Genomic DNA, 137972 nt, shown 5'->3' with positions numbered 1-137972 from the left:
GCTGCTGCCTCTGTGACCGCATTGAGGCACGTTCCCGTGTCTGCGAGTACATAGACGGCTCTTCGCGTTCACTCCGAGGGAAACGGTCCGCTATTGCTTCTGTGCGTACAGACGCGATTCCCTTGTCTCTTGCGAACACAGGGAACTCTGTGCATCCAAATCTACAGGCTAAGGACGCGTCTGCATATGTTTTGGTGAACAATCGAGTGTGCGTGTTCTGACAGCTGCCTCTATGCAGACGTCGCCACAGAGCCACTTCTGAATGCCCCGCAGCCCAGGACTGAATGGATACACTAACAAGTGCACCGGTGTGAGCAACCACATATGCAGAAGGACGTCTTTCATCTCACAGAAGCGCGAACGTCTTGGCGTTCAAGCACATGGCAGAAACAAGGTGTGAACAGATGAGCTGCTGCTATTTTCTCCGTTCGGCATGCTTCGTTGTAGCTCTCTTGCCGGTCGCCGGCTTAGCGGCTTGCTTTGCGCGACTAGGTCTGCGGAGAGAAGGAGATAGCGCCGGAAACCTTGCCTTTTGCCTTCTTCGGCGCTGGAACCTGGTTGCTGCGCCTTCTCTTTGTCCATGTGCACACACACGATTCCTCAGCGAAAACCATGCAGAAACCTTTCCACGAGCACCCAGGGATGTGCACCCAGCACCACGTGCACGCACACGCAGCTAGAGAAAAGCACCTACCTTTTCACACACTGATGCCTAAGCAAACGCGTGGCCACACACACGCACACATCCGCAAGCGCGCCTACTCCCATCTATTGAGGGAAAGACGGACGAGCAACGTCCTGACAGGCTTGAGGGGAAAAAACGTCCGTTGGTGGTTGGCGTACTGCACGCCCGCCTACGGGGCTGCAGGGGAATCCACATTTGGAAGGTACCTGAAGATGTGTGCCTGTTCTTGGAGCTCCGCTAGTAGGGTAGCAAAGACACTCGTAGGCAGTACTGAATGCTGCTCCGTGCTACTTCTCCTCCGCTGGCAAATGCTTCACAGTCGCCCTAGGAAAGACGTTTAACAATCGATCTCCAAGAGGAACGAAACACATGATGCCATAAGGCGAAAGAATAGCAGCGCATCTCTTCACAAGCTTGTCCCTGATCTATAGCTGAGGGCAAACACTTGTGTGCTTGTGGGAGAGCGTGTGTCTTTCCTGGAAGCGTTTGGGAGTTTTGCTCAGACGCGTGTTTCCTCAAGTTCAAGAATCAAGATCTAGGATACCTGCAGACAGGTGCCTGTTTGTGTGGAGACAGTCTGTTTGAAACTGTGTTCCTCAGCGCCCGCTCTTTCTCCCCGTCGCTCCACACGCCTGGGAGTCCCTTTCTTTCTCTCCACAAGCACGTGTGTTGACTTCGTCGCACATGTGCATCTGCACAAGCGTTGAGCTCAGCAGAGCGTGTCTCTTGACACTTGATGTGCGTTGGCTGTGTCTGCGTGCTCCAGTGAAGAGAGAAACGGGAAATCATCTTGGTAGAGGCAACAAAGCAAAAGCGACGCAGGATTGACATCTGCTCAACAGAGACGGATTCCCTGCGCTGACACAGTTCACAGTTACACGAGAAGCAATCTGAGCGGTCCATCGACCGGAGACGTGTTTCCCAAGAGGTCGTTTAGCGAGTGAACAGCAGTGTGCGCGACTTTCAGGAGTGTGCCTGGAAAGTGCCAGAATCACCAGAGCATCTGTGCAAAAGCTGCTGCCTCTGTGACCGCATTGAGGCACGTTCCCGTGTCTGCGAGTACATAGACGGCTCTTCGCGTTCGCTCCGAGGGAAACGGTCCGCTATTGCTTCTGTGCGTACAGACGCGATTCCCTTGTCTCTTGCGAACACAGGGAACTCTGTGCATCCAAATCTACAGGCTAAGGACGCGTCTGCATATGTTTTGGTGAACAATCGAGTGTGCGTGTTCTGACAGCTGCCTCTATGCAGACGTCTCCACAGAGCCACTTCTGAATGCCCCGCAGCCCAGGACTGAAGGGATACACTAACAAGTGCACCGGTGTGAGCAACCACATATGCAGAAGGACGTCTTTCATCTCACAGAAGCGCGAACGTCTTGGCGTTCAAGCACATGGCAGAAACAAGGTGTGAACAGATGAGCTGCTGCTATTTTCTCCGTTCGGCATGCTTCGTTGTAGCTCTCTTGCCGGTCGCCGGTTTAGCGGCTTGCTTTGCGCGACTAGGTCTGCGGAGAGAAGGAGATAGCGCCGGAAACCTTGCCTTTTGCCTTCTTCGGCGCTGGAACCTGGTTGCTGCGCCTTCTCTTTGTCCATGTGCACACACACGATTCCTCAGCGAAAACCATGCAGAAACCTTTCCACGAGCACCCAGGGATGTGCACCCAGCACCACGTGCACGCACACGCAGCTAGAGAAAAGCACCTACCTTTTCACACACTGATGCCTAAGCAAACGCGTGGCCACACACACGCACACATCTGCAAGCGCGCCTACTCCCATCTATTGAGGGAAAGACGGACGAGCAACGTCCTGACAGGCTTGAGGGGAAAAAACGTCCGTTGGTGGTTGGCGTACTGCACGCCCGCCTACGGGGCTGCAGGGGAATCCACATTTGGAAGGTACCTGAAGATGTGTGCCTGTTCTTGGAGCTCCGCTAGTAGGGTAGCAAAGACACTCGTAGGCAGTACTGAATGCTGCTCCGTGCTACTTCTCCTCCGCTGGCAAATGCTTCACAGTCGCCCTAGGAAAGACGTTTAACAATCGATCTCCAAGAGGAACGAAACACATGATGCCATAAGGCGAAAGAATAGCAGCGCATCTCTTCACAAGCTTGTCCCTGATCTATAGCTGAGGGCAAACACTTGTGTGCTTGTGGGAGAGCGTGTGTCTTTCCTGGAAGCGTTTGGGAGTTTTGCTCAGACGCGTGTTTCCTCAAGTTCAAGAATCAAGATCTAGGATACCTGCAGACAGGTGCCTGTTTGTGTGGAGACAGTCTGTTTGAAACTGTGTTCCTCAGCGCCCGCTCTTTCTCCCCGTCGCTCCACACGCCTGGGAGTCCCTTTCTTTCTCTCCACAAGCACGTGTGTTGACTTCGTCGCACATGTGCATCTGCACAAGCGTTGAGCTCAGCAGAGCGTGTCTCTTGACACTTGATGTGCGTTGGCTGTGTCTGCGTGCTCCAGTGAAGAGAGAAACGGGAAATCATCTTGGTAGAGGCAACAAAGCAAAAGCGACGCAGGATTGACATCTGCTCAACAGAGACGGATTCCCTGCGCTGACACAGTTCACAGTTACACGAGAAGCAATCTGAGCGGTCCATCGACCGGAGACGTGTTTCCCAAGAGGTCGTTTAGCGAGTGAACAGCAGTGTGCGCGACTTTCAGGAGTGTGCCTGGAAAGTGCCAGAATCACCAGAGCATCTGTGCAAAAGCTGCTGCCTCTGTGACCGCATTGAGGCACGTTCCCGTGTCTGCGAGTACATAGACGGCTCTTCGCGTTCGCTCCGAGGGAAACGGTCCGCTATTGCTTCTGTGCGTACGGACGCGATTCCCTTGTCTCTTGCGAACACAGGGAACTCTGTGCATCCAAATCTACAGGCTAAGGACGCGTCTGCATATGTTTTGGTGAACAATCGAGTGTGCGTGTTCTGACAGCTGCCTCTATGCAGACGTCTCCACAGAGCCACTTCTGAATGCCCCGCAGCCCAGGACTGAAGGGATACACTAACAAGTGCACCGGTGTGAGCAACCACATATGCAGAAGGACGTCTTTCATCTCACAGAAGCGCGAACGTCTTGGCGTTCAAGCACATGGCAGAAACAAGGTGTGAACAGATGAGCTGCTGCTATTTTCTCCGTTCGGCATGCTTCGTTGTAGCTCTCTTGCCGGTCGCCGGTTTAGCGGCTTGCTTTGCGCGACTAGGTCTGCGGAGAGAAGGAGATAGCGCCGGAAACCTTGCCTTTTGCCTTCTTCGGCGCTGGAACCTGGTTGCTGCGCCTTCTCTTTGTCCATGTGCACACACACGATTCCTCAGCGAAAACCATGCAGAAACCTTTCCACGAGCACCCAGGGATGTGCACCCAGCACCACGTGCACGCACACGCAGCTAGAGAAAAGCACCTACCTTTTCACACACTGATGCCTAAGCAAACGCGTGGCCACACACACGCACACATCCGCAAGCGCGCCTACTCCCATCTATTGAGGGAAAGACGGACGAGCAACGTCCTGACAGGCTTGAGGGGAAAAAACGTCCGTTGGTGGTTGGCGTACTGCACGCCCGCCTACGGGGCTGCAGGGGAATCCACATTTGGAAGGTACCTGAAGATGTGTGCCTGTTCTTGGAGCTCCGCTAGTAGGGTAGCAAAGACACTCGTAGGCAGTACTGAATGCTGCTCCGTGCTACTTCTCCTCCGCTGGCAAATGCTTCACAGTCGCCCTAGGAAAGACGTTTAACAATCGATCTCCAAGAGGAACGAAACACATGATGCCATAAGGCGAAAGAATAGCAGCGCATCTCTTCACAAGCTTGTCCCTGATCTATAGCTGAGGGCAAACACTTGTGTGCTTGTGGGAGAGCGTGTGTCTTTCCTGGAAGCGTTTGGGAGTTTTGCTCAGACGCGTGTTTCCTCAAGTTCAAGAATCAAGATCTAGGATACCTGCAGACAGGTGCCTGTTTGTGTGGAGACAGTCTGTTTGAAACTGTGTTCCTCAGCGCCCGCTCTTTCTCCCCGTCGCTCCACACGCCTGGGAGTCCCTTTCTTTCTCTCCACAAGCACGTGTGTTGACTTCGTCGCACATGTGCATCTGCACAAGCGTTGAGCTCAGCAGAGCGTGTCTCTTGACACTTGATGTGCGTTGGCTGTGTCTGCGTGCTCCAGTGAAGAGAGAAACGGGAAATCATCTTGGTAGAGGCAACAAAGCAAAAGCGACGCAGGATTGACATCTGCTCAACAGAGACGGATTCCCTGCGCTGACACAGTTCACAGTTACACGAGAAGCAATCTGAGCGGTCCATCGACCGGAGACGTGTTTCCCAAGAGGTCGTTTAGCGAGTGAACAGCAGTGTGCGCGACTTTCAGGAGTGTGCCTGGAAAGTGCCAGAATCACCAGAGCATCTGTGCAAAAGCTGCTGCCTCTGTGACCGCATTGAGGCACGTTCCCGTGTCTGCGAGTACATAGACGGCTCTTCGCGTTCGCTCCGAGGGAAACGGTCCGCTATTGCTTCTGTGCGTACAGACGCGATTCCCTTGTCTCTTGCGAACACAGGGAACTCTGTGCATCCAAATCTACAGGCTAAGGACGCGTCTGCATATGTTTTGGTGAACAATCGAGTGTGCGTGTTCTGACAGCTGCCTCTATGCAGACGTCTCCACAGAGCCACTTCTGAATGCCCCGCAGCCCAGGACTGAAGGGATACACTAACAAGTGCACCGGTGTGAGCAACCACATATGCAGAAGGACGTCTTTCATCTCACAGAAGCGCGAACGTCTTGGCGTTCAAGCACATGGCAGAAACAAGGTGTGAACAGATGAGCTGCTGCTATTTTCTCCGTTCGGCATGCTTCGTTGTAGCTCTCTTGCCGGTCGCCGGTTTAGCGGCTTGCTTTGCGCGACTAGGTCTGCGGAGAGAAGGAGATAGCGCCGGAAACCTTGCCTTTTGCCTTCTTCGGCGCTGGAACCTGGTTGCTGCGCCTTCTCTTTGTCCATGTGCACACACACGATTCCTCAGCGAAAACCATGCAGAAACCTTTCCACGAGCACCCAGGGATGTGCACCCAGCACCACGTGCACGCACACGCAGCTAGAGAAAAGCACCTACCTTTTCACACACTGATGCCTAAGCAAACGCGTGGCCACACACACGCACACATCCGCAAGCGCGCCTACTCCCATCTATTGAGGGAAAGACGGACGAGCAACGTCCTGACAGGCTTGAGGGGAAAAACGTCCGTTGATGGTTGGCGTACTGCACGCCCGCCTACGGGGCTGCAGGGGAATCCACATTTGGAAGGTACCTGAAGATGTGTACCTGTTCTTGGAGCTCCGCTAGTAGGGTAGCAAAGACACTCGTAGGCAGTACTGAATGCTGCTCCGTGCTACTTCTCCTCCGCTGGCAAATGCTTCACAGTCGCCCTAGGAAAGACGTTTAACAATCGATCTCCAAGAGGAACGAAACACGTGATGCCATAAGGCGAAAGAATAGCAGCGCATCTCTTCACAAGCTTGTCCCTGATCTATAGCTGAGGGCAAACACTTGTGTGCTTGTGGGAGAGCGTGTGTCTTTCCTGGAAGCGTTTGGGAGTTTTGCTCAGACGCGTGTTTCCTCAAGTTCAAGAATCAAGATCTAGGATACCTGCAGACAGGTGCCTGTTTGTGTGGAGACAGTCTGTTTGAAACTGTGTTCCTCAGCGCCCGCTCTTTCTCCCCGTCGCTCCACACGCCTGGGAGTCCCTTTCTTTCTCTCCACAAGCACGTGTGTTGACTTCGTCGCACATGTGCATCTGCACAAGCGTTGAGCTCAGCAGAGCGTGTCTCTTGACACTTGATGTGCGTTGGCTGTGTCTGCCTGCTCCAGTGAAGAGAGAAACGGGAAATCATCTTGGTAGAGGCAACAAAGCAAAAGCGACGCAGGATTGACATCTGCTCAACAGAGACGGATTCCCTGCGCTGACACAGTTCACAGTTACACGAGAAGCAATCTGAGCGGTCCATCGACCGGAGACGTGTTTCCCAAGAGGTCGTTTAGCGAGTGAACAGCAGTGTGCGCGACTTTCAGGAGTGTGCCTGGAAAGTGCCAGAATCACCAGAGCATCTGTGCAAAAGCTGCTGCCTCTGTGACCGCATTGAGGCACGTTCCCGTGTCTGCGAGTACATAGACGGCTCTTCGCGTTCACTCCGAGGGAAACGGTCCGCTATTGCTTCTGTGCGTACAGACGCGATTCCCTTGTCTCTTGCGAACACAGGGAACTCTGTGCATCCAAATCTACAGGCTAAGGACGCGTCTGCATATGTTTTGGTGAACAATCGAGTGTGCGTGTTCTGACAGCTGCCTCTATGCAGACGTCTCCACAGAGCCACTTCTGAATGCCCCGCAGCCCAGGACTGAATGGATACACTAACAAGTGCACCGGTGTGAGCAAGCACATATGCAGAAGGACGTCTTTCATCTCACAGAAGCGCGAACGTCTTGGCGTTCAAGCACATGGCAGAAACAAGGTGTGAACAGATGAGCTGCTGCTATTTTCTCCGTTCGGCATGCTTCGTTGTAGCTCTCTTGCCGGTCGCCGGCTTAGCGGCTTGCTTTGCGCGACTAGGTCTGCGGAGAGAAGGAGATAGCGCCGGAAACCTTGCCTTTTGCCTTCTTCGGCGCTGGAACCTGGTTGCTGCGCCTTCTCTTTGTCCATGTGCACACACACGATTCCTCAGCGAAAACCATGCAGAAACCTTTCCACGAGCACCCAGGGATGTGCACCCAGCACCACGTGCACGCACACGCAGCTAGAGAAAAGCACCTACCTTTTCACACACTGATGCCTAAGCAAACGCGTGGCCACACACACGCACACATCCGCAAGCGCGCCTACTCCCATCTATTGAGGGAAAGACGGACGAGCAACGTCCTGACAGGCTTGAGGGGAAAAAACGTCCGTTGGTGGTTGGCGTACTGCACGCCCGCCTACGGGGCTGCAGGGGAATCCACATTTGGAAGGTACCTGAAGATGTGTGCCTGTTCTTGGAGCTCCGCTAGTAGGGTAGCAAAGACACTCGTAGGCAGTACTGAATGCTGCTCCGTGCTACTTCTCCTCCGCTGGCAAATGCTTCACAGTCGCCCTAGGAAAGACGTTTAACAATCGATCTCCAAGAGGAACGAAACACATGATGCCATAAGGCGAAAGAATAGCAGCGCATCTCTTCACAAGCTTGTCCCTGATCTATAGCTGAGGGCAAACACTTGTGTGCTTGTGGGAGAGCGTGTGTCTTTCCTGGAAGCGTTTGGGAGTTTTGCTCAGACGCGTGTTTCCTCAAGTTCAAGAATCAAGATCTAGGATACCTGCAGACAGGTGCCTGTTTGTGTGGAGACAGTCTGTTTGAAACTGTGTTCCTCAGCGCCCGCTCTTTCTCCCCGTCGCTCCACACGCCTGGGAGTCCCTTTCTTTCTCTCCACAAGCACGTGTGTTGACTTCGTCGCACATGTGCATCTGCACAAGCGTTGAGCTCAGCAGAGCGTGTCTCTTGACACTTGATGTGCGTTGGCTGTGTCTGCGTGCTCCAGTGAAGAGAGAAACGGGAAATCATCTTGGTAGAGGCAACAAAGCAAAAGCGACGCAGGATTGACATCTGCTCAACAGAGACGGATTCCCTGCGCTGACACAGTTCACAGTTACACGAGAAGCAATCTGAGCGGTCCATCGACCGGAGACGTGTTTCCCAAGAGGTCGTTTAGCGAGTGAACAGCAGTGTGCGCGACTTTCAGGAGTGTGCCTGGAAAGTGCCAGAATCACCAGAGCATCTGTGCAAAAGCTGCTGCCTCTGTGACCGCATTGAGGCACGTTCCCGTGTCTGCGAGTACATAGACGGCTCTTCGCGTTCACTCCGAGGGAAACGGTCCGCTATTGCTTCTGTGCGTACAGACGCGATTCCCTTGTCTCTTGCGAACACAGGGAACTCTGTGCATCCAAATCTACAGGCTAAGGACGCGTCTGCATATGTTTTGGTGAACAATCGAGTGTGCGTGTTCTGACAGCTGCCTCTATGCAGACGTCTCCACAGAGCCACTTCTGAATGCCCCGCAGCCCAGGACTGAATGGATACACTAACAAGTGCACCGGTGTGAGCAACCACATATGCAGAAGGACGTCTTTCATCTCACAGAAGCGCGAACGTCTTGGCGTTCAAGCACATGGCAGAAACAAGGTGTGAACAGATGAGCTGCTGCTATTTTCTCCGTTCGGCATGCTTCGTTGTAGCTCTCTTGCCGGTCGCCGGCTTAGCGGCTTGCTTTGCGCGACTAGGTCTGCGGAGAGAAGGAGATAGCGCCGGAAACCTCGCCTTTTGCCTTCTTCGGCGCTGGAACCTGGTTGCTGCGCCTTCTCTTTGTCCATGTGCACACACACGATTCCTCAGCGAAAACCATGCAGAAACCTTTCCACGAGCACCCAGGGATGTGCACCCAGCACCACGTGCACGCACACGCAGCTAGAGAAAAGCACCTACCTTTTCACACACTGATGCCTACACACGCACACATCCGCAAGCGCGCCTACTCCCATCTATTGAGGGAAAGACGGACGAGCAACGTCCTGACAGGCTTGAGGGGAAAAAACGTCCGTTGATGGTTGGCGTACTGCACGCCCGCCTACGGGGCTGCAGGGGAATCCACATTTGGAAGGTACCTGAAGATGTGTGCCTGTTCTTGGAGCTCCGCTAGTAGGGTAGCAAAGACACTCGTAGGCAGTACTGAATGCTGCTCCGTGCTACTTCTCCTCCGCTGGCAAATGCTTCACAGTCGCCCTAGGAAAGACGTTTAACAATCGATCTCCAAGAGGAACGAAACACATGATGCCATAAGGCGAAAGAATAGCAGCGCATCTCTTCACAAGCTTGTCCCTGATCTATAGCTGAGGGCAAACACTTGTGTGCTTGTGGGAGAGCGTGTCTCTTTCCTGGAAGCGTTTGGGAGTTTTGCTCAGACGCGTGTTTCCTCAAGTTCAAGAATCAAGATCTAGGATACCTGCAGACAGGTGCCTGTTTGTGTGGAGACAGTCTGTTTGAAACTGTGTTCCTCAGCGCCCGCTCTTTCTCCCCGTCGCTCCACACGCCTGGGAGTCCCTTTCTTTCTCTCCACAAGCACGTGTGTTGACTTCGTCGCACATGTGCATCTGCACAAGCGTTGAGCTCAGCAGAGCGTGTCTCTTGACACTTGATGTGCGTTGGCTGTGTCTGCCTGCTCCAGTGAAGAGAGAAACGGGAAATCATCTTGGTAGAGGCAAAAAAGCAAAAGCGACGCAGGATTGACATCTGCTCAACAGAGACGGATTCCCTGCGCTGACACAGTTCACAGTTACACGAGAAGCAATCTGAGCGGTCCATCGACCGGAGACGTGTTTCCCAAGAGGTCGTTTAGCGAGTGAACAGCAGTGTGCGCGACTTTCAGGAGTGTGCCTGGAAAGTGCCAGAATCACCAGAGCATCTGTGCAAAAGCTGCTGCCTCTGTGACCGCATTGAGGCACGTTCCCGTGTCTGCGAGTACATAGACGGCTCTTCGCGTTCACTCCGAGGGAAACGGTCCGCTATTGCTTCTGTGCGTACAGACGCGATTCCCTTGTCTCTTGCGAACACAGGGAACTCTGTGCATCCAAATCTACAGGCTAAGGACGCGTCTGCATATGTTTTGGTGAACAATCGAGTGTGCGTGTTCTGACAGCTGCCTCTATGCAGACGTCTCCACAGAGCCACTTCTGAATGCCCCGCAGCCCAGGACTGAATGGATACACTAACAAGTGCACCGGTGTGAGCAAGCACATATGCAGAAGGACGTCTTTCATCTCACAGAAGCGCGAACGTCTTGGCGTTCAAGCACATGGCAGAAACAAGGTGTGAACAGATGAGCTGCTGCTATTTTCTCCGTTCGGCATGCTTCGTTGTAGCTCTCTTGCCGGTCGCCGGCTTAGCGGCTTGCTTTGCGCGACTAGGTCTGCGGAGAGAAGGAGATAGCGCCGGAAACCTTGCCTTTTGCCTTCTTCGGCGCTGGAACCTGGTTGCTGCGCCTTCTCTTTGTCCATGTGCACACACACGATTCCTCAGCGAAAACCATGCAGAAACCTTTCCACGAGCACCCAGGGATGTGCACCCAGCACCACGTGCACGCACACGCAGCTAGAGAAAAGCACCTACCTTTTCACACACTGATGCCTACACACGCACACATCCGCAAGCGCGCCTACTCCCATCTATTGAGGGAAAGACGGACGAGCAACGTCCTGACAGGCTTGAGGGGAAAAAACGTCCGTTGATGGTTGGCGTACTGCACGCCCGCCTACGGGGCTGCAGGGGAATCCACATTTGGAAGGTACCTGAAGATGTGTGCCTGTTCTTGGAGCTCCGCTAGTAGGGTAGCAAAGACACTCGTAGGCAGTACTGAATGCTGCTCCGTGCTACTTCTCCTCCGCTGGCAAATGCTTCACAGTCGCCCTAGGAAAGACGTTTAACAATCGATCTCCAAGAGGAACGAAACACATGATGCCATAAGGCGAAAGAATAGCAGGGCATCTCTTCACAAGCTTGTCCCTGATCTATAGCTGAGGGCAAACACTTGTGTGCTTGTGGGAGAGCGTGTGTCTTTCCTGGAAGCGTTTGGGAGTTTTGCTCAGACGCGTGTTTCCTCAAGTTCAAGAATCAAGATCTAGGATACCTGCAGACAGGTGCCTGTTTGTGTGGAGACAGTCTGTTTGAAACTGTGTTCCTCAGCGCCCGCTCTTTCTCCCCGTCGCTCCACACGCCTGGGAGTCCCTTTCTTTCTCTCCACAAGCACGTGTGTTGACTTCGTCGCACATGTGCATCTGCACAAGCGTTGAGCTCAGCAGAGCGTGTCTCTTGACACTTGATGTGCGTTGGCTGTGTCTGCGTGCTCCAGTGAAGAGAGAAACGGGAAATCATCTTGGTAGAGGCAACAAAGCAAAAGCGAGGCAGGATTGACATCTGCTCAACAGAGACGGATTCCCTGCGCTGACACAGTTCACAGTTACACGAGAAGCAATCTGAGCGGTCCATCGACCGGAGACGTGTTTCCCAAGAGGTCGTTTAGCGAGTGAACAGCAGTGTGCGCGACTTTCAGGAGTGTGCCTGGAAAGTGCCAGAATCACCAGAGCATCTGTGCAAAAGCTGCTGCCTCTGTGACCGCATTGAGGCACGTTCCCGTGTCTGCGAGTACATAGACGGCTCTTCGCGTTCACTCCGAGGGAAACGGTCCGCTATTGCTTCTGTGCGTACAGACGCGATTCCCTTGTCTCTTGCGAACACAGGGAACTCTGTGCATCCAAATCTACAGGCTAAGGACGCGTCTGCATATGTTTTGGTGAACAATCGAGTGTGCGTGTTCTGACAGCTGCCTCTATGCAGACGTCTCCACAGAGCCACTTCTGAATGCCCCGCAGCCCAGGACTGAAGGGATACACTAACAAGTGCACCGGTGTGAGCAACCACATATGCAGAAGGACGTCTTTCATCTCACAGAAGCGCGAACGTCTTGGCGTTCAAGCACATGGCAGAAACAAGGTGTGAACAGATGAGCTGCTGCTATTTTCTCCGTTCGGCATGCTTCGTTGTAGCTCTCTTGCCGGTCGCCGGTTTAGCGGCTTGCTTTGCGCGACTAGGTCTGCGGAGAGAAGGAGATAGCGCCGGAAACCTTGCCTTTTGCCTTCTTCGGCGCTGGAACCTGGTTGCTGCGCCTTCTCTTTGTCCATGTGCACACACACGATTCCTCAGCAAAAACCATGCAGAAACCTTTCCACGAGCACCCAGGGATGTGCACCCAGCACCACGTGCACGCACACGCAGCTAGAGAAAAGCACCTACCTTTTCACACACTGATGCCTAAGCAAACGCGTGGCCACACACACGCACACATCCGCAAGCGCGCCTACTCCCATCTATTGAGGGAAAGACGGACGAGCAACGTCCTGACAGGCTTGAGGGGAAAAAACGTCCGTTGGTGGTTGGCGTACTGCACGCCCGCCTACGGGGCTGCAGGGGAATCCACATTTGGAAGGTACCTGAAGATGTGTGCCTGTTCTTGGAGCTCCGCTAGTAGGGTAGCAAAGACACTCGTAGGCAGTACTGAATGCTGCTCCGTGCTACTTCTCCTCCGCTGGCAAATGCTTCACAGTCGCCCTAGGAAAGACGTTTAACAATCGATCTCCAAGAGGAACGAAACACATGATGCCATAAGGCGAAAGAATAGCAGCGCATCTCTTCACAAGCTTGTCCCTGATCTATAGCTGAGGGCAAACACTTGTGTGCTTGTGGGAGAGCGTGTGTCTTTCCTGGAAGCGTTTGGGAGTTTTGCTCAGACGCGTGTTTCCTCAAGTTCAAGAATCAAGATCTAGGATACCTGCAGACAGGTGCCTGTTTGTGTGGAGACAGTCTGTTTGAAACTGTGTTCCTCAGCGCCCGCTCTTTCTCCCCGTCGCTCCACACGCCTGGGAGTCCCTTTCTTTCTCTCCACAAGCACGTGTGTTGACTTCGTCGCACATGTGCATCTGCACAAGCGTTGAGCTCAGCAGAGCGTGTCTCTTGACACTTGATGTGCGTTGGCTGTGTCTGCGTGCTCCAGTGAAGAGAGAAACGGGAAATCATCTTGGTAGAGGCAACAAAGCAAAAGCGAGGCAGGATTGACATCTGCTCAACAGAGACGGATTCCCTGCGCTGACACAGTTCACAGTTACACGAGAAGCAATCTGAGCGGTCCATCGACCGGAGACGTGTTTCCCAAGAGGTCGTTTAGCGAGTGAACAGCAGTGTGCGCGACTTTCAGGAGTGTGCCTGGAAAGTGCCAGAATCACCAGAGCATCTGTGCAAAAGCTGCTGCCTCTGTGACCGCATTGAGGCACGTTCCCGTGTCTGCGAGTACATAGACGGCTCTTCGCGTTCGCTCCGAGGGAAACGGTCCGCTATTGCTTCTGTGCGTACAGACGCGATTCCCTTGTCTCTTGCGAACACAGGGAACTCTGTGCATCCAAATCTACAGGCTAAGGACGCGTCTGCATATGTTTTGGTGAACAATCGAGTGTGCGTGTTCTGACAGCTGCCTCTATGCAGACGTCTCCACAGAGCCACTTCTGAATGCCCCGCAGCCCAGGACTGAAGGGATACACTAACAAGTGCACCGGTGTGAGCAACCACATATGCAGAAGGACGTCTTTCATCTCACAGAAGCGCGAACGTCTTGGCGTTCAAGCACATGGCAGAAACAAGGTGTGAACAGATGAGCTGCTGCTATTTTCTCCGTTCGGCATGCTTCGTTGTAGCTCTCTTGCCGGTCGCCGGTTTAGCGGCTTGCTTTGCGCGACTAGGTCTGCGGAGAGAAGGAGATAGCGCCGGAAACCTTGCCTTTTGCCTTCTTCGGCGCTGGAACCTGGTTGCTGCGCCTTCTCTTTGTCCATGTGCACACACACGATTCCTCAGCGAAAACCATGCAGAAACCTTTCCACGAGCACCCAGGGATGTGCACCCAGCACCACGTGCACGCACACGCAGCTAGAGAAAAGCACCTACCTTTTCACACACTGATGCCTAAGCAAACGCGTGGCCACACACACGCACACATCCGCAAGCGCGCCTACTCCCATCTATTGAGGGAAAGACGGACGAGCAACGTCCTGACAGGCTTGAGGGGAAAAACGTCCGTTGATGGTTGGCGTACTGCACGCCCGCCTACGGGGCTGCAGGGGAATCCACATTTGGAAGGTACCTGAAGATGTGTACCTGTTCTTGGAGCTCCGCTAGTAGGGTAGCAAAGACACTCGTAGGCAGTACTGAATGCTGCTCCGTGCTACTTCTCCTCCGCTGGCAAATGCTTCACAGTCGCCCTAGGAAAGACGTTTAACAATCGATCTCCAAGAGGAACGAAACACGTGATGCCATAAGGCGAAAGAATAGCAGCGCATCTCTTCACAAGCTTGTCCCTGATCTATAGCTGAGGGCAAACACTTGTGTGCTTGTGGGAGAGCGTGTGTCTTTCCTGGAAGCGTTTGGGAGTTTTGCTCAGACGCGTGTTTCCTCAAGTTCAAGAATCAAGATCTAGGATACCTGCAGACAGGTGCCTGTTTGTGTGGAGACAGTCTGTTTGAAACTGTGTTCCTCAGCGCCCGCTCTTTCTCCCCGTCGCTCCACACGCCTGGGAGTCCCTTTCTTTCTCTCCACAAGCACGTGTGTTGACTTCGTCGCACATGTGCATCTGCACAAGCGTTGAGCTCAGCAGAGCGTGTCTCTTGACACTTGATGTGCGTTGGCTGTGTCTGCCTGCTCCAGTGAAGAGAGAAACGGGAAATCATCTTGGTAGAGGCAACAAAGCAAAAGCGACGCAGGATTGACATCTGCTCAACAGAGACGGATTCCCTGCGCTGACACAGTTCACAGTTACACGAGAAGCAATCTGAGCGGTCCATCGACCGGAGACGTGTTTCCCAAGAGGTCGTTTAGCGAGTGAACAGCAGTGTGCGCGACTTTCAGGAGTGTGCCTGGAAAGTGCCAGAATCACCAGAGCATCTGTGCAAAAGCTGCTGCCTCTGTGACCGCATTGAGGCACGTTCCCGTGTCTGCGAGTACATAGACGGCTCTTCGCGTTCACTCCGAGGGAAACGGTCCGCTATTGCTTCTGTGCGTACAGACGCGATTCCCTTGTCTCTTGCGAACACAGGGAACTCTGTGCATCCAAATCTACAGGCTAAGGACGCGTCTGCATATGTTTTGGTGAACAATCGAGTGTGCGTGTTCTGACAGCTGCCTCTATGCAGACGTCTCCACAGAGCCACTTCTGAATGCCCCGCAGCCCAGGACTGAATGGATACACTAACAAGTGCACCGGTGTGAGCAAGCACATATGCAGAAGGACGTCTTTCATCTCACAGAAGCGCGAACGTCTTGGCGTTCAAGCACATGGCAGAAACAAGGTGTGAACAGATGAGCTGCTGCTATTTTCTCCGTTCGGCATGCTTCGTTGTAGCTCTCTTGCCGGTCGCCGGCTTAGCGGCTTGCTTTGCGCGACTAGGTCTGCGGAGAGAAGGAGATAGCGCCGGAAACCTTGCCTTTTGCCTTCTTCGGCGCTGGAACCTGGTTGCTGCGCCTTCTCTTTGTCCATGTGCACACACACGATTCCTCAGCGAAAACCATGCAGAAACCTTTCCACGAGCACCCAGGGATGTGCACCCAGCACCACGTGCACGCACACGCAGCTAGAGAAAAGCACCTACCTTTTCACACACTGATGCCTAAGCAAACGCGTGGCCACACACACGCACACATCCGCAAGCGCGCCTACTCCCATCTATTGAGGGAAAGACGGACGAGCAACGTCCTGACAGGCTTGAGGGGAAAAAACGTCCGTTGGTGGTTGGCGTACTGCACGCCCGCCTACGGGGCTGCAGGGGAATCCACATTTGGAAGGTACCTGAAGATGTGTGCCTGTTCTTGGAGCTCCGCTAGTAGGGTAGCAAAGACACTCGTAGGCAGTACTGAATGCTGCTCCGTGCTACTTCTCCTCCGCTGGCAAATGCTTCACAGTCGCCCTAGGAAAGACGTTTAACAATCGATCTCCAAGAGGAACGAAACACATGATGCCATAAGGCGAAAGAATAGCAGCGCATCTCTTCACAAGCTTGTCCCTGATCTATAGCTGAGGGCAAACACTTGTGTGCTTGTGGGAGAGCGTGTGTCTTTCCTGGAAGCGTTTGGGAGTTTTGCTCAGACGCGTGTTTCCTCAAGTTCAAGAATCAAGATCTAGGATACCTGCAGACAGGTGCCTGTTTGTGTGGAGACAGTCTGTTTGAAACTGTGTTCCTCAGCGCCCGCTCTTTCTCCCCGTCGCTCCACACGCCTGGGAGTCCCTTTCTTTCTCTCCACAAGCACGTGTGTTGACTTCGTCGCACATGTGCATCTGCACAAGCGTTGAGCTCAGCAGAGCGTGTCTCTTGACACTTGATGTGCGTTGGCTGTGTCTGCGTGCTCCAGTGAAGAGAGAAACGGGAAATCATCTTGGTAGAGGCAACAAAGCAAAAGCGAGGCAGGATTGACATCTGCTCAACAGAGACGGATTCCCTGCGCTGACACAGTTCACAGTTACACGAGAAGCAATCTGAGCGGTCCATCGACCGGAGACGTGTTTCCCAAGAGGTCGTTTAGCGAGTGAACAGCAGTGTGCGCGACTTTCAGGAGTGTGCCTGGAAAGTGCCAGAATCACCAGAGCATCTGTGCAAAAGCTGCTGCCTCTGTGACCGCATTGAGGCACGTTCCCGTGTCTGCGAGTACATAGACGGCTCTTCGCGTTCACTCCGAGGGAAACGGTCCGCTATTGCTTCTGTGCGTACAGACGCGATTCCCTTGTCTCTTGCGAACACAGGGAACTCTGTGCATCCAAATCTACAGGCTAAGGACGCGTCTGCATATGTTTTGGTGAACAATCGAGTGTGCGTGTTCTGACAGCTGCCTCTATGCAGACGTCTCCACAGAGCCACTTCTGAATGCCCCGCAGCCCAGGACTGAATGGATACACTAACAAGTGCACCGGTGTGAGCAACCACATATGCAGAAGGACGTCTTTCATCTCACAGAAGCGCGAACGTCTTGGCGTTCAAGCACATGGCAGAAACAAGGTGTGAACAGATGAGCTGCTGCTATTTTCTCCGTTCGGCATGCTTCGTTGTAGCTCTCTTGCCGGTCGCCGGCTTAGCGGCTTGCTTTGCGCGACTAGGTCTGCGGAGAGAAGGAGATAGCGCCGGAAACCTCGCCTTTTGCCTTCTTCGGCGCTGGAACCTGGTTGCTGCGCCTTCTCTTTGTCCATGTGCACACACACGATTCCTCAGCGAAAACCATGCAGAAACCTTTCCACGAGCACCCAGGGATGTGCACCCAGCACCACGTGCACGCACACGCAGCTAGAGAAAAGCACCTACCTTTTCACACACTGATGCCTACACACGCACACATCCGCAAGCGCGCCTACTCCCATCTATTGAGGGAAAGACGGACGAGCAACGTCCTGACAGGCTTGAGGGGAAAAAACGTCCGTTGATGGTTGGCGTACTGCACGCCCGCCTACGGGGCTGCAGGGGAATCCACATTTGGAAGGTACCTGAAGATGTGTGCCTGTTCTTGGAGCTCCGCTAGTAGGGTAGCAAAGACACTCGTAGGCAGTACTGAATGCTGCTCCGTGCTACTTCTCCTCCGCTGGCAAATGCTTCACAGTCGCCCTAGGAAAGACGTTTAACAATCGATCTCCAAGAGGAACGAAACACATGATGCCATAAGGCGAAAGAATAGCAGCGCATCTCTTCACAAGCTTGTCCCTGATCTATAGCTGAGGGCAAACACTTGTGTGCTTGTGGGAGAGCGTGTCTCTTTCCTGGAAGCGTTTGGGAGTTTTGCTCAGACGCGTGTTTCCTCAAGTTCAAGAATCAAGATCTAGGATACCTGCAGACAGGTGCCTGTTTGTGTGGAGACAGTCTGTTTGAAACTGTGTTCCTCAGCGCCCGCTCTTTCTCCCCGTCGCTCCACACGCCTGGGAGTCCCTTTCTTTCTCTCCACAAGCACGTGTGTTGACTTCGTCGCACATGTGCATCTGCACAAGCGTTGAGCTCAGCAGAGCGTGTCTCTTGACACTTGATGTGCGTTGGCTGTGTCTGCCTGCTCCAGTGAAGAGAGAAACGGGAAATCATCTTGGTAGAGGCAACAAAGCAAAAGCGACGCAGGATTGACATCTGCTCAACAGAGACGGATTCCCTGCGCTGACACAGTTCACAGTTACACGAGAAGCAATCTGAGCGGTCCATCGACCGGAGACGTGTTTCCCAAGAGGTCGTTTAGCGAGTGAACAGCAGTGTGCGCGACTTTCAGGAGTGTGCCTGGAAAGTGCCAGAATCACCAGAGCATCTGTGCAAAAGCTGCTGCCTCTGTGACCGCATTGAGGCACGTTCCCGTGTCTGCGAGTACATAGACGGCTCTTCGCGTTCACTCCGAGGGAAACGGTCCGCTATTGCTTCTGTGCGTACAGACGCGATTCCCTTGTCTCTTGCGAACACAGGGAACTCTGTGCATCCAAATCTACAGGCTAAGGACGCGTCTGCATATGTTTTGGTGAACAATCGAGTGTGCGTGTTCTGACAGCTGCCTCTATGCAGACGTCTCCACAGAGCCACTTCTGAATGCCCCGCAGCCCAGGACTGAATGGATACACTAACAAGTGCACCGGTGTGAGCAACCACATATGCAGAAGGACGTCTTTCATCTCACAGAAGCGCGAACGTCTTGGCGTTCAAGCACATGGCAGAAACAAGGTGTGAACAGATGAGCTGCTGCTATTTTCTCCGTTCGGCATGCTTCGTTGTAGCTCTCTTGCCGGTCGCCGGCTTAGCGGCTTGCTTTGCGCGACTAGGTCTGCGGAGAGAAGGAGATAGCGCCGGAAACCTTGCCTTTTGCCTTCTTCGGCGCTGGAACCTGGTTGCTGCGCCTTCTCTTTGTCCATGTGCACACACACGATTCCTCAGCGAAAACCATGCAGAAACCTTTCCACGAGCACCCAGGGATGTGCACCCAGCACCACGTGCACGCACACGCAGCTAGAGAAAAGCACCTACCTTTTCACACTCTGATGCCTAAGCAAACGCGTGGCCACACACACGCACACATCCGCAAGCGCGCCTACTCCCATCTATTGAGGGAAAGACGGACGAGCAACGTCCTGACAGGCTTGAGGGGAAAAACGTCCGTTGATGGTTGGCGTACTGCACGCCCGCCTACGGGGCTGCAGGGGAATCCACATTTGGAAGGTACCTGAAGATGTGTACCTGTTCTTGGAGCTCCGCTAGTAGGGTAGCAAAGACACTCGTAGGCAGTACTGAATGCTGCTCCGTGCTACTTCTCCTCCGCTGGCAAATGCTTCACAGTCGCCCTAGGAAAGACGTTTAACAATCGATCTCCAAGAGGAACGAAACACGTGATGCCATAAGGCGAAAGAATAGCAGCGCATCTCTTCACAAGCTTGTCCCTGATCTATAGCTGAGGGCAAACACTTGTGTGCTTGTGGGAGAGCGTGTGTCTTTCCTGGAAGCGTTTGGGAGTTTTGCTCAGACGCGTGTTTCCTCAAGTTCAAGAATCAAGATCTAGGATACCTGCAGACAGGTGCCTGTTTGTGTGGAGACAGTCTGTTTGAAACTGTGTTCCTCAGCGCCCGCTCTTTCTCCCCGTCGCTCCACACGCCTGGGAGTCCCTTTCTTTCTCTCCACAAGCACGTGTGTTGACTTCGTCGCACATGTGCATCTGCACAAGCGTTGAGCTCAGCAGAGCGTGTCTCTTGACACTTGATGTGCGTTGGCTGTGTCTGCGTGCTCCAGTGAAGAGAGAAACGGGAAATCATCTTGGTAAAGGCAAAAAAGCAAAAGCGAGGCAGGATTGACATCTGCTCAACAGAGACGGATTCCCTGCGCTGACACAGTTCACAGTTACACGAGAAGCAATCTGAGCGGTCCATCGACCGGAGACGTGTTTCCCAAGAGGTCGTTTAGCGAGTGAACAGCAGTGTGCGCGACTTTCAGGAGTGTGCCTGGAAAGTGCCAGAATCACCAGAGCATCTGTGCAAAAGCTGCTGCCTCTGTGACCGCATTGAGGCACGTTCCCGTGTCTGCGAGTACATAGACGGCTCTTCGCGTTCACTCCGAGGGAAACGGTCCGCTATTGCTTCTGTGCGTACAGACGCGATTCCCTTGTCTCTTGCGAACACAGGGAACTCTGTGCATCCAAATCTACAGGCTAAGGACGCGTCTGCATATGTTTTGGTGAACAATCGAGTGTGCGTGTTCTGACAGCTGCCTCTATGCAGACGTCTCCACAGAGCCACTTCTGAATGCCCCGCAGCCCAGGACTCAAGGGATACACTAACAAGTGCACCGGTGTGAGCAAGCACATATGCAGAAGGACGTCTTTCATCTCACAGAAGCGCGAACGTCTTGGCGTTCAAGCACATGGCAGAAACAAGGTGTGAACAGATGAGCTGCTGCTATTTTCTCCGTTCGGCATGCTTCGTTGTAGCTCTCTTGCCGGTCGCCGGCTTAGCGGCTTGCTTTGCGCGACTAGGTCTGCGGAGAGAAGGAGATAGCGCCGGAAACCTTGCCTTTTGCCTTCTTCGGCGCTGGAACCTGGTTGCTGCGCCTTCTCTTTGTCCATGTGCACACACACGATTCCTCAGCGAAAACCATGCAGAAACCTTTCCACGAGCACCCAGGGATGTGCACCCAGCACCACGTGCACGCACACGCAGCTAGAGAAAAGCACCTACCTTTTCACACACTGATGCCTACACACGCACACATCCGCAAGCGCGCCTACTCCCATCTATTGAGGGAAAGACGGACGAGCAACGTCCTGACAGGCTTGAGGGGAAAAAACGTCCGTTGATGGTTGGCGTACTGCACGCCCGCCTACGGGGCTGCAGGGGAATCCACATTTGGAAGGTACCTGAAGATGTGTGCCTGTTCTTGGAGCTCCGCTAGTAGGGTAGCAAAGACACTCGTAGGCAGTACTGAATGCTGCTCCGTGCTACTTCTCCTCCGCTGGCAAATGCTTCACAGTCGCCCTAGGAAAGACGTTTAACAATCGATCTCCAAGAGGAACGAAACACATGATGCCATAAGGCGAAAGAATAGCAGGGCATCTCTTCACAAGCTTGTCCCTGATCTATAGCTGAGGGCAAACACTTGTGTGCTTGTGGGAGAGCGTGTGTCTTTCCTGGAAGCGTTTGGGAGTTTTGCTCAGACGCGTGTTTCCTCAAGTTCAAGAATCAAGATCTAGGATACCTGCAGACAGGTGCCTGTTTGTGTGGAGACAGTCTGTTTGAAACTGTGTTCCTCAGCGCCCGCTCTTTCTCCCCGTCGCTCCACACGCCTGGGAGTCCCTTTCTTTCTCTCCACAAGCACGTGTGTTGACTTCGTCGCACATGTGCATCTGCACAAGCGTTGAGCTCAGCAGAGCGTGTCTCTTGACACTTGATGTGCGTTGGCTGTGTCTGCCTGCTCCAGTGAAGAGAGAAACGGGAAATCATCTTGGTAGAGGCAACAAAGCAAAAGCGACGCAGGATTGACATCTGCTCAACAGAGACGGATTCCCTGCGCTGACACAGTTCACAGTTACACGAGAAGCAATCTGAGCGGTCCATCGACCGGAGACGTGTTTCCCAAGAGGTCGTTTAGCGAGTGAACAGCAGTGTGCGCGACTTTCAGGAGTGTGCCTGGAAAGTGCCAGAATCACCAGAGCATCTGTGCAAAAGCTGCTGCCTCTGTGACCGCATTGAGGCACGTTCCCGTGTCTGCGAGTACATAGACGGCTCTTCGCGTTCACTCCGAGGGAAACGGTCCGCTATTGCTTCTGTGCGTACAGACGCGATTCCCTTGTCTCTTGCGAACACAGGGAACTCTGTGCATCCAAATCTACAGGCTAAGGACGCGTCTGCATATGTTTTGGTGAACAATCGAGTGTGCGTGTTCTGACAGCTGCCTCTATGCAGACGTCTCCACAGAGCCACTTCTGAATGCCCCGCAGCCCAGGACTGAATGGATACACTAACAAGTGCACCGGTGTGAGCAACCACATATGCAGAAGGACGTCTTTCATCTCACAGAAGCGCGAACGTCTTGGCGTTCAAGCACATGGCAGAAACAAGGTGTGAACAGATGAGCTGCTGCTATTTTCTCCGTTCGGCATGCTTCGTTGTAGCTCTCTTGCCGGTCGCCGGCTTAGCGGCTTGCTTTGCGCGACTAGGTCTGCGGAGAGAAGGAGATAGCGCCGGAAACCTTGCCTTTTGCCTTCTTCGGCGCTGGAACCTGGTTGCTGCGCCTTCTCTTTGTCCATGTGCACACACACGATTCCTCAGCGAAAACCATGCAGAAACCTTTCCACGAGCACCCAGGGATGTGCACCCAGCACCACGTGCACGCACACGCAGCTAGAGAAAAGCACCTACCTTTTCACACACTGATGCCTAAGCAAACGCGTGGCCACACACACGCACACATCCGCAAGCGCGCCTACTCCCATCTATTGAGGGAAAGACGGACGAGCAACGTCCTGACAGGCTTGAGGGGAAAAACGTCCGTTGATGGTTGGCGTACTGCACGCCCGCCTACGGGGCTGCAGGGGAATCCACATTTGGAAGGTACCTGAAGATGTGTACCTGTTCTTGGAGCTCCGCTAGTAGGGTAGCAAAGACACTCGTAGGCAGTACTGAATGCTGCTCCGTGCTACTTCTCCTCCGCTGGCAAATGCTTCACAGTCGCCCTAGGAAAGACGTTTAACAATCGATCTCCAAGAGGAACGAAACACGTGATGCCATAAGGCGAAAGAATAGCAGCGCATCTCTTCACAAGCTTGTCCCTGATCTATAGCTGAGGGCAAACACTTGTGTGCTTGTGGGAGAGCGTGTGTCTTTCCTGGAAGCGTTTGGGAGTTTTGCTCAGACGCGTGTTTCCTCAAGTTCAAGAATCAAGATCTAGGATACCTGCAGACAGGTGCCTGTTTGTGTGGAGACAGTCTGTTTGAAACTGTGTTCCTCAGCGCCCGCTCTTTCTCCCCGTCGCTCCACACGCCTGGGAGTCCCTTTCTTTCTCTCCACAAGCACGTGTGTTGACTTCGTCGCACATGTGCATCTGCACAAGCGTTGAGCTCAGCAGAGCGTGTCTCTTGACACTTGATGTGCGTTGGCTGTGTCTGCCTGCTCCAGTGAAGAGAGAAACGGGAAATCATCTTGGTAGAGGCAACAAAGCAAAAGCGACGCAGGATTGACATCTGCTCAACAGAGACGGATTCCCTGCGCTGACACAGTTCACAGTTACACGAGAAGCAATCTGAGCGGTCCATCGACCGGAGACGTGTTTCCCAAGAGGTCGTTTAGCGAGTGAACAGCAGTGTGCGCGACTTTCAGGAGTGTGCCTGGAAAGTGCCAGAATCACCAGAGCATCTGTGCAAAAGCTGCTGCCTCTGTGACCGCATTGAGGCACGTTCCCGTGTCTGCGAGTACATAGACGGCTCTTCGCGTTCACTCCGAGGGAAACGGTCCGCTATTGCTTCTGTGCGTACAGACGCGATTCCCTTGTCTCTTGCGAACACAGGGAACTCTGTGCATCCAAATCTACAGGCTAAGGACGCGTCTGCATATGTTTTGGTGAACAATCGAGTGTGCGTGTTCTGACAGCTGCCTCTATGCAGACGTCTCCACAGAGCCACTTCTGAATGCCCCGCAGCCCAGGACTGAATGGATACACTAACAAGTGCACCGGTGTGAGCAAGCACATATGCAGAAGGACGTCTTTCATCTCACAGAAGCGCGAACGTCTTGGCGTTCAAGCACATGGCAGAAACAAGGTGTGAACAGATGAGCTGCTGCTATTTTCTCCGTTCGGCATGCTTCGTTGTAGCTCTCTTGCCGGTCGCCGGCTTAGCGGCTTGCTTTGCGCGACTAGGTCTGCGGAGAGAAGGAGATAGCGCCGGAAACCTTGCCTTTTGCCTTCTTCGGCGCTGGAACCTGGTTGCTGCGCCTTCTCTTTGTCCATGTGCACACACACGATTCCTCAGCGAAAACCATGCAGAAACCTTTCCACGAGCACCCAGGGATGTGCACCCAGCACCACGTGCACGCACACGCAGCTAGAGAAAAGCACCTACCTTTTCACACACTGATGCCTACACACGCACACATCCGCAAGCGCGCCTACTCCCATCTATTGAGGGAAAGACGGACGAGCAACGTCCTGACAGGCTTGAGGGGAAAAAACGTCCGTTGATGGTTGGCGTACTGCACGCCCGCCTACGGGGCTGCAGGGGAATCCACATTTGGAAGGTACCTGAAGATGTGTGCCTGTTCTTGGAGCTCCGCTAGTAGGGTAGCAAAGACACTCGTAGGCAGTACTGAATGCTGCTCCGTGCTACTTCTCCTCCGCTGGCAAATGCTTCACAGTCGCCCTAGGAAAGACGTTTAACAATCGATCTCCAAGAGGAACGAAACACATGATGCCATAAGGCGAAAGAATAGCAGGGCATCTCTTCACAAGCTTGTCCCTGATCTATAGCTGAGGGCAAACACTTGTGTGCTTGTGGGAGAGCGTGTGTCTTTCCTGGAAGCGTTTGGGAGTTTTGCTCAGACGCGTGTTTCCTCAAGTTCAAGAATCAAGATCTAGGATACCTGCAGACAGGTGCCTGTTTGTGTGGAGACAGTCTGTTTGAAACTGTGTTCCTCAGCGCCCGCTCTTTCTCCCCGTCGCTCCACACGCCTGGGAGTCCCTTTCTTTCTCTCCACAAGCACGTGTGTTGACTTCGTCGCACATGTGCATCTGCACAAGCGTTGAGCTCAGCAGAGCGTGTCTCTTGACACTTGATGTGCGTTGGCTGTGTCTGCCTGCTCCAGTGAAGAGAGAAACGGGAAATCATCTTGGTAGAGGCAACAAAGCAAAAGCGACGCAGGATTGACATCTGCTCAACAGAGACGGATTCCCTGCGCTGACACAGTTCACAGTTACACGAGAAGCAATCTGAGCGGTCCATCGACCGGAGACGTGTTTCCCAAGAGGTCGTTTAGCGAGTGAACAGCAGTGTGCGCGACTTTCAGGAGTGTGCCTGGAAAGTGCCAGAATCACCAGAGCATCTGTGCAAAAGCTGCTGCCTCTGTGACCGCATTGAGGCACGTTCCCGTGTCTGCGAGTACATAGACGGCTCTTCGCGTTCACTCCGAGGGAAACGGTCCGCTATTGCTTCTGTGCGTACAGACGCGATTCCCTTGTCTCTTGCGAACACAGGGAACTCTGTGCATCCAAATCTACAGGCTAAGGACGCGTCTGCATATGTTTTGGTGAACAATCGAGTGTGCGTGTTCTGACAGCTGCCTCTATGCAGACGTCTCCACAGAGCCACTTCTGAATGCCCCGCAGCCCAGGACTGAATGGATACACTAACAAGTGCACCGGTGTGAGCAACCACATATGCAGAAGGACGTCTTTCATCTCACAGAAGCGCGAACGTCTTGGCGTTCAAGCACATGGCAGAAACAAGGTGTGAACAGATGAGCTGCTGCTATTTTCTCCGTTCGGCATGCTTCGTTGTAGCTCTCTTGCCGGTCGCCGGCTTAGCGGCTTGCTTTGCGCGACTAGGTCTGCGGAGAGAAGGAGATAGCGCCGGAAACCTTGCCTTTTGCCTTCTTCGGCGCTGGAACCTGGTTGCTGCGCCTTCTCTTTGTCCATGTGCACACACACGATTCCTCAGCGAAAACCATGCAGAAACCTTTCCACGAGCACCCAGGGATGTGCACCCAGCACCACGTGCACGCACACGCAGCTAGAGAAAAGCACCTACCTTTTCACACACTGATGCCTAAGCAAACGCGTGGCCACACACACGCACACATCCGCAAGCGCGCCTACTCCCATCTATTGAGGGAAAGACGGACGAGCAACGTCCTGACAGGCTTGAGGGGAAAAACGTCCGTTGATGGTTGGCGTACTGCACGCCCGCCTACGGGGCTGCAGGGGAATCCACATTTGGAAGGTACCTGAAGATGTGTACCTGTTCTTGGAGCTCCGCTAGTAGGGTAGCAAAGACACTCGTAGGCAGTACTGAATGCTGCTCCGTGCTACTTCTCCTCCGCTGGCAAATGCTTCACAGTCGCCCTAGGAAAGACGTTTAACAATCGATCTCCAAGAGGAACGAAACACGTGATGCCATAAGGCGAAAGAATAGCAGCGCATCTCTTCACAAGCTTGTCCCTGATCTATAGCTGAGGGCAAACACTTGTGTGCTTGTGGGAGAGCGTGTGTCTTTCCTGGAAGCGTTTGGGAGTTTTGCTCAGACGCGTGTTTCCTCAAGTTCAAGAATCAAGATCTAGGATACCTGCAGACAGGTGCCTGTTTGTGTGGAGACAGTCTGTTTGAAACTGTGTTCCTCAGCGCCCGCTCTTTCTCCCCGTCGCTCCACACGCCTGGGAGTCCCTTTCTTTCTCTCCACAAGCACGTGTGTTGACTTCGTCGCACATGTGCATCTGCACAAGCGTTGAGCTCAGCAGAGCGTGTCTCTTGACACTTGATGTGCGTTGGCTGTGTCTGCCTGCTCCAGTGAAGAGAGAAACGGGAAATCATCTTGGTAGAGGCAACAAAGCAAAAGCGACGCAGGATTGACATCTGCTCAACAGAGACGGATTCCCTGCGCTGACACAGTTCACAGTTACACGAGAAGCAATCTGAGCGGTCCATCGACCGGAGACGTGTTTCCCAAGAGGTCGTTTAGCGAGTGAACAGCAGTGTGCGCGACTTTCAGGAGTGTGCCTGGAAAGTGCCAGAATCACCAGAGCATCTGTGCAAAAGCTGCTGCCTCTGTGACCGCATTGAGGCACGTTCCCGTGTCTGCGAGTACATAGACGGCTCTTCGCGTTCACTCCGAGGGAAACGGTCCGCTATTGCTTCTGTGCGTACAGACGCGATTCCCTTGTCTCTTGCGAACACAGGGAACTCTGTGCATCCAAATCTACAGGCTAAGGACGCGTCTGCATATGTTTTGGTGAACAATCGAGTGTGCGTGTTCTGACAGCTGCCTCTATGCAGACGTCTCCACAGAGCCACTTCTGAATGCCCCGCAGCCCAGGACTGAATGGATACACTAACAAGTGCACCGGTGTGAGCAACTACATACGCAGAAGGACGTCTTTCATCTCACAGAAGCGCGAACGTCTTGGCGTTCAAGCACATGGCAGAAACAAGGTGTGAACAGATGAGCTGCTGCTATTTTCTCCGTTCGGCATGCTTCGTTGTAGCTCTCTTGCCGGTCGCCGGCTTAGCGGCTTGCTTTGCGCGACTAGGTCTGCGGAGAGAAGGAGATAGCGCCGGAAACCTTGCCTTTTGCCTTCTTCGGCGCTGGAACCTGGTTGCTGCGCCTTCTCTTTGTCCATGTGCACACACACGATTCCTCAGCGAAAACCATGCAGAAACCTTTCCACGAGCACCCAGGGATGTGCACCCAGCACCACGTGCACGCACACGCAGCTAGAGAAAAGCACCTACCTTTTCACACACTGATGCCTAAGCAAACGCGTGGCCACACACACGCACACATCCGCAAGCGCGCCTACTCCCATCTATTGAGGGAAAGACGGACGAGCAACGTCCTGACAGGCTTGAGGGGAAAAACGTCCGTTGATGGTTGGCGTACTGCACGCCCGCCTACGGGGCTGCAGGGGAATCCACATTTGGAAGGTACCTGAAGATGTGTGCCTGTTCTTGGAGCTCCGCTAGTAGGGTAGCAAAGACACTCGTAGGCAGTACTGAATGCTGCTCCGTGCTACTTCTCCTCCGCTGGCAAATGCTTCACAGTCGCCCTAGGAAAGACGTTTAACAATCGATCTCCAAGAGGAACGAAACACGTGATGCCATAAGGCGAAAGAATAGCAGCGCATCTCTTCACAAGCTTGTCCCTGATCTATAGCTGAGGGCAAACACTTGTGTGCTTGTGGGAGAGCCTGTGTCTTTCCTGGAAGCGTTTGGGAGTTTTGCTCAGACGCGTGTTTCCTCAAGTTCAAGAATCAAGATCTAGGATACCTGCAGACAGGTGCCTGTTTGTGTGGAGACAGTCTGTTTGAAACTGTGTTCCTCAGCGCCCGCTCTTTCTCCCCGTCGCTCCACACGCCTGGGAGTCCCTTTCTTTCTCTCCACAAGCACGTGTGTTGACTTCGTCGCACATGTGCATCTGCACAAGCGTTGAGCTCAGCAGAGCGTGTCTCTTGACACTTGATGTGCGTTGGCTGTGTCTGCGTGCTCCAGTGAAGAGAGAAACGGGAAATCATCTTGGTAGAGGCAAAAAAGCAAAAGCGAGGCAGGATTGACATCTGCTCAACAGAGACGGATTCCCTGCGCTGACACAGTTCACAGTTACACGAGAAGCAATCTGAGCGGTCCATCGACCGGAGACGTGTTTCCCAAGAGGTCGTTTAGCGAGTGAACAGCAGTGTGCGCGACTTTCAGGAGTGTGCCTGGAAAGTGCCAGAATCACCAGAGCATCTGTGCAAAAGCTGCTGCCTCTGTGACCGCATTGAGGCACGTTCCCGTGTCTGCGAGTACATAGACGGCTCTTCGCGTTCACTCCGAGGGAAACGGTCCGCTATTGCTTCTGTGCGTACAGACGCGATTCCCTTGTCTCTTGCGAACACAGGGAACTCTGTGCATCCAAATCTACAGGCTAAGGACGCGTCTGCATATGTTTTGGTGAACAATCGAGTGTGCGTGTTCTGACAGCTGCCTCTATGCAGACGTCTCCACAGAGCCACTTCTGAATGCCCCGCAGCCCAGGACTGAATGGATACACTAACAAGTGCACCGGTGTGAGCAACCACATATGCAGAAGGACGTCTTTCATCTCACAGAAGCGCGAACGTCTTGGCGTTCAAGCACATGGCAGAAACAAGGTGTGAACAGATGAGCTGCTGCTATTTTCTCCGTTCGGCATGCTTCGTTGTAGCTCTCTTGCCGGTCGCCGGCTTAGCGGCTTGCTTTGCGCGACTAGGTCTGCGGAGAGAAGGAGATAGCGCCGGAAACCTTGCCTTTTGCCTTCTTCGGCGCTGGAACCTGGTTGCTGCGCCTTCTCTTTGTCCATGTGCACACACACGATTCCTCAGCGAAAACCATGCAGAAACCTTTCCACGAGCACCCAGGGATGTGCACCCAGCACCACGTGCACGCACACGCAGCTAGAGAAAAGCACCTACCTTTTCACACTCTGATGCCTAAGCAAACGCGTGGCCACACACACGCACACATCCGCAAGCGCGCCTACTCCCATCTATTGAGGGAAAGACGGACGAGCAACGTCCTGACAGGCTTGAGGGGAAAAACGTCCGTTGATGGTTGGCGTACTGCACGCCCGCCTACGGGGCTGCAGGGGAATCCACATTTGGAAGGTACCTGAAGATGTGTGCCTGTTCTTGGAGCTCCGCTAGTAGGGTAGCAAAGACACTCGTAGGCAGTACTGAATGCTGCTCCGTGCTACTTCTCCTCCGCTGGCAAATGCTTCACAGTCGCCCTAGGAAAGACGTTTAACAATCGATCTCCAAGAGGAACGAAACACATGATGCCATAAGGCGAAAGAATAGCAGCGCATCTCTTCACAAGCTTGTCCCTGATCTATAGCTGAGGGCAAACACTTGTGTGCTTGTGGGAGAGCGTGTGTCTTTCCTGGAAGCGTTTGGGAGTTTTGCTCAGACGCGTGTTTCCTCAAGTTCAAGAATCAAGATCTAGGATACCTGCAGACAGGTGCCTGTTTGTGTGGAGACAGTCTGTTTGAAACTGTGTTCCTCAGCGCCCGCTCTTTCTCCCCGTCGCTCCACACGCCTGGGAGTCCCTTTCTTTCTCTCCACAAGAACGTGTGTTGACTTCGTCGCACATGTGCATCTGCACAAGCGTTGAGCTCAGCAGAGCGTGTCTCTTGACACTTGATGTGCGTTGGCTGTGTCTGCGTGCTCCAGTGAAGAGAGAAACGGGAAATCATCTTGGTAGAGGCAACAAAGCAAAAGCGACGCAGGATTGACATCTGCTCAACAGAGACGGATTCCCTGCGCTGACACAGTTCACAGTTACACGAGAAGCAATCTGAGCGGTCCATCGACCGGAGACGTGTTTCCCAAGAGGTCGTTTAGCGAGTGAACAGAAGTGTGCGCGACTTTCAGGAGTGTGCCTGGAAAGTGCCAGAATCACCAGAGCATCTGTGCAAAAGCTGCTGCCTCTGTGACCGCATTGAGGCACGTTCCCGTGTCTGCGAGTACATAAACGGCTCTTTCGCGTTCACTCCGAGGGAAACGGTCCGCTATTGCTTCTGTGCGTACAGACGCGATTCCCTTGTCTCTTGCGAACACAGGGAACTCTGTGCATCCAAATCTACAGGCTAAGGACGCGTCTGCATATGTTTTGGTGAACAATCGAGTGTGCGTGCTCTGACAGCTGTCTCTATGCAGACATCTCCACAGAGCCACTTCTGAATGCCCCGCAGCCCAGGACTGAAGGGATACACTAACAAGTGCACCGGTGTGAGCAACCACATATGCAGAAGGACGTCTTTCATCTCACAGAAGCGCGAACGTCTTGGCGTTCAAGCACATGGCAGAAACAAGGTGTGAACAGATGAGCTGCTGCTATTTTCTCCGTTCGGCATGCTTCGTTGTAGCTCTCTTGCCGGTCGCCGGCTTAGCGGCTTGCTTTGCGCGACTAGGTCTGCGGAGAGAAGGAGATAGCGCCGGAAACCTTGCCTTTTGCCTTCTTCGGCGCTGGAACCCGGTTGCTGCGCCTTCTCTTTGTCCATGTGCACACACACGATTCCTCAGCGAAAACCATGCAGAAACCTTTCCACGAGCACCCAGGGATGTGCACCCAGCACCACGTGCACGCACACGCAGCTAGAGAAAAGCACCTACCTTTTCACACTCTGATGCCTAAGCAAACGCGTGGCCACACACACGCACACATCCGCAAGCGCGCCTACTCCTATCTATTGAGGGAAAGACGGACGAGCAACGTCCTGACAGGCTTGAGGGGAAAAACGTCCGTTGATGGTTGGCGTACTGCACGCCCGCCTACGGGGTTAGGTTTAGATTTGGGGTTGGGGGTTGGGGTTAGGGTTTGGGGTCAGGGATTGGGGTTAGGCTTAGATTTGGGGTTAGGTTTAGATTTGGGGTTAGGGGTTGGGGTTTAGGGGTTGGGGTTAGGTTTAGATTTGGGGATAGGGGTTGGGGTTAGGGTTTGGGGTTAGGGATTGGGGTCAGGTTTAGATTTGGGGTTAGGGGTTGGGGTTAGGGTTTGGGGTTATGGATTGGGGTTAGGTTTAGATTTGGGGTTAGGGGTTGGGGTTAGGTTTAGATTTGGGGTTAGGGGTTGGGGTTTAGGGGTTGGGGTTAGGTTTAGATTTGGGTTTAGGGGTTGGGGTTAGGGTTTGGGGTTAGGGATTGGGGTTAGGTTTAGATTTGGGGTTAGGGGTTGGGGTTAGGTTTAGATTTGGGGTTAGGGGTTGGGGTTTTGGGGTTGGGGTTAGGTTTAGATTTGGGTTTAGGGGTTGGGGTTAGGGGTTGGGGTTAGGGATTGGGGTTAGGTTTAGATTTGGGGTTAGGGGTTGGGGTTAGGGTTTGGGGTTAGGGATTGGGGTTAGGTTTAGATTTGAAGTTAGGGGTTGGGGTTTAGGGGTTGGGGTTTGGTTTAGATTTGGGGTTAGGGGTTGGGGTTAGGGATTGGGGTTAGGTTTAGATTTGGGGTTAGGGGTTGGGGTTAGGGGTTGGGGTTAGGTTTAGATTTGGGGTTAGGGGTTGGGGTTTAGGGGTTGGGGTTAGGTTTAGATTTGGGGTTAGGGGTTGGGGTTTAGGGATTGGGGTTAGGTTTAGATTTGGGGTTAGGGTTTGAGGTTAGGGATTGGGGTTAGGTTTAGATTTGGGGTTAGGGTTTGGGGTTAGGGATTGGGGTTAGGTTTAGATTTGGGGTTAGGGGTTGGGGTTAGGGTTTGGGGTTAGGGATTGGGGTTAGGTTTAGATTTGGGGTTAGGTTTAGATTTGGGGTTAGGGGTTGGGGTTAGGGGTTGGGGTTAGGGGTTGGGGTTAGGGGTTGAGGTTAGGTTTAGATTTGGGGTTAGGGGTTGGGGTTAGGGGTTGGGGTTAGGTTTAGATTTGGGGTTAGGGGTTGGGGTTAGGGTTTGGGGTTAGGGATTGGGGTTAGGTTTAGATTTGGGGTTAGGGGTTGGGGTTAGGTTTAGATTTGGGGTTAGGGGTTGGGGTTTAGGGGTTGGGGTTAGGTTTAGATTTGGGTTTAGGGGTTGGGGTTAGGGGTTGGGGTTAGGGATTGGGGTTAGGTTTAGATTTGGGGTTAGGGGTTGGGGTTAGGGTTTGGGGTTAGGGATTGGGGTTAGGTTTAGATTTGGGGTTAGGGGTTGGGGTTTAGGGGTTGGGGTTAGGTTTAGATTTGGGGTTAGGGTTTGGGGTTAGGGATTGGGGTTAGGTTTAGATTTGGGGTTAGGGGTTGGGGTTAGGGGTTGGGGTTAGGGATTGGGGTTGGGGTTAGATTTGGGGTTAGGGTTTGGGGTTTAGGGGTTGGTGTTAGGTTTAGATTTGGGGTTAGGGTTTGGGGTTAGGGATTGGGGTTAAGTTTAGATTTGGGGTTAGGGGTTGGGGTTAGGGTTTGGGGTTAGGGATTGGGGTTAGGTTTAGATTTGGGGTTAGGGGTTGGGGTTTAGGGGTTGGGGTTAGGTTTAGATTTGGGGTTAGGGTTTGGGGTTAGGGATTGGGGTTAGGTTTAGATTTGGGGTTAGGGGTTGGGGTTAGGGGTTGGTGTTAGGGATTGGGGTTAGGTTTATATTTGGGGTTAGGGGTTGGGGTTAGGGTTTGGGGTTAGGGATTGGGGTTAGGTTTAGATTTGGGGTTAGGGGTTGGGGTTTAGGGGTTGGGGTTAGGTTTAGATTTGGGGTTAGGGTTTGGGGTTAGGGATTGGGGTTAGGTTTAGATTTGGGTTTAGGGGTTGGGGTTTAGGGGTTGGGGTTAGGTTTAGATTTGGGGTTAGGGGTTGGGGTTAGGGATTGGGGTTAGGTTTAGATTTGGGGTTAGGGGTTGGGGTTAGGGTTTGGGGTTAGGGATTGGGGTTAGGTTTAGATTTGGGGATGGGGTTGGGGTTTAGGGGTTGGGGTTAGGTTTAGATTTGGGGTTAGGGGTTGGGGTTAGGGATTGGGGTTAGGTTTAGATTTGGGGTTAGGGGTTGGGGTTAGGGGTTGGGGTTAGGTTTAGATTTGGGGTTAGGTTTAGATTTGGGGTTGGGGGTTGGGGTTAGGGGTTGGGGTTAGGTTTAGATTTGGGGTTAGGGGTTGGGGTTTAGGGGTTGGGGTTAGGTTTAGATTTGGGGTTAGGGTTTGGGGTTAGGGATTGGGGTTAGGTTTAGATTTGGGGTTAGGGGTTGGGGTTAGGGTTTGGGGTTAGGGATTGGGGTTAGGTTTAGATTTGGGGTTATGGGTTGAGGTTAGGTTTAGATTTGGGGTTAGGGGTTGGGGTTTAGGGGTTGGGGTTAGGTTTAGATTTGGGTTTAGGGGTTGGGGTTAGGGGTTGGGGTTAGGGATTGGGGTTAGGTTTAGATTTGGGGTTAGGGGTTGGGGTTAGGTTTAGATTTGGGGTTAGGGGTTGGGGTTTAGGGGTTGGGGTTAGGTTTAGATTTGGGTTTAGGGGTTGGGGTTAGGGGTTGGGGTTAGGGATTGGGGTTAGGTTTAGATTTGGGGTTAGTGGTTGGGGTTAGGGTTTGGGGTTAGGGATTGGGGTTAGGTTTAGATTTGGGGTAGGGGTTGGGGTTTAGGGGTTGGGGTTAGGTTTAGATTTGGGGTTAGGGTTTGGGGTTAGGGATTGGGGTTAGGTTTAGATTTGGGGTTAGGGGTTGGGGTTAGGGGTTGGGGTTAGGGATTGGGGTTAGGTTTAGATTTGGGGTTAGGGGTTGGGGTTTAGGGGTTGGTGTTAGGTTTAGATTTGGGGTTAGGGTTTGGGGTTAGGGATTGGGGTTAAGTTTAGATTTGGGGTTAGGGGTTGGGGTTAGGGTTTGGGGTTAGGGATTGGGGTTAGGTTTAGATTTGGAGTTATGGGTTGGGGTTAGGTTTAGATTTGGGGTTAGGTTTAGATTTGGGGTTAGGGGTTGGGGTTAGGGGTTGGGGTTAGGGGTTGGGGTTAGGGGTTGAGGTTAGGTTTAGATTTGGGGTTAGGGGTTGGGGTTAGGGGTTGGGGTTAGGTTTAGATTTAGGGTTAGGGGTTGGGGTTTAGGGGTTGGGGTTAGGTTTAGATTTGGGGTTAGGGTTTGGCGTTAGGGATTGGGGTTAGGTTTAGATTTGGGGTTAGGGGTTGGGGTTAGGTTTAGATTTGGGGTTAGGGGTTGGGGTTTAGGGGTTGGGGTTAGGTTTAGATTTGGGTTTAGGGGTTAGGGTTAGGGGTTGGGGTTAGGGTTTGTGGTTAGGGATTGGGGTTAGGTTTAGATTTGGGGTTAGGGGTTGGGGTTTAGGGGTTGGGGTTAGGTTTAGATTTTGGTTAGGGTTTGGGGTTAGGGATTGGGGTTAGGTTTAGATTTGGGGTTAGGGGTTGGGGTTTAGGGGTTGGAGTTAGGTTTAGATTTGGGGTTAGGGGTTGGGGTTAGGGATTGGGGTTAGGTTTAGATTTGGGGTTAGGGGTTGGGGTTAGGGTTTGGGGTTAGGGATTGGGGTTAGGTTTAGATTTGGGGATGTGGTTGGGATTTAGGGGTTGGGGTTAGGTTTAGATTTGGGGTTAGGGGTTGGGGTTAGGGATTGGGGTTAGGTTTAGATTTGGGGTTAGGGGTTGGGGTTAGGGGTTGGGGTTAGGTTTAGATTTGGGGTTAGGAGTTGGGGTTTAGGGGTTGGGGTTAAGTTTAGATTTGGGGTTAGGGTTTGGGGTTAGGTATTGGGGTTAGGTTTAGATTTGGGGTTAGGTTTAGATTTGGGGTTGGGGGTTGGGGTTAGGGGTTGGGGTTAGGTTTAGATTTGGGGTTAGGGGTTGGGGTTTAGGGGTTGGGGTTAGGTTTAGATTTGGGGTTAGGGTTTGGGGTTAGGGATTGGGGTTAGGTTTAGATTTGGGGTTAGGGGTTGGGGTTAGGGTTTGGGGTTAGGGATTGGGGTTAGGTTTAGATTTGGGGTTATGGGTTGAGGTTAGGTTTAGATTTGGGGTTAGGGGTTGGGGTTTAGGGGTTGGGGTTAGGTTTAGATTTGGGTTTAGGGGTTGGGGTTAGGGGTTGGGGTTAGGGATTAAGGTTAGGTTTAGATTTGGGGTTAGGGGTTGGGGTTAGGGTTTGGGGTTAGGGATTGGGGTTAGGTTTAGATTTGGGGTTAGGGGTTGGGGGTTTAGGGGTTGGGGTTAGGTTTAGATTTGGGGTTAGGTTTGGGGTTAGGGATTGGGGTTAGGTTTAGATTTGGGGTTAGGGGTTGGGGTTAGGGTTTGGGGTTCGGGATTGGGGTTAAGTTTAGATTTGGGGTTAGGGGTTGGGGTTTAGGGGTTGGGGTTAGGTTTAGATTTGGGGTTAGGGTTTGGGGTTAGGGATTGGGGTTAAGTTTAGATTTGGGGTTAGGGGTTCGGGTTAGGGTTTGGGGTTAGGGATTGGGGTTAGGTTTAGATTTGGAGTTAGGGGTTGGGGTTAGGTTTAGATTTGGGGTTAGGTTTAGATTTGGGGTTAGGGGTTGGGGTTAGGGGTTGGGGTTAGGGGTTGGGGTTAGGGGTTGAGGTTAGGTTTAGATTTGGGGATAGGGGTTGGGGTTAGGGGTTGGGGTTAGGTTTAGATTTGGGGTTAGGGGTTGGGGTTTGGGGTTGGGGTTTAGGGGTTGGGGTTAGGTTTAGATTTGGGGTTAGGGTTTGGGGTTAGGGATTGGGGTTAAGTTTAGATTTGGGGTTAGGGGTTCGGGTTAGGGTTTGGGGTTAGGGATTGGGGTTAGGTTTAGATTTGGGGTTAGGGGTTGGTGTTTAGGGGTTGGGGTTAGGTTTAGATTTGGGTTTAGGGGTTGGGGTTAGGGGTTGGGGTTAGGGATTGGGGTTAGGTTTATATTTGGGGTTAGGGGTTGGGGTTAGGGTTTGGGGTTAGGGATTGGGGTTAGGTTTAGATTTGGGGTTAGGGGTTGGGGTTAGGTTTATATTTGGGGTTAGGGTTTGGGGTTAGGGATTGGGGTTAGGTTTAGATTTGGGGTTAGGGGTTGGGGTTAGGGTTTGGGGTTAGGGATTGGGGTTAGGTTTAGATTTGGGGTTAGGGGTTGGGGTTTAGGGTTTGGGGTTAGGTTTAGATTTGGGTTTAGGGGTTGGGGTTAGGGGTTGGGGTTAGGGATTGGGGTTAGGTTTATATTTGGGGTTAGGGGTTGGGGTTAGGGTTTGGGGTTAGGGATTGGGGTTAGGTTTAGATTTGGGGTTAGGGGTTGGGGTTAGGTTTATATTTGGGGTTAGGGTTTGGGGTTAGGGATTGGGGTTAGGTTTAGATTTGGGGTTAGGGGTTGGGGTTAGGGTTTGGGGTTAGGGATTGGGGTTAGGTTTAGATTTGGGGTTAGGGGTTGGGGTTTAGGGGTTGGGGTTAGGTTTAGATTTGGGTTTAGGGGTTGGGGTTAGGGGTTGGGGTTAGGGATTGGGGTTAGGTTTATATTTGGGGTTAGGGGTTGGGGTTAGGGTTTGGGGTTAGGGATTGGGGTTAGGTTTAGATTTGGGGTAAGGGGTTGGGGTTTAGGGGTTGGGGTTAGGTTTAGATTTGGGGTTAGGGTTTGGGGTTAGGGATTGGGGTTAGGTTTAGATTTGGGTTTAGGGGTTGGGGTTAGGGGTTGGGGTTAGGGGTTGGGGTTAGGTGTAGATTTGGGTTTAGGGGTTGGGGTTAGGTTTAGATTTGGGGTTAGGGGTTGGGGTTTAGGGGTTGGGGTTAGGTTTAGATTTGGGTTTAGGGGTTGGGGTTAGGGGTTGGGGTTAGGGAGTGGGGTTAGGTTTAGATTTCGGGTTAGGGGTTGGGGTTAGGGTTTGGGGTTAGGGATTGGGGTTAGGTTTAGATTTGGGGTTAGGGGTTAAGGTTTAGGGGTTGGGGTTAGGTTTAGATTTGGGTTTAGGGGTTGGGGTTAGGGTTTGGGGTTAGGGATTGGGGTTAGGTTTAGATTTGGGGTTAGGGTTTGGGGTTTAGGGGTTGGGGTTAGGTTTAGATTTGGGGTTAGGGTTTGGGGTTAGGGCTTGGGGTTAGGTTTAGATTTGGGGTTAGGGGTTGGGGTTAGGGTTTGGGGTAAGGGATTGGGGTTAGGTTTTGATTTGGGGTTAGGGGTTGGGGTTAGGTTTAGATTTGGGGTTAGGGGTTGGGGTTTAGGGGTTGGGGTTAGGTTTAGATTTGGGTTTAGGGGTTGGGGTTAGGGGTTGGGGTTAGGGATTGGGGTTAGGTTTAGATTTGGGGTTATGGGTTGGGGTTAGGGTTTGGGGTTAGGGATTGGGGTTAGGTTTAGATTTGGGGATAGGGGTTGGGGTTTAGGGGTTGGGGTTAGGTTTAGATTTGGGTTTAGGGGTTGGGGTTAGGGTTTGGGGTTAGGGATTGGGGTTAGTTTTAGATTTGGGGTTAGGGGTTGGGGTTTAGGGGTTGGGGTTAGGTTTAGATTTGGGTTTAGGGGTTGGGGTTAGGGGTTGGGGTTAGGGATTGGGGTTAGGTTTAGATTTGGGGTTATGGGTTGGGGTTAGGGTTTGGGGTTAGGGATTGGGGTTAGGTTTAGATTTGGGGATAGGGGTTGGGATTTAGGGGTTGGGGTTAGGTTTAGATTTGGGTTTAGGGGTTGGGGTTAGGGTTTGGGGTTAGGGATTGGGGTTAGTTTTAGATTTGGGGTTAGGGGTTGGGGTTAGGGGTTGGGGTTAGGTTTAGATTTGGGTTTAGGGGTTGGGGTTTAGGGGTTGGGGTTAGGTTTAGATTTGGGTTTAGGGGTTGGGGTTAGGGGTTGGGGTTAGGGATTGGGGTTAGGTTTAGATTTGGGGTTATGGGTTGGGGTTAGGGTTTGGGGTTAGGGATTGGGGTTAGGTTTAGATTTGGGGATAGGGGTTGGGGTTTAGGGGTTGGGGTTGGGTTTAGATTTGGGGTTAGGGTTTGGGGTTAGGGATTGGGGTTAGGTTTAGATTTGGGGTTAGGTTTAGATTTGGGGTTGGGGGTTGGGGTTAGGGGTTGGGGTTAGGGATTGGGGTTAGGCTTAGATTTGGGGTTAGGTTTAGATTTGGGGTTAGGGTTTGGGGTTAGGGGTTGGGGTTAGGTTTAGATTTGGGGTTAGGGGTTGGGGTTAGGGGTTGGGGTTAGGGATTGGGGTTAGGTTTAGATTTGGGGTTATGGGTTGGGGTTAGGGTTTGGGGTTAGGGGTTGGGGTTAGGTTTAGATTTGGGGTTAGGGGTTGGGGTTTAGGGGTTGGGGTTAGGTTTAGATTTGGGGTTAGGGGTTGGGGTTAGGGTTTGGGGTTAGGGATTGGGGTTAGGTTTAGATTTGGGGTTAGGGGTTGGGGTTAGGGTTTGGGGTTAGGGATTGGGGTTAGGTTTAGATTTGGGGTTAGGGGTTGGGGTTAGGTTTAGATTTGGGGTTAGGGGTTGGGGTTTAGGGGTTGGGGTTAGGTTTAGATTTGGCGTTAGGGGTTGGGGTTAGGGTTTGGGGTTAGGGATTGGGGTTAGGTTTAGATTTGGGGTTAGGGGTTGGGGTTAGGTTTAGATTTGGGGTTAGGGGTTGGGGTTTAGGGGTTGGGGTTAGGTTTAGATTTGGGTTTAGGGGTTGGGGTTAGGGGTTGAGGTTAGGGATTGGGGTTAGGTTTAGATTTGGGGTTAGGGGTTGGGGTTAGGGTTTGGGATTAGGGATTGGGGTTAGGTTTAGATTTGGGGTTAGGGGTTGGGGTTTAGGGTTTGGGGTTAGGTTTAGATTTGGGGTTAGGGGTTGGGGTTAGGGATTGGGGTTAGGTTTAGATTTGGGGTTAGGGGTTGGGGTTAGGGGTTGGGGTTAGGTTTAGATTTGGGGTTAGGAGTTGGGGTTTAGGGGTTGGGGTTAGGTTTAGATTTGGGGTTAGGGTTTGGGGTTAGGGATTGGGGTTAGGTTTAGATTTGGGGTTAGGTTTAGATTTGGGGTTAGGGGTTGGGGTTAGGGGTTGGGGTTAGGGGTTGGGGTTAGGGGTTGAGGTTAGGTTTAGATTTGGGGTTAGGGGTTGGGGTTAGGGGTTGGGGTTAGGTTTAGATTTGGGGTTAGGTTTAGATTTGGGGTTAGGGGTTGGGGTTAGGGGTTGGGGTTAGGGGTTGGGGTTAGGGGTTGGGGTTAGGGGTTGAGGTTAGGTTTAGATTTGGGGTTAGGGGTTGGGGTTAGGGGTTGGGGTTAGGTTTAGATTTGGGGTTAGGGGTTGGGGTTTAGGGGTTGGGGTTCGGTTTAGATTTGGTGTTAGGGTTTGGGGTTAGGGATTGGGGTTAGGTTTAGATTTGGGGTTAGGGGTTGGGGTTAGGGTTTGGGGTTAGGGATTGGGGTTAGGTTCAGATTTGGGGTTAGGGTTTTGGGTTAGGTTTAGATTTGGGGTTAGGGGTTGGGGTTTAGGGGTTGGGGTTAGGTTTAGATTTGGGTTTAGGGGTTGGGGTTAGGGGTTGGGGTTAGGGATTGGGGTTAGGTTTAGATTTGGGGTTAGGGGTTGGGGTTAGGGTTTGGGGTTAGGGATTGGGGTTAGGTTTAGATTTGTGGTTAGGGGTTGCGGTTAGGGTTTGGGGTTAGGGATTGGGGTTAGGTTTAGATTTGGGGTTAGGGGTTGGGGTTAGGGGTTGGGGTTAGGTTTAGATTTGGGGTTAGGGGTTGGGGTTAGGGTTTGGGGTTAGGGATTGGGGTTAGGTTTAGATTTGGGGTTAGGGGTTGGGGATTAGGGGTTGGGGTTAGGTTTAGATTTGGGGTTAGGGTTTGGGGTTAGGGATTGGGGTTAGGGATTAGGGTTAGATTTAGATTTGGAGTTAGGGGTTGGGGTTAGGTTTAGATTTGGGGTTAGGTTTAGATTTGGGGTTAGGGGTTGGGGTTAGGGGTTGAGGTTAGGTTTAGATTTGGGGTTAGGGGTTGGGGTTAGGGGTTGGGGTTAGGTTTAGATTTGGGGTTAGGGGTTAGGGTTTAGGGGTTGGGGTTAGGTTTAGATTTGGGGTTAGGGTTTGGGGTTTAGGGGTTGGGGTTAGGTTTAGATTTGGGGTTAGGGGTTGGGGTTAGGGTTTGGGGTTAGGGATTGGGGTTAGGTTTAGATTTGGGGTTAGGGGTTGGGGTTAGGTTTAGATTTGGGGTTAGTGGTTGGGGTTTAGGGGTTGGGGTTAGGTTTAGATTTGGGTTTAGGGGTTGGGGTTAGGGGCTGGGATTAGGGATTGGGGTTAGGTTTAGATTTGGGGTTAGGGGTTGGGGTTTAGGGGTTGGGGTTAGGGATTGGGGTTAGGTTTAGATTTGGGGTTAGTGGTTGGGGTTTAGGGGTTGGGGTTAGGTTTAGATTTGGGTTTAGGGGTTGGGGTTAGGGTTTGGGCTTAGGGATTGGGGTTAGGTTTAGATTTGGGGTTAGGGGTTGGGGTTTAGGGGTTGGGGTTAGGTTTAGATTTGGGGTTAGGGTTAGGGATTGGGGTTAGGTTTAGATTTGGGGTTAGGTTTAGATTTGGGGTTGGGGGTTGAGGTTAGGGGTTGGGGTTAGGGATTGGGGTTAGATTTAGATTTGGGGTTAGGTTTAGATTTGGGGTTAGGGTTTGGGGTTAGGGATTGGGGTTAGGTTTAGATTTGGGGTTAGGGGTTGGGGTTTAGGGGTTGGGGTTAGGTTTAGATTTGGGCTTGGGGGTTGGGGTTAGGGTTTGGGGTTAGGTTTAGATTTGGGGTTAGGGGTTGGGGTTAGGGTTTGGGGTTAGGCTTAGATTTGGGGTTAGGGGTTGGGGTTTAGGGGTTGGGGTTAGGTTTAGATTTGGGGTTAGGGGTTGTGGTTAGGGATTGGGGTTAGGTTTAGATTTGGGGTTAGGGGTTGGGGTTAGGGTTTGGGGTTAGGGATTGGGGTTAGGTTTAGATTTGGGGTTAGGGGTTGGGGTTAGGTTTAGATTTGGGGTTAGGGGTTGGGGTTAGGTTTAGATTTGGGGTTAGGGGTTGGGGTTTAGGGGTTGGGGTTAGGTTTAGATTTGGGTTTAGGGGTTGGGGTTAGGGGTTGAGGTTAGGGATTGGGGTTAGGTTTAGATTTGGGGTTAGGGGTTGGGGTTAGGGTTTGGGATTAGGGATTGGGGTTAGGTTTAGATTTGGGGTTAGGGGTTGGGGTTTAGGGGTTGGGGTTAGGTTTAGATTTGGGGTTAGGGGTTGGGGTTAGGGATTGGGGTTAGGTTTAGATTTGGGGTTAGGGGTTGGGGTTAGGGGTTGGGGTTAGGTTTAGATTTGGGGTTAGGAGTTGGGGTTTAGGGGTTGGGGTTAGGTTTAGATTTGGGGTTAGGGTTTGGGGTTAGGGATTGGGGTTAGGTTTAGATTTGGGGTTAGGTTTAGATTTGGGGTTAGGGGTTGGGGTTAGGGGTTGGGGTTAGGGGTTGGGGTTAGGGGTTGAGGTTAGGTTTAGATTTGGGGTTAGGGGTTGGGGTTAGGGGTTGGGGTTAGGTTTAGATTTGGGGTTAGGTTTAGATTTGGGGTTAGGGGTTGGGGTTAGGGGTTGGGGTTAGGGGTTGGGGTTAGGGGTTGGGGTTAGGGGTTGAGGTTAGGTTTAGATTTGGGGTTAGGGGTTGGGGTTAGGGGTTGGGGTTAGGTTTAGATTTGGGGTTAGGGGTTGGGGTTTAGGGGTTGGGGTTCGGTTTAGATTTGGTGTTAGGGTTTGGGGTTAGGGATTGGGGTTAGGTTTAGATTTGGGGTTAGGGGTTGGGGTTAGGGTTTGGGGTTAGGGATTGGGGTTAGGTTCAGATTTGGGGTTAGGGTTTTGGGTTAGGTTTAGATTTGGGGTTAGGGGTTGGGGTTTAGGGGTTGGGGTTAGGTTTAGATTTGGGTTTAGGGGTTGGGGTTAGGGGTTGGGGTTAGGGATTGGGGTTAGGTTTAGATTTGGGGTTAGGGGTTGGGGTTAGGGTTTGGGGTTAGGGATTGGGGTTAGGTTTAGATTTGTGGTTAGGGGTTGCGGTTAGGGTTTGGGGTTAGGGATTGGGGTTAGGTTTAGATTTGGGGTTAGGGGTTGGGGTTAGGGGTTGGGGTTAGGTTTAGATTTGGGGTTAGGGGTTGGGGTTAGGGTTTGGGGTTAGGGATTGGGGTTAGGTTTAGATTTGGGGTTAGGGGTTGGGGATTAGGGGTTGGGGTTAGGTTTAGATTTGGGGTTAGGGTTTGGGGTTAGGGATTGGGGTTAGGGATTAGGGTTAGATTTAGATTTGGAGTTAGGGGTTGGGGTTAGGTTTAGATTTGGGGTTAGGTTTAGATTTGGGGTTAGGGGTTGGGGTTAGGGGTTGAGGTTAGGTTTAGATTTGGGGTTAGGGGTTGGGGTTAGGGGTTGGGGTTAGGTTTAGATTTGGGGTTAGGGGTTAGGGTTTAGGGGTTGGGGTTAGGTTTAGATTTGGGGTTAGGGTTTGGGGTTTAGGGGTTGGGGTTAGGTTTAGATTTGGGGTTAGGGGTTGGGGTTAGGGTTTGGGGTTAGGGATTGGGGTTAGGTTTAGATTTGGGGTTAGGGGTTGGGGTTAGGTTTAGATTTGGGGTTAGTGGTTGGGGTTTAGGGGTTGGGGTTAGGTTTAGATTTGGGTTTAGGGGTTGGGGTTAGGGGCTGGGATTAGGGATTGGGGTTAGGTTTAGATTTGGGGTTAGGGGTTGGGGTTTAGGGGTTGGGGTTAGGGATTGGGGTTAGGTTTAGATTTGGGGTTAGTGGTTGGGGTTTAGGGGTTGGGGTTAGGTTTAGATTTGGGTTTAGGGGTTGGGGTTAGGGTTTGGGCTTAGGGATTGGGGTTAGGTTTAGATTTGGGGTTAGGGGTTGGGGTTTAGGGGTTGGGGTTAGGTTTAGATTTGGGGTTAGGGTTAGGGATTGGGGTTAGGTTTAGATTTGGGGTTAGGTTTAGATTTGGGGTTGGGGGTTGAGGTTAGGGGTTGGGGTTAGGGATTGGGGTTAGATTTAGATTTGGGGTTAGGTTTAGATTTGGGGTTAGGGTTTGGGGTTAGGGATTGGGGTTAGGTTTAGATTTGGGGTTAGGGGTTGGGGTTTAGGGGTTGGGGTTAGGTTTAGATTTGGGCTTGGGGGTTGGGGTTAGGGTTTGGGGTTAGGTTTAGATTTGGGGTTAGGGGTTGGGGTTAGGGTTTGGGGTTAGGCTTAGATTTGGGGTTAGGGGTTGGGGTTTAGGGGTTGGGGTTAGGTTTAGATTTGGGGTTAGGGGTTGTGGTTAGGGATTGGGGTTAGGTTTAGATTTGGGGTTAGGGGTTGGGGTTAGGGTTTGGGGTTAGGGATTGGGGTTAGGTTTAGATTTGGGGTTAGGGGTTGGGGTTAGGTTTAGATTTGGGGTTAGGGGTTGGGGTTTAGGGGTTAGGGTTAGGTTTAGATTTGGGGTTAGGGGTTGGGGTTAGGGTTTGGGGTTAGGTTTAGATTTGGGGTTAGGGGTTGGGGTTTAGGGGTTGGGGTTAGGTTTAGATTTGGGGTTAGGGGTTGGGGTTAGGGATTGGGGTTAGGTTTAGATTTGGGGTTAGGGGTTGGGGTTTAGGGGTTGGGGTTAGGTTTAGATTTGGGGTTAGGGGTTGGGGTTAGGGTTTGGGGTTAGGTTTAGATTTGGGGTTAGGGGTTGGGGTTAGGGTTTGGGGTTAGGCTTAGATTTGGGGTTAGGTTTATATTTGGGGTTAGGGTTTGGGTTTAGGGATTGGGGTTAGGTTTAGATTTGGGGTTAGGGGTTGGGGTTTAGGGGTTGGAGTTAGGTTTAGATTTGGGGTCAGGGGTTGGGGTTTAGGGGTTGGGGTTAGGTTTAGATTTGGGGTTAGGGTTTGGGGTTAGGGATTGGGGTTAGGTTTAGATTTGGGGTTAGGTTTAGATTTGGGGTTGGGGGTTGGGGTTTAGGGGTTGGGGTTAGGTTTAGATTTGGGGTTAGGGGTTGGGGTTAGGGGTTGGGGTTAGGGATTGGGGTTAGGTTTAGATTTGGGGTTAGGGGTTGGGGTTAGGTTTAGATTTGGGGTTAGGGGTTGGGGTTTAGGGGTTGGGGTTAGGTTTAGATTTGGGTTTAGGGGTTGGGGTTAGGGGCTGGGGTTAGAGATTGGGGTTAGGTTTAGATTTGGGGTTAGGGGTTGGGGTTAGGGTTTGGGGTTAGGGATTGGGGTTAGGTTTAGATTTGGGGTTAGGGGTTGGGGTTTAGGCGTTGGGGTTAGGTTTAGATTAGGGGTTGGGGTTAGGGTTTGGGGTTAGGGATTGGGGTTAGGTTTAGATTTGGGGTTAGGGGTTGGGGTTTAGGGGTTGGGGTTAGGTTTAGATTTGGGGTTAGGGGTTGGGGTTAGGGATTGGGGTTAGGTTTAGATTTGGGGTTAGGTTTAGATTTGGGGTTGGGGGTTTCGGTCAGGTTTCGATTTGGGTTTCGGTTTAGATTTGGGGTTAGGCTTAGATTTGGGTTAGGTTTAGATTTGGGGTTAGGGGTTGGAGTTAGGGGTTCGGGTTAGGTGTAGATTTGGGTTTAGGGGTTGGGGTTAGGTTTAGATTTGGGGTTAGGAGTTGGGGTTTAGGGGTTGGGGTTAGGTTTAGATTTGGGGTTAGGGTTTGGGCTTAGGGCTTGGGGTTAGGTTTAGATTTGGGGTTAGGTTTAGATTTGGGGTTGGGGGTTGGGGTTAGGGGTTGGGGTTAGGGATTGGGGTTAGATTTAGATTTGGGGTTAGGGGTTGGGGTTCGGTTTATATTTGGAGTTTGGTTTAGATTTGGGGTTAGGGGTTGGGGTTAGGGATTGGGGTTAGGTTTAGATTTGGGGTTAGGGGTTGGGGTTAGGGGTTGGGGTTAGGTTTAGATTTGGGGTTAGGTTTAGATTTGGGGTTGGGGGTTGGGGTTAGGGGTTGGGGTTAGGTTTAGATTTGGGGTTAGGGGTTGGGGTTTAGGGGTTGGGGTTAGGTTTAGATTTGGGGTTAGGGTTTGGGGTTAGGGATTGGGGTTAGGTTTAGATTTGGGGTTAGGGGTTGGGGTTAGGGTTTGGGGTTAGGGATTGGGGTTAGGTTTAGATTTGGGGTTATGGGTTGAGGTTAGGTTTAGATTTGGGGTTAGGGGTTGGGGTTTAGGGGTTGGGGTTAGGTTTAGATTTGGGTTTAGGGGTTGGGGTTAGGGGTTGGGTTTAGGGATTGGGGTTAGGTTTAGATTTGGGGTTAGGGGTTGGGGTTAGGTTTAGATTTGGGGTTAGGGGTTGGGGTTTAGGGGTTGGGGTTAGGTTTAGATTTGGGTTTAGGGGTTGGGGTTAGGGGTTGGGGTTAGGGATTGGGGTTAGGTTTAGATTTGGGGTTAGTGGTTGGGGTTAGGGTTTGGGGTTAGGGATTGGGGTTAGGTTTAGATTTGGGGTTAGGGGTTGGGGTTTAGGGGTTGGGGTTAGGTTTAGATTTGGGGTTAGGGTTTGGGGTTAGGGATTGGGGTTAGGTTTAGATTTGGGGTTAGGGGTTGGGGTTAGGGGTTGGGGTTAGGGATTGGGGTTAGGTTTAGATTTGGGGTTAGGGGTTGGGGTTTAGGGGTTGGTGTTAGGTTTAGATTTGGGGTTAGGGTTTGGGGTTAGGGATTGGGGTTAAGTTTAGATTTGGGGTTAGGGGTTGGGGTTAGGGTTTGGGGTTAGGGATTGGGGTTAGGTTTAGATTTGGAGTTATGGGTTGGGGTTAGGTTTAGATTTGGGGTTAGGTTTAGATTTGGGGTTAGGGGTTGGGGTTAGGGGTTGGGGTTAGGGGTTGGGGTTAGGGGTTGAGGTTAGGTTTAGATTTGGGGTTAGGGGTTGGGGTTAGGGGTTGGGGTTAGGTTTAGATTTAGGGTTAGGGGTTGGGGTTTAGGGGTTGGGGTTAGGTTTAGATTTGGGGTTAGGGTTTGGGGTTAGGGATTGGGGTTAGGTTTAGATTTGGGGTTAGGGGTTGGGGTTAGGTTTAGATTTGGGGTTAGGGGTTGGGGTTTAGGGGTTGGGGTTAGGTTTAGATTTGGGTTTAGGGGTTAGGGTTAGGGGTTGGGGTTAGGGTTTGTGGTTAGGGATTGGGGTTAGGTTTAGATTTGGGGTTAGGGGTTGGGGTTTAGGGGTTGGGGTTAGGTTTAGATTTTGGTTAGGGTTTGGGGTTAGGGATTGGGGTTAGGTTTAGATTTGGGGTTAGGGGTTGGGGTTTAGGGGTTGGAGTTAGGTTTAGATTTGGGGTTAGGGGTTGGGGTTAGGGATTGGGGTTAGGTTTAGATTTGGGGTTAGGGGTTGGGGTTAGGGTTTGGGGTTAGGGATTGGGGTTAGGTTTAGATTTGGGGATGTGGTTGGGGTTTAGGGGTTGGGGTTAGGTTTAGATTTGGGGTTAGGGGTTGGGGTTAGGGATTGGGGTTAGGTTTAGATTTGGGGTTAGGGGTTGGGGTTAGGGGTTGGGGTTAGGTTTAGATTTGGGGTTAGGAGTTGGGGTTTAGGGGTTGGGGTTAAGTTTAGATTTGGGGTTAGGGTTTGGGGTTAGGTATTGGGGTTAGGTTTAGATTTGGGGTTAGGTTTAGATTTGGGGTTGGGGGTTGGGGTTAGGGGTTGGGGTTAGGTTTAGATTTGGGGTTAGGGGTTGGGGTTTAGGGGTTGGGGTTAGGTTTAGATTTGGGGTTAGGGTTTGGGGTTAGGGATTGGGGTTAGGTTTAGATTTGGGGTTAGGGGTTGGGGTTAGGGTTTGGGGTTAGGGATTGGGGTTAGGTTTAGATTTGGGGTTATGGGTTGAGGTTAGGTTTAGATTTGGGGTTAGGGGTTGGGGTTTAGGGGTTGGGGTTAGGTTTAGATTTGGGTTTAGGGGTTGGGGTTAGGGGTTGGGGTTAGGGATTAAGGTTAGGTTTAGATTTGGGGTTAGGGGTTGGGGTTAGGGTTTGGGGTTAGGGATTGGGGTTAGGTTTAGATTTGGGGTTAGGGGTTGGGGGTTTAGGGGTTGGGGTTAGGTTTAGATTTGGGGTTAGGTTTGGGGTTAGGGATTGGGGTTAGGTTTAGATTTGGGGTTAGGGGTTGGGGTTAGGGTTTGGGGTTCGGGATTGGGGTTAAGTTTAGATTTGGGGTTAGGGGTTGGGGTTTAGGGGTTGGGGTTAGGTTTAGATTTGGGGTTAGGGTTTGGGGTTAGGGATTGGGGTTAAGTTTAGATTTGGGGTTAGGGGTTCGGGTTAGGGTTTGGGGTTAGGGATTGGGGTTAGGTTTAGATTTGGAGTTAGGGGTTGGGGTTAGGTTTAGATTTGGGGTTAGGTTTAGATTTGGGGTTAGGGGTTGGGGTTAGGGGTTGGGGTTAGGGGTTGGGGTTAGGGGTTGAGGTTAGGTTTAGATTTGGGGATAGGGGTTGGGGTTAGGGGTTGGGGTTAGGTTTAGATTTGGGGTTAGGGGTTGGGGTTTGGGGTTGGGGTTTAGGGGTTGGGGTTAGGTTTAGATTTGGGGTTAGGGTTTGGGGTTAGGGATTGGGGTTAGGTTTAGATTTGGGGTTAGGGGTTGGGGTTAGGGTTTGGGGTTAGGGATTGGGGTTAGGTTTAGATTTGGGGTTAGGGGTTGGTGTTTAGGGGTTGGGGTTAGGTTTAGATTTGGGTTTAGGGGTTGGGGTTAGGGGTTGGGGTTAGGGATTGGGGTTAGGTTTATATTTGGGGTTAGGGGTTGGGGTTAGGGTTTGGGGTTAGGGATTGGGGTTAGGTTTAGATTTGGGGTTAGGGGTTGGGGTTAGGTTTATATTTGGGGTTAGGGTTTGGGGTTAGGGATTGGGGTTAGGTTTAGATTTGGGGTTAGGGGTTGGGGTTAGGGTTTGGGGTTAGGGATTAGGGTTAGGTTTAGATTTGGGGTTAGGGGTTGGGGTTTAGGGTTTGGGGTTAGGTTTAGATTTGGGTTTAGGGGTTGGGGTTAGGGGTTGGGGTTAGGGATTGGGGTTAGGTTTATATTTGGGGTTAGGGGTTGGGGTTAGGGTTTGGGGTTAGGGATTGGGGTTAGGTTTAGATTTGGGGTTAGGGGTTGGGGTTAGGTTTATATTTGGGGTTAGGGTTTGGGGTTAGGGATTGGGGTTAGGTTTAGATTTGGGGTTAGGGGTTGGGGTTAGGGTTTGGGGTTAGGGATTGGGGTTAGGTTTAGATTTGGGGTTAGGGGTTGGGGTTTAGGGGTTGGGGTTAGGTTTAGATTTGGGTTTAGGGGTTGGGGTTAGGGGTTGGGGTTAGGGATTGGGGTTAGGTTTATATTTGGGGTTAGGGGTTGGGGTTAGGGTTTGGGGTTAGGGATTGGGGTTAGGTTTAGATTTGGGGTAAGGGGTTGGGGTTTAGGGGTTGGGGTTAGGTTTAGATTTGGGGTTAGGGTTTGGGGTTAGGGATTGGGGTTAGGTTTAGATTTGGGTTTAGGGGTTGGGGTTAGGGGTTGGGGTTAGGGGTTGGGGTTAGGTGTAGATTTGGGTTTAGGGGTTGGGGTTAGGTTTAGATTTGGGGTTAGGGGTTGGGGTTTAGGGGTTGGGGTTAGGTTTAGATTTGGGTTTAGGGGTTGGGGTTAGGGGTTGGGGTTAGGGAGTGGGGTTAGGTTTAGATTTCGGGTTAGGGGTTGGGGTTAGGGTTTGGGGTTAGGGATTGGGGTTAGGTTTAGATTTGGGGTTAGGGGTTAAGGTTTAGGGGTTGGGGTTAGGTTTAGATTTGGGTTTAGGGGTTGGGGTTAGGGTTTGGGGTTAGGGATTGGGGTTAGGTTTAGATTTGGGGTTAGGGTTTGGGGTTTAGGGGTTGGGGTTAGGTTTAGATTTGGGGTTAGGGTTTGGGGTTAGGGCTTGGGGTTAGGTTTAGATTTGGGGTTAGGGGTTGGGGTTAGGGTTTGGGGTAAGGGATTGGGGTTAGGTTTTGATTTGGGGTTAGGGGTTGGGGTTAGGTTTAGATTTGGGGTTAGGGGTTGGGGTTTAGGGGTTGGGGTTAGGTTTAGATTTGGGTTTAGGGGTTGGGGTTAGGGGTTGGGGTTAGGGATTGGGGTTAGGTTTAGATTTGGGGTTATGGGTTGGGGTTAGGGTTTGGGGTTAGGGATTGGGGTTAGGTTTAGATTTGGGGATAGGGGTTGGGGTTTAGGGGTTGGGGTTAGGTTTAGATTTGGGTTTAGGGGTTGGGGTTAGGGTTTGGGGTTAGGGATTGGGGTTAGTTTTAGATTTGGGGTTAGGGGTTGGGGTTTAGGGGTTGGGGTTAGGTTTAGATTTGGGTTTAGGGGTTGGGGTTAGGGGTTGGGGTTAGGGATTGGGGTTAGGTTTAGATTTGGGGTTATGGGTTGGGGTTAGGGTTTGGGGTTAGGGATTGGGGTTAGGTTTAGATTTGGGGATAGGGGTTGGGGTTTAGGGGTTGGGGTTAGGTTTAGATTTGGGTTTAGGGGTTGGGGTTAGGGTTTGGGGTTAGGGATTGGGGTTAGTTTTAGATTTGGGGTTAGGGGTTGGGGTTAGGGGTTGGGGTTAGGTTTAGATTTGGGTTTAGGGGTTGGGGTTTAGGGGTTGGGGTTAGGTTTAGATTTGGGTTTAGGGGTTGGGGTTAGGGGTTGGGGTTAGGGTTTGGGGTTAGGTTTAGATTTGGGGTTATGGGTTGGGGTTAGGGTTTGGGGTTAGGGATTGGGGTTAGGTTTAGATTTGGGGATAGGGGTTGGGGTTTAGGGGTTGGGGTTGGGTTTAGATTTGGGGTTAGGGTTTGGGGTTAGGGATTGGGGTTAGGTTTAGATTTGGGGTTAGGTTTAGATTTGGGGTTGGGGGTTGGGGTTAGGGGTTGGGGTTAGGGATTGGGGTTAGGCTTAGATTTGGGGTTAGGTTTAGATTTGGGGTTAGGGTTTGGGGTTAGGGGTTGGGGTTAGGTTTAGATTTGGGGTTAGGGGTTGGGGTTAGGGGTTGGGGTTAGGGATTGGGGTTAGGTTTAGATTTGGGGTTATGGGTTGGGGTTAGGGTTTGGGGTTAGGGGTTGGGGTTAGGTTTAGATTTGGGGTTAGGGGTTGGGGTTTAGGGGTTGGGGTTAGGTTTAGATTTGGGGTTAGGGGTTGGGGTTAGGGTTTGGGGTTAGGGATTGGGGTTAGGTTTAGATTTGGGGTTAGGGGTTGGGGTTAGGGTTTGGGGTTAGGGATTGGGGTTAGGTTTAGATTTGGGGTTAGGGGTTGGGGTTAGGTTTAGATTTGGGGTTAGGGGTTGGGGTTTAGGGGTTGGGGTTAGGTTTAGATTTGGCGTTAGGGGTTGGGGTTAGGGTTTGGGGTTAGGGATTGGGGTTAGGTTTAGATTTGGGGTTAGGGGTTGGGGTTAGGTTTAGATTTGGGGTTAGGGGTTGGGGTTTAGGGGTTGGGGTTAGGTTTAGATTTGGGTTTAGGGGTTGGGGTTAGGGGTTGAGGTTAGGGATTGGGGTTAGGTTTAGATTTGGGGTTAGGGGTTGGGGTTAGGGTTTGGGATTAGGGATTGGGGTTAGGTTTAGATTTGGGGTTAGGGGTTGGGGTTTAGGGGTTGGGGTTAGGTTTAGATTTGGGGTTAGGGGTTGGGGTTAGGGATTGGGGTTAGGTTTAGATTTGGGGTTAGGGGTTGGGGTTAGGGGTTGGGGTTAGGTTTAGATTTGGGGTTAGGAGTTGGGGTTTAGGGGTTGGGGTTAGGTTTAGATTTGGGGTTAGGGTTTGGGGTTAGGGATTGGGGTTAGGTTTAGATTTGGGGTTAGGTTTAGATTTGGGGTTAGGGGTTGGGGTTAGGGGTTGGGGTTAGGGGTTGGGGTTAGGGGTTGAGGTTAGGTTTAGATTTGGGGTTAGGGGTTGGGGTTAGGGGTTGGGGTTAGGTTTAGATTTGGGGTTAGGTTTAGATTTGGGGTTAGGGGTTGGGGTTAGGGGTTGGGGTTAGGGGTTGGGGTTAGGGGTTGGGGTTAGGGGTTGAGGTTAGGTTTAGATTTGGGGTTAGGGGTTGGGGTTAGGGGTTGGGGTTAGGTTTAGATTTGGGGTTAGGGGTTGGGGTTTAGGGGTTGGGGTTCGGTTTAGATTTGGGGTTAGGGTTTGGGGTTAGGGATTGGGGTTAGGTTTAGATTTGGGGTTAGGGGTTGGGGTTAGGGTTTGGGGTTAGGGATTGGGGTTAGGTTCAGATTTGGGGTTAGGGTTTTGGGTTAGGTTTAGATTTGGGGTTAGGGGTTGGGGTTTAGGGGTTGGGGTTAGGTTTAGATTTGGGTTTAGGGGTTGGGGTTAGGGGTTGGGGTTAGGGATTGGGGTTAGGTTTAGATTTGGGGTTAGGGGTTGGGGTTAGGGTTTGGGGTTAGGGATTGGGGTTAGGTTTAGATTTGTGGTTAGGGGTTGGGGTTAGGGTTTGGGGTTAGGGATTGGGGTTAGGTTTAGATTTGGGGTTAGGGGTTGGGGTTAGGGGTTGGGGTTAGGTTTAGATTTGGGGTTAGGGGTTGGGGTTAGGGTTTGGGGTTAGGGATTGGGGTTAGGTTTAGATTTGGGGTTAGGGGTTGGGGATTAGGGGTTGGGGTTAGGTTTAGATTTGGGGTTAGGGTTTGGGGTTAGGGATTGGGGTTAGGGATTAGGGTTAGATTTAGATTTGGAGTTAGGGGTTGGGGTTAGGTTTAGATTTGGGGTTAGGTTTAGATTTGGGGTTAGGGGTTGGGGTTAGGGGTTGAGGTTAGGTTTAGATTTGGGGTTAGGGGTTGGGGTTAGGGGTTGGGGTTAGGTTTAGATTTGGGGTTAGGGGTTAGGGTTTAGGGGTTGGGGTTAGGTTTAGATTTGGGGTTAGGGTTTGGGGTTTAGGGGTTGGGGTTAGGTTTAGATTTGGGGTTAGGGGTTGGGGTTAGGGTTTGGGGTTAGGGATTGGGGTTAGGTTTAGATTTGGGGTTAGGGGTTGGGGTTAGGTTTAGATTTGGGGTTAGTGGTTGGGGTTTAGGGGTTGGGGTTAGGTTTAGATTTGGGTTTAGGGGTTGGGGTTAGGGGCTGGGATTAGGGATTGGGGTTAGGTTTAGATTTGGGGTTAGGGGTTGGGGTTTAGGGGTTGGGGTTAGGGATTGGGGTTAGGTTTAGATTTGGGGTTAGTGGTTGGGGTTTAGGGGTTGGGGTTAGGTTTAGATTTGGGTTTAGGGGTTGGGGTTAGGGTTTGGGCTTAGGGATTGGGGTTAGGTTTAGATTTGGGGTTAGGGGTTGGGGTTTAGGGGTTGGGGTTAGGTTTAGATTTGGGGTTAGGGTTTGGGGTTAGGGATTGGGGTTAGGTTTAGATTTGGGGTTAGGTTTAGATTTGGGGTTGGGGGTTTCGGTCAGGTTTCGATTTGGGTTTCGGTTTAGATTTGGGGTTGGGGCTTAGATTTGGGGTTAGGTTTAGATTTGGGGTTAGGGGTTGGAGTTAGGGGTTCGGGTTAGGTGTAGATTTGGGTTTAGGGGTTGGGGTTAGGTTTAGATTTGGGGTTAGGGTTTGGGGTTTAGGGGTTGGGGTTAGGTTTAGATTTGGGGTTAGGGTTTTGGGTTAGGGATTGGGGTTAGGTTTAGATTTGGGGTTAGGTTTAGATTTGGGGTTGGGGGTTGAGGTTAGGGGTTGGGGTTAGGGATTGGGGTTAGATTTAGATTTGGGGTTAGGTTTAGATTTGGGGTTAGGGTTTGGGGTTAGGGATTGGGGTTAGGTTTAGATTTGGGGTTAGGGGTTGGGGTTTAGGGGTTGGGGTTAGGTTTAGATTTGGGCTTGGGGGTTGGGGTTAGGGTTTGGGGTTAGGTTTAGATTTGGGGTTAGGGGTTGGGGTTAGGGTTTGGGGTTAGGCTTAGATTTGGGGTTAGGGGTTGGGGTTTAGGGGTTGGGGTTAGGTTTAGATTTGGGGTTAGGGGTTGTGGTTAGGGATTGGGGTTAGGTTTAGATTTGGGGTTAGGGGTTGGGGTTAGGGTTTGGGGTTAGGGATTGGGGTTAGGTTTAGATTTGGGGTTAGGGGTTGGGGTTAGGTTTAGATTTGGGGTTAGGGGTTGGGGTTTAGGGGTTAGGGTTAGGTTTAGATTTGGGGTTAGGGGTTGGGGTTAGGGTTTGGGGTTAGGTTTAGATTTGGGGTTAGGGGTTGGGGTTTAGGGGTTGGGGTTAGGTTTAGATTTGGGGTTAGGGGTTGGGGTTAGGGATTGGGGTTAGGTTTAGATTTGGGGTTAGGGGTTGGGGTTTAGGGGTTGGGGTTAGGTTTAGATTTGGGGTTAGGGGTTGGGGTTAGGGTTTGGGGTTAGGTTTAGATTTGGGGTTAGGGGTTGGGGTTAGGGTTTGGGGTTAGGCTTAGATTTGGGGTTAGGTTTATATTTGGGGTTAGGGTTTGGGTTTAGGGATTGGGGTTAGGTTTAGATTTGGGGTTAGGGGTTGGGGTTTAGGGGTTGGAGTTAGGTTTAGATTTGGGGTCAGGGGTTGGGGTTTAGGGGTTGGGGTTAGGTTTAGATTTGGGGTTAGGGTTTGGGGTTAGGGATTGGGGTTAGGTTTAGATTTGGGGTTAGGTTTAGATTTGGGGTTGGGGGTTGGGGTTTAGGGGTTGGGGTTAGGTTTAGATTTGGGGTTAGGGGTTGGGGTTAGGGGTTGGGGTTAGGGATTGGGGTTAGGTTTAGATTTGGGGTTAGGGGTTGGGGTTAGGTTTAGATTTGGGGTTAGGGGTTGGGGTTTAGGGGTTGGGGTTAGGTTTAGATTTGGGTTTAGGGGTTGGGGTTAGGGGCTGGGGTTAGAGATTGGGGTTAGGTTTAGATTTGGGGTTAGGGGTTGGGGTTAGGGTTTGGGGTTAGGGATTGGGGTTAGGTTTAGATTTGGGGTTAGGGGTTGGGGTTTAGGGGTTGGGGTTAGGTTTAGATTTGGGGTTAGGGGTTGGGGTTAGGGATTGGGGTTAGGTTTAGATTTGGGGTTAGGTTTAGATTTGGGGTTGGGGGTTTCGGTCAGGTTTCGATTTGGGTTTCGGTTTAGATTTGGGGTTAGGCTTAGATTTGGGTTAGGTTTAGATTTGGGGTTAGGGGTTGGAGTTAGGGGTTCGGGTTAGGTGTAGATTTGGGTTTAGGGGTTGGGGTTAGGTTTAGATTTGGGGTTAGGAGTTGGGGTTTAGGGGTTGGGGTTAGGTTTAGATTTGGGGTTAGGGTTTGGGCTTAGGGCTTGGGGTTAGGTTTAGATTTGGGGTTAGGTTTAGATTTGGGGTTGGGGGTTGGGGTTAGGGGTTGGGGTTAGGGATTGGGGTTAGATTTAGATTTGGGGTTAGGGGTTGGGGTTCGGTTTAGATTTGGAGTTTGGTTTAGATTTGGGGTTAGGGGTTGGGGTTAGGGATTGGGGTTAGGTTTAGATTTGGGGTTAGGGGTTGGGGTTAGGGGTTGGGGTTAGGTTTAGATTTGGGGTTAGGTTTAGATTTGGGGTTGGGGGTTGGGGTTAGGGGTTGGGGTTAGGTTTAGATTTGGGGTTAGGGGTTGGGGTTTAGGGGTTGGGGTTAGGTTTAGATTTGGGGTTAGGGTTTGGGGTTAGGGATTGGGGTTAGGTTTAGATTTGGGGTTAGGGGTTGGGGTTAGGGTTTGGGGTTAGGGATTGGGGTTAGGTTTAGATTTGGGGTTATGGGTTGAGGTTAGGTTTAGATTTGGGGTTAGGGGTTGGGGTTTAGGGGTTGGGGTTAGGTTTAGATTTGGGTTTAGGGGTTGGGGTTAGGGGTTGGGGTTAGGGATTGGGGTTAGGTTTAGATTTGGGGTTAGGGGTTGGGGTTAGGTTTAGATTTGGGGTTAGGGGTTGGGGTTTAGGGGTTGGGGTTAGGTTTAGATTTGGGTTTAGGGGTTGGGGTTAGGGGTTGGGGTTAGGGATTGGGGTTAGGTTTAGATTTGGGGTTAGTGGTTGGGGTTAGGGTTTGGGGTTAGGGATTGGGGTTAGGTTTAGATTTGGGGTTAGGGGTTGGGGTTTAGGGGTTGGGGTTAGGTTTAGATTTGGGGTTAGGGTTTGGGGTTAGGGATTGGGGTTAGGTTTAGATTTGGGGTTAGGGGTTGGGGTTAGGGGTTGGGGTTAGGGATTGGGGTTAGGTTTAGATTTGGGGTTAGGGGTTGGGGTTTAGGGGTTGGTGTTAGGTTTAGATTTGGGGTTAGGGTTTGGGGTTAGGGATTGGGGTTAAGTTTAGATTTGGGGTTAGGGGTTGGGGTTAGGGTTTGGGGTTAGGGATTGGGGTTAGGTTTAGATTTGGAGTTATGGGTTGGGGTTAGGTTTAGATTTGGGGTTAGGTTTAGATTTGGGGTTAGGGGTTGGGGTTAGGGGTTGGGGTTAGGGGTTGGGGTTAGGGGTTGAGGTTAGGTTTAGATTTGGGGTTAGGGGTTGGGGTTAGGGGTTGGGGTTAGGTTTAGATTTAGGGTTAGGGGTTGGGGTTTAGGGGTTGGGGTTAGGTTTAGATTTGGGGTTAGGGTTTGGGGTTAGGGATTGGGGTTAGGTTTAGATTTGGGGTTAGGGGTTGGGGTTAGGTTTAGATTTGGGGTTAGGGGTTGGGGTTTAGGGGTTGGGGATAGGTTTAGATTTGGGTTTAGGGGTTAGGGTTAGGGGTTGGGGTTAGGGTTTGTGGTTAGGGATTGGGGTTAGGTTTAGATTTGGGGTTAGGGGTTGGGGTTTAGGGGTTGGGGTTAGGTTTAGATTTTGGTTAGGGTTTGGGGTTAGGGATTGGGGTTAGGTTTAGATTTGGGGTTAGGGGTTGGGGTTTAGGGGTTGGAGTTAGGTTTAGATTTGGGGTTAGGGGTTGGGGTTAGGGATTGGGGTTAGGTTTAGATTTGGGGTTAGGGGTTGGGGTTAGGGTTTGGGGTTAGGGATTGGGGTTAGGTTTAGATTTGGGGATGTGGTTGGGGTTTAGGGGTTGGGGTTAGGTTTAGATTTGGGGTTAGGGGTTGGGGTTAGGGATTGGGGTTAGGTTTAGATTTGGGGTTAGGGGTTGGGGTTAGGGGTTGGGGTTAGGTTTAGATTTGGGGTTAGGAGTTGGGGTTTAGGGGTTGGGGTTAAGTTTAGATTTGGGGTTAGGGTTTGGGGTTAGGTATTGGGGTTAGGTTTAGATTTGGGGTTAGGTTTAGATTTGGGGTTGGGGGTTGGGGTTAGGGGTTGGGGTTAGGTTTAGATTTGGGGTTAGGGGTTGGGGTTTAGGGGTTGGGGTTAGGTTTAGATTTGGGGTTAGGGTTTGGGGTTAGGGATTGGGGTTAGGTTTAGATTTGGGGTTAGGGGTTGGGGTTAGGGTTTGGGGTTAGGGATTGGGGTTAGGTTTAGATTTGGGGTTATGGGTTGAGGTTAGGTTTAGATTTGGGGTTAGGGGTTGGGGTTTAGGGGTTGGGGTTAGGTTTAGATTTGGGTTTAGGGGTTGGGGTCAGGGGTTGGGGTTTAGGGGTTGGGGTTAGGTTTAGATTTGGGGTTAGGGGTTGGGGTTAGGGTTTGGGGTTAGGGATTGGGGTTAGGTTTAGATTTGGGGTTAGGGGTTGGGGGTTTAGGGGTTGGGGTTAGGTTTAGATTTGGGGTTAGGTTTGGGGTTAGGGATTGGGGTTAGGTTTAGATTTGGGGTTAGGGGTTGGGGTTAGGGTTTGGGGTTCGGGATTGGGGTTAAGTTTAGATTTGGGGTTAGGGGTTGGGGTTTAGGGGTTGGGGTTAGGTTTAGATTTGGGGTTAGGGTTTGGGGTTAGGGATTGGGGTTAAGTTTAGATTTGGGGTTAGGGGTTCGGGTTAGGGTTTGGGGTTAGGGATTGGGGTTAGGTTTAGATTTGGAGTTAGGGGTTGGGGTTAGGTTTAGATTTGGGGTTAGGTTTAGATTTGGGGTTAGGGGTTGGGGTTAGGGGTTGGGGTTAGGGGTTGGGGTTAGGGGTTGAGGTTAGGTTTAGATTTGGGGATAGGGGTTGGGGTTAGGGGTTGGGGTTAGGTTTAGATTTGGGGTTAGGGGTTGGGGTTTGGGGTTGGGGTTTAGGGGTTGGGGTTAGGTATAGATTTGGGGTTAGGGTTTGGGGTTAGGGATTGGGGTTAGGTTTAGATTTGGGGTTAGGGGTTGGGGTTAGGGTTTGGGGTTAGGGATTGGGGTTAGGTTTAGATTTGGGGTTAGGGGTTGGTGTTTAGGGGTTGGGGTTAGGTTTAGATTTGGGTTTAGGGGTTGGGGTTAGGGGTTGGGGTTAGGGATTGGGGTTAGGTTTATATTTGGGGTTAGGGGTTGGGGTTAGGGTTTGGGGTTAGGGATTGGGGTTAGGTTTAGATTTGGGGTTAGGGGTTGGGGTTAGGTTTAGATTTGGGGTTAGGGTTTGGGGTTAGGGATTGGGGTTAGGTTTAGATTTGGGGTTAGGGGTTGGGGTTAGGGTTTGGGGTTAGGGATTGGGGTTAGGTTTAGATTTGGGGTTAGGGGTTGGGGTTTAGGGTTTGGGGTTACGTTTAGATTTGGGTTTAGGGGTTGGGGTTAGGGGTTGGGGTTAGGTATTGGGGTTAGGTTTATATTTGGGGTTAGGGGTTGGGGTTAGGGTTTGGGGTTAGGGATTGGGGTTAGGTTTAGATTTGGGGTTAGGGGTTGGGGTTAGGTTTAGATTTGGGGTTAGGGTTTGGGGTTAGGGATTGGGGTTAGGTTTAGATTTGGGGTTAGGGGTTGGGGTTAGGGTTTGGGGTTAGGGATTGGGGTTAGGTTTAGATTTGGGGTTAGGGGTTGGGGTTTAGGGGTTGGGGTTAGGTTTAGATTTGGGTTTAGGGGTTGGGGTTAGGGGTTGGGGTTAGGGATTGGGGTTAGGTTTATATTTGGGGTTAGGGGTTGGGGTTAGGGTTTGGGGTTAGGGATTGGGGTTAGGTTTAGATTTGGGGTAAGGGGTTGGGGTTTAGGGGTTGGGGTTAGGTTTAGATTTGGGGTTAGGGTTTGGGGTTAGGGATTGGGGTTAGGTTTAGATTTGGGTTTAGGGGTTGGGGTTAGGGGTTGGGGTTAGGGGTTGGGGTTAGGTGTAGATTTGGGTTTAGGGGTTGGGGTTAGGTTTAGATTTGGGGTTAGGGGTTGGGGTTTAGGGGTTGGGGTTAGGTTTAGATTTGGGTTTAGGGGTTGGGGTTAGGGGTTGGGGTTAGGGAGTGGGGTTAGGTTTAGATTTCGGGTTAGGGGTTGGGGTTAGGGTTTGGGGTTAGGGATTGGGGTTAGGTTTAGATTTGGGGTTAGGGGTTAAGGTTTAGGGGTTGGGGTTAGGTTTAGATTTGGGTTTAGGGGTTGGGGTTAGGGTTTGGGGTTAGGGATTGGGGTTAGGTTTAGATTTGGGGTTAGGGTTTGGGGTTTAGGGGTTGGGGTTAGGTTTAGATTTGGGGTTAGGGTTTGGGGTTAGGGCTTGGGGTTAGGTTTAGATTTGGGGTTAGGGGTTGGGGTTAGGGTTTGGGGTAAGGGATTGGGGTTAGGTTTTGATTTGGGGTTAGGGGTTGGGGTTAGGTTTAGATTTGGCGTTAGGGGTTGGGGTTTAGGGGTTGGGGTTAGGTTTAGATTTGGGTTTAGGGGTTGGGGTTAGGGGTTGGGGTTAGGGATTGGGGTTAGGTTTAGATTTGGGGTTATGGGTTGGGGTTAGGGTTTGGGGTTAGGGATTGGGGTTAGGTTTAGATTTGGGGATAGGGGTTGGGGTTTAGGGGTTGGGGTTAGGTTTAGATTTGGGTTTAGGGGTTGGGGTTAGGGTTTGGGGTTAGGGATTGGGGTTAGTTTTAGATTTGGGGTTAGGGGTTGGGGTTTAGGGGTTGGGGTTAGGTTTAGATTTGGGTTTAGGGGTTGGGGTTAGGGGTTGGGGTTAGGGATTGGGGTTAGGTTTAGATTTGGGGTTATGGGTTGGGGTTAGGGTTTGGGGTTAGGGATTGGGGTTAGGTTTAGATTTGGGGATAGGGGTTGGGGTTTAGGGGTTGGGGTTAGGTTTAGATTTGGGTTTAGGGGTTGGGGTTAGGGTTTGGGGTTAGGGATTGGGGTTAGTTTTAGATTTGGGGTTAGGGGTTGGGGTTAGGGGTTGGGGTTAGGTTTAGATTTGGGTTTAGGGGTTGGGGTTTAGGGGTTGGGGTTAGGTTTAGATTTGGGTTTAGGGGTTGGGGTTAGGGGTTGGGGTTAGGGATTGGGGTTAGGTTTAGATTTGGGGTTATGGGTTGGGGTTAGGGTTTGGGGTTAGGGATTGGGGTTAGGTTTAGATTTGGGGATAGGGGTTGGGGTTTAGGGGTTGGGGTTGGGTTTAGATTTGGGGTTAGGGTTTGGGGTTAGGGATTGGGGTTAGGTTTAGATTTGGGGTTAGGTTTAGATTTGGGGTTGGGGGTTGGGGTTAGGGGTTGGGGTTAGGGATTGGGGTTAGGCTTAGATTTGGGGTTAGGTTTAGATTTGGGGTTAGGGTTTGGGGTTAGGGGTTGGGGTTAGGTTTAGATTTGGGGTTAGGGGTTGGGGTTAGGGGTTGGGGTTAGGGATTGGGGTTAGGTTTAGATTTGGGGTTATGGGTTGGGGTTAGGGTTTGGGGTTAGGGGTTGGGGTTAGGTTTAGATTTGGGGTTAGGGGTTGGGGTTTAGGGGTTGGGGTTAGGTTTAGATTTGGGGTTAGGGGTTGGGGTTAGGGTTTGGGGTTAGGGATTGGGGTTAGGTTTAGATTTGGGGTTAGGGGTTGGGGTTAGGGTTTGGGGTTAGGGATTGGGGTTAGGTTTAGATTTGGGGTTAGGGGTTGGGGTTAGGTTTAGATTTGGGGTTAGGGGTTGGGGTTTAGGGGTTGGGGTTAGGTTTAGATTTGGCGTTAGGGGTTGGGGTTAGGGTTTGGGGTTAGGGATTGGGGTTAGGTTTAGATTTGGGGTTAGGGGTTGGGGTTAGGTTTAGATTTGGGGTTAGGGGTTGGGGTTTAGGGGTTGGGGTTAGGTTTAGATTTGGGTTTAGGGGTTGGGGTTAGGGGTTGAGGTTAGGGATTGGGGTTAGGTTTAGATTTGGGGTTAGGGGTTGGGGTTAGGGTTTGGGATTAGGGATTGGGGTTAGGTTTAGATTTGGGGTTAGGGGTTGGGGTTTAGGGGTTGGGGTTAGGTTTAGATTTGGGGTTAGGGTTTGGGGTTAGGGATTGGGGTTAGGTTTAGATTTGGGGTTAGGTTTAGATTTGGGGTTAGGGGTTGGGGTTAGGGGTTGGGGTTAGGGGTTGGGGTTAGGGGTTGAGGTTAGGTTTAGATTTGGGGTTAGGGGTTGGGGTTAGGAGTTGGGGTTAGGTTTAGATTTGGGGTTAGGGGTTGGGGTTTAGGGGTTGGGGTTCGGTTTAGATTTGGGGTTAGGGTTTGGGGTTAGGGATTGGGGTTAGGTTTAGATTTGGGGTTAGGGTTTGGGGTTAGGGATTGGGGTTAGGTTTAGATTTGGGGTTAGGTTTAGATTTGGGGTTAGGGGTTGGGGTTAGGGGTTGGGGTTAGGGGTTGGGGTTAGGGGTTGAGGTTAGGTTTAGATTTGGGGTTAGGGGTTGGGGTTAGGGGTTGGGGTTAGGTTTAGATTTGGGGTTAGGTTTAGATTTGGGGTTAGGGGTTGGGGTTAGGGGTTGGGGTTAGGGGTTGGGGTTAGGGGTTGGGGTTAGGGGTTGAGGTTAGGTTTAGATTTGGGGTTAGGGGTTGGGGTTAGGGGTTGGGGTTAGGTTTAGATTTGGGGTTAGGGGTTGGGGTTTAGGGGTTGGGGTTCGGTTTAGATTTGGGGTTAGGGTTTGGGGTTAGGGATTGGGGTTAGGTTTAGATTTGGGGTTAGGGGTTGGGGTTAGGGTTTGGGGTTAGGGATTGGGGTTAGGTTCAGATTTGGGGTTAGGGTTTTGGGTTAGGTTTAGATTTGGGGTTAGGGGTTGGGGTTTAGGGGTTGGGGTTAGGTTTAGATTTGGGTTTAGGGGTTGGGGTTAGGGGTTGGGGTTAGGGATTGGGGTTAGCTTTAGATTTGTGGTTAGGGGTTGGGGTTAGGGTTTGGGGTTAGGGATTGGGGTTAGGTTTAGATTTGGGGTTAGGGGTTGGGGTTAGGGGTTGGGCTTAGGTTTAGATTTGGGGTTAGGGGTTGGGGTTAGGGTTTGGGGTTAGGGATTGGGGTTAGGTTTAGATTTGGGGTTAGGGGTTGGGAATTAGGGGTTGGGGTTAGGTTTAGATTTGGGGTTAGGGTTTGGGGTTAGGGATTGGGGTTAGGGATTAGGGTTAGATTTAGATTTGGAGTTAGGGGTTGGGGTTAGGTTTAGATTTGGGGTTAGGTTTAGATTTGGGATTAGGGGTTGGGGTTAGGGGTTGAGGTTAGGTTTAGATTTGGGGTTAGGGGTTGGGGTTAGGGGTTGGGGTTAGGTTTAGATTTGGGGTTAGGGGTTAGGGTTTAGGGGTTGGGGTTAGGTTTAGATTTGGGGTTAGGGTTTGGGGTTTAGGGGTTGGGGTTAGGTTTAGATTTGGGGTTAGGGGTTGGGGTTAGGGTTTGGGGTTAGGGATTGGGGTTAGGTTTAGATTTGGGGTTAGGGGTTGGGGTTAGGTTTAGATTTGGGGTTAGTGGTTGGGGTTTAGGGGTTGGGGTTAGGTTTAGATTTGGGTTTAGGGGTTGGGGTTAGGGGTTGGGGTTAGGGATTGGGGTTAGGTTTAGATTTGGGGTTAGGGGTTGGGGTTAGGTTTAGATTTGGGGTTAGGGGTTGGGGTTTAGGGGTTGGGGTTAGGTTTAGATTTGGGTTTAGGGGTTGGGGTTAGGGGTTGGGGTTAGGGATTGGGGTTAGGTTTAGATTTGGGGTTAGTGGTTGGGGTTAGGGTTTGGGGTTAGGGATTGGGGTTAGGTTTAGATTTGGGGTTAGGGGTTGGGGTTAGGGTTTGGGGTTAGGGATTGGGGTTAGGTTCAGATTTGGGGTTAGGGTTTTGGGTTAGGTTTAGATTTGGGGTTAGGGGTTGGGGTTTAGGGGTTGGGGTTAGGTTTAGATTTGGGTTTAGGGGTTGGGGTTAGGGGTTGGGGTTAGGGATTGGGGTTAGCTTTAGATTTGTGGTTAGGGGTTGGGGTTAGGGTTTGGGGTTAGGTTTAGATTTGGGTTTAGGGGTTGGGGTTAGGGGTTGGGGTTAGGGATTGGGGTTAGGTTTAGATTTGGGGTTAGGGGTTGGGGTTAGGGGTTGGGCTTAGGTTTAGATTTGGGGTTAGGGGTTGGGGTTAGGGTTTGGGGTTAGGGATTGGGGTTAGGTTTAGATTTGGGGTTAGGGGTTGGGAATTAGGGGTTGGGGTTAGGTTTAGATTTGGGGTTAGGGTTTGGGGTTAGGGATTGGGGTTAGGGATTAGGGTTAGATTTAGATTTGGAGTTAGGGGTTGGGGTTAGGTTTAGATTTGGGGTTAGGTTTAGATTTGGGGGTTAGGGGTTGGGGTTAGGGGTTGAGGTTAGGTTTAGATTTGGGGTTAGGGGTTGGGGTTAGGGGTTGGGGTTAGGTTTAGATTTGGGGTTAGGGGTTAGGGTTTAGGGGTTGGGGTTAGGTTTAGATTTGGGGTTAGGGTTTGGGGTTTAGGGGTTGGGGTTAGGTTTAGATTTGGGGTTAGGGGTTGGGGTTAGGGTTTGGGGTTAGGGATTGGGGTTAGGTTTAGATTTGGGGTTAGGGGTTGGGGTTAGGTTTAGATTTGGGGTTAGTGGTTGGGGTTTAGGGGTTGGGGTTAGGTTTAGATTTGGGTTTAGGGGTTGGGGTTAGGGGCTGGGATTAGGGATTGGGGTTAGGTTTAGATTTGGGGTTAGGGGTTGGGGTTTAGGGGTTGGGGTTAGGTTTAGATTTGGGTTTAGGGGTTGGGGTTAGGGGTTGGGGTTAGGGATTGGGGTTAGGTTTAGATTTGGGGTTAGGGGTTGGGGTTAGGTTTAGATTTGGGGTTAGGGGTTGGGGTTTAGGGGTTGGGGTTAGGTTTAGATTTGGGTTTAGGGGTTGGGGTTAGGGGTTGGGGTTAGGGATTGGGGTTAGGTTTAGATTTGGGGTTAGTGGTTGGGGTTAGGGTTTGGGGTTAGGGATTGGGGTTAGGTTTAGATTTGGGGTTAGGGGTTGGGGTTTAGGGGTTGGGGTTAGGTTTAGATTTGGGGTTAGGGTTTGGGGTTAGGGATTGGGGTTAGGTTTAGATTTGGGGTTAGGGGTTGGGGTTAGGGGTTGGGGTTAGGGATTGGGGTTAGGTTTAGATTTGGGGTTAGGGGTTGGGGTTTAGGGGTTGGTGTTAGGTTTAGATTTGGGGTTAGGGTTTGGGGTTAGGGATTGGGGTTAAGTTTAGATTTGGGGTTAGGGGTTGGGGTTAGTGTTTGGGGTTAGGGATTGGGGTTAGGTTTAGATTTGGAGTTATGGGTTGGGGTTAGGTTTAGATTTGGGGTTAGGTTTAGATTTGGGGTTAGGGGTTGGGGTTAGGGGTTGGGGTTAGGGGTTGGGGTTAGGGGTTGAGGTTAGGTTTAGATTTGGGGTTAGGGGTTGGGGTTAGGGGTTGGGGTTAGGTTTAGATTTAGGGTTAGGGGTTGGGGTTTAGGGGTTGGGGTTAGGTTTAGATTTGGGGTTAGGGTTTGGGGTTAGGGATTGGGGTTAGGTTTAGATTTGGGGTTAGGGGTTGGGGTTAGGTTTAGATTTGGGGTTAGGGGTTGGGGTTTAGGGGTTGGGGTTAGGTTTAGATTTGGGTTTAGGGGTTAGGGTTAGGGGTTGGGGTTAGGGTTTGTGGTTAGGGATTGGGGTTAGGTTTAGATTTGGGGTTAGGGGTTGGGGTTTAGGGGTTGGGGTTAGGTTTAGATTTTGGTTAGGGTTTGGGGTTAGGGATTGGGGTTAGGTTTAGATTTGGGGTTAGGGGTTGGGGTTTAGGGGTTGGAGTTAGGTTTAGATTTGGGGTTAGGGGTTGGGGTTAGGGATTGGGGTTAGGTTTAGATTTGGGGTTAGGGGTTGGGGTTAGGGTTTGGGGTTAGGGATTGGGGTTAGGTTTAGATTTGGGGATGTGGTTGGGGTTTAGGGGTTGGGGTTAGGTTTAGATTTGGGGTTAGGGGTTGGGGTTAGGGATTGGGGTTAGGTTTAGATTTGGGGTTAGGGGTTGGGGTTAGGGGTTGGGGTTAGGTTTAGATTTGGGGTTAGGAGTTGGGGTTTAGGGGTTGGGGTTAAGTTTAGATTTGGGGTTAGGGTTTGGGGTTAGGTATTGGGGTTAGGTTTAGATTTGGGGTTAGGTTTAGATTTGGGGTTGGGGGTTGGGGTTAGGGGTTGGGGTTAGGTTTAGATTTGGGGTTAGGGGTTGGGGTTTAGGGGTTGGGGTTAGGTTTAGATTTGGGGTTAGGTTTAGATTTGGGGTTAGGGGTTGGGGTTAGGGGTTGGGGTTAGGGGTTGAGGTTAGGTTTAGATTTGGGGTTAGGGGTTGGGGTTAGGGGTTGGGGTTAGGTTTAGATTTGGGGTTAGGGGTTGGGGTTTAGGGGTTGGGGTTCGGTTTAGATTTGGGGTTAGGGTTTGGGGTTAGGGATTGGGGTTAGGTTTAGATTTGGGGTTAGGGGTTGGGGTTAGGGTTTGGGGTTAGGGACTGGGGTTAGGTTCAGATTTGGGGTTAGGGTTTTGGGTTAGGTTTAGATTTGGGGTTAGGGGTTGGGGTTTAGGGGTTGGGGTTAGGTTTAGATTTGGGTTTAGGGGTTGGGGTTAGGGGTTGGGGTTAGGGATTGGGGTTAGCTTTAGATTTGTGGTTAGGGGTTGGGGTTAGGGTTTGGGGTTAGGGATTGGGGTTAGGTTTAGATTTGGGGTTAGGGGTTGGGGTTAGGGGTTGGGCTTAGGTTTAGATTTGGGGTTAGGGGTTGGGGTTAGGGTTTGGGGTTAGGGATTGGGGTTAGGTTTAGATTTGGGGTTAGGGGTTGGGAATTAGGGGTTGGGGTTAGGTTTAGATTTGGGGTTAGGGTTTGGGGTTAGGGATTGGGGTTAGGGATTAGGGTTAGATTTAGATTTGGAGTTAGGGGTTGGGGTTAGGTTTAGATTTGGGGTTAGGTTTAGATTTGGGGTTAGGGGTTGGGGTTAGGGGTTGGGGTTAGGGATTGGGGTTAGGTTTAGATTTGGGGTTAGTGGTTGGGGTTAGGGTTTGGGGTTAGGGATTGGGGTTAGGTTTAGATTTGGGGTTAGGGGTTGGGGTTTAGGGGTTGGGGTTAGGTTTAGATTTGGGGTTAGGGTTTGGGGTTAGGGATTGGGGTTAGGTTTAGATTTGGGGTTAGGGGTTGGGGTTAGGGGTTGGGGTTAGGGATTGGGGTTAGGTTTAGATTTGGGGTTAGGGGTTGGGGTTTAGGGGTTGGTGTTAGGTTTAGATTTGGGGTTAGGGTTTGGGGTTAGGGATTGGGGTTAAGTTTAGATTTGGGGTTAGGGGTTGGGGTTAGTGTTTGGGGTTAGGGATTGGGGTTAGGTTTAGATTTGGAGTTATGGGTTGGGGTTAGGTTTAGATTTGGGGTTAGGTTTAGATTTGGGGTTAGGGGTTGGGGTTAGGGGTTGGGGTTAGGGGTTGGGGTTAGGGGTTGAGGTTAGGTTTAGATTTGGGGTTAGGGGTTGGGGTTAGGGGTTGGGGTTAGGTTTAGATTTAGGGTTAGGGGTTGGGGTTTAGGGGTTGGGGTTAGGTTTAGATTTGGGGTTAGGGTTTGGGGTTAGGGATTGGGGTTAGGTTTAGATTTGGGGTTAGGGGTTGGGGTTAGGTTTAGATTTGGGGTTAGGGGTTGGGGTTTAGGGGTTGGGGTTAGGTTTAGATTTGGGTTTAGGGGTTAGGGTTAGGGGTTGGGGTTAGGGTTTGTGGTTAGGGATTGGGGTTAGGTTTAGATTTGGGGTTAGGGGTTGGGGTTTAGGGGTTGGGGTTAGGTTTAGATTTTGGTTAGGGTTTGGGGTTAGGGATTGGGGTTAGGTTTAGATTTGGGGTTAGGGGTTGGGGTTTAGGGGTTGGAGTTAGGTTTAGATTTGGGGTTAGGGGTTGGGGTTAGGGATTGGGGTTAGGTTTAGATTTGGGGTTAGGGGTTGGGGTTAGGGTTTGGGGTTAGGGATTGGGGTTAGGTTTAGATTTGGGGATGTGGTTGGGGTTTAGGGGTTGGGGTTAGGTTTAGATTTGGGGTTAGGGGTTGGGGTTAGGGATTGGGGTTAGGTTTAGATTTGGGGTTAGGGGTTGGGGTTAGGGGTTGGGGTTAGGTTTAGATTTGGGGTTAGGAGTTGGGGTTTAGGGGTTGGGGTTAAGTTTAGATTTGGGGTTAGGGTTTGGGGTTAGGTATTGGGGTTAGGTTTAGATTTGGGGTTAGGTTTAGATTTGGGGTTGGGGGTTGGGGTTAGGGGTTGGGGTTAGGTTTAGATTTGGGGTTAGGGGTTGGGGTTTAGGGGTTGGGGTTAGGTTTAGATTTGGGGTTAGGTTTAGATTTGGGGTTAGGGGTTGGGGTTAGGGGTTGGGGTTAGGGGTTGGGGTTAGGGGTTGGGGTTAGGGGTTGAGGTTAGGTTTAGATTTGGGGTTAGGGGTTGGGGTTAGGGGTTGGGGTTAGGTTTAGATTTGGGGTTAGGGGTTGGGGTTTAGGGGTTGGGGTTCGGTTTAGATTTGGGGTTAGGGTTTGGGGTTAGGGATTGGGGTTAGGTTTAGATTTGGGGTTAGGGGTTGGGGTTAGGGTTTGGGGTTAGGGATTGGGGTTAGGTTCAGATTTGGGGTTAGGGTTTTGGGTTAGGTTTAGATTTGGGGTTAGGGGTTGGGGTTTAGGGGTTGGGGTTAGGTTTAGATTTGGGTTTAGGGGTTGGGGTTAGGGGTTGGGGTTAGGGATTGGGGTTAGCTTTAGATTTGTGGTTAGGGGTTGGGGTTAGGGTTTGGGGTTAGGGATTGGGGTTAGGTTTAGATTTGGGGTTAGGGGTTGGGGTTAGGGGTTGGGCTTAGGTTTAGATTTGGGGTTAGGGGTTGGGGTTAGGGTTTGGGGTTAGGGATTGGGGTTAGGTTTAGATTTGGGGTTAGGGGTTGGGAATTAGGGGTTGGGGTTAGGTTTAGATTTGGGGTTAGGGTTTGGGGTTAGGGATTGGGGTTAGGGATTAGGGTTAGATTTAGATTTGGAGTTAGGGGTTGGGGTTAGGTTTAGATTTGGGGTTAGGTTTAGATTTGGGGTTAGGGGTTGGGGTTAGGGGTTGGGGTTAGGGATTGGGGTTAGGTTTAGATTTGGGGTTAGTGGTTGGGGTTAGGGTTTGGGGTTAGGGATTGGGGTTAGGTTTAGATTTGGGGTTAGGGGTTGGGGTTTAGGGGTTGGGGTTAGGTTTAGATTTGGGGTTAGGGTTTGGGGTTAGGGATTGGGGTTAGGTTTAGATTTGGGGTTAGGGGTTGGGGTTAGGGGTTGGGGTTAGGGATTGGGGTTAGGTTTAGATTTGGGGTTAGGGGTTGGGGTTTAGGGGTTGGTGTTAGGTTTAGATTTGGGGTTAGGGTTTGGGGTTAGGGATTGGGGTTAAGTTTAGATTTGGGGTTAGGGGTTGGGGTTAGTGTTTGGGGTTAGGGATTGGGGTTAGGTTTAGATTTGGAGTTATGGGTTGGGGTTAGGTTTAGATTTGGGGTTAGGTTTAGATTTGGGGTTAGGGGTTGGGGTTAGGGGTTGGGGTTAGGGGTTGGGGTTAGGGGTTGAGGTTAGGTTTAGATTTGGGGTTAGGGGTTGGGGTTAGGGGTTGGGGTTAGGTTTAGATTTAGGGTTAGGGGTTGGGGTTTAGGGGTTGGGGTTAGGTTTAGATTTGGGGTTAGGGTTTGGGGTTAGGGATTGGGGTTAGGTTTAGATTTGGGGTTAGGGGTTGGGGTTAGGTTTAGATTTGGGGTTAGGGGTTGGGGTTTAGGGGTTGGGGTTAGGTTTAGATTTGGGTTTAGGGGTTAGGGTTAGGGGTTGGGGTTAGGGTTTGTGGTTAGGGATTGGGGTTAGGTTTAGATTTGGGGTTAGGGGTTGGGGTTTAGGGGTTGGGGTTAGGTTTAGATTTTGGTTAGGGTTTGGGGTTAGGGATTGGGGTTAGGTTTAGATTTGGGGTTAGGGGTTGGGGTTTAGGGGTTGGAGTTAGGTTTAGATTTGGGGTTAGGGGTTGGGGTTAGGGATTGGGGTTAGGTTTAGATTTGGGGTTAGGGGTTGGGGTTAGGGTTTGGGGTTAGGGATTGGGGTTAGGTTTAGATTTGGGGATGTGGTTGGGGTTTAGGGGTTGGGGTTAGGTTTAGATTTGGGGTTAGGGGTTGGGGTTAGGGATTGGGGTTAGGTTTAGATTTGGGGTTAGGGGTTGGGGTTAGGGGTTGGGGTTAGGTTTAGATTTGGGGTTAGGAGTTGGGGTTTAGGGGTTGGGGTTAAGTTTAGATTTGGGGTTAGGGTTTGGGGTTAGGTATTGGGGTTAGGTTTAGATTTGGGGTTAGGTTTAGATTTGGGGTTGGGGGTTGGGGTTAGGGGTTGGGGTTAGGTTTAGATTTGGGGTTAGGGGTTGGGGTTTAGGGGTTGGGGTTAGGTTTAGATTTGGGGTTAGGTTTAGATTTGGGGTTAGGGGTTGGGGTTAGGGGTTGGGGTTAGGGGTTGGGGTTAGGGGTTGGGGTTAGGGGTTGAGGTTAGGTTTAGATTTGGGGTTAGGGGTTGGGGTTAGGGGTTGGGGTTAGGTTTAGATTTGGGGTTAGGGGTTGGGGTTTAGGGGTTGGGGTTCGGTTTAGATTTGGGGTTAGGGTTTGGGGTTAGGGATTGGGGTTAGGTTTAGATTTGGGGTTAGGGGTTGGGGTTAGGGTTTGGGGTTAGGGATTGGGGTTAGGTTCAGATTTGGGGTTAGGGTTTTGGGTTAGGTTTAGATTTGGGGTTAGGGGTTGGGGTTTAGGGGTTGGGGTTAGGTTTAGATTTGGGTTTAGGGGTTGGGGTTAGGGGTTGGGGTTAGGGATTGGGGTTAGCTTTAGATTTGTGGTTAGGGGTTGGGGTTAGGGTTTGGGGTTAGGGATTGGGGTTAGGTTTAGATTTGGGGTTAGGGGTTGGGGTTAGGGGTTGGGCTTAGGTTTAGATTTGGGGTTAGGGGTTGGGGTTAGGGTTTGGGGTTAGGGATTGGGGTTAGGTTTAGATTTGGGGTTAGGGGTTGGGAATTAGGGGTTGGGGTTAGGTTTAGATTTGGGGTTAGGGTTTGGGGTTAGGGATTGGGGTTAGGGATTAGGGTTAGATTTAGATTTGGAGTTAGGGGTTGGGGTTAGGTTTAGATTTGGGGTTAGGTTTAGATTTGGGGTTAGGGGTTGGGGTTAGGGGTTGGGGTTAGGGATTGGGGTTAGGTTTAGATTTGGGGTTAGTGGTTGGGGTTAGGGTTTGGGGTTAGGGATTGGGGTTAGGTTTAGATTTGGGGTTAGGGGTTGGGGTTTAGGGGTTGGGGTTAGGTTTAGATTTGGGGTTAGGGTTTGGGGTTAGGGATTGGGGTTAGGTTTAGATTTGGGGTTAGGGGTTGGGGTTAGGGGTTGGGGTTAGGGATTGGGGTTAGGTTTAGATTTGGGGTTAGGGGTTGGGGTTTAGGGGTTGGTGTTAGGTTTAGATTTGGGGTTAGGGTTTGGGGTTAGGGATTGGGGTTAAGTTTAGATTTGGGGTTAGGGGTTGGGGTTAGTGTTTGGGGTTAGGGATTGGGGTTAGGTTTAGATTTGGAGTTATGGGTTGGGGTTAGGTTTAGATTTGGGGTTAGGTTTAGATTTGGGGTTAGGGGTTGGGGTTAGGGGTTGGGGTTAGGGGTTGGGGTTAGGGGTTGAGGTTAGGTTTAGATTTGGGGTTAGGGGTTGGGGTTAGGGGTTGGGGTTAGGTTTAGATTTAGGGTTAGGGGTTGGGGTTTAGGGGTTGGGGTTAGGTTTAGATTTGGGGTTAGGGTTTGGGGTTAGGGATTGGGGTTAGGTTTAGATTTGGGGTTAGGGGTTGGGGTTAGGTTTAGATTTGGGGTTAGGGGTTGGGGTTTAGGGGTTGGGGTTAGGTTTAGATTTGGGTTTAGGGGTTAGGGTTAGGGGTTGGGGTTAGGGTTTGTGGTTAGGGATTGGGGTTAGGTTTAGATTTGGGGTTAGGGGTTGGGGTTTAGGGGTTGGGGTTAGGTTTAGATTTTGGTTAGGGTTTGGGGTTAGGGATTGGGGTTAGGTTTAGATTTGGGGTTAGGGGTTGGGGTTTAGGGGTTGGGGTTAGGTTTAGATTTGGGGTTAGGGTTTGGGGTTAGGGATTGGGGTTAGGTTTAGATTTGGGGTTAGGGGTTGGGGTTAGGGTTTGGGGTTAGGGATTGGGGTTAGGTTTAGATTTGGGGTTATGGGTTGAGGTTAGGTTTAGATTTGGGGTTAGGGGTTGGGGTTTAGGGGTTGGGGTTAGGTTTAGATTTGGGTTTAGGGGTTGGGGTTAGGGGTTGGGGTTAGGGATTAAGGTTAGGTTTAGATTTGGGGTTAGGGGTTGGGGTTAGGGTTTGGGGTTAGGGATTGGGGTTAGGTTTAGATTTGGGGTTAGGGGTTGGGGGTTTAGGGGTTGGGGTTAGGTTTAGATTTGGGGTTAGGTTTGGGGTTAGGGATTGGGGTTAGGTTTAGATTTGGGGTTAGGGGTTGGGGTTAGGGTTTGGGGTTCGGGATTGGGGTTAAGTTTAGATTTGGGGTTAGGGGTTGGGGTTTAGGGGTTGGGGTTAGGTTTAGATTTGGGGTTAGGGTTTGGGGTTAGGGATTGGGGTTAAGTTTAGATTTGGGGTTAGGGGTTCGGGTTAGGGTTTGGGGTTAGGGATTGGGGTTAGGTTTAGACTTGGAGTTAGGGGTTGGGGTTAGGTTTAGATTTGGGGTTAGGTTTAGATTTGGGGTTAGGGGTTGGGGTTAGGGGTTGGGGTTAGGTTTAGATTTGGGGTTAGGGGTTGGGGTTTGGGGTTGGGGTTTAGGGGTTGGGGTTAGGTTTAGATTTGGGGTTAGGGTTTGGGGTTAGGGATTGGGGTTAGGTTTAGATTTGGGGTTAGGGGTTGGGGTTAGGGTTTGGGGTTAGGGATTGGGGTTAGGTTTAGATTTGGGGTTAGGGGTTGGTGTTTAGGGGTTGGGGTTAGGTTTAGATTTGGGTTTAGGGGTTGGGGTTAGGGGTTGGGGTTAGGGATTGGGGTTAGGTTTATATTTGGGGTTAGGGGTTGGGGTTAGGGTTTGGGGTTAGGGATTGGGGTTAGGTTTAGATTTGGGGTTAGGGGTTGGGGTTAGGTTTATATTTGGGGTTAGGGTTTGGGGTTAGGGATTGGGGTTAGGTTTAGATTTGGGGTTAGGGGTTGGGGTTAGGGTTTGGGGTTAGGGATTGGGGTTAGGTTTAGATTTGGGGTTAGGGGTTGGGGTTTAGGGTTTGGGGTTAGGTTTAGATTTGGGTTTAGGGGTTGGGGTTAGGGGTTGGGGTTAGGGATTGGGGTTAGGTTTATATTTGGGGTTAGGGGTTGGGGTTAGGGTTTGGGGTTAGGGATTGGGGTTAGGTTTAGATTTGGGGTTAGGGGTTGGGGTTAGGTTTATATTTGGGGTTAGGGTTTGGGGTTAGGGATTGGGGTTAGGTTTAGATTTGGGGTTAGGGGTTGGGGTTAGGGTTTGGGGTTAGGGATTGGGGTTAGGTTTAGATTTGGGGTTAGGGGTTGGGGTTTTGGGGTTGGGGTTAGGTTTAGATTTGGGTTTAGGGGTTGGGGTTAGGGGTTGGGGTTAGGGATTGGGGTTAGGTTTATATTTGGGGTTAGGGGTTGGGGTTAGGGTTTGGGGTTAGGGATTGGGGTTAGGTTTAGATTTGGGGTAAGGGGTTGGGGTTTAGGGGTTGGGGTTAGGTTTAGATTTGGGGTTAGGGTTTGGGGTTAGGGATTGGGGTTAGGTTTAGATTTGGGTTTAGGGGTTGGGGTTAGGGGTTGGAGTTAGGGGTTGGGGTTAGGTGTAGATTTGGGTTTAGGGGTTGGGGTTAGGTTTAGATTTGGGGTTAGGGGTTGGGGTTTAGGGGTTGGGGTTAGGTTTAGATTTGGGTTTAGGGGTTGGGGTTAGGGGTTGGGGTTAGGGAGTGGGGTTAGGTTTAGATTTCGGGTTAGGGGTTGGGGTTAGGGTTTGGGGTTAGGGATTGGGGTTAGGTTTAGATTTGGGGTTAGGGGTTAAGGTTTAGGGGTTGGGGTTAGGTTTAGATTTGGGTTTAGGGGTTGGGGTTAGGGTTTGGGGTTAGGGATTGGGGTTAGGTTTAGATTTGGGGTTAGGGTTTCGGGTTTAGGGGTTGGGGTTAGGTTTAGATTTGGGGTTAGGGTTTGGGGTTAGGGCTTGGGGTTAGGTTTAGATTTGGGGTTAGGGGTTGGGGTTAGGGTTTGGGGTAAGGGATTGGGGTTAGGTTTTGATTTGGGGTTAGGGGTTGGGGTTAGGTTTAGATTTGGGGTTAGGGGTTGGGGTTTAGGGGTTGGGGTTAGGTTTAGATTTGGGTTTAGGGGTTGGGGTTAGGGGTTGGGGTTAGGGATTGGGGTTAGGTTTAGATTTGGGGTTATGGGTTGGGGTTAGGGTTTGGGGTTAGGGATTGGGGTTAGGTTTAGATTTGGGGATAGGGGTTGGGGTTTAGGGGTTGGGGTTAGGTTTAGATTTGGGTTTAGGGGTTGGGGTTAGGGTTTGGGGTTAGGGATTGGGGTTAGTTTTAGATTTGGGGTTAGGGGTTGGGGTTTAGGGGTTGGGGTTAGGTTTAGATTTGGGTTTAGGGGTTGGGGTTAGGGGTTGGGGTTAGGGATTGGGGTTAGGTTTAGATTTGGGGTTATGGGTTGGGGTTAGGGTTTGGGGTTAGGGATTGGGGTTAGGTTTAGATTTGGGGATAGGGGTTGGGGTTTAGGGGTTGGGGTTAGGTTTAGATTTGGGTTTAGGGGTTGGGGTTAGGGTTTGGGGTTAGGGATTGGGGTTAGTTTTAGATTTGGGGTTAGGGGTTGGGGTTAGGGGTTGGGGTTAGGTTTAGATTTGGGTTTAGGGGTTGGGGTTTAGGGGTTGGGGTTAGGTTTAGATTTGGGTTTAGGGGTTGGGGTTAGGGGTTGGGGTTAGGGATTGGGCTTAGGTTTAGATTTGGGGTTATGGGTTGGGGTTAGGGTTTGGGGTTAGGGATTGGGGTTAGGTTTAGATTTGGGGATAGGGGTTGGGGTTTAGGGGTTGGGGTTGGGTTTAGATTTGGGGTTAGGGTTTGGGGTTAGGGATTGGGGTTAGGTTTAGATTTGGGGTTAGGTTTAGATTTGGGGTTGGGGGTTGGGGTTAGGGGTTGGGGTTAGGGATTGGGGTTAGGCTTAGATTTGGGGTTAGGTTTAGATTTGGGGTTAGGGTTTGGGGTTAGGGGTTGGGGTTAGGTTTAGATTTGGGGTTAGGGGTTGGGGTTAGGGGTTGGGGTTAGGGATTGGGGTTAGGTTTAGATTTGGGGTTATGGGTTGGGGTTAGGGTTTGGGGTTAGGGGTTGGGGTTAGGTTTAGATTTGGGGTTAGGGGTTGGGGTTTAGGGGTTGGGGTTAGGTTTAGATTTGGGGTTAGGGGTTGGGGTTAGGGTTTGGGGTTAGGGATTGGGGTTAGGTTTAGATTTGGGGTTAGGGGTTGGGGTTAGGGTTTGGGGTTAGGGATTGGGGTTAGGTTTAGATTTGGGGTTAGGGGTTGGGGTTAGGTTTAGATTTGGGGTTAGGGGTTGGGGTTTAGGGGTTGGGGTTAGGTTTAGATTTGGCGTTAGGGGTTGGGGTTAGGGTTTGGGGTTAGGGATTGGGGTTAGGTTTAGATTTGGGGTTAGGGGTTGGGGTTAGGTTTAGATTTGGGGTTAGGGGTTGGGGTTTAGGGGTTGGGGTTAGGTTTAGATTTGGGTTTAGGGGTTGGGGTTAGGGGTTGAGGTTAGGGATTGGGGTTAGGTTTAGATTTGGGGTTAGGGGTTGGGGTTAGGGTTTGGGATTAGGGATTGGGGTTAGGTTTAGATTTGGGGTTAGGGGTTGGGGTTTAGGGGTTGGGGTTAGGTTTAGATTTGGGGTTAGGGGTTGGGGTTAGGGATTGGGGTTAGGTTTAGATTTGGGGTTAGGGGTTGGGGTTAGGGGTTGGGGTTAGGTTTAGATTTGGGGTTAGGAGTTGGGGTTTAGGGGTTGGGGTTAGGTTTAGATTTGGGGTTAGGGTTTGGGGTTAGGGATTGGGGTTAGGTTTAGATTTGGGGTTAGGTTTAGATTTGGGGTTAGGGGTTGGGGTTAGGGGTTGGGGTTAGGGGTTGGGGTTAGGGGTTGAGGTTAGGTTTAGATTTGGGGTTAGGGGTTGGGGTTAGGGGTTGGGGTTAGGTTTAGATTTGGGGTTAGGTTTAGATTTGGGGTTAGGGGTTGGGGTTAGGGGTTGGGGTTAGGGGTTGGGGTTAGGGGTTGGGGTTAGGGGTTGAGGTTAGGTTTAGATTTGGGGTTAGGGGTTGGGGTTAGGGGTTGGGGTTCGGTTTAGATTTGGGGTTAGGGTTTGGGGTTAGGGATTGGGGTTAGGTTTAGATTTGGGGTTAGGGGTTGGGGTTAGGGTTTGGGGTTAGGGATTGGGGTTAGGTTCAGATTTGGGGTTAGGGTTTTGGGTTAGGTTTAGATTTGGGGTTAGGGGTTGGGGTTTAGGGGTTGGGGTTAGGTTTAGATTTGGGTTTAGGGGTTGGGGTTAGGGGTTGGGGTTAGGGATTGGGGTTAGGTTTAGATTTGGGGTTAGGGGTTGGGGTTAGGGTTTGGGGTTAGGGATTGGGGTTAGGTTTAGATTTGTGGTTAGGGGTTGGGGTTAGGGTTTGGGGTTAGGGATTGGGGTTAGGTTTAGATTTGGGGTTAGGGGTTGGGGTTAGGGGTTGGGCTTAGGTTTAGATTTGGGGTTAGGGGTTGGGGTTAGGGTTTGGGGTTAGGGATTGGGGTTAGGTTTAGATTTGGGGTTAGGGGTTGGGGATTAGGGGTTGGGGTTAGGTTTAGATTTGGGGTTAGGGTTTGGGGTTAGGGATTGGGGTTAGGGATTAGGGTTAGATTTAGATTTGGAGTTAGGGGTTGGGGTTAGGTTTAGATTTGGGGTTAGGTTTAGATTTGGGGTTAGGGGTTGGGGTTAGGGGTTGAGGTTAGGTTTAGATTTGGGGTTAGGGGTTGGGGTTAGGGGTTGGGGTTAGTTTTAGATTTGGGGTTAGGGGTTAGGGTTTAGGGGTTGGGGTTAGGTTTAGATTTGGGGTTAGGGTTTGGGGTTTAGGGGTTGGGGTTAGGTTTAGATTTGGGGTTAGGGGTTGGGGTTAGGGTTTGGGGTTAGGGATTGGGGTTAGGTTTAGATTTGGGGTTAGGGGTTGGGGTTAGGTTTAGATTTGGGGTTAGTGGTTGGGGTTTAGGGGTTGGGGTTAGGTTTAGATTTGGGTTTAGGGGTTGGGGTTAGGGGCTGGGATTAGGGATTGGGGTTAGGTTTAGATTTGGGGTTAGGGGTTGGGGTTTAGGGGTTGGGGTTAGGGATTGGGGTTAGGTTTAGATTTGGGGTTAGTGGTTGGGGTTTAGGGGTTGGGGTTAGGTTTAGATTTGGGTTTAGGGGTTGGGGTTAGGGTTTGGGCTTAGGGATTGGGGTTAGGTTTAGATTTGGGGTTAGGGGTTGGGGTTTAGGGGTTGGGGTTAGGTTTAGATTTGGGGTTAGGGTTTGGGGTTAGGGATTGGGGTTAGGTTTAGATTTGGGGTTAGGTTTAGATTTGGGGTTGGGGGTTTCGGTCAGGTTTCGATTTGGGTTTCGGTTTAGATTTGGGGTTAGGCTTAGATTTGGGGTTAGGTTTAGATTTGGGGTTAGGGGTTGGAGTTAGGGGTTCGGGTTAGGTGTAGATTTGGGTTTAGGGGTTGGGGTTAGGTTTAGATTTGGGGTTAGGGTTTGGGGTTTAGGGGTTGGGGTTAGGTTTAGATTTGGGGTTAGGGTTTTGGGTTAGGGATTGGGGTTAGGTTTAGATTTGGGGTTAGGTTTAGATTTGGGGTTGGGGGTTGAGGTTAGGGGTTGGGGTTAGGGATTGGGGTTAGATTTAGATTTGGGGTTAGGTTTAGATTTGGGGTTAGGGTTTGGGGTTAGGGATTGGGGTTAGGTTTAGATTTGGGGTTAGGGGTTGGGGTTTAGGGGTTGGGGTTAGGTTTAGATTTGGGCTTGGGGGTTGGGGTTAGGGTTTGGGGTTAGGTTTAGATTTGGGGTTAGGGGTTGGGGTTAGGGTTTGGGGTTAGGCTTAGATTTGGGGTTAGGGGTTGGGGTTTAGGGGTTGGGGTTAGGTTTAGATTTGGGGTTAGGGGTTGTGGTTAGGGATTGGGGTTAGGTTTAGATTTGGGGTTAGGGGTTGGGGTTAGGGTTTGGGGTTAGGGATTGGGGTTAGGTTTAGATTTGGGGTTAGGGGTTGGGGTTAGGTTTAGATTTGGGGTTAGGGGTTGGGGTTTAGGGGTTAGGGTTAGGTTTAGATTTGGGGTTAGGGGTTGGGGTTAGGGTTTGGGGTTAGGTTTAGATTTGGGGTTAGGGGTTGGGGTTTAGGGGTTGGGGTTAGGTTTAGATTTGGGGTTAGGGGTTGGGGTTAGGGATTGGGGTTAGGTTTAGATTTGGGGTTAGGGGTTGGGGTTTAGGGGTTGGGGTTAGGTTTAGATTTGGGGTTAGGGGTTGGGGTTAGGGTTTGGGGTTAGGTTTAGATTTGGGGTTAGGGGTTGGGGTTAGGGTTTGGGGTTAGGCTTAGATTTGGGGTTAGGTTTATATTTGGGGTTAGGGTTTGGGTTTAGGGATTGGGGTTAGGTTTAGATTTGGGGTTAGGGGTTGGGGTTTAGGGGTTGGAGTTAGGTTTAGATTTGGGGTCAGGGGTTGGGGTTTAGGGGTTGGGGTTAGGTTTAGATTTGGGGTTAGGGTTTGGGGTTAGGGATTGGGGTTAGGTTTAGATTTGGGGTTAGGTTTAGATTTGGGGTTGGGGGTTGGGGTTTAGGGGTTGGGGTTAGGTTTAGATTTGGGGTTAGGGGTTGGGGTTAGGGGTTGGGGTTAGGGATTGGGGTTAGGTTTAGATTTGGGGTTAGGGGTTGGGGTTAGGTTTAGATTTGGGGTTAGGGGTTGGGGTTTAGGGGTTGGGGTTAGGTTTAGATTTGGGTTTAGGGGTTGGGGTTAGGGGCTGGGGTTAGAGATTGGGGTTAGGTTTAGATTTGGGGTTAGGGGTTGGGGTTAGGGTTTGGGGTTAGGGATTGGGGTTAGGTTTAGATTTGGGGTTAGGGGTTGGGGTTTAGGCGTTGGGGTTAGGTTTAGATTTGGGGTTAGGGGTTGGGGTTAGGGTTTGGGGTTAGGGATTGGGGTTAGGTTTAGATTTGGGGTTAGGGGTTGGGGTTTAGGGGTTGGGGTTAGGTTTAGATTTGGGGTTAGGGGTTGGGGTTAGGGATTGGGGTTAGGTTTAGATTTGGGGTTAGGTTTAGATTTGGGGTTGGGGGTTTCGGTCAGGTTTCGATTTGGGTTTCGGTTTAGATTTGGGGTTAGGCTTAGATTTGGGTTAGGTTTAGATTTGGGGTTAGGGGTTGGAGTTAGGGGTTCGGGTTAGGTGTAGATTTGGGTTTAGGGGTTGGGGTTAGGTTTAGATTTGGGGTTAGGAGTTGGGGTTTAGGGGTTGGGGTTAGGTTTAGATTTGGGGTTAGGGTTTGGGCTTAGGGCTTGGGGTTAGGTTTAGATTTGGGGTTAGGTTTAGATTTGGGGTTGGGGGTTGGGGTTAGGGGTTGGGGTTAGGGATTGGGGTTAGATTTAGATTTGGGGTTAGGGGTTGGGGTTCGGTTTAGATTTGGAGTTTGGTTTAGATTTGGGGTTAGGTTTTGGGGTTAGGGATTGGGGTTAGGTTTAGATTTGGGGTTAGGGGTTGGGGTTCGGTTTAGATTTGGGGTTAGGTTTAGATTTGGGGTTAGGGGTTGGGGTTAGGGGTTGAGGTTAGGTTTAGATTTGGGGTTAGGGGTTGGGGTAGGGATTGGGGTTAGGTTTAGATTTAGGGTTAGGTTTAGATTTGGGGTTGGGGGTTGGGGTTAGGGGTTGGGGATAGGGATTGGGGTTAGGTTTAGATTTGGGGTTAGGGGTTGGGGTTTAGGGGTTGGGGTTAGGTTTAGATTTGGGGTTAGGGTTTGGGGTTAGGGCTTGGGGTTAGGTTTAGATTTGGGGTTAGGGGTTGGGGTTAGGGTTTGGGGTTAGGGATTGGGGTTAGGTTTAGATTTGGGTTTAGGGGTTGGGGTTTAGGGGTTGGGGTTAGGTTTAGATTTGGGGTTAGGGGTTGGGGTTAGGGATTGGGGTTAGGTTTAGATTTGGGGTTAGGTTTAGATTTGGGGTTGGGGGTTTCGGTCAGGTTTCAGTTTGGGTTTCGGTTTAGATTTGGGGTTAGGCTTAGATTTGGGGTTAGGTTTAGATTTGGGGTTAGGGGTTGGGGTTAGGTGTAGATTTGGGTTTAGGGGTTGGGGTTAGGGGTTGGGGTTAGGGATTGGGGTTAGGTTTAGATTTGGGGTTATGGGTTGGGGTTAGGGTTTGGGGTTAGGGATTGGGGTTAGGTTTAGATTTGGGGATAGGGGTTGGGGTTTAGGGGTTGGGGTTGGGTTTAGATTTGGGGTTAGGGTTTGGGGTTAGGGATTGGGGTTAGGTTTATATTTGGGGTTAGGTTTAGATTTGGGGTTGGGGGTTGGGGTTAGGGGTTGGGGTTAGGGATTGGGGTTAGGCTTAGATTTGGGGTTATGGGTTGGGGTTAGGGTTTGGGGTTAGGGATTGGGGTTAGGTTTAGATTTGGGGATAGGGGTTGGGGTTTAGGGGTTGGGGTTGGGTTTAGATTTGGGTTTAGGGGTTGGGGTTAGGGGTTGGGGTTAGGGATTGGGGTTAGGTTTAGATTTGGGGTTATGGGTTGGGGTTAGGGTTTGGGGTTAGGGATTGGGGTTAGGTTTAGATTTGGGGATAGGGGTTGGGGTTTAGGGGTTGGGGTTATGTTTAGATTTGGGTTTAGGGGTTGGGGTTAGGGTTTGGGGTTAGGGATTGGGGTTAGTTTTAGATTTGGGGTTACGGGTTGGGGTTTAGGGGTTGGGGTTAGGTTTAGATTTGGGTTTAGGGGTTGGGGTTAGGGGTTGGGGTTAGGGATTGGGGTTAGGTTTAGATTTGGGGTTATGGGTTGGGGTTAGGGTTTGGGGTTAGGGATTGGGGTTAGGTTTAGATTTGGGGATAGGGGTTGGGGTTTAGGGGTTGGGGTTAGGTTTAGATTTGGGTTTAGGGGTTGGGGTTAGGGTTTGGGGTTAGGGATTGGGGTTAGTTTTAGATTTGGGGTTAGGGGTTGGGGTTAGGGGTTGGGGTTAGGTTTAGATTTGGGTTTAGGGGTTGGGGTTTAGGGGTTGGGGTTAGGTTTAGATTTGGGTTTAGGGGTTGGGGTTAGGGGTTGGGGTTAGGGATTGGGGTTAGGTTTAGATTTGGGGTTATGGGTTGGGGTTAGGGTTTGGGGTTAGGGATTGGGGTTAGGTTTAGATTTGGGGATAGGGGTTGGGGTTTAGGGGTTGGGGTTGGGTTTAGATTTGGGGTTAGGGTTTGGGGTTAGGGATTGGGGTTAGGCTTAGATTTGGGGTTAGGTTTAGATTTGGGGTTAGGGTTTGGGGTTAGGGGTTGGGGTTAGGTTTAGATTTGGGGTTAGGGGTTGGGGTTTAGGGGTTGGGGTTAGGTTTAGATTTGGGGTTAGGGGTTGGGGTTAGGGTTTGGGGTTAGGGATTGGGGTTAGGTTTAGATTTGGGGTTAGGGGTTGGGGTTAGGGTTTGGGGTTAGGGATTGGGGTTAGGTTTAAATTTGGGGTTAGGGGTTGGGGTTAGGTTTAGATTTGGGGTTAGGGGTTGGGGTTAGGGTTTGGGGTTAGGGATTGGGGTTAGGTTTAGATTTGGGGTTAGGGGTTGGGGTTAGGTTTAGATTTGGGGTTAGGGGTTGGGGTTTAGGGGTTGGGGTTAGGTTTAGATTTGGGTTTAGGGGTTGGGGTTAGGGGTTGAGGTTAGGGATTGGGGTTAGGTTTAGATTTGGGGTTAGGGGTTGGGGTTAGGGTTTGGGATTAGGGATTGGGGTTAGGTTTAGATTTGGGGTTAGGGGTTGGGGTTTAGGGGTTGGGGTTAGGTTTAGATTTGGGGTTAGGGGTTGGGGTTAGGGATTGGGGTTAGGTTTAGATTTGGGGTTAGGGGTTGGGGTTAGGGGTTGGGGTTAGGTTTAGATTTGGGGTTAGGAGTTGGGGTTTAGGGGTTGGGGTTAGGTTTAGATTTGGGGTTAGGGTTTGGGGTTAGGGATTGGGGTTAGGTTTAGATTTGGGGTTAGGTTTAGATTTGGGGTTAGGGGTTGGGGTTATGGGTTGGGGTTAGGGGTTGGGGCTAGGGGTTGAGGTTAGGTTTAGATTTGGGGTTAGGGGTTGGGGTTAGGGGTTGGGGTTAGGTTTAGATTTGGGGTTAGGTTTAGATTTGGGGTTAGGGGTTGGGGTTAGGGGTTGGGGTTAGGGGTTGGGGTTAGGGGTTGGGGTTAGGGGTTGAGGTTAGGTTTAGATTTGGGGTTAGGGGTTGGGGTTAGGGGTTGGGGTTAGGTTTAGATTTGGGGTTAGGGGTTGGGGTTTAGGGGTTGGGGTTCGGTTTAGATTTGGGGTTAGGGTTTGGGGTTAGGGATTGGGGTTAGGTTTAGATTTGGGTTTAGGGGTTGGGGTTAGGGTTTGGGGTTAGGGATTGGGGTTAGGTTCAGATTTGGGGTTAGGGTTTTGGGTTAGGTTTAGATTTGGGGTTAGGGGTTGGGGTTTAGGGGTTGGGGTTAGGTTTAGATTTGGGTTTAGGGGTTGGGGTTAGGGGTTGGGGTTAGGGATTGGGGTTAGGTTTAGATTTGGGGTTAGGGGTTGGGGTTAGGGTTTGGGGTTAGGGATTGGGGTTAGGTTTAGATTTGTGGTTAGGGGTTGGGGTTAGGGTTTGGGGTTAGGGATTGGGGTTAGGTTTAGATTTGGGGTTAGGGGTTGGGGTTAGGGGTTCGGGTTAGGTTTAGATTTGGGGTTAGGGGTTGGGGTTAGGGTTTGGGGTTAGGGATTGGGGTTAGGTTTAGATTTGGGGTTAGGGGTTGGGGATTAGGGGTTGGGGTTAGGTTTAGATTTGGGGTTAGGGTTTGGGGTTAGGTATTGGGGTTAGGGATTAGGGTTAGATTTAGATTTGGAGTTAGGGGTTGGGGTTAGGTTTAGATTTGGGGTTAGGTTTAGATTTGGGGTTAGGGGCTGGGGTTAGGGGTTGAGGTTAGGTTTAGATTTGGGGTTAGGGGTTGGGGTTAGGGGTTGGGGTTAGGTTTAGATTTGGGGTTAGGGGTTAGGGTTTAGGGGTTGGGGTTAGGTTTAGATTTGGGGTTAGGGTTTGGGGTTTAGGGGTTGGGGTTAGGTTTAGATTTGGGGTTAGGTGTTGGGGTTAGGGTTTGGGGTTAGGGATTGGGGTTAGGTTTAGATTTGGGGTTAGGGGTTGGGGTTAGGTTTAGATTTGGGGTTAGTGGTTGGGGTTTAGGGGTTGGGGTTAGGTTTAGATTTGGGTTTAGGGGTTGGGGTTAGGGGCTGGGATTAGGGATTGGGGTTAGGTTTAGATTTGGGGTTAGGGGTTGGGGTTAGGGTTTGGGCTTAGGGATTGGGGTTAGGTTTAGATTTGGGGTTAGGGGTTGGGGTTTAGGGGTTGGGGTTAGGTTTAGATTTGGGGTTAGGGGTTGGGGTTAGGGATTGGGGTTAGGTTTAGATTTGGTGTTAGGTTTAGATTTGGGGTTGGGGGTTTCGGTCAGGTTTCGATTTGGGTTTCGGTTTAGATTTGGGGTTAGGCTTAGATTTGGGGTTAGGTTTAGATTTGGGGTTAGGGGTTGGAGTTAGGGGTTCGGGTTAGGTGTAGATTTGGGTTTAGGGGTTGGGGTTAGGTTTAGATTTGGGGTTAGGAGTTGGGGTTTAGGGGTTGGGGTTAGGTTTAGATTTGGGGTTAGGGTTTTGGGTTAGGGATTGGGGTTAGGTTCAGATTTGGGGTTAGGTTTACATTTGGGGTTGGGGGTTGGGGTTTAGGGGTTGGGGTTAGGTTTAGATTTGGGGTTGGGGGTTGGGGTTAGGGTTTGGGGTTAGGTTTAGATTTGGGGTTAGGGGTTGGGGTTAGGGTTTGGGGTTAGGCTTAGATTTGGGGTTAGGGGTTGGGGTTTAGGGGTTGGGGTTAGGTTTAGATTTGGGGTTAGGGGTTGTGGTTAGGGATTGGGGTTAGGTTTAGATTTGGGGTTAGGGGTTGGGGTTGGGGTTAGGTTTTGGGGTTAGGGATTGGGGTTAGGTTTAGATTTGGGGTTAGGGGTTGGGGTTAGGTTTAGATTTGGGGTTAGGGGTTGGGGTTTAGGGGTTAGGGTTAAGTTTAGATTTGGGTTTAGGGGTTGGGGTTAGGGGTTGGGGTTAGGGATTGGGGTTAGGTTTAGATTTGGGATTAGGGGTTGGGGTTAGGGTTTGGGGTTAGGGATTGGGGTTAGGTTTAGATTTGGGGTTAGGGGTTGGGGTTTAGGGGTTGGGGTTAGGTTTAGATTTGGGGTTAGGGGTTGGGGTTAGGGTTTGGGGTTAGGTTTAGATTTGGGGTTAGGGGTTGGGGTTAGGGTTTGGGGTTAGGCTTAGATTTGGGGTTAGGTTTATATTTGGGGTTAGGGTTTGGGGTTAGGGATTGGGGTTAGGTTTAGATTTGGGGTTAGGGGTTCGGGTTTAGGGGTTGGAGTTAGGTTTAGATTTGGGGTCAGGGGTTGGGGTTTAGGGGTTGGGGTTAGGTTTAGATTTGGGGTTAGGGTTTGGGGTTAGGGATTGGGGTTAGGTTTAGATTTGGGGTTAGGTTTAGATTTGGGGTTGGGGGTTGGGGTTTAGGGGTTGGGGTTAGGTTTAGATTTGGGGTTAGGGGTTGGGGTTAGGGGTTGGGGTTAGGGATTGGGGTTAGGTTTAGATTTGGGGTTAGGGGTTGGGGTTAGGTTTAGATTTGGGGTTAGGGGTTGGGGTTAGGGGCTGGGGTTAGAGATTGGGGTTAGGTTTAGATTTGGGGTTAGGGGTTGGGGTTAGGGTTTGGGGTTAGGGATTGGGGTTAGGTTTAGATTTGGGGTTAGGGGTTGGGGTTTAGGGGTTGGGGTTAGGTTTAGATTTGGGGTTAGGGGTTGGGGTTAGGGTTTGGGGTTAGGGATTGGGGTTAGGTTTAGATTTGGGGTTAGGGGTTGGGGTTTAGGGGTTGGGGTTAGGTTTAGATTTGGGGTTAGGGTTTGGGGTTAGGGATTGGGGTTAGGTTTAGATTTGGGCTTAGGTTTAGATTTGAGGTTGGGGGTTTCGGTCAGGTTTCGATTTGGGTTTCGGTTTAGATTTGGGGTTAGGCTTAGATTTGGGTTAGGTTTAGATTTGGGGTTAGGGGTTGGAGTTAGGGGTTCGGGTTAGGTGTAGATTTGGGTTTAGGGGTTGGGGTTAGGTTTAGATTTGGGGTTAGGAGTTGGGGTTTAGGGGTTGGGGTTAGGTTTAGATTTGGGGTTAGGGTTTGGGCTTAGGGATTGGGGTTAGGTTCAGATTTGGGGTTAGGTTTACATTTGGGGTTGGGGGTTGGGGTTTAGGGGTTGGGGTTAGGTTTAGATTTGGGGTTGGGGGTTGGGGTTAGGGTTTGGGGTTAGGTTTAGATTTGGGGTTAGGGGTTGGGGTTAGGGTTTGGGGTTAGGCTTAGATTTGGGGTTAGGGGTTGGGGTTTAGGGGTTGGGGTTAGGTTTAGATTTGGGGTTAGGGGTTGTGGTTAGGGATTGGGGTTAGGTTTAGATTTGGGGTTAGGGGTTGGGGTTAGGGTTTGGGGTTAGGGATTGGGGTTAGGTTTAGATTTGGGGTTAGGGGTTGGGGTTAGGTTTAGATTTGGGGTTAGGGGTTGGGGTTTAGGGGTTAGGGTTAAGTTTAGATTTGGGTTTAGGGGTTGGGGTTAGGGGTTGGGGTTAGGGATTGGGGTTAGGTTTAGATTTGGGATTAGGGGTTGGGGTTAGGGTTTGGGGTTAGGGATTGGGGTTAGGTTTAGATTTGGGGTTAGGGGTTGGGGTTTAGGGGTTGGGGTTAGGTTTAGATTTGGGGTTAGGGGTTGGGGTTAGGGTTTGGGGTTAGGTTTAGATTTGGGGTTAGGGGTTGGGGTTAGGGTTTGGGGTTAGGCTTAGATTTGGGGTTAGGTTTATATTTGGGGTTAGGGTTTGGGGTTAGGGATTGGGGTTAGGTTTAGATTTGGGGTTAGGGGTTGGGGTTTAGGGGTTGGAGTTAGGTTTAGATTTGGGGTCAGGGGTTGGGGTTTAGGGGTTGGGGTTAGGTTTAGATTTGGGGTTAGGGTTTGGGGTTAGGGATTGGGGTTAGGTTTAGATTTGGGGTTAGGTTTAGATTTGGGGTTGGGGGTTGGGGTTTAGGGGTTGGGGTTAGGTTTAGATTTGGGGTTAGGGGTTGGGGTTAGGGGTTGGGGTTAGGGATTGGGGTTAGGTTTAGATTTGGGGTTAGGGGTTGGGGTTAGGTTTAGATTTGGGGTTAGGGGTTGGGGTTAGGGGCTGGGGTTAGAGATTGGGGTTAGGTTTAGATTTGGGGTTAGGGGTTGGGGTTAGGGTTTGGGGTTAGGGATTGGGGTTAGGTTTAGATTTGGGGTTAGGGGTTGGGGTTTAGGGGTTGGGGTTAGGTTTAGATTTGGGTTTAGGGGTTGGGGTTAGGGTTTGGGGTTAAAGATTGGGGTTAGGTTTAGATTTGGGGTTAGGGGTTGGGGTTTAGGGGTTGGGGTTAGGTTTAGATTTGGGGTTAGGGTTTGGGGTTAGGGATTGGGGTTAGGTTTAGATTTGGGCTTAGGTTTAGATTTGAGGTTGGGGGTTTCGGTCAGGTTTCGATTTGGGTTTCGGTTTAGATTTGGGGTTAGGCTTAGATTTGGGTTAGGTTTAGATTTGGGGTTAGGGGTTGGAGTTAGGGGTTCGGGTTAGGTGTAGATTTGGGTTTAGGGGTTGGGGTTAGGTTTAGATTTGGGGTTAGGAGTTGGGGTTTAGGGGTTGGGGTTAGGTTTAGATTTGGGTTTAGGGTTTGGGCTTAGGGCTTGGGGTTATGTTTAGATTTGGGGTTAGGTTTAGATTTGGGGTTGGGGGTTGGGGTTAGGGGTTGGGGTTAGGGATTGGGGTTAGATTTAGATTTGGGGTTAGGGGTTGGGGTTCGATTTAGATTTGGAGTTTGGTTTAGATTTGGGGTTAGGTTTTGGGGTTAGGGATTGGGGTTAGGTTTAGATTTGGGGTTAGGGGTTGGGGTTCGGTTTAGATTTGGGGTTAGGTTTAGATTTGGGGTTAGGGGTTGGGGTTAGGGGTTGGGGTTAGGGGTTGGGGTTAGGGGTTGAGGTTAGGTTTAGATTTGGGGTTAGGGGTTGGGGTAGGGATTGGGGTTAGGTTTAGATTTGGGGTTAGGTTTAGATTTGGGGTTGGGGGTTGGGGTTAGGGGTTGGGGATAGGGATTGGGGTTAGGTTTAGATTTGGGTTTAGGGGTTGGGGTTTAGGGGTTGGGGTTAGGTTTAGATTTGGGGTTAGGGTTTGGGGTTAGGGCTTGGGGTTAGGTTTAGATTTGGGGTTAGGGGTTGGGGTTAGGGTTTGGGGTTAGGGATTGGGGTTAGGTTTAGATTTGGGGTTAGGGGTTGGGGTTTAGGGGTTGGGGTTAGGTTTAGATTTGGGGTTAGGGGTTGGGGTTAGGGATTGGGGTTAGGTTTAGATTTGGGGTTAGGTTTAGATTTGGGGTTGGGGGTTTCGGTCAGGTTTCAGTTTGGGTTTCGGTTTAGATTTGGGGTTAGGCTTAGATTTGGGGTTAGGTTTAGATTTGGGGTTAGGGGTTGGGGTTAGGTGTAGATTTGGGGTTAGGAGTTGGGGTTTAGGGGTTGGGGTTAGGTTTAGATTTGGGGTTAGGGCTTGGGGTTAGGGATTGGGGTTAGGTTTAGCTTTGGGGTTAGGTTTAGATTTGGGGTTGGGGGTTGGGGTTAGGGTTTGGGGTTAGGGATTGGGGTTAGGCTTAGATTTGGGGTTAGGTTTAGATTTGTGGTTAGGGTTTGGGGTTAGGGCTTGAGGTTAGGTTTAGATTTGGGGTTAGGGGTTGGGGTTTAGGGGTTGGGGTTAGGTTTAGATTTGGGGTTAGGGGTTGGGGTTAGGGGTTGGGGTTAGGTTTAGATTTGGGGTTAGGGGTTGGGGTTAGGGTTTGGGGTTAGGGATTGGGGTTAGGTTTAGATTTGGGGTTAGGGGTTGGGGTTAGGTTTAGATTTGGGGTTAGGGGTTGGGTTTTAGGGGTTGGGGTTAAGTTTAGATTTGGGTTTAGGGGTTGGGGTTAGGGGTTGGGGTTAGGGATTGGGGTTAGGTTTAGATTTGGGGTTAGGGGTTGGGGTTAGGGGTTGGGGTTAGGGATTGGGGTTAGGTTTAGATTTGGGGTTAGGGGTTGGGGTTTAGGGGTTGGGGTTAGGTTTAGATTTGGGGTTGGGGGTTGGGGTTAGGGTTTGGGGTTAGGTTTAGATTTGGGGTTAGGGTTTGGGGTTAGGGTTTGGTGTTAGGCTTAGATTTGGGGTTAGGTTTAGATTTGGGGTTAGGGTTTGGGGTTAGGGATTGGGGTTAGGTTTAGATTTGGGGTTAGGGGTTGGGGTTTAGGGGTTGGAGTTAGGTTTAGATTTGGGGTCAGGGGTTGGGGTTTAGGGGTTGGGGTTAGGTTTAGATTTGGGGTTAGGGTTTGGGGTTAGGGATTGGGGTTAGGTTTAGATTTGGGGTTAGGTTTAGATTTGGGGTTGGGGGTTGGGGTTTAGGGGTTGGGGTTAGGTTTAGATTTGCGGTTAGGGGTTGGGGTTAGGGGTTGGGGTTAGGGATTGGGGTTAGGTTTAGATTTGGGTTTAGGGGTTGGCGTTAGGTTTAGATTTGGGGTTAGGGGTTGGGGTTTAGGGGTTGGGGTTAGGTTTAGATTTGGGTTTAGGGGTTGGGGTTAGGGGCTGGGGTTAGGGATTGGGGTTAGGTTTAGATTTGGGGTTAGGGGTTGGGGTTAGGGTTTGGGGTTAAGGATTGGGGTTAGGTTTAGATTTGGGGTTAGGGGTTGGGGTTTAGGGGTTGGGGTTAGGTTTAGATTTGGGTTCAGGGGTTGGGGTTAGGGTTTGGGGTTAGGGATTGGGGTTAGGTTTAGATTTGAGGTTAGGGGTTGGGGTTTAGGGGTTGGGGTTAGGTTTAGATTTGGGGTTAGGGTTTGGGGTTAGGGATTGGGGTTAGGTTTAGATTTGGGGTTAGGTTTAGATTTGGGGTTGGGGGTTTCGGTCAGGTTTCGATTTGGGTTTCGGTTTAGATTTGGGGTTAGGCTTAGATTTGGGTTAGGTTTAGATTTGGGGTTAGGGGTTGGAGTTAGGGGTTCGGGTTAGGTGTAGATTTGGGTTTAGGGGTTGGGGTTAGGTTTAGATTTGGGGTTAGGAGTTGGGGTTTAGGGGTTGGGGTTAGGTTTAGATTTAGGGTTAGGGTTTGGGGTTAGGGATTGGGGTTAGGTTTAGATTTGGGGTTAGGTTTAGATTTGGGGTTGGGGGTTGGGGTTAGGGGTTGGGGTTAGGGATTGGGGTTAGATTTAGATTTGGGGTTAGGGGTTGGGGTTCGGTTTAGATTTGGAGTTTGGTTTAGATTTGGGGTTAGGGGTTGGGGTTCGGTTTAGATTTGGGGTTAGGTTTAGATTTGGGGTTAGGGGTTGGGGTTAGGGGTTGGGGTTAGGGGTTGGGGTTAGGGGTTGAGGTTAGGTTTAGATTTGGGGTTAGGGTTTGGTGTTAGGGATTGGGGTTAGGTTTAGATTTGGGGTTAGGTTTAGATTTGGGGTTGGGGGTTGGGGTTAGGGGTTGGGGATAGGGATTGGGATTAGGTTTAGATTTGGGGTTAGGGGTTGGGGTTTAGGGGTTGGGGTTAGGTTTAGATTTGGGGTTAGGGTTTGCGGTTAGGGCTTGGGGTTAGGTTTAGATTTGGGGTTAGGGGTTGGGGTTAGGGTTTGGGGTTAGGGATTGGGGTTAGGTTTAGATTTGGGGTTAGGGGTTGGGGTTTAGGGGTTGGGGTTAGGTTTAGATTTGGGGTTAGGGGTTGGGGTTAGGGATTGGGGTTAGGTTTAGATTTGGGGTTAGGTTTAGATTTGGGGTTGGGGGTTTCGGTCAGGTTTCAGTTTGGGTTTCGGTTTAGATTTGGGGTTAGGCTTAGATTTGGGGTTAGGTTTAGATTTGGGGTTAGGGGTTGGGGTTAGGTTTAGATTTGGGGTTAGGAGTTGGGGTTTAGGGGTTGGGGTTAGGTTTAGATTTGGGGTTAGGGGTTGGGGTTAGGGATTGGGGTTAGGTTTAGATTTGGGGTTAGGTTTAGATTTGGGGTTGGGGGTTGGGGTTAGGGTTTGGGGTTAGGGACTGGGGTTAGGCTTAGATTTGGGGTTAGGTTTAGATTTGTGGTTAGGGTTTGGGGTTAGGGCTTGAGGTTATGTTTAGATTTGGGGTTAGGGGTTGGGGTTTAGGGGTTGGGGTTAGGTTTAGATTTGGGGTTAGGGGTTGGGGTTAGGGATTGGGGTTAGGTTTAGATTTGGGGTTAGGGGTTGGGGTTAGGGTTTGGGGTTAGGGATTGGGGTTAGGTTTAGATTTGGGGTTAGGTGTTGGGGTTAGGTTTAGATTTGGGTTTAGGGGTTGGGTTTTAAAGGTTGGGGTTAAGTTTAGATTTGGGTTTAGGGGTTGGGGTTAGGGGTTGGGGTTAGGGATCGGGGTTAGGTTTAGATTTGGGGTTAGGGGTTGGGGTTAGGGTTTGGGGTTAGGGATTGGGGTTACGTTTAGATTTGGGGTTAGGGGTTGGGGTTTAGGGGTTGGGGTTAGGTTTAGATTTGGGGTTAGGGGTTGGGGTTAGGGATTGGGGTTAGGTTTAGATTTGGGGTTAGGGGTTGGGGTTAGGGTTTGGGGTTAGGGATTGGGGTTAGGTTTAGATTTGGGGTTAGGGGTTGGGGTTTAGCGGTTGGGGTTAGGTTTAGATTTGGGGTTAGGGTTTGGGGTTAGGGATTGGGGTTAGGTTTAGATTTGGGGTTAGGGGTTGTGGATAGGGTTTCGGGTTAGGGATTGGGGTTAGGTTTAGATTTGGAGTTAGGGGTTGGGGTTAGGTTTAGATTTGGGGTTAGGTTTAGATTTGGGGTTAGGGGTTGGGGTTAGGGGTTGGGGTTAGGGGTTGGGGTTAGGGTTGAGGTTAGGTTTAGATTTGGGGTTAGGGGTTAGGGGTTGGGGTTAGGTTTAGATTTGAGGTTAGGGGTTGGGGTTTAGGGGTTGGGGTTAGGTTTAGATTTGGGGTTAGGGGTTGGGGTTCGGTTTAGATTTGGGGTTAGGTTTAGATTTGGGGTTAGGGTTTGGGGTTAAGGATTGGGGTTAGGTTTACATTTGGGGTTAGGGGTCGGGGTTCGGTTTAGATTTGGCGTTAGGTTTAGATTTGGGGTTAGGGGTTGGGGTTAGGGGTTGGGGTTAGGGGTTGGGGTTAGGGGTTCAGGTTAGGTTTAGATTTGGGGTTAGGGTTTGGGGTTAGGGATTGGGGTTAGGTTTAGATTTGGGGTTAGGTTTAGATTTGGGGTTAGGAGTTGGGGTTTAGGGGTTGGGGTTAGGTTTAGATTTGGGGTTAGGGTTTGGGGTTAGGGATTGGGGTTAGGTTTATATTTGGGGTTGGGGGTTGGGGTTAGGGGTTGGGGTTAGGTTTAGATTTGGGGTTAGGTTTAGATTTGGGGTTAGGGTTTGGGGTTAGGGATTGGGGTTAGGTTTAGATTTGGGGTTAGGGGTTGGGGTTTAGGGGTTGGGGTTAGGTTTAGATTTGGGGTTAGGGTTTGGGGTTAGGGATTGGGGTTAGGTTTAGATTTGGGGTTAGGTTTAGATTTGGGGTTGGGGGTTGGGGTTTAGGGGTTGGGGTTAGGTTTAGATTTGGGGTTAGGGGTTGGGGTTAGGGGTTGGGGTTAGGGCTTGGGGTTAGGTTTAGATTTGGGGTTAGGGGTTGGGGTTAGGTTTTGGGGTTAGGGATTGGGGTTAGGTTTAGATTTGGGGTTAGGGGTTGGGGTTTAGGGGTTGGGGTTAGGTTTAGATTTGGGGTTAGGGTTTGGGGTTAGGGATTGGGGTTAGGTTTAGATTTGGGGTTAGGTTTAGATTTGGGGTTGGGGGTTTCGGTCAGGTTTCAGTTTGGGTTTCGGTTTAGATTTGGGGTTAGGCTTAGATTTGGGGTTAGGTTTAGATTTGGGGTTAGGGGTTGGGGTTAGGTTTAGATTTGGGGTTAGGAGTTGGGGTTTAGGGGTTGGGGTTAGGTTTAGATTTGGGGTTAGGGCTTGGGGTTAGGGATTGGGGTTAGGTTTAGATTTGGGGTTAGGTTTAGATTTGGGGTTGGGGGTTGGGGTTAGGGTTTGGGGTTAGGGATTGGGGTTAGGCTTAGATTTGGGGTTAGGTTTAGATTTGGGTTTAGGGTTTGGGGTTAGGGCTTGAGGTTACGTTTAGATTTGGGGTTAGGGGTTGGGGTTTAGGGGTTGGGGTTAGGTTTAGATTTGGGGTTAGGGGTTGGGGTTAGGGATTGGGGTTAGGTTTAGATTTGGGATTAGGGGTTGGGGTTAGGGGTTGGGGTTAGGGGTTGGGGTTAGGAGTTGAGGTTAGGTTTAGAGTTGGGGTTAGGGTTTGGGGTTAGGGATTGGGGTTAGGTTTAGATTTGGGGTTAGGTTTAGATTTGGGGTTGGGGGTTGGGGTTAGGGGTTGGGGATAGGGATTGGGGTTAGGTTTAGATTTGGGGTTAGGGGTTGGGGTTTAGGGGTTGGGGTTAGGTTTAGATTTGGGGTTAGGGTTTGGGGTTAGGGCTTGGGGTTAGGTTTAGATTTGGGGTTAGGGGTTGGGGTTAGGGTTTGGGGTTAGGGATTGGGGTTAGGTTTAGATTTGGGGTTAGGGGTTGGGGTTTAGGGGTTGGGGTTAGGTTTAGATTTGGGGTTAGGGGTTGGGGTTAGGGATTGGGGTTAGGTTTAGATTTGGGGTTAGGTTTAGATTTAAGGTTGGGGGTTTCGGTCAGGTTTCAGTTTGGGTTTCGGTTTAGATTTGGGGTTAGGCTTAGATTTGGGGTTAGGTTTAGATTTGGGTTTAGGGGTTGGGGTTAGGTTTAGATTTGGGGTTAGGAGTTGGGGTTTAGGGGTTGGGGTTAGGTTTAGATTTGGGGTTAGGGCTTGGGGTTACGGATTGGGGTTAGGTTTAGATTTGGGTTTAGGTTTAGATGTGGGGTTGGGGGTTGGGGTTAGGGTTTGGGGTTAGGGATTGGGGTTAGGCTTAGATTTGGGGTTAGGTTTAGATTTGTGGTTAGGGTTTGGGGTTAGGGCTTGAGGTTAGGTTTAGATTTGGGGTTAGGGGTTGGGGTTTAGGGGTTGGGGTAAGGTTTAGATTTGGGGTTAGGGGTTGGGGTTAGGATTGGGGTTTAGTTTAGATTTGGGGTTAGGGGTTGGGGTTAGGGTTTGGGGTTAGGGATTGGGGTTAGGTTTAGATTTGGGGATAGGGGTTGGGGTTAGGTTTAGATTTGGGGTTAGGTGTTGGGGTTTAGGGGTTGGGGTTAAGTTTAGATTTGGGTTTAGGGGTTGGGGTTAGGGGTTGGGGTTAGGGATTGGGGTTAGGTTTAGATTTGGGGTTAGGGGTTGGGGTTAGGGTTTGGGGTTAGGGATTGGGGTTAGGTTTAGATTTGGGGTTAGGGGTTGGGGTTTAGGGGTTGGGGTTAGGTTTAGATTTGGGGTTAGGGGTTGGGGTTAGGGATTGGGGTTAGGTTTAGATTTGGGGTTAGGGGTTGGGTTTAGGGATTGGGGTTAGGTTTAGATTTGGGGTTAGGGGTTGGGGTTAGGGTTTGGGGTTAGGGATTGGGGTTAGGTTTAGATTTGGGGTTAGGGGTTGGGGTTTAGCGGTTGGGGTTAGGTTTAGATTTGGGGTTAGGGTTTGGGGTTAGGGATTGGGGTTAGGTTTAGATTTGGGGTTAGGGGTTGTGGTTAGGGTTTGGGGTTAGGGATTGGGGTTAGGTTTAGATTTGGAGTTAGGGGTTGGGGTTAGGTTTAGATTTGGGGTTAGGTTTAGATTTGGGGTTAGTGGTTGGGGTTAGGGGTTGGGGTTAGGGGTTGGGGTTAGGGGTTGAGGTTAGGTTTAGATTTGGGGTTAGGGGTTAGGGGTTGGGGTTAGGTTTAGATTTGAGGTTCGGGGTTGGGGTTTAGGGGTTGGGGTTAGGTTTAGATTTGGGGTTAGGGGTTGGGGTTCGGTTTAGATTTGGGGTTAGGTTTAGATTTGGGGTTAGGGTTTGGGGTTAAGGATTGGGGTTAGGTTTACATTTGGGGTTAGGGGTCGGGGTTCGGTTTAGATTTGGCGTTAGGTTTAGATTTGGGGTTAGGGGTTGGGGTTAGGGGTTGGGGTTAGGGGTTGGGGTTAGGGGTTCAGGTTAGGTTTAGATTTGGGGTTAGGGTTTGGGGTTAGGGATTGGGGTTAGGTTTAGATTTGGGGTTAGGTTTAGATTTGGGGTTGGGGGTTGGGGTTAAAGGTTGGGGTTAGGGATTGGGGTTAGGTTTAGATTTGGGGATAGGGGTTGGGGTTAGGTTTAGATTTGGGGTTAGGTGTTGGGGTTTAGGGGTTGGGGTTAAGTTTAGATTTGGGTTTAGGGGTTGGGGTTAGGGGTTGGGGTTAGGGATTGGGGTTAGGTTTAGATTTGGGGTTAGGGGTTGGGGTTAGGGTTTGGGGTTAGGGATTGGGGTTAGGTTTAGATTTGGGGTTAGGGGTTGGGGTTTAGGGGTTGGGGTTAGGTTTAGATTTGGGGTTAGGGGTTGGGGTTAGGGATTGGGGTTAGGTTTAGATTTGGGGTTAGGGGTTGGGTTTAGGGATTGGGGTTAGGTTTAGATTTGGGGTTAGGGGTTGGGGTTAGGGTTTGGGGTTAGGGATTGGGGTTAGGTTTAGATTTGGGGTTAGGGGTTGGGGTTTAGCGGTTGGGGTTAGGTTTAGATTTGGGGTTAGGGTTTGGGGTTAGGGATTGGGGTTAGGTTTAGATTTGGGGTTAGGGGTTGTGGTTAGGGTTTGGGGTTAGGGATTGGGGTTAGGTTTAGATTTGGAGTTAGGGGTTGGGGTTAGGTTTAGATTTGGGGTTAGGTTTAGATTTGGGGTTAGGGGTTGGGGTTAGGGGTTGGGGTTAGGGGTTGGGGTTAGGGGTTGAGGTTAGGTTTAGATTTGGGGTTAGGGGTTAGGGGTTGGGGTTAGGTTTAGATTTGAGGTTCGGGGTTGGGGTTTAGGGGTTGGGGTTAGGTTTAGATTTGGGGTTAGGGGTTGGGGTTCGGTTTAGATTTGGGGTTAGGTTTAGATTTGGGGTTAGGGTTTGGGGTTAAGGATTGGGGTTAGGTTTACATTTGGGGTTAGGGGTCGGGGTTCGGTTTAGATTTGGCGTTAGGTTTAGATTTGGGGTTAGGGGTTGGGGTTAGGGGTTGGGGTTAGGGGTTGGGGTTAGGGGTTCAGGTTAGGTTTAGATTTGGGGTTAGGGTTTGGGGTTAGGGATTGGGGTTAGGTTTAGATTTGGGGTTAGGTTTAGATTTGGGGTTGGGGGTTTGGGTTAGGGGTTGGGGTTAGGTTTAGTTTTGGGGTTAGGAGTTGGGGTTTAGGGGTTGGGGTTAGGTTTAGATTTGGGGTTAGGGTTTGGGGTTAGGGATTGGGGTTAGGTTTAGATTTGGGGTTAGGGGTTGGGGTTTAGGGGTTGGGGTTAGGTTTAGATTTGGGGTTAGGGTTTGGGGTTAGGGCTTGGGGTTAGGTTTAGATTTGGGGTTAGGGGTTGGGGTTAGGGTTTGGGGTTAGGGATTGGGGTTAGGTTTAGATTTGGGGTTAGGGGTTGGGGTTTAGGGGTTGGGGTTAGGTTTAGATTTGGGGTTAGGGGTTGGGGTTAGGGATTGGGGTTAGGTTTAGATTTGGGGTTAGGTTTAGATTTGGGGTTGGGGGTTTCGGTCAGGTTTCAGTTTGGGTTTCGGTTTAGATTTGGGGTTAGGCTTAGATTTGGGGTTAGGTTTAGATTTGGGGTTAGGGGTTGGGGTAGGTTTAAATTTGGGGTTAGGAGTTGGGATTTAGGGGTTGGGGTTAGGTTTAGATTTGGGGTTAGGGCTTGGGGTTAGGGATTGGGGTTAGGTTTAGATTTGGGGTTAGCTTTAGATTTGGGGTTGGGGGTTGGGGTTAGGGTTTGGGGTTAGGGATTGGGGTTAGGCTTAGATTTGGGGTTAGGTTTAGATTTGTGGTTAGGGTTTGGGGTTAGGGCTTGAGGTTAGGTTTAGATTTGGGGTTAGGGGTTGGGGTTTAGGGGTTGGGGTTAGGTTTAGATTTGGGGTTAGGGGTTGGGGTTAGGGATTGGGGTTAGGTTTAGATTTGGGGTTAGGGGTTGGGGTTAGGGTTTGGGGTTAGGGATTGGGGTTAGGTTTAGATTTGGGGTTAGGGGTTGGGGTTAGGTTTAGATTTGGGGTTAGGGGTTGGGGTTTAGGGGTTGGGGTTAAGTTTAGATTTGGGTTTAGGGGTTGGGGTTAGGGGTTGGGGTTAGGGATTGGGGTTAGGTTTAGATTTGGGGTTAGGGGTTGGGGTTAGGGTTTGGGGTTAGGGATTGGGGTTAGGTTTAGATTTGGGGTTAGGGGTTGGGGTTTAGGGGTTGGGGTTAGGTTTAGATTTGGGGTTAGGGGTTGGGGTTAGGGATTGGGGTTAGGTTTAGATTTGGGTTTAGGGGTTGGGGTTAGGGTTTGGGGTTAGGGATTGGGGTTAGGTTTAGATTTGGGGTTAGGGGTTGGGGTTTAGCGGTTGGGGTTAGGTTTAGATTTGGGGTTAGAGTTTGGGGTTAGGGATTGGGGTTAGGTTTAGATTTGGGGTTAGGGGTTGTGGTTAGGTTTAGATTTGGGGTTAGGTTTAGATTTGGGGTTAGGGCTTGGGGTTAGGGGTTGGGGTTAGGGGTTGGGGTTAGGGGTTGAGGTTAGGTTTAGATTTGGGGTTAGGGGTTAGGGGTTGGGGTTAGGTTTAGATTTGAGGTTAGGGGTTGGGGTTTAGGGTTTGGGGTTAGGTTTAGATTTGGGGTTAGGGGTTGGGGTTCGGTTTAGATTTGGGGTTAGGTTTAGATTTGGGGTTAGGGTTTGGGGTTAAGGATTGGGGTTAGGTTTACATTTGGGGTTAGGGGTCGGGGTTCGGTTTAGATTTGGCGTTAGGTTTAGATTTGGGGTTAGGGGTTGGGGTTAGGGGTTGGCGTTAGGGGTTGGGGTTAGGGGTTCAGGTTAGGTTTAGATTTGGGGTTAGGGTTTGGGGTTAGGGATTGGGGTTAGGTTTAGATTTGGGGTTAGGTTTAGATTTGGGGTTGGGGGTTGGGGTTAGGGGTTGGGGTTAGGTTTAGATTTGGGGTTAGGAGTTGGGGTTTAGGGGTTGGGGTTAGGTTTAGATTTGGGGTTAGGGTTTGGGGTTTAGGGGTTGGGGTTAGGTTTAGATTTGTGGTTAGGAGTTGGGGTTTAGGGGTTGGGGTTAGGTTTATATTTGGGGTTGGGGGTTGGGGTTAGGGTTTGGGGTTAGGTTTAGATTTGGGGTTAGGGTTTGGGGTTAGGGTTTGGGGTTAGGCTTAGATTTGGGGTTAGGTTTAGATTTGGGGTTAGGGTTTGGGGTTAGGGATTGGGGTTAGGTTTATATTTGGGATTAGGGGTTGGGGTTTAGGGGTTGGAGTTAGGTTTAGATTTGGGGTCAGGGGTTGGGGTTTAGGGGTTGGGGTTAGGTTTAGATTTGGGGTTAGGTTTAGATTTGGGGTTGGGGGTTTCGGTCAGGTTTCGATTTGGGTTTCGGTTTAGATTTGGGGTTAGACTTAGATTTGGGTTAGGTTGAGATTTGGGGTTAGGGGTTGGGGTTAGGGGTTGGGGTTAGGTGTAGATTTGGGTTTAGGGGTTGGAGTTAGGTTTAGATTTGGGGTTAGGAGTTGGGGTTTAGGGGGTGGGGTTAGGTTTAGATTTGGGGTTAGGGTTTGGGGTTAGGGATTGGGGTTAGGTTTAGATTTGGGGTTAGGTTTAGACTTGGGGTTGGGGGTTGGGGTTAGGGGTTGGGGTTAGGTTTAGATTTGGGGTTAGGAGTTGGGGTTTAGGGGTTGGGGTTAGGTTTAGATTTGGGGTTAGGGTTTGGGGTTAGGGGTTGGGGTTAGGTTTAGATTTGGGGTTAGGGTTTGGGGTTAGGGATTGGGGTTAGGTTTAGATTTGGGGTTAGGGGTTGGGGTTTAGGGGTTGGAGTTAGGTTTAGATTTGGGGTCAGGAGTTGGGGTTTAGGGGTTGGGGTTAGGTTTAGATTTGGGGTTAGGGTTTGGGGTTAGGGATTGGGGTTAGGTTTAGATTTGGGGTTAGATTTAGATTTGGGGTTGGGGGTTGGGGTTTAGGGGTTGGGGTTAGGTTTAGATTTGGGGTTAGGGGTTGGGGTTAGGGGTTGGGGTTAGGGATTGGGGTTAGGTTTAGATTTGGGGTTAGGGGTTGGGGTTAGGGTTTGGGGTTAGGGATTGGGGTTAGGTTTAGATTTGGGGTTAGGGGTTGGGGTTTAGGGGTTGGGGTTAGGTTTAGATTTGGGGTTAGGGGTTGGGGTTAGGGATTGGGGTTAGGTTTAGATTTGGGGTTAGGTTTAGATTTGGGGTTGGGGGTTTCGGTCAGGTTTCAGTTTGGGTTTCGGTTTAGATTTGGGGTTAGGCGTAGATTTGGGGTTAGGTTTAGATTTGGGGTTAGGGGTTGGGGTTAGGTTTAGATTTGGGGTTAGGAGTTGGGGTTTAGGGCTTGGGGTTAGGTTTAGATTTGGGGTTAGGGCTTGGGGTTACGGATTGGGGTTAGGTTTAGATTTGGGGTTAGGTTTAGATTTGGGGTTGGGGGTTGGAGTTAGGGTTTGGGGTTAGGGATTGGGGTTAGGCTTAGATTTGGGGTTAGGTTTAGATTTGGGTTTAGGGTGTGGGGTTAGGGCTTGAGGTTACGTTTAGATTTGGGGTTAGGGGTTGGGGTTTAGGGGTTGGGGTTAGGTTTAGATTTGGGGTTAGGGGTTGGGGTTAGGGATTGGGGTTAGGTTTAGATTTGGGGTTAGGGGTTGGGGTTCGGTTTAGATTTGGGGTTAGGTTTAGATTTGGGGTTAGGGGTTGGGGTTAGGGGTTGGGGTTAGGGGTTGGGGTTAGGGGTTGAGGTTAGGTTTAGATTTGGGGTTAGGGTTTGGGGTTAGGGATTGGGGTTAGGTTTAGATTTGGGGTTAGGTTTAGATTTGGGGTTGGGGGTTGGGGTTAGGGGTTGGGGATAGGGATTGGGGTTAGGTTTAGATTTGGGGTTAGGGGTTGGGGTTTAGGGGTTGGGGTTAGGTTTAGATTTGGGGTTAGGGTTTGGGGTTAGGGCTTGGGGTTAGGTTTAGATTTGGGGTTAGGGGTTGGGGTTAGGGTTTGGGGTTAGGGATTGTGGTTAGGTTTAGATTTGGGGTTAGGGGTTGGGGTTTAGGGGTTGGGGTTAGGTTTAGATTTGGGGTTAGGGGTTGGGGTTAGGGATTGGGGTTAGGTTTAGATTTGGGGTTAGGTTTAGATTTGGGGTTGGGGGTTTCGGTCAGGTTTCAGTTTGGGTTTCGGTTTAGATTTGGGGTTAGGCTTAGATTTGGGGTTAGGTTTAGATTTGGGTTTAGGGGTTGGGGTTAGGTTTAGATTTGGGGTTAGGAGTTGGGGTTTAGGGGTTGGGGTTAGGTTTAGATTTGGGGTTAGGGCTTGGGGTTACGGATTGGGGTTAGGTTTAGATTTGGGGTTAGGTTTAGATGTGGGGTTGGGGGTTGGGGTTAGGGTTTGGGGTTAGGGATTGGGGTTAGGCTTAGATTTGGGGTTAGGTTTAGATTTGTGGTTAGGGTTTGGGGTTAGGGCTTGAGGTTAGGTTTAGATTTGGGGTTAGGGGTTGGGGTTTAGGGGTTGGGGTTAGGTTTAGATTTGGGGTTAGGGGTTGGGGTTAGGGATTGGGGTTTAATTTAGATTTGGGGTTAGGGGTTGGGGTTAGGGTTTGGGGTTAGGGATTGGGGTTAGGTTTAGATTTGGGGTTAGGGGTTGGGGTTAGGTTTAGATTTGGGGTTAGGGGTTGGGGTTTAGGGGTTGGGGTTAAGTTTAGATTTGGGTTTAGGGGTTGGGGTTAGGGGTTGGGGTTAGGGATTGGGGTTAGGTTTAGATTTGGGGATAGGGGTTGGGGTTAGGGTTTGGGGTTAGGGATTGGGGTTAGGTTTAGATTTGGGGTTAGGGGTTGGGGTTTAGGGGTTGGGGTTAGGTTTAGATTTGGGGTTAGGGGTTGGGGTTAGGGATTGGGGTTAGGTTTAGATTTGGGGTTAGGGGTTGGGTTTAGGGATTGGGGTTAGGTTTAGATTTGGGGTTAGGGGTTGGGGTTAGGGTTTGGGGTTAGGGATTGGGGTTAGGTTTAGATTTGGGGTTAGGGGTTGGGGTTTAGCGGTTGGGGTTAGGTTTAGATTTGGGGTTAGGGTTTGGGGTTAGGGATTGGGGTTAGGTTTAGATTTGGGGTTAGGGGTTGTGGTTAGGGTTTGGGGTTAGGGATTGGGGTTAGGTTTAGATTTGGAGTTAGGGGTTGGGGTTAGGTTTAGATTTGGGGTTAGGTTTAGATTTGGGTTTAGGGGTTGGGGTTAGGGGTTGGGGTTAGGGGTTGGGGTTAGGGGTTGAGGTTAGGTTTAGATTTGGGGTTAGGGGTTAGGGGTTGGGGTTAGGTTTAGATTTGAGGTTCGGGGTTGGGGTTTAGGGGTTGGGGTTAGGTTTAGATTTGGGGTTAGGGGTTGGGGTTCGGTTTAGATTTGGGGTTAGGGTTTGGGGTTAAGGATTGGGGTTAGGTTTACATTTGGGGTTAGGGGTCGGGGTTCGGTTTAGATTTGGCGTTAGGTTTAGATTTGGGGTTAGGGGTTGGGGTTAGGGGTTGGGGTTAGGGGTTGGGGTTAGGTTTAGATTTGGGGTTAGGAGTTGGGGTTTAGGGGTTGGGGTTAGGTTTAGATTTGGGGTTAGGGTTTGGGGTTAGGGATTGGGGTTAGGTTTAGATTTGGGGTTAGGGGTTGGGGTTTAGGGGTTGGGGTTAGGTTTAGATTTGGGGTTAGGGTTTGGGGTTAGGGCTTGGGGTTAGGTTTAGATTTGGGGTTGGGGTTGGGGTTAGGGTTTGGGGTTAGGGATTGGGGTTAGGTTTAGATTTGGGGTTAGGGGTTGGGGTTTAGGGGTTGGGGTTAGGTTTAGATTTGGGGTTAGGGGTTGGGGTTAGGGATTGGGGTTAGGTTTAGATTTGGGGTTAGGTTTAGATTTGGGGTTGGGGGTTTCGGTCAGGTTTCAGTTTGGGTTTCGGTTTAGATTTGGGGTTAGGCTTAGATTTGGGGTTAGGTTTAGATTTGGGGTTAGGGGTTGGGGTTAGGTTTAAATTTGGGGTTAGGAGTTGGGGTTTAGGGGTTGGGGTTAGGTTTAGATTTGGGGTTAGGGCTTGGGGTTAGGGATTGGGGTTAGGTTTAGATTTGGGGTTAGGTTTAGATTTGGGGTTGGGGGTTGGGGTTAGGGTTTGGGGTTAGGGATTGGGGTTAGGCTTAGATTTGGGGTTAGGTTTAGATTTGTGGTTAGGGTTTGGGGTTAGGGCTTGAGGTTAGGTTTAGATTTGGGGTTAGGGGTTGGGGTTTAGGGGTTGGGGTTAGGTTTAGATTTGGGGTTAATGGGTTGGGGTTAGGGATTGGGGTTAGGTTTAGATTTGGGGTTAGGGGTTGGGGTTAGGGTTTGGGGTTAGGGATTGGGGTTAGGTTTAGATTTGGGGTTAGGGGTTGGGGTTAGGTTTAGATTTGGGGTTAGGGGTTGGGGTTTAGGGGTTGGGGTTAAGTTTAGATTTGGGTTTAGGGGTTGGGGTTAGGGGTTGGGGTTAGGGATTGGGGTTAGGTTTAGATTTGGGGTTAGGGGTTGGGGTTAGGGTTTGGGGTTAGGGATTGGGGTTAGGTTTAGATTTGGGGTTAGGGGTTGGGGTTTAGGGGTTGGGGTTAGGTTTAGATTTGGGGTTAGGGGTTGGGGTTAGGGATTGGGGTTAGGTTTAGATTTGGGGTTAGGGGTTGGGGTTAGGGTTTGGGGTTAGGGATTGGGGTTAGGTTTAGATTTGGGGTTAGGGGTTGGGGTTTAGCGGTTGGGGTTAGGTTTAGATTTGGGGTTAGGGTTTGGGGTTAGGGATTGGGGTTAGGTTTAGATTTGGGGTTAGGGGTTGTGGTTAGGGTTTGGGGTTAGGGATTGGGGTTAGGTTTAGATTTGGAGTTAGGGGTTGGGGTTAGGTTTAGATTTGGGGTTAGGTTTAGATTTGGGGTTAGGGGTTGGGGTTAGGGGTTGGGGTTAGGGGTTGGGGTTAGGGGTTGAGGTTAGGTTTAGATTTGGGGTTAGGGGTTAGGGGTTGGGGTTAGGTTTAGATTTGAGGTTAGGGGTTGGGGTTTAGGGGTTGGGGTTAGGTTTAGATTTGGGGTTAGGGGTTGGGGTTTGGTTTAGATTTGGGGTTAGGTTTAGATTTGGGGTTAGGGTTTGGGGTTAAGGATTGGGGTTAGGTTTACATTTGGGGTTAGGGGTCGGGATTCGGTTTAGATTTGGCGTTAGGTTTAGATTTGGGGTTAGGGGTTGGGGTTAGGGGTTGGGGTTAGGGGTTGGGGTTAGGGGTTCAGGTTAGGTTTAGATTTGGGGTTAGGGTTTGGGGTTAGGGATTGGGGTTAGGTTTAGATTTGGGGTTAGGTTTAGATTTGGGGTTGGGGGTTGGGGTTAGGGGTTGGGGTTAGGTTTAGATTTGGGGTTAGGAGTTGGGGTTTAGGGGTTGGGGTTAGGTTTAGATTTGGGGTTAGGGTTTGGGGTTAGGGATTGGGGTTAGGTTTATATTTGGGGTTGGGGGTTGGGGTTAGGGTTTGGGGTTAGGTTTAGATTTGGGGTTAGGGTTTGGGGTTAGGGTTTGGGGTTAGGCTTAGATTTGGGGTTAGGTTTAGATTTGGGGTTAGGGTTTGGGGTTAGGGATTGGGGTTAGGTTTATATTTGGGGTTAGGGGTTGGGGTTTAGGGGTTGGAGTTAGGTTTAGATTTGGGGTCAGGGGTTGGGGTTTAGGGGTTGGGGTTAGGTTTAGATTTGGGGTTAGGGTTTGGGGTTAGGGATTGGGGTTAGGTTTAGATTTGGGGTTAGGTTTAGATTTGGGGTTGGGGGTTGGGGTTTAGGGGTTGGGGTTAGGTTTAGATTTGGGGTTAGGGGTTGGGGTTAGGGGTTGGGGTTAGGGCTTGGGGTTAGGTTTAGATTTGGGGTTAGGGGTTGGGGTTAGGGTTTGGGGTTAGGGATTGGGGTTAGGTTTAGATTTGGGGTTAGGGGTTGGGGTTTAGGGGTTGGGGTTAGGTTTAGATTTGGGGTTAGGGTTTGGGGTTAGGGATTGGGGTTAGGTTTAGATTTGGGGTTAGGTTTAGATTTGGGGTTGGGGGTTTCGGTCAGGTTTCAGTTTGGGTTTCGGTTTAGATTTGGGGTTAGGCTTAGATTTGGGGTTAGGTTTAGATTTGGGGTTAGGGGTTGGGGTTAGGTTTAGATTTGGGGTTAGGAGTTGGGGTTTAGGGGTTGGGGTTAGGTTTAGATTTGGGGTTAGGGCTTGGGGTTAGGGATTGGGGTTAGGTTTAGATTTGGGGTTAGGTTTAGATTTGGGGTTGGGGGTTGGGGTTAGGGTTTGGGGTTAGGGATTGGGGTTAGGCTTAGATTTGGGGTTAGGTTTAGATTTGGGTTTAGGGTTTGGGGTTAGGGCTTGAGGTTACGTTTAGATTTGGGGTTAGGGGTTGGGGTTTAGGGGTTGGGGTTAGGTTTAGATTTGGGGTTAGGGGTTGGGGTTAGGGATTGGGGTTAGGTTTAGATTTGGGGTTAGGGGTTGGGGTTAGGGTTTGGGGTTAGGGATTGGGGTTAGGTTTAGATTTGGGGTTAGGGGTTGGGGTTAGGTTTAGATTTGGGGTTAGGGGTTGGGGTTTAGGGGTTGGGGTTAAGTTTAGATTTGGGTTTAGGGGTTGGGGTTAGGGGTTGGGGTTAGGGATTGGGGTTAGGTTTAGATTTGGGGTTAGGGGTTGGGGTTAGGGTTTGGGGTTAGGGATTGGGGTTAGGTTTAGATTTGGGGTTAGGGGTTGGGGTTTAGGGGTTGGGGTTAGGTTTAGATTTGGGGTTAGGGGTTGGGGTTAGGGATTGGGGTTAGGTTTAGATTTGGGGTTAGGGGTTGGGGTTAGGGTTTGGGGTTAGGGATTGGGGTTAGGTTTAGATTTGGGGTTAGGGGTTGGGGTTTAGCGGTTGGGGTTAGGTTTAGATTTGGGGTTAGGGTTTGGGGTTAGGGATTGGGGTTAGGTTTAGATTTGGGGTTAGGGGTTGTGGTTAGGGTTTGGGGTTAGGGATTGGGGTTAGGTTTAGATTTGGAGTTAGGGGTTGGGGTTAGGTTTAGATTTGGGGTTAGGTTTAGATTTGGGGTTAGGGGTTGGGGTTAGGGGTTGGGGTTAGGGGTTGGGGTTAGGGGTTGAGGTTAGGTTTAGATTTGGGGTTAGGGGTTAGGGGTTGGGGTTAGGTTTAGATTTGAGGTTAGGGGTTGGGGTTTAGGGGTTGGGGTTAGGTTTAGATTTGGGGTTAGGGGTTGGGGTTCGGTTTAGATTTGGGGTTAGGTTTAGATTTGGGGTTAGGGTTTGGGGTTAAGGATTGGGGTTAGGTTTACATTTGGGGTTAGGGGTCGGGGTTCGGTTTAGATTTGGCGTTAGGTTTAGATTTGGGGTTAGGGGTTGGGGTTAGGGGTTGGGGTTAGGGGTTGGGGTTAGGGGTTGGGGTTAGGGGTTCAGGTTAGGTTTAGATTTGGGGTTAGGGTTTGGGGTTAGGGATTGGGGTTAGGTTTAGATTTGGGGTTAGGTTTAGATTTGGGGTTGGGGGTTGGGGTTAGGGGTTGGGGTTAGGTTTAGATTTGGGGGTAGGAGTTGGGGTTTAGGGGTTGGGGTTAGGTTTAGATTTAGGGTTAGGGTTTAGGGTTAGGGATTGGGGTTAGGTTTATATTTGGGGTTGGGGGTTGGGGTTAGGGTTTGGGGTTAGGTTTAGATTTGGGGTTAGGGTTTGGGGTTAGGGTTTGGGGTTAGGCTTAGATTTGGGGTTAGGTTTAGATTTGGGGTTAGGGTTTGGGGTTAGGGATTGGGGTTAGGTTTAGATTTGGGGTTAGGGGTTGGGGTTTAGGGGTTGGAGTTAGGTTTAGATTTGGGGTCAGGTGTTGGGGTTTAGGGGTTGGGGTTAGGTTTAGATTTGGGGTTAGGGTTTGGGGTTAGGGAGTGGGGTTATGTTTAGATTTGGGGTTAGGTTTAGATTTGGGGTTGGGGGTTGGGGTTTAGGGGTTGGGGTTAGGTTTAGATTTGGGGTTAGGGGTTGGGGTTAGGGGTTGGGGTTAGGGCTTGGGGTTAGGTTTAGATTTGGGGTTAGGGGTTGGGGTTAGGGTTTGGGGTTAGGGATTGGGGTTAGGTTTAGATTTGGGGTTAGGGGTTGGGGTTTAGGGGTTGGGGTTAGGTTTAGATTTGGGGTTAGGGGTTGGGGTTAGGGATTGGGGTTAGGTTTAGATTTGGGGTTAGGTTTAGATTTGGGGTTGGGGGTTTCGGTCAGGTTTCAGTTTGGGTTTCGGTTTAGATTTGGGGTTAGGCTTAGATTTGGGGTTGGGTTTAGATTTGGGGTTAGGGGTTGGGGTTAGGTTTAGATTTGGGGTTAGGAGTTGGGGTTTAGGGGTTGGGGTTAGGTTTAGATTTGGGGTTAGGGCTTGGGGTTAGGGATTGGGGTTAGGTTTAGATTTGGGGTTAGGTTTAGATTTGGGGTTGGGGGTTGGGGTTAGGGTTTGGGGTTAGGGATTGGGGTTAGGCTTAGATTTGGGGTTAGGTTTAGATTTGGGTTTAGGGTTTGGGGTTAGGGCTTGAGGTTACATTTAGATTTGGGGTTAGGGGTTGGGGTTTAGGGGTTGGGGTTAGGTTTAGATTTGGGGTTAGGGGTTGGGGTTAGGGATTGGGGTTAGGTTTAGATTTGGGGTTAGGGGTTGGGGTTAGGGGTTGGGGTTAGGGATTGGGGTTAGGTTTAGATTTGGGGTTAGGGGTTGGGGTTAGGTTTAGATTTGGGGTTAGGGGTTGGGGTTTAGGGGTTGGGGTTAAGTTTAGATTTGGGTTTAGGGGTTGGGGTTAGGGATTGGGGTTAGGTTTAGATTTGGGGTTAGGGGTTGGGGTTAGGGTTTGGGGTTAGGGATTGGGGTTAGGTTTAGATTTGGGGTTAGGGGTTGGGTTTAGGGGTTGGGGTTAGGTTTAGATTTGGGGTTAGGGGTTGGGGTTAGGGTTTGGGGTTAGGGATTGGGGTTAGGTTTAGATTTGGGGTTAGGGGTTGGGGTTTAGCGGTTGGGGTTAGGTTTAGATTTGGGGTTAGGGTTTGGGGTTAGGGATTGGGGTTAGGTTTAGATTTGGGGTTAGGGGTTGGGGTTAAGGTTTGGGGTTAGGGATTGGGGTTAGGTTTAGATTTGGAGTTAGGGGTTGGGGTTAGGTTTAGATTTGGGGTTAGGTTTAGATTTGGGGTTAGGGGTTGGGGTTAGGGGTTGGGGTTAGGGGTTGGGGTTAGGGGTTGAGGTTAGGTTTAGATTTGGGGTTAGGGGTTAGGGGTTGGGGTTAGGTTTAGATTTGAGGTTAGGGGTTGGGGTTTAGGGGTTGGGGTTAGGTTTAGATTTGGGGTTAGGGGTTAGGGTTCGGTTTAGATTTGGGGTTAGGTTTAGATTTGGGGTTAGGGTTTGGGGTTAAGGATTGGGGTTAGGTTTAGATTTGGGGTTAGGGGTCGGGGTTCGGTTTAGATTTGGCGTTAGGTTTAGATTTGGGGTTAGGGGTTGGGGTTAGGGGTTGGGGTTAGGGGTTCAGGTTAGGTTTAGATTTGGGGTTAGGGTTTGGGGTTAGGGATTGGGGTTAGGTTTAGATTTGGGGTTAGGTTTAGATTTGGTGTTTGGGTTTGGGGTTAGGGGTTGGGGTTAGGTTTAGATTTGGGGTTAGGAGTTGGGGTTTAGGGGATGGGGTTAGGTTTAGATTTGGGGTTAGAGTTTCGGGTTAGAGATTGGGGTTAGGTTTATATTTGGGGTTGGGTGTTGGGGCTAGGGTTTGGGGTTAGGTTTAGATTTGGGGTTAGGGTGTGGGGTTAGGGTTTGGGGTTAGGCTTAGATTTGGGGTTAGGTTTAGATTTGGGGTTAGGGTTTGGGGTTAGGGATTGGGGTTAGGTTTAGATTTGGGGTTAGGGGTTGGGGTTTAGGGGTTGGAGTTAGGTTTAGATTTGGGGTCAGGGGTTGGGGTTTAGGGGTTGGGGTTAGGTTTAGATTTGGGGTTAGGGTTTGGGGTTAGGGATTGGGGTTAGGTTTAGATTTGGGGTTAGGTTTAGATTTGGGGTTGGGAGTTTCGGTCAGGTTTCGATTTGGGTTTCGGTTTAGATTTGGGGTTAGACTTAGATTTGGGTTAGGTTGAGATTTGGGGTTAGGGGTTGGGGTTAGGGGTTGGGGTTAGGTGTAGATTTGGGTTTAGGGGTTGGAGTTAGGTTTAGATTTGGGGTTAGGAGTTGGGGTTTAGGGGTTGGGGTTAGGTTTAGATTTGGGGTTAGGGTTTGGGGTTAGGGATTGGGGTTAGGTTTAGATTTGGGGTTAGGTTTAGACTTGGGGTTGGGGGTTGGGGTTAGGGGTTGGGGTTAGGTTTAGATTTGGGGTTAGGAGTTGGGGTTTAGGGGTTGGGGTTAGGTTTAGATGTGGGGTTAGGGTTTGGGGTTAGGGGTTGGGGTTAGGTTTAGATTTGGGGTTAGGGTTTGGGGTTAGGGATTGGGGTTAGGTTTAGATTTGGGGTTAGGTTTAGATTTGGGGTTGGGGGTTTTGGTCAGGTTTCGATTTGGGTTTCGGTTTAGATTTGGGGTTAGACTTAGATTTGGGGTTAGGTTTAGATGTGGGGTTAGGGGTTGGGGTTAGGGGTTGGGGTTAGGTGTAGATTTGGGTTTAGGGGTTGGAGTTAGGTTTAGATTTGGGGTTAGGAGTTGGGGTTTAGGGGTTGGGGTTAGGTTTAGATTTGGGGTTAGGGTTTGGGGTTAGGGATTGGGGTTAGGTTTAGATTTGGGGTTAGGTTTAGATTTGTGGTTGGGGGTTGGGGTTAGGGGTTGGGGATAGGGATTGGGGTTAGGCTTAGATTTGGGGTTAGGTTTAGATTTGGGGTTAGGGTTTGGGGTTAGGGGTTGGGGTTAGGTTTAGATTTGGGGTTAGGGGTTGGGGTTTAGGGGTTGGGGTTAGGTTTAGATTTGGGGTTAGGGGTTGGGGTTAGGGTTTGGGGTTAGGGATTGGGGTTAGGTTTAGATTTGGGGTTAGGGGTTGGGGTTAGGGTTTGTGGTTAAGGATTGGGGTTAGGTTTAGATTTGGGGTTAAGGGTTGGGGTTAGGTTTAGATTTGGGGTTAGGGGTTGGGGTTTAGGGGTTGGGGTTAGGTTTAGATTTGGGTTCAGGGGTTGGGTTTAGGTGTTGGGGTTAGGGATTGGGGTTAGGTTTAGATTTGGAGTTAGGGGTTGGGGTTTAGGGGTTGGGGTTAGGTTTCGATTTGGGGTTAGGGGTTGGGGTTAGGGGTTGGGGTTAGGGGTTGGGGTTAGGGGTTGGGGTTAGGGGTTGAGGTTAGGTTTAGATTTGGGGTTAGGGGTTGGGGTTAGGGATTGGGGTTAGGTTTATATTTGGGGTTGGGGGTTGGGGTTAGGGTTTGGGGTTAGGTTTAGATTTGGGGTTAGGGTTTGGGGTTAGGGTTTGGGGTTAGGCTTAGATTTGGGGTTAGGTTTAGATTTGGGGTAAGGGTTTGGGGTTAGGGATTGGGGTTAGGTTTAGATTTGGGGTTAGAGGTTGGGGTTTAGGGGTTGGAGTTAGGTTTAGATTTGGGGTCAGGGGTTGGGGTTTAGGGGTTGGGGTTAGGTTTAGATTTGGGGTTAGGGTTTGGGGTTAGGGATTGGGGTTAGGTTTAGATTTGGGGTTAGAAATTGGGGTTTAGGGGTTGGAGTTAGGTTTAGATTTGGGGTTAGCGTTTGGGGTTAGGGATTGGGGTTAGGTTTAGATTTGGGGTTAGGTTTAGATTTGGGGTTGGGGGTTTCGGTCAGGTTTCGATTTGGGTTTCGGTTTAGATTTGGGGTTAGACTTAGATTTGGGGTTAGGGGTTGGGGTTAGGGGTTGGGGTTAGGTGTAGATTTGGGTTTAGGGGTTGGAGTTAGGTTTAGATTTGGGGTTAGGAGTTGGGGTTTAGGGGTTGGGGTTAGGTTTAGATTTGGGGTTAGGGTTTGGGGTTAGGGATTGGGGTTAGGTTTAGATTTGGGGTTAGGTTTAGATTTGTGGTTGGGGGTTGGGGTTAGGGGTTGGGGTTAGGGATTGGGGTTAGGCTTAGATTTGGGGTTAGGTTTAGATTTGGGGTTAGGGTTTGGGGTTAGGGGTTGGGGTTAGGTTTATATTTGGGGTTAGGGGTTGGGGTTTAGGGGTTGGGGTTAGGTTTAGATTTGGGGTTAGGGGTTGGGGTTAGGGTTAGGGGTTAGGGATTGGGGTTAGGTTTAGATTTGGGGTTTGGAGTTGGGGTTAGGGTTTGGGGTTAAGGATTGGGGTTAGGTTTAGATTTGGGGTTAAGGGTTGGGGTTAGGTTTAGATTTGGGGTTAGGGGTTGGGGTTTAGGGGTTGGGGTTAGGTTTAGATTTGGGTTTAGGGGTTGGGGTTAGGTGTTGGGGTTAGGGATTGGGGTTAGGTTTAGATTTGGAGTTAGGGGTTGGGGTTTAGGGGTTGGGGTTAGGTTTCGATTTGGGGTTAGGGGTTGGGGTTAGGGGTTGGGGTTAGGGGTTGGGGTTAGGGGTTGAGGTTAGGTTTAGATTTGGGGTTAGGGGTTGGGGTTAGGGATTGGGGTTAGGTTTAGATTTGGGGTTAGGGGTTCGGGTTTAGGGGTTGGGGTTAGGTTTAGATTTGGGGTTAGGAGTTGGGGTTTAGGGGTTGGGGTTAGGTTTAGATTTGGGGTTAGGGTTTGGGGTTAGGGATTGGGGTTAGGTTTAGATTTGGGTTTAGGTTTAGATTTGGGGTTGGGGGTTTCGGTCAGGTTTCGATTTGGGTTTCGGTTTAGATTTGGGGTTAGGCTTAGATTTGGGGTTAGGTAGGCATCAGTGTGTGAAAAGGTAGGTGCTTTTCTCTAGCTGCGTGTGCTGGGTGCACGTGGTGCTGGGTGCACATCCCTGGGTGCTCGTGGAAAGGTTTCTGCATGTTTTTCGCTGAGGAATCGTGTGTGTGCACATGGACAAAGAGAAGGCGCAGCAACCAGGTTCCAGCGCCGAAGAAGGCAAAAGGCAAGGTTTCCGGCGCTATCTCCTTCTCTCCGCAGACCTAGTCGCGCAAAGCAAGCCGCTAAGCCGGCGACCGGCAAGAGAGCTACAACGAAGCATGCCGAACGGAGAAAATAGCAGCAGCTCATCTGTTCACACCTTGTTTCTGCCATGTGCTTGAACGCCAAGACGTTCGCGCTTCTGTGAGATGAAAGACGTCCTTCTGCATATGTGGTTGCTCACACCGGTGCACTTGTTAGTGTATCCATTCAGTCCTGGGCTGCGGGGCATTCAGAAGTGGCTCTGTGGAGACGTCTGCATAGAGGCAGCTGTCAGAACACGCACACTCGATTGTTCACCAAAACATATGCAGACGCGTCCTTAGCCTGTAGATTTGGATGCACAGAGTTCCCTGTGTTCGCAAGAGACAAGGGAATCGCGTCTGTACGCACAGAAGCAATAGCGGACCGTTTCCCTCGGAGTGAACGCGAAGAGCCGTCTATATACTCGCAGACACGGGAACGTGCCTCAATGCGGTCACAGAGGCAGCAGCTTTTGCACAGATGCTCTGGTGATTCTGGCACTTTCCAGGCACACTCCTGAAAGTCGCGCACACTGCTGTTCACTCGCTAAACGACCTCTTGGGAAACACGTCTCCGGTCGATGGACCGCTCAGATTGCTTCTCGTGTAACTGTGAACTGTGTCAGCGCAGGGAATCCGTCTCTGTTGAGCAGGTGTCAATCCTGCCTCGCTTTTGCTTTGTTGCCTCTACCAAGATGATTTCCCGTTTCTCTCTTCACTGGAGCACGCAGACACAGCCAACGCACATCAAGTGTCAAGAGACACACTCTGCTGAGCTCAACGCTTGTGCAGATGCACATGTGCGACGAAGTCAACACACGTGCTTGTGGAGAGAAAGAAAGGGACTCCCAGGCGTGTGGAGCGACGGGGAGAAAGAGCGGGCGCTGAGAAACACAGTTTCAAACAGACTGTCTCCACACAAACAGGCACCTGTCTGCAGGTATCCTAGATCTTGATTCTTGAACTTGAGGAAACACGCGTCTGAGCAAAACTCCCAAACGCTTCCAGGAAAGACACACGCTCTCCCACAAGCACACAAGTGTTTGCCCTCAGCTATAGATCAGGGACAAGCTTGTGAAGAGATGCCCTGCTATTCTTTCGCCTTATGGCATCATGTGTTTCGTTCCTCTTGGAGATCGATTGTTAAACGTCTTTCCTAGGGTGACTGTGAAGCATTTGCCAGCGGAGGAGAAGTAGCACGGAGCAGCATTCAGTACTGCCTACGAGTGTCTTTGCTACCCTACTAGCGGAGCTCCAAGAACAGGCACACATCTTCAGGTACCTTCCAAATGTGGATTCCCCTGCAGCCCCGTAGGCGGGCGTGCAGTACGCCAACCATCAACGGACGTTTTTCCCCTCAAGCCTGTCAGGACGTTGCTCGTCCGTCTTTCCCTCAATAGATGGGAGTAGGCGCGCTTGCGGATGTGTGCGTGTGTAGGCATCAGTGTGTGAAAAGGTAGGTGCTTTTCTCTAGCTGCGTGTGCGTGCACGTGGTGCTGGGTGCACATCCCTGGGTGCTCGTGGAAAGGTTTCTGCATGGTTTTCGCTGAGGAATCGTGTGTGTGCACATGGACAAAGAGAAGGCGCAGCAACCAGGTTCCAGCGCCGAAGAAGGCAAAAGGCAAGGTTTCCGGCGCTATCTCCTTCTCTCCGCAGACCTAGTCGCGCAAAACAAGCCGCTAAGCCGGCGACCGGCAAGAGAGCTACAACGAAGCATGCCGAACGGAGAAAATAGCAGCAGCTCATCTGTTCACACCTTGTTTCTGCCATGTGCTTGAACGCCAAGACGTTCGCGCTTCTGTGAGATGAAAGACGTCCTTCTGCATATGTGGTTGCTCACACCGGTGCACTTCTTAGTGTATCCATTCAGTCCTGGGCTGCGGGGCATTCAGAAGTGGCTCTGTGGAGACGTCTGCATAGAGGCAGCTGTCAGAACACGCACACTCGATTGTTCACCAAAACATATGCAGACGCGTCCTTAGCCTGTAGATTTGGATGCACAGAGTTCCCTGTGTTCGCAAGAGACAAGGGAATCGCGTCTGTACGCACAGAAGCAATAGCGGACCGTTTCCCTCGGAGTGAACGCGAAGAGCCGTCTATGTACTCGCAGACACGGGAACGTGCCTCAATGCGGTCACAGAGGCAGCAGCTTTTGCACAGATGCTCTGGTGATTCTGGCACTTTCCAGGCACACTCCTGAAAGTCGCGCACACTGCTGTTCACTCGCTAAACGACCTCTTGGGAAACACGTCTCCAGTCGATGGACCGCTCAGATTGCTTCTCGTGTAACTGTGAACTGTGTCAGCGCAGGGAATCCGTCTCTGTTGAGCAGATGTCAATCCTGCCTCGCTTTTGCTTTGTTGCCTCTACCAAGATGATTTCCCGTTTCTCTCTTCACTGGAGCACGCAGACACAGCCAACGCACATCAAGTGTCAAGAGACACGCTCTGCTGAGCTCAACGCTTGTGCAGATGCACATGTGCGACGAAGTCAACACACGTGCTTGTGGAGAGAAAGAAAGGGACTCCCAGGCGTGTGGAGCGACGGGGAGAAAGAGCGGGCGCTGAGGAACACAGTTTCAAACAGACTGTCTCCACACAAACAGGCACCTGTCTGCAGGTATCCTAGATCTTGATTCTTGAACTTGAGGAAACACGCGTCTGAGCAAAACTCCCAAACGCTTCCAGGAAAGACACACGCTCTCCCACAAGCACACAAGTGTTTGCCCTCAGCTATAGATCAGGGACAAGCTTGTGAAGAGATGCCCTGCTATTCTTTCGCCTTATGGCATCATGTGTTTCGTTCCTCTTGGAGATCGATTGTTAAACGTCTTTCTTAGGGCGACTGTGAAGCATTTGCCAGTGGAGGAGAAGTAGCATGGAGCAGCATTCAGTACTGCCTACGAGTGTCTTTGCTACCCTACTAGCGGAGCTCCAAGAACAGGCACACATCTTCAGGTACCTTCCAAATGTGGATTCCCCTGCAGCCCCGTAGGCGGGCGTGCAGTACGCCAACCATCAACGGACGTTTTTCCCCTCAAGCCTGTCAGGACGTTGCTCGTCCGTCTTTCCCTCAATAGATGGGAGTAGGCGCGCTTGCGGATGTGTGCGTGTGTGTGGCCACGCGTTTGCTTAGGCATCAGTGTGTGAAAAGGTAGGTGCTTTTCTCTAGCTGCGTGTGCGTGCACGTGGTGCTGGGTGCACATCCCTGGGTGCTCGTGGAAAGGTTTCTGCATGGTTTTCGCTGAGGAATCGTGTGTGTGCACATGGACAAAGAGAAGGCGCAGCAACCAGGTTCCAGCGCCGAAGAAGGCAAAAGGCAAGGTTTCCGGCGCTATCTCCTTCTCTCCGCAGACCTAGTCGCGCAAAGCAAGCCGCTAAGCCGGCGACCGGCAAGAGAGCTACAACGAAGCATGCCGAACGGAGAAAATAGCAGCAGCTCATCTGTTCACACCTTGTTTCTGCCATGTGCTTGAACGCCAAGACGTTCGCGCTTCTGTGAGATGAAAGACGTCCTTCTGCATATGTGGTTGCTCACACCGGTGCACTTGTTAGTGTATCCCTTCAGTCCTGGGCTGCGGGGCATTCAGAAGTGGCTCTGTGGAGACGTCTGCATAGAGGCAGCTGTCAGAACACGCACACTCGATTGTTCACCAAAACATATGCAGACGCGTCCTTAGCCTGTAGATTTGGATGCACAGAGTTCCCTGTGTTCGCAAGAGACAAGGGAATCGCGTCTGTACGCACAGAAGCAATAGCGGACCGTTTCTCTCGGAGTGAACGCGAAAGAGCCGTCTATGTACTCGCAGACACGGGAACGTGCCTCAATGCGGTCACAGAGGCAGCAGCTTTTGCACAGATGCTCTGGTGATTCTGGCACTTTCCAGGCACACTCCTGAAAGTCGCGCACACTGCTGTTCACTCGCTAAACGACCTCTTGGGAAACACGTCTCCGGTCGACGGACCGCTCAGATTGCTTCTCGTGTAACTGTGAACTGTGTCAGCGCAGGGAATCCGTCTCTGTTGAGCAGATGTCAATCCTGCCTCGCTTTTGCTTTGTTGCCTCTACCAAGATGATTTCCCGTTTCTCTCTTCGCTGGAGCAGGCAGACACAGCCAACGTACATCAAGTGTCAAGAGACACGCTCTGCTGAGCTCAACGCTTGTGCAGATGCACATGTGCGACGAAGTCAACACACGTGCTTGTGGAGAGAAAGAAAGGGACTCCCAGGCGTGTGGAGCGACGGGGAGAAAGAGCGGGCGCTGAGGAACACAGTTTCAAACAGACTGTCTCCACACAAACAGGCACCTGTCTGCAGGTATCCTAGATCTTGATTCTTGAACTTGAGGAAACACGCGTCTGAGCAAAACTCCCAAACGCTTCCAGGAAAGACACACGCTCTCCCACAAGCACACAAGTGTTTGCCCTCAGCTATAGATCAGGGACAAGCTTGTGAAGAGATGCCCTGCTATTCTTTCGCCTTATGGCATCATGTGTTTCGTTCCTCTTGGAGATCGATTGTTAAACGTCTTTCCTAGGGCGACTGTGAAGCATTTGCCAGCGGAGGAGAAGTAGCACGGAGCAGCATTCAGTACTGCCTACGAGTGTCTTTGCTACCCTACTAGCGGAGCTCCAAGAACAGGCACACATCTTCAGGTACCTTCCAAATGTGGATTCCCCTGCAGCCCCGTAGGCGGGCGTGCAGTACGCCAACCATCAACGGACGTTTTTCCCCTCAAGCCTGTCAGGACGTTGCTCGTCCGTCTTTCCCTCAATAGATGGGAGTAGGCGCGCTTGCGGATGTGTGCGTGTGTGTGGCCACGCGTTTGCTTAGGCATCAGTGTGTGAAAAGGTAGGTGCTTTTCTCTAGCTGCGTGTGCGTGCACGTGGTGCTGGCTGCACATCCCTGGGTGCTCGTGGAAAGGTTTCTGCATGGTTTTCGCTGAGGAATCGTGTGTGTGCACATGGACAAAGAGAAGGCGCAGCAACCGGGTTCCAGCGCCGAAGAAGGCAAAAGGCAAGGTTTCCGGCGCTATCTCCTTCTCTCCGCAGACCTAGTCGCGCAAAGCAAGCCGCTAAGCCGGCGACCGGCAAGAGAGCTACAACGAAGCATGCCGAACGGAGAAAATAGCAGCAGCTCATCTGTTCACACCTTGTTTCTGCCATGTGCTTGAACGCCAAGACGTTCGCGCTTCTGTGAGATGAAAGACGTCCTTCTGCATATGTGGTTGCTCACACCGGTGCACTTGTTAGTGTATCCATTCAGTCCTGGGCTGCGGGGCATTCAGAAGTGGCTCTGTGGAGACGTCTGCATAGAGGCAGCTGTCAGAACACGCACACTCGATTGTTCACCAAAACATATGCAGACGCGTCCTTAGCCTGTAGATTTGGATGCACAGAGTTCCCTGTGTTCGCAAGAGACAAGGGAATCGCGTCTGTACGCACAGAAGCAATAGCGGACCGTTTCTCTCGGAGTGAACGCGAAAGAGCCGTCTATGTACTCGCAGACACGGGAACGTGCCTCAATGCGGTCACAGAGGCAGCAGCTTTTGCACAGATGCTCTGGTGATTCTGGCACTTTCCAGGCACACTCCTGAAAGTCGCGCACACTGCTGTTCACTCGCTAAACGACCTCTTGGGAAACACGTCTCCGGTCGACGGACCGCTCAGATTGCTTCTCGTGTAACTGTGAACTGTGTCAGCGCAGGGAATCCGTCTCTGTTGAGCAGATGTCAATCCTGCCTCGCTTTTGCTTTGTTGCCTCTACCAAGATGATTTCCCGTTTCTCTCTTCACTGGAGCACGCAGACACAGCCAACGCACATCAAGTGTCAAGAGACACGCTCTGCTGAGCTCAACGCTTGTGCAGATGCACATGTGCGACGAAGTCAACACACGTGCTTGTGGAGAGAAAGAAAGGGACTCCCAGGCGTGTGGAGCGACGGGGAGAAAGAGCGGGCGCTGAGGAACACAGTTTCAAACAGACTGTCTCCACACAAACAGGCACCTGTCTGCAGGTATCCTAGATCTTGATTCTTGAACTTGAGGAAACACGCGTCTGAGCAAAACTCCCAAACGCTTCCAGGAAAGACACACGCTCTCCCACAAGCACACAAGTGTTTTCCCTCAGCTATAGATCAGGGACAAGCTTGTGAAGAGATGCCCTGCTATTCTTTCGCCTTATGGCATCATGTGTTTCGTTCCTCTTGGAGATCGATTGTTAAACGTCTTTCCTAGGGCGACTGTGAAGCATTTGCCAGCGGAGGAGAAGTAGCACGGAGCAGCATTCAGTACTGCCTACGAGTGTCTTTGCTACCCTACTAGCGGAGCTCCAAGAACAGGCACACATCTTCAGGTACCTTCCAAATGTGGATTCCCCTGCAGCCCCGTAGGCGGGCGTGCAGTACGCCAACCATCAACGGACGTTTTTCCCCTCAAGCCTGTCAGGACGTTGCTCGTCCGTCTTTCCCTCAATAGATGGGAGTAGGCGCGCTTGCGGATGTGTGCGTGTGTGTGGCCACGCGTTTGCTTAGGCATCAGTGTGTGAAAAGGTAGGTGCTTTTCTCTAGCTGCGTGTGCGTGCACGTGGTGCTGGCTGCACATCCCTGGGTGCTCGTGGAAAGGTTTCTGCATGGTTTTCGCTGAGGAATCGTGTGTGTGCACATGGACAAAGAGAAGGCGCAGCAACCGGGTTCCAGCGCCGAAGAAGGCAAAAGGCAAGGTTTCCGGCGCTATCTCCTTCTCTCCGCAGACCTAGTCGCGCAAAGCAAGCCGCTAAGCCGGCGACCGGCAAGAGAGCTACAACGAAGCATGCCGAACGGAGAAAATAGCAGCAGCTCATCTGTTCACACCTTGTTTCTGCCATGTGCTTGAACGCCAAGACGTTCGCGCTTCTGTGAGATGAAGGACATCCTTCTGCATATGTGGTTGCTCACACCGGTGCACTTGTTAGTGTATCCATTCAGTCCTGGGCTGCGGGGCATTCAGAAGTGGCTCTGTGGAGACGTCTGCATAGAGGCAGCTGTCAGAACACGCACACTCGGTTGTTCACCAAAACATATGCAGACGCGTCCTTAGCCTGTAGATTTGGATGCACAGAGTTCCCTGTGTTCGCAAGAGACAAGGGAATCGCGTCTGTACGCACAGAAGCAATAGCGGACCGTTTCTCTCGGAGTGAACGCGAAAGAGCCGTCTATGTACTCGCAGACACGGGAACGTGCCTCAATGCGGTCACAGAGGCAGCAGCTTTTGCACAGATGCTCTGGTGATTCTGGCACTTTCCAGGCACACTCCTGAAAGTCGCGCACACTGCTGTTCACTCGCTAAACGACCTCTTGGGAAACACGTCTCCGGTCGACGGACCGCTCAGATTGCTTCTCGTGTAACTGTGAACTGTGTCAGCGCAGGGAATCCGTCTCTGTTGAGCAGATGTCAATCCTGCCTCGCTTTTGCTTTGTTGCCTCTACCAAGATGATTTCCCGTTTCTCTCTTCACTGGAGCACGCAGACACAGCCAACGCACATCAAGTGTCAAGAGACACGCTCTGCTGAGCTCAACGCTTGTGCAGATGCACATGTGCGACGAAGTCAACACACGTGCTTGTGGAGAGAAAGAAAGGGACTCCCAGGCGTGTGGAGCGACGGGGAGAAAGAGCGGGCGCTGAGGAACACAGTTTCAAACAGACTGTCTCCACACAAACAGGCACCTGTCTGCAGGTATCCTAGATCTTGATTCTTGAACTTGAGGAAACACGCGTCTGAGCAAAACTCCCAAACGCTTCCAGGAAAGACACACGCTCTCCCACAAGCACACAAGTGTTTGCCCTCAGCTATAGATCAGGGACAAGCTTGTGAAGAGATGCCCTGCTATTCTTTCGCCTTATGGCATCATGTGTTTCGTTCCTCTTGGAGATCGATTGTTAAACGTCTTTCCTAGGGCGACTGTGAAGCATTTGCCAGCGGAGGAGAAGTAGCACGGAGCAGCATTCAGTACTGCCTACGAGTGTCTTTGCTACCCTACTAGCGGAGCTCCAAGAACAGGCACACATCTTCAGGTACCTTCCAAATGTGGATTCCCCTGCAGCCCCGTAGGCGGGCGTGCAGTACGCCAACCATCAACGGACGTTTTTCCCCTCAAGCCTGTCAGGACGTTGCTCGTCCGTCTTTCCCTCAATAGATGGGAGTAGGCGCGCTTGCGGATGTGTGCGTGTGTGTGGCCACGCGTTTGCTTAGGCATCAGTGTGTGAAAAGGTAGGTGCTTTTCTCTAGCTGCGTGTGCGTGCACGTGGTGCTGGGTGCACATCCCTGGGTGCTCGTGGAAAGGTTTCTGCATGGTTTTCGCTGAGGAATCGTGTGTGTGCACATGGACAAAGAGAAGGCGCAGCAACCAGGTTCCAGCGCCGAAGAAGGCAAAAGGCAAGGTTTCCGGCGCTATCTCCTTCTCTCCGCAGACCTAGTCGCGCAAAACAAGCCGCTAAGCCGGCGACCGGCAAGAGAGCTACAACGAAGCATGCCGAACGGAGAAAATAGCAGCAGCTCATCTGTTCACACCTTGTTTCTGCCATGTGCTTGAACGCCAAGACGTTCGCGCTTCTGTGAGATGAAAGACGTCCTTCTGCATATGTGGTTGCTCACACCGGTGCACTTGTTAGTGTATCCATTCAGTCCTGGGCTGCGGGGCATTCAGAAGTGGCTCTGTGGAGACGTCTGCATAGAGGCAGCTGTCAGAACACGCACACTCGATTGTTCACCAAAACATATGCAGACGCGTCCTTAGCCTGTAGATTTGGATGCACAGAGTTCCCTGTGTTCGCAAGAGACAAGGGAATCGCGTCTGTACGCACAGAAGCAATAGCGGACCGTTTCTCTCGGAGTGAACGTGAAAGAGCCGTCTATGTACTCGCAGACACGGGAACGTGCCTCAATGCGGTCACAGAGGCAGCAGCTTTTGCACAGATGCTCTGGTGATTCTGGCACTTTCCAGGCACACTCCTGAAAGTCGCGCACACTGCTGTTCACTCGCTAAACGACCTCTTGGGAAACACGTCTCCGGTCGACGGACCGCTCAGATTGCTTCTCGTGTAACTGTGAACTGTGTCAGCGCAGGGAATCCGTCTCTGTTGAGCAGATGTCAATCCTGCCTCGCTTTTGCTTTGTTGCCTCTACCAAGATGATTTCCCGTTTCTCTCTTCACTGGAGCAGGCAGACACAGCCAACGCACATCAAGTGTCAAGAGACACGCTCTGCTGAGCTCAACGCTTGTGCAGATGCACATGTGCGACGAAGTCAACACACGTGCTTGTGGAGAGAAAGAAAGGGACTCCCAGGCGTGTGGAGCGACGGGGAGAAAGAGCGGGCGCTGAGGAACACAGTTTCAAACAGACTGTCTCCACACAAACAGGCACCTGTCTGCAGGTATCCTAGATCTTGATTCTTGAACTTGAGGAAACACGCGTCTGAGCAAAACTCCCAAACGCTTCCAGGAAAGACACACGCTCTCCCACAAGCACACAAGTGTTTGCCCTCAGCTATAGATCAGGGACAAGCTTGTGAAGAGATGCCCTGCTATTCTTTCGCCTTATGGCATCATGTGTTTCGTTCCTCTTGGAGATCGATTGTTAAACGTCTTTCCTAGGGCGACTGTGAAGCATTTGCCAGCGGAGGAGAAGTAGCACGGAGCAGCATTCAGTACTGCCTACGAGTGTCTTTGCTACCCTACTAGCGGAGCTCCAAGAACAGGCACACATCTTCAGGTACCTTCCAAATGTGGATTCCCCTGCAGCCCCGTAGGCGGGCGTGCAGTACGCCAACCATCAACGGACGTTTTTCCCCTCAAGCCTGTCAGGACGTTGCTCGTCCGTCTTTCCCTCAATAGATGGGAGTAGGCGCGCTTGCGGATGTGTGCGTGTGTAGGCATCAGTGTGTGAAAAGGTAGGTGCTTTTCTCTAGCTGCGTGTGCGTGCACGTGGTGCTGGCTGCACATCCCTGGGTGCTCGTGGAAAGGTTTCTGCATGGTTTTCGCTGAGGAATCGTGTGTGTGCACATGGACAAAGAGAAGGCGCAGCAACCGGGTTCCAGCGCCGAAGAAGGCAAAAGGCAAGGTTTCCGGCGCTATCTCCTTCTCTCCGCAGACCTAGTCGCGCAAAGCAAGCCGCTAAGCCGGCGACCGGCAAGAGAGCTACAACGAAGCATGCCGAACGGAGAAAATAGCAGCAGCTCATCTGTTCACACCTTGTTTCTGCCATGTGCTTGAACGCCAAGACGTTCGCGCTTCTGTGAGATGAAGGACATCCTTCTGCATATGTGGTTGCTCACACCGGTGCACTTGTTAGTGTATCCATTCAGTCCTGGGCTGCGGGGCATTCAGAAGTGGCTCTGTGGAGACGTCTGCATAGAGGCAGCTGTCAGAACACGCACACTCGATTGTTCACCAAAACATATGCAGACGCGTCCTTAGCCTGTAGATTTGGATGCACAGAGTTCCCTGTGTTCGCAAGAGACAAGGGAATCGCGTCTGTACGCACAGAAGCAATAGCGGACCGTTTCTCTCGGAGTGAACGCGAAAGAGCCGTCTATGTACTCGCAGACACGGGAACGTGCCTCAATGCGGTCACAGAGGCAGCAGCTTTTGCACAGATGCTCTGGTGATTCTGGCACTTTCCAGGCACACTCCTGAAAGTCGCGCACACTGCTGTTCACTCGCTAAACGACCTCTTGGGAAACACGTCTCCGGTCGACGGACCGCTCAGATTGCTTCTCGTGTAACTGTGAACTGTGTCAGCGCAGGGAATCCGTCTCTGTTGAGCAGATGTCAATCCTGCCTCGCTTTTGCTTTGTTGCCTCTACCAAGATGATTTCCCGTTTCTCTCTTCACTGGAGCACGCAGACACAGCCAACGCACATCAAGTGTCAAGAGACACGCTCTGCTGAGCTCAACGCTTGTGCAGATGCACATGTGCGACGAAGTCAACACACGTGCTTGTGGAGAGAAAGAAAGGGACTCCCAGGCGTGTGGAGCGACGGGGAGAAAGAGCGGGCGCTGAGGAACACAGTTTCAAACAGACTGTCTCCACACAAACAGGCACCTGTCTGCAGGTATCCTAGATCTTGATTCTTGAACTTGAGGAAACACGCGTCTGAGCAAAACTCCCAAACGCTTCCAGGAAAGACACACGCTCTCCCACAAGCACACAAGTGTTTGCCCTCAGCTATAGATCAGGGACAAGCTTGTGAAGAGATGCCCTGCTATTCTTTCGCCTTATGGCATCATGTGTTTCGTTCCTCTTGGAGATCGATTGTTAAACGTCTTTCCTAGGGCGACTGTGAAGCATTTGCCAGCGGAGGAGAAGTAGCACGGAGCAGCATTCAGTACTGCCTACGAGTGTCTTTGCTACCCTACTAGCGGAGCTCCAAGAACAGGCACACATCTTCAGGTACCTTCCAAATGTGGATTCCCCTGCAGCCCCGTAGGCGGGCGTGCAGTACGCCAACCATCAACGGACGTTTTTCCCCTCAAGCCTGTCAGGACGTTGCTCGTCCGTCTTTCCCTCAATAGATGGGAGTAGGTGCGCTTGCGGATGTGTGCGTGTGTGTGGCCACGCGTTTGCTTAGGCATCAGTGTGTGAAAAGGTAGGTGCTTTTCTCTAGCTGCGTGTGCTGGGTGCACGTGGTGCTGGGTGCACATCCCTGGGTGCTCGTGGAAAGGTTTCTGCATGGTTTTCGCTGAGGAATCGTGTGTGTGCACATGGACAAAAAGAAGGCGCAGCAACCAGGTTCCAGCGCCGAAGAAGGCAAAAGGCAAGGTTTCCGGCGCTATCTCCTTCTCTCCGCAGACCCAGTCGCGCAAAGCAAGCCGCTAAGCCGGCGACCGGCAAGAGAGCTACAACGAAGCATGCCGAACGGAGAAAATAGCAGCAGCTCATCTGTTCACACCTTGTTTCTGCCATGTGCTTGAACGCCAAGACGTTCGCGCTTCTGTGAGATGAAAGACGTCCTTCTGCATATGTGGTTGCTCACACCGGTGCACTTGTTAGTGTATCCATTCAGTCCTGGGCTGCGGGGCATTCAGAAGTGGCTCTGTGGAGACGTCTGCATAGAGGCAGCTGTCAGAACACGCACACTCGCTTGTTCACCAAAACATATGCAGACGCGTCCTTAGCCTGTAGATTTGGATGCACAGAGTTCCCTGTGTTCGCAAGAGACAAGGGAATAGCGTCTGTACGCACAGAAGCAATAGCGGACCGTTTCCCTCGGAGTGAACGCGAAGAGCCGTCTATGTGCTCGCAGACACGGGAACGTGCCTCAATGCGGTCACAGAGGCAGCAGCTTTTGCACAGATGCTCTGGTGATTCTGGCACTTTCCACGCACACTCCTGAAAGTCGCGCACACTGCTGTTCACTCGCTAAACGACCTCTTGGGAAACACGTCTCCGGTCGATGGACCGCTCAGATTGCTTCTCGTGTAACTGTGAACTGTGTCAGCGCAGGGAATCCGTCTCTGTTGAGCAGATGTCAATCCTGCCTCGCTTTTGCTTTGTTGCCTCTACCAAGATGATTTCCCGTTTCTCTCTTCACTGGAGCACGCAGACACAGCCAACGCACATCAAGTGTCAAGAGACACGCTCTGCTGAGCTCAGCGCTTGTGCAGATGCACATGTGCGACGAAGTCAACACACGTGCTTGTGGAGAGAAAGAAAGGGACTCCCAGGCGTGTGGAGCGACGGGGAGAAAGAGCGGGCGCTGAGGAACACAGTTTCAAACAGACTGTCTCCACACAAACAGGCACCTGTCTGCAGGTATCCTAGATCTTGATTCTTGAACTTGAGGAAACACGCGTCTGAGCAAAACTCCCAAACGCTTCCAGGAAAGACACACGCTCTCCCACAAGCACACAAGTGTTTGCCCTCAGCTATAGATCAGGGACAAGCTTGTGAAGAGATGCGCTGCTATTCTTTCGCCTTCTGGCATCACGTGTTTCGTTCCTCTTGGAGATCGATTGTTAAACGTCTTTCCTAGGGCGACTGTGTAGCATTTGCCAGCGGAGGAGAAGTAGCACGGAGCAGCATTCAGTACTGCCTACGAGTGTCTTTGCTACCCTACTAGCGGAGCTCCAAGAACAGGCACACATCTTCAGGTACCTTCCAAATGTGGATTTCCCTGCAGCCCCGTAGGCGGGCGTGCAGTACGCCAACCATCAACGGACGTTTTTTCCCCTCAAGCCTGTCAGGACGTTGCTCGTCCGTCTTTCCCTCAATAGATGGGAGTAGGCGCGCTTGCGGATGTGTGCGTGTGTAGGCATCAGTGTGTGAAAAGGTAGGTGCTTTTCTCTAGCTGCGTGTGCGTGCACGTGGTGCTGGGTGCACATCCCTGGGTGCTCGTGGAAAGGTTTCTGCATGGTTTTCGCTGAGGAATCGTGTGTGTGCACATGGACAAAGAGAAGGCGCAGCAACCAGGTTCCAGCGCCGAAGAAGGCAAAAGGCAAGGTTTCCGGCGCTATCTCCTTCTCTCCGCAGACCTAGTCGCGCAAAGCAAGCCGCTAAGCCGGCGACCGGCAAGAGAGCTACAACGAAGCATGCCGAACGGAGAAAATAGCAGCAGCTCATCTGTTCACACCTTGTTTCTGCCATGTGCTTGAACGCCAAGACGTTCGCGCTTCTGTGAGATGAAAGACGTCCTTCTGCATATGTGGTTGCTCACACCGGTGCACTTGTTAGTGTATCCCTTCAGTCCTGGGCTGCGGGGCATTCAGAAGTGGCTCTGTGGAGACGTCTGCATAGAGGCAGCTGTCAGAACACGCACACTCGATTGTTCACCAAAACATATGCAGACGCGTCCTTAGCCTGTAGATTTGGATGCACAGAGTTCCCTGTGTTCGCAAGAGACAAGGGAATCGCGTCTGTACGCACAGAAGCAATAGCGGACCGTTTCCCTCGGAGTGAACGCGAAGAGCCGTCTATGTACTCGCAGACACGGGAACGTGCCTCAATGCGGTCACAGAGGCAGCAGCTTTTGCACAGATGCTCTGGTGATTCTGGCACTTTCCAGGCACACTCCTGAAAGTCGCGCACACTGCTGTTCACTCGCTAAACGACCTCTTGGGAAACACGTCTCCGGTCGATGGACCGCTCAGATTGCTTCTCGTGTAACTGTGAACTGTGTCAGCGCAGGGAATCCGTCTCTGTTGAGCAGATGTCAATCCTGCCTCGCTTTTGCTTTGTTGCCTCTACCAAGATGATTTCCCGTTTCTCTCTTCACTGGAGCACGCAGACACAGCCAACGCACATCAAGTGTCAAGAGACACGCTCTGCTGAGCTCAACGCTTGTGCAGATGCACATGTGCGACGAAGTCAACACACGTGCTTGTGGAGAGAAAGAAAGGGACTCCCAGGCGTGTGGAGCGACGGGGAGAAAGAGCGGGCGCTGAGGAACACAGTTTCAAACAGACTGTCTCCACACAAACAGGCACCTGTCTGCAGGTATCCTAGATCTTGATTCTTGAACTTGAGGAAACACGCGTCTGAGCAAAACTCCCAAACGCTTCCAGGAAAGACACACGCTCTCCCACAAGCACACAAGTGTTTGCCCTCAGCTATAGATCAGGGACAAGCTTGTGAAGAGATGCCCTGCTATTCTTTCGCCTTATGGCATCATGTGTTTCGTTCCTCTTGGAGATCGATTGTTAAACGTCTTTCCTAGGGCGACTGTGAAGCATTTGCCAGCGGAGGAGAAGTAGCACGGAGCAGCATTCAGTACTGCCTACGAGTGTCTTTGCTACCCTACTAGCGGAGCTCCAAGAACAGGCACAAATCTTCAGGTACCTTCCAAATGTGGATTCCCCTGCAGCCCCGTAGGCGGGCGTGCAGTACGCCAACCATCAACGGACGTTTTTCCCCTCAAGCCTGTCAGGACGTTGCTCGTCCGTCTTTCCCTCAATAGATGGGAGTAGGCGCGCTTGCGGATGTGTGCGTGTGTGTGGCCACGCGTTTGCTTAGGCATCAGTGTGTGAAAAGGTAGGTGCTTTTCTCTAGCTGCGTGTGCGTGCACGTGGTGCTGGGTGCACATCCCTGGGTGCTCGTGGAAAGGTTTCTGCATGGTTTTCGCTGAGGAATCGTGTGTGTGCACATGGACAAAGAGAAGGCGCAGCAACCAGGTTCCAGCGCCGAAGAAGGCAAAAGGCAAGGTTTCCGGCGCTATCTCCTTCTCTCCGCAGACCTAGTCGCGCAAAGCAAGCCGCTAAGCCGGCGACCGGCAAGAGAGCTACAACGAAGCATGCCGAACGGAGAAAATAGCAGCAGCTCATCTGTTCACACCTTGTTTCTGCCATGTGCTTGAACGCCAAGACGTTCGCGCTTCTGTGAGATGAAAGACGTCCTTCTGCATATGTGGTTGCTCACACCGGTGCACTTGTTAGTGTATCCATTCAGTCCTGGGCTGCGGGGCATTCAGAAGTGGCTCTGTGGAGACGTCTGCATAGAGGCAGCTGTCAGAACACGCACACTCGATTGTTCACCAAAACATATGCAGACGCGTCCTTAGCCTGTAGATTTGGATGCACAGAGTTCCCTGTGTTCGCAAGAGACAAGGGAATAGCGTCTGTACGCACAGAAGCAATAGCGGACCGTTTCCCTCGGAGTGAACGCGAAGAACCGTCTATGTACTCGCAGACACGGGAACGTGCCTCAATGCGGTCACAGAGGCAGCAGCTTTTGCACAGATGCTCTGGTGATTCTGGCACTTTCCAGGCACACTCCTGAAAGTCGCGCACACTGCTGTTCACTCGCTAAACGACCTCTTGGGAAACACGTCTCCGGTCGATGGACCGCTCAGATTGCTTCTCGTGTAACTGTGAACTGTGTCAGCGCAGGGAATCCGTCTCTGTTGAGCAGATGTCAATCCTGCCTCGCTTTTGCTTTGTTGCCTCTACCAAGATGATTTCCCGTTTCTCTCTTCACTGGAGCACGCAGACACAGCCAACGCACATCAAGTGTCAAGAGACACGCTCTGCTGAGCTCAACGCTTGTGCAGATGCACATGTGCGACGAAGTCAACACACGTGCTTGTGGAGAGAAAGAAAGGGACTCCCAGGCGTGTGGAGCGACGGGGAGAAAGAGCGGGCGCTGAGGAACACAGTTTCAAACAGACTGTCTCCACACAAACAGGCACCTGTCTGCAGGTATCCTAGATCTTGATTCTTGAACTTGAGGAAACACGCGTCTGAGCAAAACTCCCAAACGCTTCCAGGAAAGACACACGCTCTCCCACAAGCACACAAGTGTTTGCCCTCAGCTATAGATCAGGGACAAGCTTGTGAAGAGATGCCCTGCTATTCTTTCGCCTTATGGCATCATGTGTTTCGTTCCTCTTGGAGATCGATTGTTAAACGTCTTTCCTAGGGCGACTGTGAAGCATTTGCCAGCGGAGGAGAAGTAGCACGGAGCAGCATTCAGTACTGCCTACGAGTGTCTTTGCTACCCTACTAGCGGAGCTCCAAGAACAGGCACAAATCTTCAGGTACCTTCCAAATGTGGATTCCCCTGCAGCCCCGTAGGCGGGCGTGCAGTACGCCAACCATCAACGGACGTTTTTCCCCTCAAGCCTGTCAGGACGTTGCTCGTCCGTCTTTCCCTCAATAGATGGGAGTAGGCGCGCTTGCGGATGTGTGCGTGTGTGTGGCCACGCGTTTGCTTAGGCATCAGTGTGTGAAAAGGTAGGTGCTTTTCTCTAGCTGCGTGTGCGTGCACGTGGTGCTGGGTGCACATCCCTGGGTGCTCGTGGAAAGGTTTCTGCATGGTTTTCGCTGAGGAATCGTGTGTGTGCACATGGACAAAGAGAAGGCGCAGCAACCAGGTTCCAGCGCCGAAGAAGGCAAAAGGCAAGGTTTCCGGCGCTATCTCCTTCTCTCCGCAGACCTAGTCGCGCAAAGCAAGCCGCTAAGCCGGCGACCGGCAAGAGAGCTACAACGAAGCATGCCGAACGGAGAAAATAGCAGCAGCTCATCTGTTCACACCTTGTTTCTGCCATGTGCTTGAACGCCAAGACGTTCGCGCTTCTGTGAGATGAAAGACGTCCTTCTGCATATGTGGTTGCTCACACCGGTGCACTTGTTAGTGTATCCATTCAGTCCTGGGCTGCGGGGCATTCAGAAGTGGCTCTGTGGAGACGTCTGCATAGAGGCAGCTGTCAGAACACGCACACTCGATTGTTCACCAAAACATATGCAGACGCGTCCTTAGCCTGTAGATTTGGATGCACAGAGTTCCCTGTGTTCGCAAGAGACAAGGGAATAGCGTCTGTACGCACAGAAGCAATAGCGGACCGTTTCCCTCGGAGTGAACGCGAAGAACCGTCTATGTACTCGCAGACACGGGAACGTGCCTCAATGCGGTCACAGAGGCAGCAGCTTTTGCACAGATGCTCTGGTGATTCTGGCACTTTCCAGGCACACTCCTGAAAGTCGCGCACACTGCTGTTCACTCGCTAAACGACCTCTTGGGAAACACGTCTCCGGTCGACGGACCGCTCAGATTGCTTCTCGTGTAACTGTGAACTGTGTCAGCGCAGGGAATCCGTCTCTGTTGAGCAGATGTCAATCCTGCCTCGCTTTTGCTTTGTTGCCTCTACCAAGATGATTTCCCGTTTCTCTCTTCACTGGAGCACGCAGACACAGCCAACGCACATCAAGTGTCAAGAGACACGCTCTGCTGAGCTCAACGCTTGTGCAGATGCACATGTGCGACGAAGTCAACACACGTGCTTGTGGAGAGAAAGAAAGGGACTCCCAGGCGTGTGGAGCGACGGGGAGAAAGAGCGGGCGCTGAGGAACACAGTTTCAAACAGACTGTCTCCACACAAACAGGCACCTGTCTGCAGGTATCCTAGATCTTGATTCTTGAACTTGAGGAAACACGCGTCTGAGCAAAACTCCCAAACGCTTCCAGGAAAGACACACGCTCTCCCACAAGCACACAAGTGTTTGCCCTCAGCTATAGATCAGGGACAAGCTTGTGAAGAGATGCCCTGCTATTCTTTCGCCTTATGGCATCATGTGTTTCGTTCCTCTTGGAGATCGATTGTTAAACGTCTTTCCTAGGGCGACTGTGAAGCATTTGCCAGCGGAGGAGAAGTAGCACGGAGCAGCATTCAGTACTGCCTACGAGTGTCTTTGCTACCCTACTAGCGGAGCTCCAAGAACAGGCACAAATCTTCAGGTACCTTCCAAATGTGGATTCCCCTGCAGCCCCGTAGGCGGGCGTGCAGTACGCCAACCATCAACGGACGTTTTTCCCCTCAAGCCTGTCAGGACGTTGCTCGTCCGTCTTTCCCTCAATAGATGGGAGTAGGCGCGCTTGCGGATGTGTGCGTGTGTGTGGCCACGCGTTTGCTTAGGCATCAGTGTGTGAAAAGGTAGGTGCTTTTCTCTAGCTGCGTGTGCTGGGTGCACGTGGTGCTGGGTGCACATCCCTGGGTGCTCGTGGAAAGGTTTCTGCATGGTTTTCGCTGAGGAATCGTGTGTGTGCACATGGACAAAGAGAAGGCGCAGCAACCAGGTTCCAGCGCCGAAGAAGGCAAAAGGCAAGGTTTCCGGCGCTATCTCCTTCTCTCCGCAGACCTAGTCGCGCAAAGCAAGCCGCTAAGCCGGCGACCGGCAAGAGAGCTACAACGAAGCATGCCGAACGGAGAAAATAGCAGCAGCTCATCTGTTCACACCTTGTTTCTGCCATGTGCTTGAACGCCAAGACGTTCGCGCTTCTGTGAGATGAAAGACGTCCTTCTGCATATGTGGTTGCTCACACCGGTGCACTTGTTAGTGTATCCATTCAGTCCTGGGCTGCGGGGCATTCAGAAGTGGCTCTGTGGAGACGTCTGCATAGAGGCAGCTGTCAGAACACGCACACTCGATTGTTCACCAAAACATATGCAGACGCGTCCTTAGCCTGTAGATTTGGATGCACAGAGTTCCCTGTGTTCGCAAGAGACAAGGGAATCGCGTCTGTACGCACAGAAGCAATAGCGGACCGTTTCCCTCGGAGTGAACGCGAAGAGCCGTCTATGTACTCGCAGACACGGGAACGTGCCTCAATGCGGTCACAGAGGCAGCAGCTTTTGCACAGATGCTCTGGTGATTCTGGCAGGGAATCGCAGACGTCGCTCCACACGCCTGGGAGTCCCTTTCTTTCTCTCCACAAGCACGTGTGTTGACTTCGTCGCACATGTGCATCTGCACAAGCGTTGAGCTCAGCAGAGCGTGTCTCTTGACACTTGATGTGCGTTGGCTGTGTCTGCGTGCTCCAGTGAAGAGAGAAACGGGAAATCATCTTGGTAGAGGCAACAAAGCAAAAGCGAGGCAGGATTGACATCTGCTCAACAGAGACGGATTCCCTGCGCTGACACAGTTCACAGTTACACGAGAAGCAATCTGAGCGGTCCATCGACCGGAGACGTGTTTCCCAAGAGGTCGTTTAGCGAGTGAACAGCAGTGTGCGCGACTTTCAGGAGTGTGCCTGGAAAGTGCCAGGATCACCAGAGCATCTGTGCAAAAGCTGCTGCCTCTGTGACCGCATTGAGGCACGTTCCCGTGTCTGCGAGTACATAGACGGCTCTTCGCGTTCACTCCGAGGGAAACGGTCCGCTATTGCTTCTGTGCGTACAGACGCGATTCCCTTGTCTCTTGCGAACACAGGGAACTCTGTGCATCCAAATCTACAGGCTAAGGACGCGTCTGCATATGTTTTGGTGAACAATCGAGTGTGCGTGTTCTGACAGCTGCCTCTATGCAGACGTCTCCACAGAGCCACTTCTGAATGCCCCGCAGCCCAGGACTGAATGGATACACTAACAAGTGCACCGGTGTGAGCAACCACATATGCAGAAGGACGTCTTTCATCTCACAGAAGCGCGAACGTCTTGGCGTTCAAGCACATGGCAGAAACAAGGTGTGAACAGATGAGCTGCTGCTATTTTCTCCGTTCGGCATGCTTCGTTGTAGCTCTCTTGCCGGTCGCCGGCTTAGCGGCTTGCTTTGCGCGACTAGGTCTGCGGAGAGAAGGAGATAGCGCCGGAAACCTTGCCTTTTGCCTTCTTCGGCGCTGGAACCTGGTTGCTGCGCCTTCTCTTTGTCCATGTGCACACACACGATTCCTCAGCGAAAACCATGCAGAAACCTTTCCACGAGCACCCAGGGATGTGCACCCAGCACCACGTGCACCCAGCACACGCAGCTAGAGAAAAGCACCTACCTTTTCACACACTGATGCCTAAGCAAACGCGTGGCCACACACACGCACACATCCGCAAGCGCGCCTACTCCCATCTATTGAGGGAAAGACGGACGAGCAACGTCCTGACAGGCTTGAGGGGAAAAACGTCCGTTGATGGTTGGCGTACTGCACGCCCGCCTACGGGGCTGCAGGGGAATCCACATTTGGAAGGTACCTGAAGATGTGTGCCTGTTCTTGGAGCTCCGCTAGTAGGGTAGCAAAGACACTCGTAGGCAGTACTGAATGCTGCTCCGTGCTACTTCTCCTCCGCTGGCAAATGCTTCACAGTCGCCCTAGGAAAGACGTTTAACAATCGATCTCCAAGAGGAACGAAACACATGATGCCATAAGGCGAAAGAATAGCAGGGCATCTCTTCACAAGCTTGTCCCTGATCTATAGCTGAGGGCAAACACTTGTGTGCTTGTGGGAGAGCCTGTGTCTTTCCTGGAAGCGTTTGGGAGTTTTGCTCAGACGCGTGCTTCCTCAAGTTCAAGAATAAAGATCAAGGATACCTGCAGACAGGTGCCTGTTTGTGTGGAGACAGTCTGTTTGAAACTGTGTTCCTCAGCGCCCGCTCTTTCTCCCCGTCGCTCCACACGCCTGGGAGTCCCTTTCTTTCTCTCCACAAGCACGTGTGTTGACTTCGTCGCACATGTGCATCTGCACAAGCGTTGAGCTCAGCAGAGCGTGTCTCTTGACACTTGATGTGCGTTGGCTGTGTCTGCGTGCTCCAGTGAAGAGAGAAACGGGAAATCATCTTGGTAGAGGCAACAAAGCAAAAGCGACGCAGGATTGACATCTGCTCAACAGAGACGGATTCCCTGCGCTGACACAGTTCACAGTTACACGAGAAGCAATCTGAGCGGTCCATCGACCGGAGACGTGTTTCCCAAGAGGTCGTTTAGCGAGTGAACAGCAGTGTGCGCGACTTTCAGGAGTGTGCCTGGAAAGTGCCAGAATCACCAGAGCATCTGTGCAAAAGCTGCTGCCTCTGTGACCGCATTGAGGCACGTTCCCGTGTCTGCGAGTACATAGACGGCTCTTCGCGTTCACTCCGAGGGAAACGGTCCGCTATTGCTTCTGTGCGTACAGACGCGATTCCCTTGTCTCTTGCGAACACAGGGAACTCTGTGCATCCAAATCTACAGGCTAAGGACGCGTCTGCATATGTTTTGGTGAACAATCGAGTGTGCGTGTTCTGACAGCTGCCTCTATGCAGACGTCTCCACAGAGCCACTTCTGAATGCCCCGCAGCCCAGGACTGAAGGGATACACTAACAAGTGCACCGGTGTGAGCAACCACATATGCAGAAGGACGTCTTTCATCTCACAGAAGCGCGAACGTCTTGGCGTTCAAGCACATGGCAGAAACAAGGTGTGAACAGATGAGCTGCTGCTATTTTCTCCGTTCGGCATGCTTCGTTGTAGCTCTCTTGCCGGTCGCCGGCTTAGCGGCTTGCTTTGCGCGACTAGGTCTGCGGAGAGAAGGAGATAGCGCCGGAAACCTTGCCTTTTGCCTTCTTCGGCGCTGGAACCTGGTTGCTGCGCCTTCTCTTTGTCCATGTGCACACACACGATTCCTCAGCGAAAACCATGCAGAAACCTTTCCACGAGCACCCAGGGATGTGCACCCAGCACCACGTGCACGCACACGCAGCGAGAGAAAAGCATCTGCCTTTTCCCACACTGATGCCTAAGCAAACGCGTGGCCACACACACGCACACATCCGCAAGCGCGCCTACTCCCATCTATTGAGGGAAAGACGAACGAGCAACGTCCTGACAGGCTTGAGGGGAAAAACGTCCGTTGATGGTTGGCGTACTGCACGCCCGCCTACGGGGCTGCAGGGGAATCCACATTTGGAAGGTACCTGAAGATGTGTGCCTGTTCTTGGAGCTCCGCTAGTAGGGTAGCAAAGACACTCGTAGGCAGTACTGAATGCTGCTCCGTGCTACTTCTCCTCCGCTGGCAAATGCTTCACAGTCGCCCTAGGAAAGACGTTTAACAATCGATCTCCAAGAGGAACGAAACACATGATGCCATAAGGCGAAAGAATAGCAGGGCATCTCTTCACAAGCTTGTCCCTGATCTATAGCTGAGGGCAAACACTTGTGTGCCTGTGGGAGAGCGTGTGTCTTTCCTGGAAGCGTTTGGGAGTTTTGCTCAGACGCGTGTTTCCTCAAGTTCAAGAATCAAGATCTAGGATACCTGCAGACAGGTGCCTGTTTGTGTGGAGACAGTCTGTTTGAAACTGTGTTCCTCAGCGCCCGCTCTTTCTCCCCGTCGCTCCACACGCCTGGGAGTCCCTTTCTTTCTCTCCACAAGCACGTGTGTTGACTTCGTCGCACATGTGCATCTGCACAAGCGTTGAGCTCAGCAGAGCGTGTCTCTTGACACTTGATGTGCGTTGGCTGTGTCTGCCTGCTCCAGTGAAGAGAGAAACGGGAAATCATCTTGGTAGAGGCAACAAAGCAAAAGCGAGGCAGGATTGACATCTGCTCAACAGAGACGGATTCCCTGCGATGACACAGTTCACAGTTACACGAGAAGCAATCTGAGCGGTCCATCGACCGGAGACGTGTTTCCCAAGAGGTCGTTTAGCGAGTGAACAGCAGTGTGCGCGACTTTCATGAGTGTGCCTGGAAAGTGCCAGAATCACCAGAGCATCTGTGCAAAAGCTGCTGCCTCTGTGACCGCATTGAGGCACGTTCCCGTGTCTGCGAGTACATAGACGGCTCTTCGCGTTCACTCCGAGGGAAACGGTCCGCTATTGCTTCTGTGCGTACAGACGCGATTCCCTTGTCTCTTGCGAACACAGGGAACTCTGTGCATCCAAATCTACAGGCTAAGGACGCGTCTGCATATGTTTTGGTGAACAATCGAGTGTGCGTGTTCTGACAGCTGCCTCTATGCAGACGTCTCCACAGAGCCACTTCTGAATGCCCCGCAGCCCAGGACTGAATGGATACACTAACAAGTGCACCGGTGTGAGCAAGCACATATGCAGAAGGACGTCTTTCATCTCACAGAAGCGCGAACGTCTTGGCGTTCAAGCACATGGCAGAAACAAGGTGTGAACAGATGAGCTGCTGCTATTTTCTCCGTTCGGCATGCTTCGTTGTAGCTCTCTTGCCGGTCGCCGGCTTAGCGGCTTGCTTTGCGCGACTAGGTCTGCGGAGAGAAGGAGATAGCGCCGGAAACCTTGCCTTTTGCCTTCTTCGGCGCTGGAACCTGGTTGCTGCGCCTTCTCTTTGTCCATGTGCACACACACGATTCCTCAGCGAAAACCATGCAGAAACCTTTCCACGAGCACCCAGGGATGTGCACCCAGCACCACGTGCACGCACACGCAGCTAGAGAAAAGCACCTACCTTTTCACACACTGATGCCTAAGCAAACGCGTGGCCACACACACGCACACATCCGCAAGCGCGCCTACTCCCATCTATTGAGGGAAAGACGGACGAGCAACGTCCTGACAGGCTTGAGGGGAAAAACGTCCGTTGATGGTTGGCGTACTGCACGCCCGCCTACGGGGCTGCAGGGGAATCCACATTTGGAAGGTACCTGAAGATGTGTGCCTGTTCTTGGAGCTCCGCTAGTAGGGTAGCAAAGACACTCGTAGGCAGTACTGAATGCTGCTCCGTGCTACTTCTCCTCCGCTGGCAAATGCTTCACAGTCGCCCTAGGAAAGACGTTTAACAATCGATCTCCAAGAGGAACGAAACACATGATGCCATAAGGCGAAAGAATAGCAGGGCATCTCTTCACAAGCTTGTCCCTGATCTATAGCTGAGGGCAAACACTTGTGTGCTTGTGGGAGAGCGTGTGTCTTTCCTGGAAGCGTTTGGGAGTTTTGCTCAGACGCGTGTTTCCTCAAGTTCAAGAATCAAGATCTAGGATACCTGCAGACAGGTGCCTGTTTGTGTGGAGACAGTCTGTTTGAAACTGTGTTCCTCAGCGCCCGCTCTTTCTCCCCGTCGCTCCACACGCCTGGGAGTCCCTTTCTTTCTCTCCACAAGCACGTGTGTTGACTTCGTCGCACATGTGCATCTGCACAAGCGTTGAGCTCAGCAGAGCGTGTCTCTTGACACTTGATGTGCGTTGGCTGTGTCTGCCTGCTCCAGTGAAGAGAGAAACGGGAAATCATCTTGGTAGAGGCAACAAAGCAAAAGCGAGGCAGGATTGACATCTGCTCAACAGAGACGGATTCCCTGCGCTGACACAGTTCACAGTTACACGAGAAGCAATCTGAGCGGTCCGTCGACCGGAGACGTGTTTCCCAAGAGGTCGTTTAGCGAGTGAACAGCAGTGTGCGCGACTTTCAGGAGTGTGCCTGGAAAGTGCCAGAATCACCAGAGCATCTGTGCAAAAGCTGCTGCCTCTGTGACCGCATTGAGGCACGTTCCCGTGTCTGCGAGTACATAGACGGCTCTTCGCGTTCACTCCGAGGGAAACGGTCCGCTATTGCTTCTGTGCGTACAGACGCGATTCCCTTGTCTCTTGCGAACACAGGGAACTCTGTGCATCCAAATCTACAGGCTAAGGACGCGTCTGCATATGTTTTGGTGAACAAGCGAGTGTGCGTGTTCTGACAGCTGCCTCTATGCAGACGTCTCCACAGAGCCACTTCTGAATGCCCCGCAGCCCAGGACTGAAGGGATACACTAACAAGTGCACCGGTGTGAGCAACCACATATGCAGAAGGACGTCTTTCATCTCACAGAAGCGCGAACGTCTTGGCGTTCAAGCACATGGCAGAAACAAGGTGTGAACAGATGAGCTGCTGCTATTTTCTCCGTTCGGCATGCTTCGTTGTAGCTCTCTTGCCGGTCGCCGGCTTAGCGGCTTGCTTTGCGCGACTAGGTCTGCGGAGAGAAGGAGATAGCGCCGGAAACCTTGCCTTTTGCCTTCTTCGGCGCTGGAACCTGGTTGCTGCGCCTTCTCTTTGTCCATGTGCACACACACGATTCCTCAGCGAAAACCATGCAGAAACCTTTCCACGAGCACCCAGGGATGTGCACCCAGCACCACGTGCACGCACACGCAGCTAGAGAAAAGCACCTACCTTTTCACACACTGATGCCTAAGCAAACGCGTGGCCACACACACGCACACATCCGCAAGCGCGCCTACTCCCATCTATTGAGGGAAAGACGGACGAGCAACGTCCTGACAGGCTTGAGGGGAAAAACGTCCGTTGATGGTTGGCGTACTGCACGCCCGCCTACGGGGCTGCAGGGGAATCCACATTTGGAAGGTACCTGAAGATGTGTGCCTGTTCTTGGAGCTCCGCTAGTAGGGTAGCAAAGACACTCGTAGGCAGTACTGAATGCTGCTCCGTGCTACTTCTCCTCCGCTGGCAAATGCTTCACAGTCGCCCTAGGAAAGACGTTTAACAATCGATCTCCAAGAGGAACGAAACACATGATGCCATAAGGCGAAAGAATAGCAGGGCATCTCTTCACAAGCTTGTCCCTGATCTATAGCTGAGGGCAAACACTTGTGTGCTTGTGGGAGAGCCTGTGTCTTTCCTGGAAGCGTTTGGGAGTTTTGCTCAGACGCGTGTTTCCTCAAGTTCAAGAATCAAGATCTAGGATACCTGCAGACAGGTGCCTGTTTGTGTGGAGACAGTCTGTTTGAAACTGTGTTCCTCAGCGCCCGCTCTTTCTCCCCGTCGCTCCACACGCCTGGGAGTCCCTTTCTTTCTCTCCACAAGCACGTGTGTTGACTTCGTCGCACATGTGCATCTGCACAAGCGTTGAGCTCAGCAGAGCGTGTCTCTTGACACTTGATGTGCGTTGGCTGTGTCTGCCTGCTCCAGTGAAGAGAGAAACGGGAAATCATCTTGGTAGAGGCAACAAAGCAAAAGCGAGGCAGGATTGACATCTGCTCAACAGAGACGGATTCCCTGCGCTGACACAGTTCACAGTTACACGAGAAGCAATCTGAGCGGTCCATCGACCGGAGACGTGTTTCCCAAGAGGTCGTTTAGCGAGTGAACAGCAGTGTGCGCGACTTTCAGGAGTGTGCGTGGAAAGTGCCAGAATCACCAGAGCATCTGTGCAAAAGCTGCTGCCTCTGTGACCGCATTGAGGCACGTTCCCGTGTCTGCGAGTACATAGACGGCTCTTCGCGTTCACTCCGAGGGAAACGGTCCGCTATTGCTTCTGTGCGTACAGACGCGATTCCCTTGTCTCTTGCGAACACAGGGAACTCTGTGCATCCAAATCTACAGGCTAAGGACGCGTCTGCATATGTTTTGGTGAACAATCGAGTGTGCGTGTTCTGACAGCTGCCTCTATGCAGACGTCTCCACAGAGCCACTTCTGAATGCCCCGCAGCCCAGGACTGAAGGGATACACTAACAAGTGCACCGGTGTGAGCAACCACGTATGCAGAAGGACGTCTTTCATCTCACAGAAGCGCGAACGTCTTGGCGTTCAAGCACATGGCAGAAACAAGGTGTGAACAGATGAGCTGCTGCTATTTTCTCCGTTCGGCATGCTTCGTTGTAGCTCTCTTGCCGGTCGCCGGCTTAGCGGCTTGCTTTGCGCGACTAGGTCTGCGGAGAGAAGGAGATAGCGCCGGAAACCTTGCCTTTTGCCTTCTTCGGCGCTGGAACCTGGTTGCTGCGCCTTCTCTTTGTCCATGTGCACACACACGATTCCTCAGCGAAAACCATGCAGAAACCTTTCCACGAGCACCCAGGGATGTGCACCCAGCACCACGTGCACCCAGCACACGCAGCTAGAGAAAAGCACCTACCTCTTCACACACTGATGCCTAAGCAAACGCGTGGCCACACACACGCACACATCCGCAAGCGTGCCTACTCCCATCTATTGAGGGAAAGACGGACGAGCAACGTCCTGACAGGCTTGAGGGGAAAAACGTCCGTTGATGGTTGGCGTACTGCACGCCCGCCTACGGGGCTGCAGGGGAATCCACATTTGGAAGGTACCTGAAGATGTGTGCCTGTTCTTGGAGCTCCGCTAGTAGGGTAGCAAAGACACTCGTAGGCAGTACTGAATGCTGCTCCGTGCTACTTCTCCTCCGCTGGCAAATGCTTCACAGTCGCCCTAGGAAAGACGTTTAACAATCGATCTCCAAGAGGAACGAAACACATGATGCCATAAGGCGAAAGAATAGCAGGGCATCTCTTCACAAGCTTGTCCCTGATCTATAGCTGAGGGCAAACACTTGTGTGCTTGTGGGAGAGCGTGTGTCTTTCCTGGAAGCGTTTGGGAGTTTTGCTCAGACGCGTGTTTCCTCAAGTTCAAGAATCAAGATCTAGGATACCTGCAGACAGGTGCCTGTTTGTGTGGAGACAGTCTGTTTGAAACTGTGTTCCTCAGCGCCCGCTCTTTCTCCCCGTCGCTCCACACGCCTGGGAGTCCCTTTCTTTCTCTCCACAAGCACGTGTGTTGACTTCGTCGCACATGTGCATCTGCACAAGCGTTGAGCTCAGCAGAGCGTGTCTCTTGACACTTGATGTGCGTTGGCTGTGTCTGCCTGCTCCAGTGAAGAGAGAAACGGGAAATCATCTTGGTAGAGGCAACAAAGCAAAAGCGAGGCAGGATTGACATCTGCTCAACAGAGACGGATTCCCTGCGCTGACACAGTTCACAGTTACACGAGAAGCAATCTGAGCGGTCCGTCGACCGGAGACGTGTTTCCCAAGAGGTCGTTTAGCGAGTGAACAGCAGTGTGCGCGACTTTCAGGAGTGTGCCTGGAAAGTGCCAGAATCACCAGAGCATCTGTGCAAAAGCTGCTGCCTCTGTGACCGCATTGAGGCACGTTCCCGTGTCTGCGAGTACATAGACGGCTCTTCGCGTTCACTCCGAGGGAAACGGTCCGCTATTGCTTCTGTGCGTACAGACGCGATTCCCTTGTCTCTTGCGAACACAGGGAACTCTGTGCATCCAAATCTACAGGCTAAGGACGCGTCTGCATATGTTTTGGTGAACAATCGAGTGTGCGTGTTCTGACAGCTGCCTCTATGCAGACGTCTCCACAGAGCCACTTCTGAATGCCCCGCAGCCCAGGACTGAATGGATACACTAACAAGTGCACCGGTGTGAGCAAGCACATATGCAGAAGGACGTCTTTCATCTCACAGAAGCGCGAACGTCTTGGCGTTCAAGCACATGGCAGAAACAAGGTGTGAACAGATGAGCTGCTGCTATTTTCTCCGTTCGGCATGCTTCGTTGTAGCTCTCTTGCCGGTCGCCGGCTTAGCGGCTTGCTTTGCGCGACTAGGTCTGCGGAGAGAAGGAGATAGCGCCGGAAACCTTGCCTTTTGCCTTCTTCGGCGCTGGAACCTGGTTGCTGCGCCTTCTCTTTGTCCATGTGCACACACACGATTCCTCAGCGAAAACCATGCAGAAACCTTTCCACGAGCACCCAGGGATGTGCACCCAGCACCACGTGCACGCACACGCAGCTAGAGAAAAGCACCTACCTTTTCACACACTGATGCCTAAGCAAACGCGTGGCCACACACACGCACACATCCGCAAGCGCGCCTACTCCCATCTATTGAGGGAAAGACGGACGAGCAACGTCCTGACAGGCTTGAGGGGAAAAACGTCCGTTGATGGTTGGCGTACTGCACGCCCGCCTACGGGGCTGCAGGGGAATCCACATTTGGAAGGTACCTGAAGATGTGTGCCTGTTCTTGGAGCTCCGCTAGTAGGGTAGCAAAGACACTCGTAGGCAGTACTGAATGCTGCTCCGTGCTACTTCTCCTCCGCTGGCAAATGCTTCACAGTCGCCCTAGGAAAGACGTTTAACAATCGATCTCCAAGAGGAACGAAACACATGATGCCATAAGGCGAAAGAATAGCAGGGCATCTCTTCACAAGCTTGTCCCTGATCTATAGCTGAGGGCAAACACTTGTGTGCTTGTGGGAGAGCGTGTGTCTTTCCTGGAAGCGTTTGGGAGTTTTGCTCAGACGCGTGTTTCCTCAAGTTCAAGAATCAAGATCTAGGATACCTGCAGACAGGTGCCTGTTTGTGTGGAGACAGTCTGTTTGAAACTGTGTTCCTCAGCGCCCGCTCTTTCTCCCCGTCGCTCCACACGCCTGGGAGTCCCTTTCTTTCTCTCCACAAGCACGTGTGTTGACTTCGTCGCACATGTGCATCTGCACAAGCGTTGAGCTCAGCAGAGCGTGTCTCTTGACACTTGATGTGCGTTGGCTGTGTCTGCCTGCTCCAGTGAAGAGAGAAACGGGAAATCATCTTGGTAGAGGCAA

Source organism: Patagioenas fasciata, chromosome 4 (genome assembly GCF_037038585.1).
Source record: "Patagioenas fasciata isolate bPatFas1 chromosome 4, bPatFas1.hap1, whole genome shotgun sequence".
NCBI lineage: Eukaryota > Metazoa > Chordata > Aves > Columbiformes > Columbidae > Patagioenas > Patagioenas fasciata.
The sequence above is the reverse complement of the archived record's forward strand: the minus strand, read 5'-3'. Positions refer to the sequence as shown.